Raw genomic sequence first — 136,805 nt, forward strand, 5'->3', positions numbered from 1 at the left:
GGCATGTTTCTCTTACTATGGTGCCGGGCCTATTTACAGCATACCAGGGATCATGGACCAGTTTGCATATATTAAAATACTTGAAGAGGTCACATGTTGCCTTATTCTAAAGAGGAAATGGGTGTTTCAACAAGACAACGACCCTAATCACACCAGTAAATGAGCAAAATCTTGGTTCCAATCCAACAAAATTGAGGTTATGGAGTGGTCAGCCCAATCCCTGGACCTTAATCCAATAGAACACTTGTGGGGTGATAACAAAAATGCAGTTTCTGAGGAAAGCCAACAAATGCCAAAAAATTGTGGGATGTAGTCAAAGCATCCTGGGCTGGAATAACAGTTGACAGGTGCCAGAAGTTGGTTGACTCTATGCAACATAGATGTGAAGCAGTTCTAAAAAACTGTGGGTATACAGCTAAATATTAGGTTAGTGATTCACAGGAATGCTAAATCCTCAAAAAAAGAGTACATATTGTGTGTTTGCAAAGACAAATGCAGACACTGCTATTTTTTAGAGCAGTCAAATGTTAATTTTTTGTTATTTTCTGTAAAGTAGTTAAAATTATTTACATATCTCTTCATGTTTTGAATGAGAAAACAGTGTGCAATGTTCTAATGCATGGAAATAATAACTAATATAAAGATTTTGTGCTTAACTCATGTTTTTGAACACACTGCTATTATTTTGAAGACTACTGTACACTCCATTCTAGTCATCTTGGCACTGAACTATGTAAAATGGAGTGTCTGTAGTGAGGACCTCACCGGAGCCTCCATTCTAGTCAGCAGTCTCCTCCGCACTGAGCTGTCTAGAGTGCAGCTGCTGGAAGGAGACCTGACGGGAGCAATCTCTACTCTCTAGACATAAGGATCAGAGGCCAGAACAGCTTCTCACTTCTGAGCGCCGCCCTAAACTCACATGACTGATCACATGACAGTGACCTCATCACAGGTCCTGCAGTTACTAGGACAAAGCATCCACATCAGGTCCTGGCAGGGGTATGTATGACTTCTTGGAATTATCTTACAAAACAACAATAACATTAAACCTCTGACAGGTGACGTGAAGAACATTGGCCATCTTGTTACAGTGGCTGTCAGCCATGTCTCCATGACCACACGGCTCTTCCTTGCTGTGATGAACCTGTAGCCGCCATCTTGGTAATGATAAATCATATCCAGGGATGGCCACACTTCAGCAGCCCCCACCCTTGGGACCTTCTGTTAAAACGTCAACTAGATAGTTTCCCCCCATCCAGGCTCCTGTAAGATAAGAAGCCTACTTAACACTTGAATGCTAGGAGCTTCAAAGACTTCGAGAGGAAACACAGCCAGCAGGGGGGGGTGCTTCGTCTATCTGTACCTGACCATTTGTCCCATAGGACTAGTTTCTTTGTCTGTCACAAGCATGGAGGCATAAGATATAGAAACATGAATAGTACACGCATGTTGCGTGGGATGGGCCAATAAAAAAATATCACGGCGTCCCGGAGCCATTGCGCACACAAGCCTCCGCGGTAGACGTTTGTACGTGCTCTGGAAGCCAAGATATAGCGCGGAGCCATTCCTGAGGACCGTATGGTATCATAATTGATATCAAAAGGTCGGTTACGGCGGCCCGAATCCATGGGAACCCCTGGGGGTATCATGAGACCATCCCAGAAGAAGTTATTGGGTTCCATAGAATTTGGGCTTCTGATCGAAGTTAGACCTGAGGGTGGAGACTGAGCCAGCTGACCTCACCAGCAGTGGGCGGGACGGGGCAGGTAAGATAGCAGGACAGACAAGAGACAAGTCAGTTTTTGACCCAAGAGTGGTGTGCTGAACATCTGAGCACCAGCTGAGGCCACCAAGGGGAGGAGCAGTTTGACCATGCGGTGGTAGGCCTCAGCCTGTAACAAAGAACCGTGCCTGCGACCGCAGAATCCTCTCCCTGCGTCACAAGAAAATCAAGAAACCGGTAACTGATATGCTGTGGTGATTCTGTGTGTTGTATTCCATTGTTGTATAGTTTAGCCTGACCTTATACCTGTGTATATTTAGTTGTATATCGTGTATCTAGTGTATTATTATAATCAATTACCTCAAGTAATTGTGGGCCTGCCTTTTATTCTGCATAACGAACGCACGTCCGTGTGAGCTCGGCTCAAGCCAAAAACGCTACCCAGGGTTGGTTCCTGACCCGATATAGGCCCATTCACGGACTGGGCGTATATCTAAAATAGGGACTGGTGGCAGCATACCAACTGGGGATTGGGGAAGGCTGGTAGTGACGGTCGGAGGTTCAGATATATATATTCCTGGCGCGGCCAAGGAAGATATATATACCGCCCTCACTACAGAGGGCCCCGATACCCAGTAGGTTACAGGACAGTCTCCCTGGCGACCGCTTATCCTAGGTGCAGTTCCTTGACTGACCTGAGGCTAAGAGGGCGCTAGCGAGTTGTGCTGTGTAGTGACGTTACGGTTTAGTGACGTTGAAGGGATAACACACTACCGTGTTCCCTGCGCTGGTTGCAGCTTCCTGGCACTACTTTCTCTAGGTGCAGTACCTTGACTGACCTGAGAGGTAAGGGGGCGCCAGAGAGCTGCACCCACCGGCCGGCTTTCATCACACTTGCCTTTGATCCATGGCTCCAGCCTTAGGTTGAAGACCCAATGAAGTATGTGACATTTCTCCCAGAAGCTTAAAGGGCTGTGCTTCGTTATCAGCCTCCAGTAAGTTTCCTGGCTGTGTGATATTTGTGTCAATTATCCTGGATAAAACCCAGACGGGAGCTAAGGGTGTCCTGCACCCCAGGGTGCACTATGGGGAGAAGGCAAGCTGGCGGGTGATATGGGCAATGTGCTGCTGGGAAACCGCAGTGCCTAGAATTCATGAGGTTGTTACTTTCACATGTACAGCCCTCCATGGCATAACACGGCGTCGTTCAGCAGGATCAATTGTCACTACGTAAAAAGTGTAGGATTGATATGAGGAACAGAACACATTTGTCAGAATTCAGCGTGGTCAAACATCTGTAGGACGTGCTAGTAAAGCAAGTCTGATCCTCAGAGACCTCACCGCACATCTAGGACTTTTATATCAGCTGCTAACGGTTTGGTGCCAGATACCATCAGGGATCTTATAGAGCCTCAATAGGTTACAGCTGTTTTGATGGCACAAGAGGGACATATACAATATTACCAAAGTGGTTTCAATTAGATTTAGTACAAATCAATTTACATGACCCAGTTCATCAGCCATGTCCATAATCTCTGGCTTCTAGATTGTGGCCTCGAGAAACGCCCCCTGCCTGATGGCATGCTTGGCTCTTCTTTTGATTAGCTAGCCTGGCATGATGTCATCATAGTGGAGTGATGCACGTGTGATGTCGTGCCAGGCCGGCTAATTAAGAGGCGCCGAGGATGTCATCAGGTGAGAGGCAGCTATCGCGGCTCCCGTCTGACAGCCACAGACCTGTAATATTTATGGAGCCATAAATCTGTAGAAGAGAGGGAATATCCTATTTCTATGCAATAAAAGACAAAAGTGAAAAAAAAAAAAAAAGTTGCCAGAGTAGGGAAGGGGTTAAAGCTTTCTAATGTCTGTGAAATTATTGCTGAGTTTTAGGGTAGGGTCACAAGACCGTATTAAAAAAATTTGTTCAGAGTTGCATCCAGACAAGTGGGATGATTTTTCTCACTTGTCATCCGTATAAAATCCGTTTTTTACAGCAGCTATTAGTCATTTACAGGACCAGTTACAGTTTCCTATGTTACAGAATTGTAATGTATCTGTAACAACCTGATACTATACTGTGGCTCCATATGGCATCTGATTTTTTTTCCGCACCCATAGACTTGAATGGCTGAGTCTCATCCAATTTACAGAAGAACCTAATGCATGCTGCAATTTTTTTTTCACACACAGATTCAGTCAATGAAAAAAAAAACGTTCATTTGCACTGCTCCATTGAATAACATTGGTCCGAGTGCGATCCTTATTTTAACGGTTAGCACTCGGACCCAAAATACGGTTGTGTGCACAAGCCCATAACCATACAAGACAGCTGAATTTGGTTTCTTAGGTGGAAGCTACGCACCTGCAGAGGAAATAATAATAGGTTTCTTTTACCAATATCCCATAAATTTATATTAGTAATTTTGAGGTTTTCTAATCCAGGGTAATTTCTCTAATTACTAGCAGGCTCTAAAGATTTATTCTACCCATATTCCAGTTTATGTAAAACTGAGCTCATACAAACACTGCAATATTTAATATCTCTACTGTTTTCTATTCCTGTAAATGTCATCAGGATTGCTTCCTGCCGAAGTGTCCTCCACACACAATGGTTCTCTCCTTCACTCAACCAACAGGATTGGACAAGAAGAGAAATACAAAGACCAAGGATATTCTAGAACTCACCTTGGAGATCATCTACCTGCTGACCGGAGAGGTAAGGGGCTCTGGGAATGTAATGGCATGTAAAAGTTTGGGCACCCCTGATAAAAATTACTGTTAGGCTGTGTGCCCACGATGCGTATTTCATGCGTTTTTGGTGCGGAAATTTCCGCAGCGTAAACGCATGGTAAGCCTTCTGCCATGGTCCCCTATGCAAATCCGCACTTTCAATGCCCATGCTGCGGATTTTTCCGCAGCGTTTATGCTGCGCTCAAAAATCCGCAGCATGTCCATTAATTTTGCGGAAGCGCTGCGTTTTCGCCACCATTAACTTGCATTAGAACGCGCCAATAACGCAAGACTGCATCTGTACTTGCGTAATTGGCGCTTTCTAATGTGCAGATGGTACCCGGGTGTAGAGGAGAGAAGACTCTCTTCCACACCCAGGTACCACAGAAACTGTAAAAAAAAATAATAAAATAAAAAATAAAGATTATATTTACCTTCTGATGGCCCGCGCTGCGCTCCTTCTCCTTTGCCGGCACATCGTGTTGGACATGCGGAAACGCATGTGAATCCGCATGTATTACGCAGGAAAAACGCATGTACAATCCGCATGTACAATCTGCATGCGTTTTTTCTGCCAGGCAGATGCAGAAATGCTGCAGAAATTTTCTGCTTCATTTCTGCATCGTGGGCACATAGCCTTATTGTGCACAGTTAAGCAAGTTAAAGATTAAATGATCTCTAAAAGACAAAGTTAAAAAAGACACATTTCCTTTGTATTTTAGGCAAAATAATATATATATTTTCATATTTTAGATTTTAAAAATTGCAATAAGGAAAAGTTTGGGCACGCTGCATGGTTAGTACCTAGTAGCTCCCCGTTTTGAAAATATCACAACTTGTAAACGCTTTTTGTAGCCAGCCATGACTCTTTCAATTCCTGCTTGAGGGATTTTCATCCATTCGTCCTTGGAAAATTCTTCCAGTTCTGTGAGATTCCTGGGTCGTCTTGCATGCACTGCTATTTTGAGGTCTAGCCACAGATTTTCAATGAGGTTCAGATCACTAGACTGTGAGGGCCAGTGTAAAACCATGAGCATTAATTTGAGAAGGTGGGGTGCACCAACAATACCATGAGTATACATAAGACTATACATATAAAGGAGTGGGTGCTACAACCTGCATTGAAGATACAAGATCATAATAGGGAAAGGAAAGAATCAATGCAAGGAAGGAAGTACACACCTAATATTAGAATAAGCATACAATTTTTTTAGTACAAAAGGGACCCACATGAAAGGTAATAAAATCACTTAAAAACCATGAGACAATACAAAAACCATTCCGCTGTTCACAGGCTGTCATTAAGCCATAAAGATAGAATAGAAACTGGCAAAAATGTGTCCACCCTCAATATATTCAATTTACCATGCTATGAAGTAACTGTAATACTGAAATAGTACTAAGTGCCAATATATAATATAATGATAGAAAAGACCTCTGAGGTAGTTGCCTTCATAACTCCAAAAATCAATTATATCAATAGGCTACAATAGGCGCAAGCTTGGACCCTAGGCGTCCCCAGGAAAAAGCCAGGCACACAAGATAGTGAAAGAGAGGTGAGGGGGATGAGGAACGATTGCCCTGATGAAGCCGTTCAGCGGCGATAATCTTGGGCTCCCTCCCATACACCTGCTCCTCCTTCCTCATCCCCTCAACATTCTGGCCTCTTTCATATGACCAGGTTCATCCCAGGCCGGGTTTGTTACTCTCACATACAAGTGCTTCTCACTAAATTAGAATATCATCAAAAAGTTAATTTATTTAAGTTCTTCAATACAAAAAGTGAAACTCATATATTGTATAGAGTCATTACAAACAGAGTGATCTATTTCAAGCGTTTATTTCTGTTAATGATTATGGCTTTCAGCCAATGAAAACACAAAAGTCATTATTTCAGTAAATTAGAATAATTAACAAAAAACACCTGCAAAGGCTTCCTAAGCGTTTAAAAAGGTCCCTTAGTCTGTTTCAGTAGGCTCCACAATCATGGGGAAGACTGCAGACTTGACAGAAGGCTGTCATTGACACATTCCACAAGGAGGGTAAGCCACAAAAGGTCATTGCTAAAGAAGCTGGCTGTTCAGAGTGCTGTATCCAAGCATATTAATAGAAAGCTGAGTGGAAGGAAAAAGTGTGGTAGAAAAAGGTGCACAAGCACCAGGGATAACTGCAGCCTTGAAAGGGTTGCTAAGAAAAGGTCATTCAAAAATTTGGGGGAGATTCACAAGGAATGGACTGCTGCTGGATTCATTGCTTCAAGAGCCACCACACACAGACGTATCCAGGACATGGGCTACAAGTGTCGCATTCCTTGTGTCAAGCCACTCATGATCAATAGACAATGCCAGAAGCGTCTTACCTGGGTCAAGGAGAAAAAGACACATAGAGAATCTCATCTTGTCAAGAGGAAGATGAGAGACACCAGACCCAACAATGCAGACGAGCTGAAGGCTGCTATCAAAGCAACCTGGGCTTCCATAACACCTCAGCAGTGCTTCAGGCTGATCGCCTCCATGCCACACCGCATTGATGCAGTAATTGATGCAAAAGGAGCCCCAACCAAGTATTGAGTGCATTTACTGAACATACCTTGTGGAATGTGTCAATGACTGTCTTCTGGACATCTGTCAAGTCAGCAGTCTTCCCCATGATTGTGGAGCCTACTGAAACAGACTAAGGGACCTTTTTAAACGCTTAGGAAGCCTTTGCAGGTGTTTTTTGTTAATTATTTTAATTTACTGAGATAATGAGTTTTGTGTTTTCATTGGCTGAAAGCCATAATCATCAACATTAACAGAAATAAACACTTGAAATAGATCACTTTGTTTATAATGACTCTATATAATATATGAGCTTCACTTTTTGTAGTGAAGAACTGAAATAAATTAACTTTTTGATGATATTCTAATTTTGTGAGATGCACCTGTAATTGATTTTTGGAGTTATGAAGGCAACTGCCTCAGAGGTCTTTTCTATTATTATATTACATATTGGCACTTAGTACTGTTTCAGTATTATAGTTACTTCATAGCATGGTAAATTGAATATATTGAGGGTGGACACATTTTTGCCAGTTTCTATTCTATCTTTATGGCTTAATGACAGCCTGTGAACAGCGGAATGGTTTTTGTATTGTCTCATGGTTTTTAAGTGATTTTATTACCTTCCGTGTGTGTCCCTTTTGTACAAATAAAATAGTTTGCTTATTCTAATATTGGGTGCTTAGTATCATTATCCATTTGTAGAAGCCATCCTCTTTTCAACTTCAGCTTTATCACAGATGATTATGTTTGCATCAAGAATTTGTTAAAATTTCCTTGAATCCATTCTTCCCTCTACCCATGAAATGTTCCCCGTGCCATTGGCGGCAACACAACCCCAAACCATGATTGATCTACCTCCATGCTTAATGGTTGGCGAGATGTTCTATTCCTGAAATTCTGTGCCCTTTTTTCTCCACACATGCCTTTGATCATTGTGGCCAAAGAGTTCTATTTTAACTTCATCGATCCATCCACAGGACTTATTTCCAAAATGCATCAGGCTTGTTTAGATGTTCTTTGCATTCTTCTGATGCTGATTTTTATGGTGAGAATGCCGGAGATGTTTTCTTGTGATGACTTTTCCATGAAGGCCATATTTGCGTACCACAACTCGAGTCTGCTAAATCTTTCTAAAGGTCTGTTGCAGTCAAGTGGGGGTTCTGATTTGTCTCTCTAGCAATCCTACGAGCAGCTTTCACTGAAATTTTGTTTGGTCTTCCAGACCTTATCTTGACCTCCACTGTTCCTGTTAACTGCCATTTGTTAATTACATTTCGAACTGAGGAAAGGGCAACTTGAAAACACTATCTTCTTATAGCCTTCTCCTGCTTTGTGGGCCTCCACCATTTTTATTTTCAGAGTGCTAGGCAGCCGCTTAGAAGAACCCATGGCTGCTGTTTTTTGGCACAAGTTTAGAGGAGGCTGGGTTTTTATAAAGCTGGGAAATTTGCATCACCTGGCCTTTCCTAACAATGATAGTGAACAAGCCATAACCCTAACAGGCCTATTAACTTTGACTAAGGTTTCAGACATTATCTGAGCACATAAATCTCCAAGGGTGCCAAAACTTTTGCATTGGCCCATTTTCCTTATTGTAATTTTTAAAATGTAAACGATGAAAAAATATATATATAGTAAAATGTAAAAAACTGCAGTAGCGCTGCTGCTATAGTAAGATCAGATAGGCAAAGAGCCACAATCTCAAAGCACCGTATGCCCTGGTGCAAATAATAGTGAAAAAATATTTTCTCAAAAAAAATATTGCGGGATCTACATTGAAAAAGAAAATAGATGTTTCCCCACTTTCTTCGAGTACGTCATACAGTTCTTTTATTCATACAGATCTCAAATGCAAATCGTCCTTTAATCCAATACAAGAGTACTCGGAGGCATTCACCAGCTTCCAGAATTTAGTTATCAGGGATATACGGAAAGTAAAAAGTACCAAACGCCATCATAATTTAACCAGGAAGGAACAATTAATTATCAAAAAATTACAGGACAATAACAATATAACGATACGCCCTACTGACAAAGGGGGAGGTATCGTTATATTAGACAAGGAGACATACCACACAGAATCACTATGATTGTTGAGCGATGAGAAAACATATAAAAAGTTAATAATGGATCCTACTAATTCTTATTAAAATCTCTGGTAGATGCAGGTAAAAAATCTGGCGTATTATCAGTTCATGTTCAAAAATATATTTATAATCATTATCCTTCAATAGCAATGTTCTACCAGATACCAAAGATCCATAAAAATACAGATCATCCACCAGGATGCCCGATTATTTCAGAAATTAATTGTCTCACGTCCAATCTGTCTGAACATGTAGATTGCAATTTACAGAAATTTGTGCCTTCTTTACCAGCTTACATCAGGGATACAAAGGATTTTTTACAAGTTTTACACACGGTACAATGGGAACCGGGTTTTATTATGGGAACTCTTGATATAACCTCCCTTTACACAGTTATCGATAATGTGCAAGGAGTGGAAGCGGTACAATACTTCCTACAAATGATTAATGGTATTGAAAAAATCCCACAAGTTCAAATTGATTTTATTAAAAAGTCGATTAATTTTATTACAACCCATAATTATTTCCAATACGACAAACAATTTTATATTCAGACGTGGGGTACAGCAATTGGGACCAGATTCGCGCCGGGTTTCGCTAATCTCTACGTGGGGAGGTGGGAGGGTCTTCACCTCCCTCCACACCAGGGGCCTGGCGTGGGTCTGGTCCTATGGAAACGTTTTATTGATGATGTATTTTTTATATGGCGTGCTGGTGGTCCTGCACTGGATACTTTTTTAATGGAAATTAATAAAAATTATTTTAATTTGAATTTTACGTCAGCCACCAGAACATCGTCAGTTATTTTTTTAGATATCACAGTTTTTATAGAAAATGGGCAGTTAATTACAAAAAGTTATAGAAAGCCCACTGATAGTAACAGTTATATTGACATAAGTAGTTGCCATTTACCTGCGTGGCTCAGAAATATTCCTAATGGCCAATTTATGCGGACAAGGAGGAACTGTACTAATTATGAGGATTACCAGAATGAATCTGAAAAGATGATAGACCAATTCACCCAAAAAGGCTATAATCATACAGACCTCGAGAATCTGAGAGAACAGGTAGGGAAAATTCCTAGAAATCAGCTGCTTGCTAAACAAAAAATAAGTGATTTTAAAAAAAAGAGCAATAATGATGTTTTTAAAATCCCAATAATCACACAGTATAATCACGAATGTGGTAAATTAAAAGAATTATCCAAAAGTATTGGCCGCTATTAATGGAGGACAAAATTATTGAAGAGTACGTTCCTCCTAAACCCAGTTTTGTATAAAGGAGGACAAAAAATCTGGCAAGTAAGATAGCCCCTATGGTGGTGTATAAAGAAAATGGGGTAATAATAATAATAATAATAATAGTTTATTTTTATAGCGCCAACATATTCCGCAGCACTTTACAAATTTATAATAAAAGAGAAATGGACAAAAGTTTTTTTTTTCCTTGCAAGGTGTGTACTATGTGCAAAGCAACTAAGGTGAAAGAATCAGTACTATCTTTTTCTAATGATGAAGAAACAATCAGTATCTACACACATATCTTGTCAATCAAGAGGAATAATTTATTGTATACAATGTTCTTGTAATAAGCACTACATAGGGAGAACAAAAAGACAATTAAAGGTGAGATTAAAAGAACATGCAAACAATATTATAAAACAATATACAGGTCATCCGCTTTCTTTACATTACAAAATGTGGCATAGGTGGAGACATGAGATGTTCTGAATATAAATAGTGCGATTTCTCCATCTGCAGGACTACACAGTAGCAAAAAAGACATCTAGTCAGTGTGTGACCTCCAGCAGCTGTCCTCTTGTATCAGAAGAATTGAGCAGGAGCCAGAGCCCTGTCATGGAGCTTCCTCCTCACTCACTTATACATAACAGAAATAATGATCAGAAGATCCTGGACCTCAGCAGAAGAATTATCAAGCTGCTGACTGGAGAGGTGAGATCTGCTGGGAATACTGGGGCATTATACAGGAACACAAGGGATGATGTGTCTGGATGATGATATATCATTGTGTGTCAGGTTCCTATAAGGTGTCAGGATGTCACTGTCCATTTCTCCATGGAGGAGTGGGAGTATATAGACGGACACAAGGATCTGTACAAGGACATCGTGAAGGAGGGCCAAGAGACCCTCACATCCCCAGGTAAGAGGAACATTTTTTTTGTATAATAATCTTACAAAATATAATAGAAGTTTACATATATTCTAATTATGGTGCAAATTGTACCAAATTTACAAACCGCTGATTCCAGCCAAATTCCTCTAAAAGCAATGACAGAGACACACTAGTTCAAATAATATCACAAGCAAAATGAAGGTGCAACAAATGTTTCACAGTAAGGCTATGTGCCCACGATGCAGAAAAGCTCCGGATTTTTCCTGAGCGTTTCTGCATCTCCCTGGCAGAAAAAAACGCATGCGGATTGTACATGCGGATTGTACATGCGGATTGTACATGCGGATTGTACATGCGGATTGTACATGCGGATTGTACATGCGGATTGTACACGCGGATTGTACACGCGGATTGTACACGCGGATTGTACACGCGGATTTCCTGCCAGGGACATGCGGATTGTACACGCGGACTGTACATGCGTTTTTCCTGCCAGGGACATGCGGATTGTACACGCGGATTGTACATGCGTTTTTCCTGCCAGGGACATGCGGATGTGAAGCTTTCTTCACATGCGGGTTGTCAAGCGCTTTCCAAGCGATTTTAGCATCACTTGGAAAGTGCTTGACAACTCAGTCACACTATATAAATCCATGCAACCGGCATGGCTTTATATAGTGTGACCCGAGAGAATGTCAAAAAATAAAAAATAAATATATACTTACCTTCTGATGGCGCCCGGTGTCCTTGTCTTGGCTTGCCGGCAGCTCACGGTACACTAAAGGACCTGCCGACATCAGCGGTCGCATGACCCGTCACATGACTAAATGACATCACCGCAGGTCCTTGAGTTCACCACAAGCTTCCGGCAAGCCGAGACAAGCACACCGGGGGCCATCAGAAGGTAAGTATAATATTTATTTTTTATTTTATTCTTTTTTTTACAGGTACTATGGTACCCGGGTCCGTAGGAGAGTCTCCTCTTCTCCAAACCCAGGTACCATCCGCACATTGAAACTCGTGGAATCCGCAAGTACAGATGCAGTGATGCTTAATCCAATGCAAGTCAATGGCGGCGAAAACGCAGCGCTTCCACAAAATAATTGGTAGTGCTGCGGATTTTTCCGCAATGATAATTTCTGCAGCATGTGCACAGCACATGCGGATTATCATTGGGGAACATGGCCGGCCTTCTACCAAGCGTTTTTTAAGCATTTCTGCAGCGGAATTGCCGCTGCGGAAACGCTTAAAAAACGCATAGTGGGCACACAGCCTAACATGATTTATTTAATTACATATTACAGATTTTCTTGTAAAAAAAAGTCATAGGCAGATTGACTTAACCCCTTCATGCCGGGGCCAATTTCTGTTTTTCCCTACCCTTCTTTTTCGGTCCACATAGACATATGAGGGCTAGTTTTTTTTGCGTGGCAAGTTGTACCTTTTGAATGACACCATTCATTTTACCACATAGTGTACTCGAAAATGGGAAAAAAATTCCAAGTGTGGTGAAAAAAAACACAATTCTGACATTGTTTTTTGGGAATTGTTTTTACAGTGTACATTTTCTGGTAAAAATGACCACGCAGTATCATTCTCCTCATCAATACGATTACGACGATACCAAACATGTTCATTTTTTAATTATTTTAGTGGTGGAAAAAAAAATCTGAAGTTTAAAAAAAAAAAAAAAAAATTGGGGGGTTGTGTCGCCATTTTCCGAAACCAGTAACATTTTTATCTTTCTGCTGATGAAGCTGTGTGGTGGCTTATTTTTTGCAGGGCGAGACAACATTTTTATTAGTAGCAATTTGAGATAGATTTGACTTTTTGATCGATTGTTACAGCATTTTTTGTGGAATTGCTGCGCTCAAAAAAACGTAATTTTGTCGTTCTTGAATTTTTTCCGTTTACAGTGTTTACCAATCGGGTTAATTGTTTTTATATTTTGATAGATCGGACATATTTTAATATCTCTCAATGGGGGGTAAAAGTGGTGATTTGAACTTTTTATTTTTTTATTTTTTATTTTTTACTTTTTATTGTTTTTGTTATCTCCATTAGGGGACTTGATGATCCGATCGCTTGTGCTATATACAGCAATGCCATAGCATCGTTGCATATAGCAGAAATCACAGTCTCCTTTGAAACCCGGCCACAGGCAGGATTTCAAAGGAGCTCCATAATGACAAGCATGGGGGTCATCAGCTGACCCCCGGCTGTCATGATAACCAGTTGGCGACCCGCGATCAAGTCACGGGCTCACTTAGTTGATGACAAGCGTTCACGTCGTCGCGTGTTAAATGTCACTGTCAGAGACTGACTGCTCCACCCGCAATTGTTAGGGGCAGGTCTTTGTTGTCTTACACAGCCATCACCTGCCAGTGGGTATGGGGTGGGCTCACTGCGGGAGCCTGCTCCATACACCCGCTTTCGACACGCGCTGTACATACACAGTGGGTGTCGTGCAGGTTTTAAAGGGGTCGTCTAGTCCAGATCGATAAATCTGCAGACTTATGAATCCCCCAGCGCACGCACTGTGCACTGCTGGGATTCACCGGTTTCAGACCTGGGACCGGAGGATACGTATGAGTTATACATACTCTCGGCCAGTGGGTGTAGCCTTGCTTCCATACACTTATATTGATCGAGACCATGGCCTCTAGTCGGTCACGTCCACTGTCCTGCCGCGTCACTAGGCAGGGAGCGGCCTCGCTCAATACAAGGGTATGAAAGCGAGGCCACGCCCACCTCCGGCCCTGGGTCTGAAACCAGCGAATCCCTGCAGTGCACAGTGCGTGCGCTGGGAGGGTTACACAGAGTGACTGCACTCACATAGTGACTGCACTCACATAGTGACTGCACTCACATAGTGACTGCACTCACATAGAGTGACTGCACTCACATAGAGTGACTGCAGACTTATCACTTTGGACCAGACAACCCCTTTAATGGAGAGTTACCGAAAAATACACTGGTAAAATAAGCATTTCATTGTGATCTGCAAATGTCTAAATGTTTAATTCCTAGTGGAAAATACATTTCAGTAAGCAGACTCACATGGTATATATAGAATTTGAAGACCTGGTTGTACCATAGCCCTGGCGCCCCAACGCGTGTTTCACCCAGCTTCATCAGGGGGCGTGTCCAGATGAAGCTGGGTGAAACCCGTGTTGGGACACTAGGGCTATGGTACAACCATGTCTTCAAATTCTATATATACCATGTGAGTCTGCTTACTGAAATGTATTTTCCACTAGGAATTAGACTTTTAGACATTTGGAGATTACAATGAAATGCTTATTATGCCTATGTATTTTTCTATAGTTCTCTATTGAGTCACTCTGCCTATGACATTTTTTTTAAAATGTGTAATATGTAAATTAAATAAATAATATTTAACAGTGAGACATTTGTTGCACCTTCATTGTGTTTGGGATAAAATTGCACCAAATGTGTCAAAATTTGGCTCAGGGCATCAAAAATGTAAATTTCTTATCCCACCTCATTGATTTCATTTTTTTTTTTTTTTTTGACACTTTAAAACTAATATAGGTATAAGAAGTAAAATACTTGAAAACACATATTATTTTATGCAGGTCAATTACTTCCAGTTTGTTTCTCTAGACATACTTTTAAAAGAGGAAAAGAGGATTTTTCTCATAACTTATTTCTTAATTGATCCTTTAATACATCGTTAACCTCGTCCTAACTAACTATCCTCTTCTCAAGCGCTATTGTCTGTTCTCCATAGATTGCTTAAAGGGGTTGTCTACTACTTGGACAACACCTTTTAATACACTGTATTCCCTCCTTAGAAAATAGCAGCCATAGGTGCAGGCGCCGTTCCAGAGGTGTTGGCACTGGCTCTCCCGGGTTTCTCGTGACGTTATGTATGTCACGTAAGCCTTTCAGCCAATCAAGGACCACTTCACTCTCCCCTGCATCCGGACTTAACTGATACCTGGAGGAAGTTATAGCTGCCGGTGCTGTCTCCCTTCCTCTGAATGTGCGATTTGTCCAGATAAAGGGAGTGTGAAGCGACCGCTGATTGGCTGCAGGGCTCGTGTGACATACATACATACATACATACATACATACATACATACATACATACATACATACGTGTGTCAAGCCAGTACCGGAAGTGTAAGTGCCGACACCAGCGGTGAGTATAGCTGTTATTATTTTATTAAGGGAGAACATGGTGATTAAGAAAGGTTTGTTCGGGTAGTGGACAACCCCTTTAAACCCATGATGAATAGCTGATTTTGCCAGATAAAGCAAAAATGAGAAATTAAGATAGAATAAATAAAGTGTCAGTAATTTTTTTTTTATTAAAAATAAAAAATGACAACATCGCTTTTCTTCTCAGCAGATGGCTATAAGAAGGAACCAGAGGGACGTGTCTTGTTATCCTCAACATTTGGAGGAAAAGAGAACAATATCACTAAAGATACTTTTAATGGAAATCTCATTACCTCAAGTATCTGTTCACAACGTCACGATGGACCAATACATTCTGATCCCTCCAATGAAAAACATTCGTTTTCTGAGCAGTCACAAATTATAACACAAAGTACAAGTTATAGAGAGGGTCAAATATATCCATCTCCTGAAAGTGACTGTGGTAACTTCAGCCAGTCTTCATACATGGGAGAATGGCCTCTTAAGTATTCAGAAAACGGAGAATGTTTTAAACAACACACCAGCGTAAATTTGTTTTTGTGCACAGAATGCGGGAAATGTTTCAACCAAAACTCTGTTCAAGAAATCAACTTGGAGGAGAAACCATATTCATGTTCAGAATGTGGAAAACGGTTCACCCAGAAAACAGGTCTTGTTGAACATCAGAGAAGTCACACAGGAGAAAGGCCGTTTCCATGTTTAGAATGTGGGAAAAGTTTTTCCCGGAAGTCGCTTCTTATTCGGCATCGTAAAAGTCACACAGGAGAGAAAATGTTTCAATGTTCAGAATGCGGCAAATGTTTTGTCTACAAATCAGATCTTTTTAAACATCAGAAACGTCATACAGGGGACAAACCGTTTTCATGTCCTGAATGTGGAAAATGTTTTTTCCTGAAATCAGATCTTGTTAGACATCAGAAAGTCCATACAGAGGAGAAGCTGTTTTCATATAACAGGATAGTTTTAACTAAGGAACCAAATCTCTTTGAACCTCAGACAAGTGACACAGTAGACAATCTGTTTTCATGTCCACAATGCGGAAAATACTTTAGCAAAAAATCAGATCTTAACAAACACTGGAAAATTCACATAGGGGCAAAGACCTTTCCATGTTCAGAATGTGGGAAATATTTTTTTCATAAATCAGAGCTTTTGCGACATCAGAAAAGTCATACAGGAGAGAGACTGTTTTCATGTCAAGAATGTGGCAAAGGTTATATCCATAAAACCGGTCTTGTGGAACATCTGAGAACTCACACAGGGGAGAATCTGTTTCCTTGTTCCGAATGTCGGAAATGCTTTACCAACAAATCAGCTCTTGCTCGTCATTTAAAGGTTCACACAGGGGAGAAGCCTTTTGCATGTTGTGAATGTGGGAAATGTTTTGCACATAAATCCGGACTCATTGACCATCAGAGAATTCACACTGGAGAGAAGCCGTTTCTCTGTACAGAATGTGGGAAATGCTTTAGCACCAGATCAGATCTTACTAGGCATCAAAAAATTCACACACGGGAGAAACTGCTCACATGACCTAGGTCTTATAAAGGGAATCACACAGTGATAGAACAGTGTTTGATCCAAGTGTTATCTACTGAAATTCAGTCTGTGGATCCAACCCAACATGACGCACAAACATTACATAATTTTCCTGGAGATTAAGGCTGTCTTCACATGATGTGTTCCTGAAGTATTTTTTCTGCCGCAATTTTTCAAAAATGCAGTAAAATTGCTGCATTTTTACAATGTTTTAGAAAAATTGCGGAAAAAACACCTTGTGATTGCATCATATGTACACGGCCTAATGGTAAGGTCACACAGTGCAGTATTGCAGAAACAAGCATGTTTTTTGATGGTTTTAGGTACATTTTCTGTTGCATGTTTAGTAGTAAAAAAAAACATCAAAACCATGCTTACCTTAAAGGTTGTCCCGTCCAAATCGATAAGTCTGCAGTCACTCTGTGTGACTGCCGACTTATTAATTCCCCCAGCACACGCAGTGTGCGCTGCAGGGATTGCAGGTTCCTGAGCCGGGACCGAAGGGTAACACATCATTTGGAAGTGTCCTACTCTGGAAAAGATGCGGATGGGGCGGCCGTTAAACTAACGTGCCCCACGGTTAAGGAGCACACTGTGAGGCTCCGCACCCCTAGGGGATGAAGACTCTGAAGATCTAGTTTCTGAAAGACCTACTATGGGCTGAGTTTAATTGGCAATGAATTCGCTGTTTGATGGGCCCCGTTTGAGGTCCAAATGTCGGGACCGGATGGTATGTACATAATCCTGGCCAGGGCCCGTCCAGTGGGCGCAGCCTCACTCCATACGCTTGTATGGAGCTAGGCCATGACTTCAATTGGCCAAGCCCACTGGATGACCGCATCACCAGTCGGGCGCGACCTCGCTCCCTACAAGAATATATGGAGCAAGGCTGCGCCCACTGGACAGACTCTGGCTGGGAGTATGTATAACTCATATGTACTCTCCGTTCCCGGCTCAGAAACCGGAGAATCCTCGCAGCACACAGTGCGTGAGCTGGGGGAATTCATAAGTCTGCAGTCACACAGAGTGACTGCAAACCTATCGATTTGGACCGGACAACCCCTTTAGTGTCTCATTTAGATGTCTGTTTTTCACGTATTTGTGCTATCTGTTTTTTTTCACAGATAGAACATGCACCCATTGTAACCAATTGAGCTGTTCACATGTCTGTTTTGTTGCAGAAGTGTGTTCACAAAAAAAAAAATCACGGAGACATGTCCAAGTCTATGTACCATGAAAAATCATGCCATCTGTGTGCTGTAAATTTTTAACACTGAAATGGGTAGGAGATGCATGCCATTTTTCATTTATTTTTACCAGTATGAGAAAATCATAGAAAAAACAGTCAAAAGACAATTAAAGGAAAGGCGCAGTTCTGGCAGTATGTAATAGAGGGTGCACGCCTCTGTGGACTTTATCCAGCAGTCACCCACAATTAATCAATATGTTGAGTGAGGCAGCACATCCAGAGAAATGAGGATTTTTATTAACCCTTGCGATGTTTTAGCTCCAGTGAGCTTTGCTCAAGCATAAGGGCTCATTCACAAGTTTGTTTTTCATGTGTCAGTGCTATCTGTTTTTTCACTGGTAGCAGTCGTCCCTATGACACTGTATGGGGCTGTTCACATGTCAGATTTTTACCTCATTCTGAGTGGCCCATACAAAGTCACGGAGATATGTCTGATGTTGGATCAAAATCAACAATGCAAGTCTGTTGGTCAGTGACCAAGTCTATGACTGATAAGAGAAGGTGGAGAGACTTTTTTTCTCATCAGTGAATAGAACCAAATACATTTTTACCAAAACCTGATGAAAATTGCTGATGAAACTCGGTCCGTTTTTCTTGTACATAAAAAAAAACAGATGTGTTAATGTGGCCTTAGGGCTCATGCAGACATTCGTGCAAAATTGGTCGAAGCACGGACTGGCTAAGACTCTCAGCACCTGAGTGTGACAGCCTCATAGAATTATAGGAAGCTGTCACACTCGAGTCAGCAGAGCCGCGGCCAGTCCGTGCATTGCAGTCCCGAGATCAGATTGATTTGTTCGCACATCAGCATGACCCTTACAATAAAGCAGCTGTGATCAGTATTTATACAGGTACTAACAATCAGTAATTATACCATCACTGTGTTATTAAGCAGTAAAAAGTGTCAAACACCGCAATCAATCATTACAGTGGGTACGGAAAGTATTCAGACCCCTTTAAATTTTTCCCTCTTTGTTTCATCGCAGCCATTTGGTAAATTCTAAAAAGTTCATTTTTTTCTCATTAAAGTACACTCCGCACCCCATCTAGACTGAAAAAAACAGAAATGTAGAAATGTTTGCAAATGTATTAAAAAAGAAAAACTGAAATATCACATGGTCATAACTATTCAGACCCTTTGCTCAGTATTGAGTAGAAGCCCCCTTTTGCACTAGTACAGCCATGAGTCTTCTTGGGAATGATGCAACAAGTTTTTCACACCTTTATATGGGGATCCTCTGCCATTCTGCCTTGCAGATCCGCTCCATTTCCGTCAGGTTGGATGGTGAACGTTGGTGGACAACCATTTTCAGGTCTCTCCAGAGATGCTCAATTGGGTTTAGGTCAGGGCTCAGGCTGGGCCAGTTAAGAATGGTCACAGAGTTGTTCTGAAGCCACTCCTTTTTTTATTTTAGCTGTGTGCTTAGGGCCATTGTCTTGTTGGAAGGTGAACCTTCAGCCAAGTCTGAGGTCCAGAGCACTCTGGAAGAGGTTTTTATCCAGGATATCTCTGTACTTGGCCGCATTCATGTTTCCTTCAATTGCAACCAGTCGTCCTGTCTCTGCAGCTGAAAAACACCCCCATAGCATGATGCTGCCACCACCATGTTTCCCTGTTGGGATTGTATTGGGCAGGCGATGAGCAGTGCCTGATTTTCTCCACACTTACCGCTTAGAATTATCACCAAAAAGTTCTATCTTTGTCTCAGCAGACCAGAGATTCTTATTTCTCATAGTCTGGGAGTCCACTGAGGAGAGGCTTCCGTCGGGCCACTCTGCCATAAAGACCCGACTGATGGAGGGCTGCAGTGATAGTTGACTTTGTGGAACTTTCTCCATCGGCCTACTGCATCTCTGGAGCTCAGTCACAGTGATCTTGGGGTTCTTCTTTACCTCTCTCACCAAGGCTCTTCTCCCACGATTGCTCAATTTGGCTGGACGGCCAGGTCTAGGAAGACTTCTGGTGGTCGCAAACTTCTTCCATTTAAGGATTATGGAGGCTACTGTGCTCTTAGGAACCTTGAGTAATGTAGAAATTCTCTTGTAACCTTGGCCAGATCTGTGCCTTGCCACAATTCTGGCTCTGAGATCCTTGGGCAGTTCCTTTGAGCTCATGATTCTCATTTGGTCTGACATGCACTGTGAGCTGTGAGGTCTTATATAGACAGGTGTGTGCCTTTCCAAATCAAGTCCTATCAATTTAATTAAACACAGCTGGACTCCAATGAAGGAGTAGAACCATCTCAAGGAGGATCAAAAGGAAATGGACAGCATGTGACCTTAATATGAGTGTCTGAGCAAAGGGTCTGAATACTTATGACCATGTGATATTTCAGTTACTCTTTTTTAATAAATTTGCAAAAATGTCTACATTTCTGTTTTTTTTTCAGTCAAGATGGGGTGCAGAGTGTACTTTAATGTGAAAAAAATGAACTTTTTAGAATTTACCAAATGGCTGCAATGAAACAAAGAGTGAAAATTTTTAAGGGGTCTGAATACTTTCCGTACCCACTGTATATCTGCATTCTAGGTATCATGTATCCCTTGCACTTCAGTAAATAGATTGCAAAACAATTCATGTGTCATTTTATACAACAATGAGAATCTTATAATCCAACAACGTATAAGTGATTTAAAAGTGTATTTCTACCCACTAGTGGCTCCATTCAAAAGAAAACAAATCACAGGTTCAGTGATGTAATTGTACAAGTATTCATGGTGCTCACAGCATGCTCAGACTGACCCATGTCAATAAAGGTTATCAGTCATATATAGTAAAAAAGGAGGAGGGAGAAAGCCAAGTGTCCACTTACTGGGAAAACTTCCAGTCCAGCACATTACAAGTGTATGCAAATGAGAAACAAATTACTCTTGGAAGCGGGTACAGAACTGGGCTATACCCCCGAATTAATGTCTCTGCCAAAGTATGAGAATATAGGACAAAGGGCTGTCACCCTACATGACAAATGATGCTCGCTGTATGATGTCATTGATAACAATGTAAATGTAAATATTGCGGCTCACATACTCCTTAAAGAGATCCTGTCATGTCGGATACCACTATTTTATGCAGATATAGAGTTAATCTGTAGGTTAATAGCGATATGAAGGTGTCCAGCCATTGTACTGAAAGTGCGGCACCCGGGAGAAAATGAACTTTATTCCTCTTGGGAGCCACCGCCTTTCAGGCATATTGGTGCAGCACTGTGAGCTGATGCACTGCAGATCCGGCTGTCAGTCAGTGCCAGGGTGTGCTTACAACCTCCGATCACTATCTACTGAACGGTGACTGTTGGAACGCCTGCATGACTGAAAGCCGGCGGAAGAATAAAGTTAATTTTCTCTTGGGTGCTGCACTTTCAGTATGGTGGCCTGGCACCTTCCTAACACTAATAACCCAATATCTGCAGCTAGTAGTGGTATCTATAAATTATTTTTATTGAGATTTTACAACATTTTTAATATTAGGAGGGATGCCAGGGAAGAGGGGAGATTAATGGAGGGAGGGGTTGGTGGGGAATAAACCAAACAAATAGTACAAATAAGTCACTAAGAAGTAATACTTGCAAAATGAGAAAGTAAACAATGCTTTCGAGTACTATAATTGTGACATGTATGTTTTTTTTCTATAGAGATACTATAACAATATTCATCATTTAATCTACAGTTGTGCTCAAAAGTTTACATACCCCGGCAGAATTTTTGCTTTCTTGGCCTTGTTTCAGAGAATATGAATGATAACAAAAAAACGTCCCATGCGCAGCTTCCGGGCTGATGAGTGCAAATTTGCCTCCAGTATTTGCTGATAACGTGCTGCATTCATCTTTCCTTCAACTTTTACCAAGTTTCCTGTGCCTTTGTAGATCACACATCCCCAAAACATCAGCGATCCATCTCCATGCTTTACTGTAGGAATGGTGTTCCTTTCATCATTGGCCTTGTTGAGTATTTAATTCCCTTTCCCATTTTTGGGCATAGGGAGGTTTTGAGGAAGAAGAGTCTAGATTTATTATTGAATACATTTCTCTGGTTTTCCATAGGATAACTTCTATTGGGTTTTGGAAGGACCAATGGAAATGTAATGTGTTTCCTCACGTATTTCCTTAATTTGAGAAATCTATAAAATTCTTCTGATAAATTGAAGTTTTATTTTAGCGCTTGGAAATTTATGAAATCTAAAGAACCATAATAACAACTACACAAATCCAGCATAAAACCGATAATGAAATATTAAAATAATCTTTATTGAAAACAAAGTGGACAAGAAACAAATGAAAATCATATACAGCAAAACTGACCAGATAAAATAAATATGATCAAGATCATCCAAACTGACAACATTATAAGTAAGTTAAGTCTATCATGGCCAGAAGCTTTAAGTAAGTGGCCAAAATAAATAGTCCACATGGACACTCCTTACCAATAAATTCCTACAAAAATAACGGAGCCACAGTCCAAAAAGTATGTATAAAAAACTTTTATTGGATATACAAAACAGGCTAACATACATAAACACAAAAGTTAAAAAAGGTCAGCAAGCAAGAACACTGGTTTTTAAGGCTGCAGGCCCACAATCAAATAGCAAGTCATGGTTATAGAGATCTTCACAAAAGTCAAGCAGTATGTATGCTGATATTCCTATCCTCCATTATGATGATCATATGTAATATCTATAGATCAGGAAATACATAAAGTGCGAGTGCATAAGACCATGCCCTGCTATTTGATTGTGGGCCTGCAGCCTTAAACACCTGTGTTCTTGCTTGCTGACCTTTTCTAACTTTTGTGTTTATGTATGTTAGCCTGTTTTGTATATCCAATAAGAAGTTTTTTTGTGTTATACATACGTTTTGTACTTTGCCTCCGTGATTTTTGTAGAAAGATAAAATTAATGAAGGTGAAGGTATACGGTGCAAAAATTGGTATGTAAATATATAGTGAAGAGTGACCCGGACAAAAATAATCAGATAGAAGATCCTATAGACCTTTTTAATTATCAAAAAGTGCTTGGTTCTTGATATATCATCTATAAATATAGTAGTCAAAGAAAGTGCACATTAAAAACATGCAGCACTTAATTCATAAGAATGTAGAGTTCAATTCTTAAGGAATGATGTAATACCAAAAATAAATCACCTAAAAGGTATAAAGCCCCGTCTCAGATAGCGAGATTGCTAGCGAGATCGCTGCTGTGTCACAGTTTTGGTGACGCAACAGCGACCTCACCAGCGATGTCGCTATGAGTGACACTTTGCAGCGATCAGGCCCCTGCTGTGAGGTCGCTGATCGCTGCAGAATGTCCTGGACCTTTTTTTGGTTGTTGCCCTCCCGCTGGTCAGCACACATCGCTGTGTGTGACCAGCGGGAGCAGCGATCAGGCTGGTAACCATGATAAACAGCCGGTTACTAGGGGGCACACGCGCACCTAGTAACCCGCTGTTTATCATGGTTACCACTCTGCTACGGTGAGCGGTAACCTTCCGCTCACCGTAGCAGGCTCGTAACAATGATAAACAGCGGGTTACTAGGTGCGCGTGTGCCCCTAGTAACCCGCTGTTTATCATGGTTACCAGCCTGCTCCTGCTTCAGCAGGCTGGTAACCAGGAGCAGGACATTGTGGAAAGATTCTTTCCAAGATGTCGCTGCTCCCCTGATTGTTGGTGAGCCTGCCTGTTTGACAGCTCACCAGCGACCACATAGCGACGCAGCAACGATCCCTGACAGGTCGTATCGTTGTCAGGATCACTGCAGCGTCGCTAAGTGTGACGGGGCCTTTAGGCCATGTGCCCACTTAGCGTTTTTGCGGCGTTTTTACGCCCGCGAAAATGCTTGTAAAACCATCTGCCATGCAAAGCAATGTGAATTCGGATGTGCTGTGCACATGATGCGCTAATTAGCACGCCGAATTCGCATTGCGTTGCAAAACGCAGCATGACCATTTCTACCGCGATTACGCTGCAAATTCGCGGCCATTGAGGAACATTGAAACGCAGCAAACCCGCAGGTATATGTGGATTTGATGTGTTTCAATTTAATTCAATGGCCGCGAATTTGCAGCGTAATCGCGGTGCGTGTGGTACCCAGGATGAAGAGGAGACTACAACTCCTCTTTATCCCGGCTACCACGCGGTGAAAAATTAAAAAAAACTGTATACTCACCTCTCCGGTCTGCTCCCGGTAGCGTCCTCTCTCCTCAGCGTCCCACGGTGTACTTGCAGTACCTGCGGTGACATCATTTAGTCAGCTGATGGTCACGCGACTGCTGAAATTAGCGGTCAAGTGATGGTCACATGACCATCAGCTGACTAAATGACGTAACCGCAGGTCCTGCAAGTACACCGCGGAACGCTGAGGAGAGAGGATCGCCGCTGGGAGCAGACTGGAGAGGTGAGTATACAGGGTTTTTTTATTTTTCACTCTTTGATTCTTTTTTTTTTTAACTACGGTATAGATGCAGCATTTCAAGCATCTAAGTTGGTCACACAATATAAATCTATGCCAGTTGCATGGATTTATATTGTGTGACCAACTTGTCAAGCACTTTTCCAAGTGATGCTCAAAATCGCTTGGAAAAGTGCTTGAAAAAACGCATGCGAAAACGCATGTAAAAGCGCTGAAAAAACGCTTCTGTCTGGCAGAAAAAACGCATGTAAATCTGCATGCGTTTTTTTCTGCCAGAGAGAGTCAAAAACGCTCTTCATCAAATCTGCTACGTGGGCACATAGCCTAAAAAGTTCATTGATGAGGGGATCACATCAATATAAAAATAATAAAAGGATTAACAAGCCCATAGATTCAAACTGCACTGCTTGTCTTCCTGTACATTGTGACAACGATCAATAGATCTTATGTTTCATGTTTTTATGTTTGGAGGTCAAAGTGATGAGAACAATGTGAAATTTCTTATCTACTGCTTTTATATCCATACTAAACCACTTTGTTATGAACAAAAAGAAACTACATACATGATAACGGAGGACACTGTACGAATAGACGTACCTAGGGGTCCAGTATGGGGAAAAGGGACAAAACAATTCAGGTTTTGAAAAGTCTGGTAACTATTGCTGCCATGTTTTTTTTACTGTGTAAAATTACACCTTCTTGTACATCCTTAACAACGGCAAGGATATGCTGGGAGTTGTTTTTTCACCAACAAGAATGTTCCTATCTATAAACATTTATATCCAGTGACATCTGTTCTGACAAGAGTCGTGCGATTTCTTTTCTGTTCCACCTTTGTCCAGTTATGACAGCTTCTCCTGGTCACGACTTGTCTCTGCAGACTTTGCTGTGTAGATGTCTTTGGTTCCTCACTTTCTCGTTGAGTATTTGGTCAGTGTTTTACATCAGTATGTGTAAGCCGAAACCAGGAGTGGAACAGTCATGCTATAGCAGCGCTTTTGACACTGTATTTTTGCTGTGTCCAATCACGCAGGTAAATTCACATGTGTTTATTGAACACGTGGCATTACCGCATCCTATAAATTCTATTGGGGAAATTTCTGCTGCACCACCGGTGAGTTTACGCGGCGTCAAATAGAAGAACAGTGGGCATGGGATTTCTATAAATCCCATCCACTGTGCTTCTAATGTAGAACGCAGCGTTTTTGGACACCGCGCAGGTGAGCCATCCAAAACGCTGCTATTATGTATCGTGGACACGCAGCCTCAGAGGAAAAGTATAATAGAAACAAGTCACCACTTCTACATTTTTCACCCACTCCTGGTTTTGGTTTACAAATACTGATGTAAAATACTGACCAAATACTCAACGTGTGCACATGGCCCCCGCAAAACCACATACCACACCCTGAAAATAACAAAATCACATATAGGTCACACCAAATTAGAAAGCCACATGCTGTGCTTCTTAAAAGAGATAGGCCCTAACCTGAGTCTCTGAATACAAATACGCCCCTAAAATAAAAAAATCCCCTCACTGTACCACCAGAACACAAATATATCCTATTTGTCCCTAATAGAAACTATCCTAAATTGTCCCGCTGAATAAAACTGAATTGCACGGTTATCCTGTATACAAAATGAAGCTACTAAATACAACATGAACCACTGTGCTCCCTGAATATAAAATGAAGCTACTGCACCGCTTCTGAATATAAAAAGGAAGCCATTGTGACCTCTGAATAAAAACTAAAAGGGAGTCTGTCGGCACAAAATGAATGTCCAAACTAAACATCACTTTCCTCCAAAATCCTCTTCAAAAACTGCTTCAAAAACACTTCCAATTCCTTTCTATGGGTATGTGCACATGATGTCTTTTTCAGATGGGTTGCAGCTGGATCCCGCCGGAAAAAGCGCTGCAAAACCGCTGCTAAAAATGCACAGAAATTTAAAAATGACATTTCTGTGCACATGTTCAGTCTTTCGTTACCTCTTTTAACCACTTCAGGGTTCGGAAAAGTAGTGACATGTTCCATGCGGAAACAGCCTAGCAGTTAGTTTAAATAACAGAAAAGAAGACGTGAACTACGTCTTTTCTCTCCATATAGATAGATCCCTTTTGTGTGCCATACTATTGTATTCAACCTTAGGGCCTTCACTAATATGGAATATGACCTATGATTTCATTTGTATGGCTACATTTTCGAGTATATTACTACCTGGTATGGGAGATGTCACTACTATTCCTCTACCTAGTCCTTTTTCTATAAATACTTACCCATAGCAATTAGAGTCCACTGGGAATTCATTATTGTCCATATGTGCTTGATGATTCTTTTGTTTCATCCTTTTTCCTCTAAAAAAATCTCTTTTAAAATTTGTGATCATCTAATAATGATTTTCTTAATTATTATTTTTCAATAAAGAATGTTATTATATATTTGCAAGTGGTATTTGGAATTATTCCAAATTTAGGTGTAATGATTGGGGACCCACTGCATAGTTTTGCCTATGTTGATTAAATGGGGAGATATGATACATTTATCTCTAGCTAATATGCACTATATATGCTTTTGGAGTAGTGTTTTGTAATGAGGTGCTTAGTGTACCCTTGGTGTGGTTAAGAGCTTCACTGCACCTTCTCACCCAATTATTCTACATGTATCTCTCCCCATCTTCTTAATTGACAATGATGGCTCCTGCAAAGACCACGTGTATAACAAGTTTCATTTGCAGCAATTCCTTACTATATCCTGATCATCAGCATTTTTAAACAGGTTTTTCGATTCCTTAAAATTAGCCCTTTACTGACATATCTCAGAATATTGCGTCCCTTTTCAGTAGTAGGTGTATGGAGCGGGCTAAGGAGCTGAACCAGCAACCATGTGAGCTCATGCTAATCTGTGCTTTTTAACCCATCAAATGCCACTGTTAGTCTCTGACAGTGGCATTTTTACCTTTTCACAACAGGCGCCGTACATGTAAGTCAGAAGCGGCAGTTGACGGCTGCGTGTTACAGCTAAGACCTGCCTCTTGCAATTGCAGGTGGAGCGGAGCTCTGCCCACGATTGTCAAACTGTTCAATGCATCTGACAGTGGCATTTAACGCGTTGGCATGAGGGCATAATTCTAAGCGCCTATTTGCGCGCCTGTGATGTGATTGTGGGTCGCTGATGCGTTGTTATGACAGCCAGTAGTCTGCTGAAGACCACCGTGCCTGTCATTATGGAACTCCTTTGAAATGCTGCCTGTGGCCTGGGCTTCAAAGGAGACCGTGATTTTTGCTATATGCAGCATCGCTGTACATAGCACAGGCAATCAGAGGATCGCAGCTTCAAGTCCCCTAAGGGGACTAACCAGAACAATGAAAAGTAAATAAAAATGTTTGAAAAAAAAAAAGTTCAAATCATCTCCCTTTCCCCCATTAAAAATAAAGATACTAAAAAATACATATGTGTTATTGCTGTGTTCAGAAAAATTCCAATCTATATAAAAATAATTAACCCGATCAGTAAACATTCTAAAGAGAAAAAAAATCAAGAACGTCAAAATTCCATTTTTTGGGGTTGCTGCAATTCTACAAAAAATGCTGTAAAAAGCAATCAAAACATCAAATCTATCCCAAAATTTTATTAATAAAAACTTTGTCTCACTCTGCAAAAATAAGCCATCCCACAGGTCCATTGACCGAAAAATAAAACAGTTACTGTTCTTGGAAAATGGCAACACAAGCCCCCGCTAAATTTCTGATTTTTTTTCACCACTAAAATAATTAAAAAAAACTTGCCATGTGTGGTATCGCCGTAATTGTACTGATGAATATAATCATATTGCAAGGTCATTTTTACCGCAAAATGGACACCGTAAAAAACAATTCCAAAACAACAATGTCAAAATTGCATTTTGTTCAGAATTTCGCCCAACTTGGATTTTTTTTTTCCTATTTTCCAGTACATTATGTGGTAACATGAATGGGGTCATTCAAAAGTACAACACGTCCCGCAAAAAATAAGCCCTCATTTTTATGCCATCATGAAAAATAAAAAAAGTCATAGCTGTGGGAAGAAGGGTGAGAAAAAATGAAAATGCAAAAACGGAAATTGGCTGTGTTGTGAAGGGGTTAAGCACAAAATGCTCCACATTTGTCCAACTGATTCCCCTTCAGCGTTATCAAGGAGTCCGCAAGATTGCCAGCCTGGGGCCTGCTGAATGGCCCTGTTGGTTGCCTCCTTGGGACTCTTGTGAAGCCCTTAGGTTTAATAGGAGACTATGTTTTTTTACTATATACTGTAATACTGTAGTATTGCAGTATATAGAACAGACGTTCACAGGTTCAACTTTTGCTAAGGAGACTAAAAATATATAGTGAAAAGTAAAAAAAAAAAAAAGATTTAACGCCATTAAACAAGAAAAGAAACTGAAATGCTACAATTAATTTTTTGGGGGTCGATGTACCTCCACAAGTAATGCAACAAAAAGCAAACCATTGCATGTACCCCAAAATGGTGCTATAACATATTGACCTAAATAATCATGTTCTCAAGACTCAAAAAACAATTGCTTAATTGAATTTTTTTGTTCACCATATAACTACAGTTTTTCAATCTCCCCCATTTTCCATTCGACTATATGGTCAAATGGATGGTTGGTATTATTCAAAACTGCAAGTTGTCCTGCAATAACCAACATATGACTATGTTGTCGGAAAAATGCAAAAGTTATAACTCTTGGAAGAATGGGAGAAAACAACGAAAAAACAAAAACTAAATATGGCTGCAACGGAAAGCAGCTAAAAGGTAGTCCATTATGGGAAAATGGCATTATAATGTAAGCACATTCCCATGTAGGGTGGCTTTCTCTACGAAGAAATATACAGTTAATTCCAAAATCCATAGGCTACTTTTCAAGAAAACGTCTTTGAAGTAAATGCAAATTAGATGCTTGATTCGCTGTCGGCGGACTGATGCATCATCCATCTGTCAATCTGACAGCCAGCCCCCCCCCCCCCCAGCTTCATTGATTGACAGCACTCGCTAGACTTGGGTAGGATTTATCAATCAGTGAAGCACAGAGAGGAGTTGGGTTGTTAGATTCACTAGTCTCAACAATGGAGCTCCAAACCGCCCACTGAACAACGAACACCTAATTTTGATGAAGATTGACAGCAATGTTGGTGGTCTGAACTGATCGCTCTCACAGGCTGCTAGCAGTGGGCAGCTTTACCTCTGCAACATAGTAGCGGGGCTGAAGCTGGCCAGATTCATTGCAGTGCTTCCAGTGTCTAGAGTGTAGAGCCTAAAGGCAGTAGCCACTAACCTAGGCAATGAGCTGTACACAAAATCCCTCTGTTCCTGAGAACGTAGAGGATTTTTAATAAGGGGTAAATTGCAAAGTTGCTTGGTTTTACAAGCACTTTGCTTTTTAAAGGTAATCTGTCATCAACATTTTGCTAAGTAAACTACAGGCATTGTATCATTTATCGGAAAGTGATGTTCTCAATCTGCGCAAGTGCCAACCTGACGGTGCCTGTGGTTTACTTAGCAAAATCCTGATGACAGATTTCCTTTAACCATTAAAGAGCTTTAGACAAACCCTTAATGGTCTATCATTCAGAACTCAGTATCCCCACCGATCTGTGCAGAAACTACACCAACCTATGTTTTCTTGATATCTCTTTGCCGGGTACAAGGCATTGGCAGAAAGCAGAGCGAATCCTATATTTTCTGCTGCTTCAGGCCAAAAAGTGAAATAGTGCCTTTTCCTGCAGTGCAATATAACCCTGCAGTGCAATATAACCATGCAGTGAATAAACACAATTCCATCATTGTTTTTTGGGTTTTGCCTTTCAGGTGTTCATTGTATGGTAAACGTGACATGTGAATATGATTCTGCAGGTCCGTGTGATTACAGCAATACCAAACTTTCTTTTTTTATTTATACAAAAAAAAACTGTTTGACTTGTGATGCCACCATCACCAGAACCACCATCAGTACATTAATATATCACTAGAACCACCATCAGTACATAAATACAGCACCAGAACCTTCAGCAGTGCAAGAATACATCACCAGCACCATCAGTAATACAAGAATACATCACCACAACAATCAGCAGTGCAGGAATACATCACCAGAACCACTATTAGTACATGAGCACAGCACAAAATATAAACGGATTGTCCAGCTTCGGAAAATTCAAAACTCCGAGTGCAGTTTGTTATAAAAGAAAAAATGTGCATTACGCATCATACCTGGGTCCACTGATGACTTCCCGCTGATGACCAATTGTTTGGAATTGAATGCGTCACTGTTGTCATGTGGACAGCAAATCAGTGAGCTCAGCGGCTCTGCCAGTGTAGACGGAACACCCCACTTAGAGCTGCTGAGCTCACTGATTGACTGCCGCGCTGTTGACATGATGCCAGCATTGCAGTCTATTCCACACACTGAGTGCAGCAGTCGAGACTCAATGCTAGACACTGGGAAGGTAAAGAAAGCGATCTTTTTTTTTTTTAAATAACAAACTGCTCTTGGGGACTGGAATTTTAATACAGCAATCAATTGCAATGTGAGGTCAGCCCTATATATCTTTGTATCATATGAACCTACAACTCACAGAATGTCCTTACCATTGATGAGATACTGGAAGTTGTTGTTACCAGTCATCATCAGACTGCAGACCATACAGGAACTGGTGTAATATGGTGGAGACGTAGTCAGTATCACAAATAAACATTATATTCAGATACCTTATAGGTGTCATCTTCTCTAATTGTCCTTCTCATCACTTTCTTCTTCATCTGGTCCAGACATCATGATGACTTTCACATCTACAGCTAGTCTCTGCAGATTTCCATCTTCTCTGTCTGCACCACATCCCTACATGGTGCCGTTAAAAATAACCCAGAATAATAATTGCTCCTCATTGTGCTCCCTACACAAAATATAACTCTAACACTGACCTGACCCTCTTAAAGGAGTTGCCTAGTCTTAAACTCCAAGTCTGCAGTCACTCTATGTGTGCAGTCACTCTGACTTGCGAATCCTCACATTGCGTACGTGCACTTCACAGGTTCCGGCGGTCATGTGACCACAAGTATGCGCTATGCATACTCCCGGCCACATTCCGACTAGATGGGCGCGGCCTCACTCAATGCAATGCAAAATCTAGCTCACATGTGGCCGGGAGTATGCATATCACATACTTGCGGTCATACGATTGCCGCCCCCAGAGAATCCTAACAGTGTGCAGGATTCACAAGTTTGCAGACACAAAGTGACTGCAGACTTAGGCTATGTTCACACATCATGTTTTTTTCAGCATTTTTTGCTGCAGATTTTTATGCAAATTTTCAGCAGCTTTTTGGAGTACCAGCAAAGTCTATGAGATTCCAAAATTCTTAGTTCACACATCATGTTTTTTTTTTTGTTCCGCATTTTGTGCCTTGCATGTTTTTTTGGAAAATACAGCATGTCACTTCTTTCAGCGTTTTTTCACCTATAGAAAGTAATGGGTGGTGAAAAAAACGCATCAAAATTTGTATTAGCGTTTTTGATGCCAAAATAGAATTGGGTTCTTTTTTTCACAGAACTTTATGTACATGAATAAAAAGAAACAGAAGGACAGTGAAAAAATGCACCAAAAATGCATCAAAAAAGCAAGAAAATCCTGAACAAAATGCCCTTGAAGATTAGGTTTTGAAGCAGATATGTGACGCAAAAAAAAAACATGATGTGTGAACATTGCATTATAGTTTAACACCAGACAACACTTTAAAGTATATGGCCTCTACACTGTCCTCTCCTATAAAATACTGCCTCCACACCGTCCGCCTTGACAAGCCCTGATATGCCACTAATTGAATCCTGCCTAGCGTGGAGGTTGGCCCCCTAAAATTTGGTGCCCCCACTCAGCGACAGCTGTCCCTGTCTCTCCCTGTTAATCCCTATCAGGTGATCTAAACAAAGTATAAAGGTGACTGCCTAGTCTAATACAAAGTTGCTCCTATTTCTAATGAAAGTATACAGGAGATATTGATAGACATTTTAACAAAAAGAAAATTGATAGACTTATCTTATATCATATTAGCGCCTCCACGCGTTTCCCCAACTGTGTCTGGTTCATCAGGAGGCAGATGTAGGTATTATAGATTCATAAAAAATGGAGCTGCATGATGAAAGCTGTTGAAGGATGGGAGCGCCAAATATGCAATTTTAGGGTGCCAACCTCCACGCGCAATTAGTGGCATATCAAGGCTTGTCAAGGCCATCATATCACTTTGGGAGCTCTATTGTCTTCTAATAAGACAACAAGTTATTTTAATACACGGGATATTTTGGTGTTCTTTTAATCAACTAAATAAAATGTATTGTTTTCGAGGGAATACAGTTATATGAAAAAGTTTGGGCACCCCTATTAATCTTAAGCTTAATGTTTTATAAAAATTGGTGTTTTTGCAACAGCTATTTCAGTTTGATATATGTAATAACTGTTGGACACAGTAATGTTTCTGCCTTGAAATGAGGTTTATTGTATTAACAGAAAATGTGCAATCTGCATTCAAACAAAATTTGACAGGTGCATAAGTATGGGCACCTCACCAGAAAAGTGACATTAATATTTAGTAGATCCTCCTTTTGCAAAAATATCAGCCTCTAGTCGCTTCCTGTAGCTTTTAATGAGTTCCTGGATGAAGGTATTTTTGACCATTCCTCTTTACAAAACAATTCCAGTTCAGTTAAGTTTGATGGTCGCCGAGCATGGACAGCCCTCTTCAAATGATCCCACAGATGTTCAATGATATTCAGGTCTGGGGACTGGGATGGCCGTTCCAGAACATTGTAATTGTTCCTCTGCATGGAACTTCAACTTTATCACTGATTCTTGAACATTATTGTCAAGAATCTGCTGATACTGAGTGGAATCCATGCGTCCCTCAACTTTAACAAGATTCCCGATGACGGCATTGGCCACACAGCCCCAAAGCATGATGGAACCTCCTCCAAATTTTACTGTGGGTAGCAATTGTTTTTCTTGGAATGCTGTGTTTTTTTGCCACCATGCATAACGCCTTTTTGTATGACCAAACAACTCAATCCTGGTTTCATCAGTCCACAGGACCTTCTTCCAAAAAGAAATTGGCTTCTCCAAATGTGCTTTTGCATACCTCAGCCGACTCTGTTTGTGGCGTGCTTGCAGAAACGGCTTCTTTCGCATCACTCTCCCATACAGCTTCTCCTTGTGCAAAGTGCGTTGTATAGTTGACCGATGCACAGTGACACCATCTGCAGCAAGTTGATGCTGCAGCTCTCTGGAGGTGGTTTGAGGACTGTCCTTGACTGATCTCACCATTCTTCCTCTCTGCCTTTCTGATGTTTTTCTTGGCCTGCCACTTCTGGCCTTAACAAGAACTGTTCCTGTGTTCTTCCATTTCCTTACTATGTTCCTCACAGTGGAAACTGACAGGTTAAATCTCTGAGACAGCTTTTTGTATCCTTCCCCTGAACAACTATGTTGAATAATCTTTGTTTTCAGATCATTTGACAGTTGCTTTGAGGAGCCCATGATGCCACTCTTCAGAGGAGATTCAAACAGGAGAACAACTTGCAAGTGGCCACTTTAAGTAGCTTTTCTCATGATTGCATACACCTGGCTATGAAGTTCAAAGCTCAATGAGGTCACAAAACCAAAAAAAGTGCTTTAGTAAGTCAGTAAAAAGTAGGTAGGAGTATTTAAAACAAGAAAATGATAAGGGTGCCCATACTTATGCACCTGTCAAATTTTGTTTGAATGCAGATTGCACATTTTCTGTTAGTACAATAAACCTCATTTCAAGGCAGAAACATTACTGTGTCCAACAGTTATTATATATATATATATATATATATATATATATATAATTTATTTATATGTATGGAAAAAAAAGAAACGATGAATGATAAGATATAAATTGGTGTATAAGGTGATGTGTACAATACCAGAAGAAAGGACACATAGGTAACAAAAAGGAAATCTTTTATTTGGAATGAGTCCCCAGCCGCCCCTATTTCTCCTTGGAACATCCACCCACACTTTTCTTAGCCCGGCCTGCTTTAGGGCAGCATTGGACGAGCCCACCACCAGAGAACCAGACTCCTCCGGTGGGCCCTGGCTTCTCCATCAGAGGAGTTGAGAGTGCCAAGGTGAGGAGCATGATGATGATGATGATAGAAGTTAGCATCTGCTTTGTTTTCTTGGAATGCAAGCGTAAGTGTGCAACCAGCCACCCACCCACCCCCAGGCTGCAATACCATACTGCTAGCTTGCTTGCACTTGAAATGGGGCCTTTTAGTTTGGAGGAGGCTGAAGCTGGCCACTACCTCATGGCTGCTTCGGCAGCGAGGTATCCATACTCAGTCCCCAGCCGCCCGGCGGCCGGGTGTCCACGCTCGGTCCCCAGCCACCAGGGGGCGGCCAGGTGTCCATACTCGGTCCCCAGCCGCCCCGCGGCCGGGTGTCCACACATGGTCCTCAGCCGCCTGGGGGCGGCCAGGTGTCCATAAACGGTCCCCAGCCGCCCCTATTTCTCCTTGGAACATCCCCCCACACACTTTTCTTAGCCCGGCCTGCTTTAGGGCAGCATTGGACGAGCCCACCAGAGAACCAGACTCCTCCGGTGGGCCATGGCTTCTCCATCAGGGGAGTTGAGAGTGCCAAGGTGAGGAGCATGATGATGATGATAGAAGTTAGCATCTGCTTTGTTTTCTTGGAATGCAAGCGCATGTATGTAGTAGCGGCTAGGCCTGAGGTGGTCAGCGTTTTGGCGCATATCCTACCTCCTCCGAGGATTGCTGGATGTTTTCCTGCTACTATCCCAGTTCTATGACTCCCGTTAAAACAAAGCTTCAGGTGATGAATGATGGATGAGGTGGTGGCAAAAGAGAAAGAGCAGAAGGAACAGGGACCATTCACATCAATATCAGGCCAGTCAATGTAACGGGTCTGGGAGGCGGAACCTCTGAGCTACTATACAAGGGGGCGGTCCTTGTAAGGGAGCGGGTGGCGACCAGGGTAGACGGGCAGGCAGTCACAGCAGGTGACTGGGACAGTCTCTGAATGAACGGACAGGAGGTCACGGCAAGTGACCGGGGCAGTCTCTGGATGAACGGGCAGGAGGTCACGGCAAGTGACCGGGGCAGTCTCTGGATGAACGGGCAGGAGGTCACGGCAAGTGACCGGGGCAGTCTCTGGGTAAAGGATTGGTACGACCTGTGGCGGCAGATGATAGACGTGAGCTCCCAGGTGAGCAGGCGAGAGTCTCTAGATAATCGGGTGGTCACAGCATGTGACGGCGGAGCCTCCAGGAAGGCCAACAGACAGGTAGCAGATGAGCGCTCCCAGGTGAGCGGGCAGGAGTCTCTGGACAGGCGGGTGGTCACAGCACGTGACGGCAGAGCCTTCTGGTAGGCTAGCAGACAGGCAGCAGATGAGCGCTCCCAGGTGAGCGGGCAAGCTGGTCCTTAGACAGACTGACAGGAGTTGGAAGGCAGACCGTCGGACCTCAGGCAAGCAGGCAGGTAGAAGATGTGCGCTCCCAGGTGAGCGGGCAGGCTGGTCCTTAGACAGACTGACAGAAGTTGGAAGGCAGACCGTCGGACCTCAGGCTAGCAGGCAGGTAGCAGGATATCAGGCAGGAATTAGACAGCAGACTGGCAGGAATCTGGCAGGTATCTGGCAGGTAACTGGCAACGGGACCTGAGGGCTGAAGCAGAGTAGTGAACAGTGCTACAACATTGCTCGGGCACCTCCATTTTGGAGGAGGTGCCTTTTATATGGGAGGTCCTCCGGCAATTGGCCGGGGACTCCTTAGGACGGCGCGCGCGGTCCCTTTAAGAGAGGGGGAGCGCGCGCGCCCTAAGCACACTGCCGGGGAAGGAGCGCGTGCCGGAAGCAGCGGGGAGAGAAGCGCTGGAGGACGCCGCGCCAGGAGCGGGGAGGTGAGAGGGACGGCGTCTCTGCCTAGAACGGGGCAGAGACGCCGATGCTACAGTACCCCCCCCTTTAGGCCCCCTCTTTTTTTGGTCAGAAAGAAATTTCTCAAGGAGAAGCGGGGCGTTGATGTTCTCCCTGGGTTCCCAAGTTCTCTCCTCAGGACCAAACCCCTTCCAATCTACCAGAAAAAAGGTTTTTCCTCTTACCCTCTTGGAGGCCAGAATACTCTCTACCTCAAAGATGTCATCAGCGGAAACCGGAGCAGGAGGGGCACCTGGATTTTTGGAAAAAAAGTTAAAGACAACGGGTTTGAGGAGAGATACGTGGAAGGAGTTGGGGATCCGTAGGGTGGCCGGGAGTTTTAATTTGTAGGCCACAGGGTTAATTTGCCTGAGGACTTCGAAGGGGCCGATGAATCGAGGACCCAACTTGTAGGAGGGTACTTTGAGCCGCACATGTTTGGATGAGAGCCAAACCTTGTCTCCCGGACGGAATTGGGGCGGATCCAGACGTCTCTTATCAGCATATCTCTTCATCCGCTCAGAGGAGAGAAGAAGAGCGGACCTGGTGCTCTCCCAAATAGTAGAAAATTCGCTGACAAGAGACTCCGCAGCAGGGTTGTCCACAGAAACGGATACAGGAAGTGGAATCCGGGGATGTTGGCCACCGACTATAAAGAACGGGGATTTGGAAGAGGACTCGCTCTCATGGTTGTTATAAGAGAACTCGGCCCATGGTAGGAGATCCACCCAGTCCGAGTGGTGAGCATCAACGAAGTGCCGGAGGTAGCTGGACAAGATCTGATTGATCCGCTCCACTTGACCATTGGACTGAGGGTGGTAAGCGGAGGAGAAATCCAGGGTAATGTCCAGCAGCTTACATGTGGCTCTCCAGAAGCGAGAGGTGAACTGAACCCCACGATCCGACACGATGTGGAGGGGCAGACCATGGAGACGGAAGATGTGGCGGATAAAGTCTGTAGCCAGCTCGGGTGCAGACGGAAGACCAGGCAGGGGAATGAAGTGGGCCATCTTAGAAAAACGGTCAGCGACAACCCAAATGACAGTACAACCGGCAGAAACTGGAAGGTCGGTGATAAAGTCCATAGCGATGTGTTGCCAAGGAGCAGCAGGTACGGGAAGGGGCAGGAGATGGCCGGCAGGTAGATGTCGGGGAACTTTGTTACGGGCACAGGATGAACAGGCCGCGACGAAGTCTACCACGTCCTTACGCAGGGTAGGCCACCAGTAATGCCGGGTAATAAGTTGGAAGGTCTTCTTTTGGCCAGCATGGCCAGCTAGTTTAGAAGAATGTCCCCAGCGAAGAACCCTCTCCCGATCTGGCACAGCTACGAACGTCTTACCGGGTGGAAGACGAGTCAGATCCAAGGGGGCCACATTCATCACCTTGGAGGAGTCGATGATGTGCGTAGGTTCCTCCTCTTGATCGGAGGACAGGAAGGACCGGGACAAGGCATCAGCTTTGACGTTCTTGTCCGCCGGACGGAAATGAAGAATGAAGTCGAAGCGGGCAAAAAACAACGACCACCGGGCCTGGCGAGGATTGAGTCTCTGGGCATTTTGGAGATATGCAAGGTTTTTGTGATCCGTGTAGATAATTACCGGGTAGAGAGCCCCTTCAAGCAGATAGCGCCACTCTCCCAGTGCCAATTTGATGGCTAGCAATTCCCGGTCTCCAATGGAGTAATTGCGCTCCGACGAGGAGAAGATTTTGGAGAAGAAGCCGCACGTTACCATTCTCCCGGTAGAAGACTTCTGGGTGAGCACCGCTCCGGCTCCGGAGGAGGAGGCATCAACCTCCAGGTAGAATTGTTTATTACAGTCTGGACGGTGCAGGACGGGAGCAGAGGCGAAGGCTTTCTTTAGGGAAAGGAAGGCCTCCTCGGCTTCAGGCGACCATGTCCTGGGGTTAGCCCCCTTACGGGTAAGTGCAGATATGGGAGCAGTCCGAGACGAGAAGTGTGGGATGAAAAGACGATAATAATTAGCGAAGCCCAGGAATCGCTGTATCGCCTTCAAACCTTCAGGACGAGGCCATTTTAGAACGGAAGAGAGCTTCTCGGGATCCATTTGCAGACCTGTTTGGGAGATGACATAGCCCAAGAACGGAAGGGAGGTCTGATCGAAGAGGCACTTCTCGTATTTGGCGTAAAGGTGGTTCTGCCGAAGCCTAAGCAGGACCTGACGAACATCCCTCCGGTGTGTGGGGAGATCCGGAGAGAAGACCAAGATATCGTCCAGGTATACCACTACGCAGGAGTACAGGAGGTCACGGAAAATATCGTTGACTAGTTCCTGAAAGACCGCGGGAGCATTACAGAGACCGAAGGGCATCACAAGGTACTCGTAGTGACCGTCCCGGGTATTGAATGCCGTCTTCCACTCGTCTCCTTGACGGATACGGACCAGATTATACGCTCCTCGTAGATCCAGCTTGGAGAAGATCCTGGCGCCCTTGAGACGGTCAAACAATTCGGAGATGAGTGGCAGGGGATATTTGTTTTTTACCGTGATGAGATTGAGTCCTCTGTAGTCAATACAGGGACGTAGCGAGCCGTCTTTCTTTTTGACAAAGAAGAATCCGGCTCCAGCCGGGGAGGTAGATTTTCGGATAAATCCTCTAGCCAGATTCTCTTCAATGTACTCAGACATGGCTCGGGTCTCGGCTGCAGACAACGGGTAGATACGCCCACGGGGAGGAGTGGTGCCAGGTACCAGGTCGATCGGGCAATCGTATGGCCTATGGGGTGGCAACGTCTCAGCTTCCTTCTTACCGAAGACGTCCGCATAGGGCCAGTAGGGAGCCGGGAGACCAGGTAAGTTAGCTGGAGTAGGCTGAGGGCGAAGTGGACGGACCGGGACCAGGCAGGTCCTATGGCAGTCAGGACCCCATCGGAGTACTTCACCGGACCGCCAGTTCAATACGGGTTCATGTGTCTGGAGCCAAGGTAGACCTAGCAACAGGGAGTGAGAAAGTCCGGACAGCACATGGAATGAGATCTCCTCAGAGTGCAGCATTCCCACCTGCAGGGTTATGGGTTCGGTGACGAGCAGGATGGTCTCCGAGAGAAGTCTTCCATCCACGGAGGCGACTGACAATGGTTCAGCCAGGGACTTGGTGGGAATATGGTATTTCTCTACCAGAGACTGGGAGATGAGGTTTCCAGCAGCTCCAGAATCCAGATGGGCGAGTTCAAAGAGACGGTTTTCTCCCCAAGCAATAGAGACCAGTAAGGTCAGAGACGGAGAGGGCTTACTTTTGTCTAGGACGACCTCTCCGAGTGGTCCTAGACACTGGCGTTTCCCGGCTTTTCCGGGCAGGAACGGATGAAGTGCTTCATACTGCCACAATAGAAACAGCTTCCCTCGGCTCGGCGAGATTCTTGGCGAGAACCGACCATCTTGGTCTGGTCGACCTGCATAGGCTCAGGAGAGTGTAGCTGAGGAGAGACGGAGGGAGTGACGGGTTTCTGAAAAGTAGGAGCTAGACGTGGAAACCTCCTCTCACGGGTGACCTCTTTGGCACGCTCCTGGAACCGCAGGTCAATCGGGGTGGCAAGAGTTATTAGGTCATCGAGAGTGGTAGGAATGTCCCGACCGGCAAGTTCATCTTTAATACGGCCGGACAGACCCTCCCAGAAGACGGAAACCAGAGCGTCATTATCCCAGGCCAGCTCCGAGGCAAGGGTACGGAACCGTATGGCATATTGGCCCACGGTGAGACTTCCCTGACGGAGGCGTAGCAGAGATGATGCGGATGAGGTCTTCCGTCCGGGTTCGTCGAAGACTTTCCGGAAAGCCGTGAGAAAGGCAGGCAAGTCGGACACCAGGGGGTCTCCTCTCTCCCATAGAGGATTTAGCCAGGCCAGGGCCTCTCCGGTGAGATGGGACATGATGAAGGCAATTTTGGCCCGGTCGGAGTTAAACTGGTGAGACAGGAGTTCAAAGTGCAGGGTGCACTGATTTATGAAGCCCCGAGCCTGGGCGGAGTCGCCTCCGAAACGAGGAGGTGCAGAAAGCCGGGGTCCGGGGTAGGATACCATGTTATTAGTGGGCAGTGGAGCTGCCGGATTGCGAGTCATGGCACTGGCGGTGGTTGCAGGCAGAGCAGTCAGAGTGTCCAGGCGAGAATTGACATTCCGCAGGTGACCCAGGATGGACTCCTGTTGGGACCTCTGACGGGACAGTTCATGACACAGGTCCGAGAGCGAGGGAGCTTGGGTGCCACCGGGTTCCATGGCCCGAGCAAACTGTAACGGGTCTGGGAGGCGGAACCTCTGAGCTACTATACAAGGGGGCGGTGTGATGAAAGCCGGCCGGTGGGTGCAGCTCTCTGGCGCCCCCTTACCTCTCAGGTCAGTCAAGGTACTGCACCTAGAGAAAGTAGTGCCAGGTAGCTGCAACCAGCGCAGGGAACACGGTAGTGTGTTATCCCTTCAACGTCACTACACAGCACAACTCGCTAGCGCCCTCTTAGCCTCAGGTCAGTCAAGGAACTGCACCTAGGATAAGCGGTCGCCAGAGAGACTGTCCTGTAACCTACTGGGTATCGGGGCCCTCTGTAGTGAGGGCGGTATATATATCTTCCTTGGCCGCGCCAGGAATATATATATCTGAACCTCCGACCGTCACTACCAGCCTTCCCCAATCCCCAGTTGGTATGCTGCCACCAGTCCCTATTTTAGATATACGCCCAGTCCGTGAATGGGCCTATATCGGGTCAGGAACCAACCCTGGGTAGCGTTTTTGGCTTGAGCCGAGCTCACACGGACGTGCGTTCGTTATGCAGAATAAAAGGCAGGCCCACAATTACTTGAGGTAATTGATTATAATAATACACTAGATACACGATATACAACTAAATATACACAGGTATAAGGTCAGGCTAAACTATACAACAATGGAATACAACACACAGAATCACCACAGCATATCAGTTACCGGTTTCTTGATTTTCTTGTGACGCAGGGAGAGGATTCTGCGATCGCAGGCACGGTTCTTTGTTACAGGCTGAGGCCTACCACCGCATGGTCAAACTGCTCCTCCCCTTGGTGGCCTCAGCTGGTGCTCAGATGTTCAGCACACCACTCTTGGGTCAAGATTGACTTGTCTCTTGTCTGTCCTGCTATCTTACCTGCCCTGTCCCGCCCACTGCTGGTGAGGTCAGCTGACTCAGTCTCCACCCTCAGGTCTAACTTCGATCAGAAGCCCAAATTCTATGGAACCCAATAACTTCTTCTGGGATGGTCTCATGATACCCCCAGGGGTTCCCATGGATTCGGGCCGCCGTAACCGACCTTTTGATATCAATTATGATACCATACGGTCCTCAGGAATGGCTCCGCGCTATATCTTGGCTTCCAGAGCACGTACAAACGTCTACCGCGGAGGCTTGTGTGCGCAATGGCTCCGGGACGCCGTGATATTTTTTTATTGGCCCATCCCACGCAACATGCGTGTACTATTCATGTTTCTATATCTTATGCCTCCATGCTTGTGACAGACAAAGAAACTAGTCCTATGGGACAAATGGTCAGGTACAGATAGACGAAGCACCCCCCCCTGCTGGCTGTGTTTCCTCTCGAAGTCTTTGAAGCTCCTAGCATTCAAGTGTTAAGTAGGCTTCTTATCTTACAGGAGCCTGGATGGGGGGAAACTATCTAGTTGACGTTTTAACAGAAGGTCCCAAGGGTGGGGGCTGCTGAAGTGTGGCCATCCCTGGATATGATTTATCATTACCAAGATGGCGGCTACAGGTTCATCACACCTCCCCCTATACGAGGGCGCGAGGGGGTAGCACATTCCTGTGTTCCCCCGTGCGTCCTTCTGCACCCTCCCCTTGCCGGGATAACCCGTCAGCGTTACCGTGGTCACGGCCTCTTCTTCCTCGGGAAGGTTGCACACTGGGTGGGCAGTCGCTTCCCGCTCATGATGAGCCTTCATCATGTTCACGTGGAAGGCCTTCCTCCTTCCACGGGCGTGATCCAGGGTGACCAGATAGGTGACGGCATTGAGTTTCTGGTGCACGAAGTAGGGACCTTCCCAGGCTGCCTGAAGCTTGTTCTGTGGTACGGGGACCAGTACCCACACCTTTTGACCCACCTGGTAGGTCCTCTCACAAGCATTCTGGTCGTACCACCGCTTCTGGTCGGCCTGGGCCTGGGCCATATTGTCCTGCACCAGCTTTGCCAAGGCCATCATCCTGTCCCGGTGGCGCACGACATACTCGATGACCGACACCTCGGGGGTGGCCAAATCCCCTTCCCATGCTTCCTTCACCAGAGCCAGGGGGCCCCGTACCCGTCGCCCGTACAGGAGCTCAAAGGGGGAGAACCCCGTTGAGGCCTGCGGAACCTCCCGGTAAGCAAATAGGAGGTGTGGGAGGTAACGCTCCCAGTCTCTCCCGTGGGAGTCGACCAACATCTTAAGCATCTGCTTTAAGGTGCCATTGAACCGCTCACACAGGCCATTAGTCTGTGGGTGATACGGGCTGGCCACCAGATGTTGCACCTGCATTTGCTTACAGAGGGACTCCATCAGCCGCGACATGAACTGGGTCCCTCGGTCGGTGAGCATTTCTTGGGGGAAACCCACTCTGGAGAAGATCTCCAGTAAGGCGGTAGCCACCTTGTCGGCCCGAATGGACGACAAAGCTACCGCTTCCGGGTACCGGGTGGCATAGTCCACTACCGTGAGTATGAAGCATTTCCCGGAGTGGCTGGGAGTGGACAGAGGTCCAATAAGATCCACAGCGACCCTCGAGAAAGGCTCTTCGATGATTGGCAGAGTTACCAGTGGGGCTTTGGGGCGCGGCCCCGCCTTCCCCACCCTCTGACAGGTGTCACACGAACGGCAGTAGGCACCCACCGCGGCTCCCATCCCAGGCCAGTAGAAATGCTGAGCTATCCTGGCCTTGGTTTTAGCGATCCCTAGGTGTCCGGCCATCGGAATCTCGTGTGCGATCCGCAACAATTCCGCCCTGAACGGATAGGGTACCACTAACTGTCGGTCCCTGGGCCACGCCTCCGGTGAACCCTGCTGGACCGTTACCCGGTACAGCCGTCCCTGGTCCCAGACCACACGCTCGCAGTCTGACTCCATGGGAGGCTGTGCCGCCTGTTCCTTGAGAGCTTTCAGGCTGTCGTCTGCTTCCAACGCAGCCTGAAATTCCTGACTTGATGTGGCCAGAATCGACGAAACTGCCACATCCTCCGTCAGCCCCTCCGGGCATGTCACCTGGCCGCTGTCTGACCCGGCAGACACTTGGTCAGAAGTGGGGAAGCCGTCGGACCTCTGCAAGGCTCCTTGGGCTCCGGCGCTCCCACTCCTGGTGACAGCGGCTATGACCGCTGTGACCGTGGGTAGTGCCTGCTTCCCCTCTGTTTCTGACCAAGCCGCCCGATCAGGCAGGCTTCCTAGGCCTTTGGACATCTCGGATGTGGGGAACTCCTGCCCTGGGGTCTTACCTGGCGGCTCCTCTCTTGGGACACCCCCACCTCCCATGGCCTGTTCCTCCCCCTGCAGTGGGCCTATACTCAGCAGCCTGGATACCCCTGGGAGCCCTACACTGCCGGTAGCTGCCCCCCTCTCCATCCCTGAGCTTCCCTCTACAGAATCCTGCCCGCCCCCTCCCTCACCGGAGGACAAGAGGTCACGGCACGCCGGCTGAGCACCTCTGCGGGCATCCCCACACTCCCCACCTGCTTTCACTAACCCTGTTTGTGTTGTGTCTGTGCAGGTGTTACCCTCAGGTTTCACTCCCTCCTCCTCAGCAGGACGCACACTACATACAACATGGTTGGCATTAGCAGCAGACAAATCAATACACTCTTGGGGGGCCAAACTTGGGGGTTCAGAGGGTACATACTGCGATACTAGACGCCCCAAGTCGGTCCCTAATAAAACATTTGCGGGAATATTTGGCGTTACTCCCACCTCCCGCATCCCCCTTCCGGCACCCCAGTCCAAATACACCATGGCAACGGGAAGTGCCGGCTCCACGCCTCCAACCCCGGAGACGGAAAGAGTCTTTCCTGGTACCAAGTCCTGGGGGGACACCACCTCAGGCCGTACCAGTGTTCGTTCAGCGCCCGTGTCCCGCAGTCCCATGACCGCAGAACGGCCTATGGTGACGGGTTGGATGTTGTCCAGGGACCTACCACCACCCCCTCCCACACACAAAACATTGGGCGCTCTCTGGGACTGGGATGGGGTCTTTTGGCGCTGGGGACACTCAGCCCTAAAGTGTCCTGGTTTGTTGCATAGATGACAACGTCTTACGTCTGGTCCTTGCCTGGAGGGGGCAACAGGGGGATACACCCCTTGTGTTCTAGGGGCCGGGGAAACAGGGGCATGACTGGGCTTACCCCCTCTCCAGGTGCTGCTGGCAGACTTCTTCAGCTCAGGCGCCCTGTTATTGGCATACTCGTCTGCCAGGGCGGCTGTAGCAGAAGCCCCTGTTGGTTTTCGGTCACGGAGGAACTGTCGGAGGTCCTCTGGGCAGTTCCACAAGAACTGCTCCGTGACGAACAGTTCCTGGACCTCCTGGCGGGTAGTAAGCGCTAGACCCGAGGTCCAGTGCTCTGCGGCTCTCAACAGCGCCCGCATATGATCGGTCCAGGTGTCCTTGGGGCCACGCAGCAGGCTCCGGAACTTCTGGCGGTACGACTCGGGAGTGAGGTTGTACTGCCGGATCAGGGCCCGCTTGATGCAGTCGTAGTTCTGTACCTCCCCGGCAGGTAAGTCCCCCAAGGCATCCAGGGACTTACCCCTCAAACGGGGGGTCAGGTATCTGGCCCACTGATCCCGGGCCAGATGGTGCTGAAGACAGGTCCGTTCAAATGCCACCAGAAAGGAGTCCAGGTCCCCATCCTTCTCCAGTAGAGGGAAGTCCTCAGCTCGGACTTTGGACGACTTGGTCTCCTGATGGGTTGGTTGCTCTAGCGGAAGCCCCCGCTGGGCCAGGTCCAGTTGGTGCTGGCGCTCCGCAGCTCGCTCTGCACGCTCCGCAGCCTCCCGGCGCTCTGCAGCTTCACGCTCCGCAGCCTCCCGGCGCTCTGCAGCTTCACGCTCCGCAGCCCGCTCCGCAGCCCGCTCTGCACGCTCCTCCTCCGCTGCCTTCTCTGATGCTGCCAGGAGGGTTTTGTAGACGGCATCGCCATGAGACTGGAGACTTGCCATAGCCGCTTGTAAAAGGGCTTGTGATCTGGACAGGCTGGGCTGGGTAGGTGGTGGGCAGCCCACTGCGGGACCGTATACTGGGGACTGGCTCCCTGAGGTGCCCGGGCTGGACTCCTCCTCGCCATGAGTAACAATGTCCTCCCCTCCTGCCACACGGACCGTAGCATTAGCCTCTTGCAGGGTCTTGCTCCTGGTGCCGTCTGCCATCTTGGTAACCGACACCGCTGCAACCCTGAGTTTGCACACACCTTGTTATACTTTTAGCCTGACCGTCTAACGTTGGGCTGACCTTAAGACTCCAGCAGTGGAAGTTACCACTGGCAGTCTTTAGTGCCTGGGAGTAGGGGTCCCACAACACTATTATTCTGCAATCCCACCGCTCTGCCACCAATGTGATGAAAGCCGGCCGGTGGGTGCAGCTCTCTGGCGCCCCCTTACCTCTCAGGTCAGTCAAGGTACTGCACCTAGAGAAAGTAGTGCCAGGTAGCTGCAACCAGCGCAGGGAACACGGTAGTGTGTTATCCCTTCAACGTCACTACACAGCACAACTCGCTAGCGCCCTCTTAGCCTCAGGTCAGTCAAGGAACTGCACCTAGGATAAGCGGTCGCCAGAGAGACTGTCCTGTAACCTACTGGGTATCGGGGCCCTCTGTAGTGAGGGCGGTATATATATCTTCCTTGGCCGCGCCAGGAATATATATATCTGAACCTCCGACCGTCACTACCAGCCTTCCCCAATCCCCAGTTGGTATGCTGCCACCAGTCCCTATTTTAGATATACGCCCAGTCCGTGAATGGGCCTATATCGGGTCAGGAACCAACCCTGGGTAGCGTTTTTGGCTTGAGCCGAGCTCACACGGACGTGCGTTCGTTATGCAGAATAAAAGGCAGGCCCACAATTACTTGAGGTAATTGATTATAATAATACACTAGATACACGATATACAACTAAATATACACAGGTATAAGGTCAGGCTAAACTATACAACAATGGAATACAACACACAGAATCACCACAGCATATCAGTTACCGGTTTCTTGATTTTCTTGTGACGCAGGGAGAGGATTCTGCGATCGCAGGCACGGTTCTTTGTTACAGGCTGAGGCCTACCACCGCATGGTCAAACTGCTCCTCCCCTTGGTGGCCTCAGCTGGTGCTCAGATGTTCAGCACACCACTCTTGGGTCAAGACTGACTTGTCTCTTGTCTGTCCTGCTATCTTACCTGCCCTGTCCCGCCCACTGCTGGTGAGGTCAGCTGACTCAGTCTCCACCCTCAGGTCTAACTTCGATCAGAAGCCCAAATTCTATGGAACCCAATAACTTCTTCTGGGATGGTCTCATGATACCCCCAGGGGTTCCCATGGATTCGGGCCGCCGTAACCGACCTTTTGATATCAATTATGATACCATACGGTCCTCAGGAATGGCTCCGCGCTATATCTTGGCTTCCAGAGCACGTACAAACGTCTACCGCGGAGGCTTGTGTGCGCAATGGCTCCGGGACGCCGTGATATTTTTTTATTGGCCCATCCCACGCAACATGCGTGTACTATTCATGTTTCTATATCTTATGCCTCCATGCTTGTGACAGACAAAGAAACTAGTCCTATGGGACAAATGGTCAGGTACAGATAGACGAAGCACCCCCCCCTGCTGGCTGTGTTTCCTCTCGAAGTCTTTGAAGCTCCTAGCATTCAAGTGTTAAGTAGGCTTCTTATCTTACAGGAGCCTGGATGGGGGGAAACTATCTAGTTGACGTTTTAACAGAAGGTCCCAAGGGTGGGGGCTGCTGAAGTGTGGCCATCCCTGGATATGATTTATCATTACCAAGATGGCGGCTACAGGTTCATCACAGGCGGTCCTTGTAAGGGAGCGGGTGGCGACCAGGGTAGACGGGCAGGCAGTCACAGCAGGTGACTGGGACAGTCTCTGAATGAACGGACAGGAGGTCACGGCAAGTGACCGGGGCAGTCTCTGGATGAACGGGCAGGAGGTCACGGCAAGTGACCGGGGCAGTCTCTGGATGAACGGGCAGGAGGTCACGGCAAGTGACCGGGGCAGTCTCTGGATGAACGGGCAGGAGGTCACGGCAAGTGACCGGGGCAGTCTCTGGATGAACGGGCAGGAGGTCACGGCAAGTGACCGGGGCAGTCTCTGGGTAAAGGATTGGTACGACCTGTGGCGGCAGATGATAGACGTGAGCTCCCAGGTGAGCAGGCGAGAGTCTCTAGATAATCGGGTGGTCACAGCATGTGATGGCGGAGCCTCCAGGAAGACCAACAGACAGGTAGCAGATGAGCGCTCCCAGGTGAGCGGGCAGGAGTCTCTGGACAGGCGGGTGGTCACAGCACGTGACGGCAGAGCCTTCTGGTAGGCTAGCAGACAGGCAGCAGATGAGCGCTCCCAGGTGAGCGGGCAAGCTGGTCCTTAGACAGACTGACAGGAGTTGGAAGGCAGACCGTCGGACCTCAGGCAAGCAGGCAGGTAGAAGATGTGCGCTCCCAGGTGAGCGGGCAGGCTGGTCCTTAGACAGACTGACAGAAGTTGGAAGGCAGACCGTCGGACCTCAGGCTAGCAGGCAGGTAGCAGGATATCAGGCAGGAATTAGACAGCAGACTAGCAGGAATCTGGCAGGTATCTGGCAGGTAACTGGCAACGGGACCTGAGGGCTGAAGCAGAGTAGTGAACAGTGCTACAACATTGCTCGGGCACCTCCATTTTGGAGGAGGTGCCTTTTATATGGGAGGTCCTCCGGCAATTGGCCGGGGACTCCTTAGGACGGCGCGCGCGGTCCCTTTAAGAGAGGGGGAGCGCGCGCGCGCGCCCTAAGCACACTGCCGGGGAAGGAGCGCGTGCCGGAAGCAGCGGGGAGAGAAGCGCTGGAGGACGCCGCGCCAGGAGCGGGGAGGTGAGAGGGACGGCACAGTTATAGGGCATGCAGTGAGTGCAATGCCTACCAAAAATTTCAAGGCACTCCAATGCCCCTTGGAAGTGACATGGAGGTCAGAGGGCCTTAACGAAACCGTTTTTTTTCCATTTGTAGCAACTGGGTCTCCTGTGCACTGTTGGCCTAAGCAGTGAATGGAAGGCTTTCCAAAAATTATGAGGAACTGCAATGCCCCTTGAAACAGACGTGGATTACAGCATACTAAAAACCTTCTACCCATTATTGGGGAGTGGGTCTCGCTTAGTGTTCGCCTATGCATTGAAAAGCAAAAGCTGACTAAAATTAGGAGGAAATGCAATGCCCGTTGGAGGAATGGTGGAGTTCGCAGTGGAATAAAAAGACAATATCAATGCCCCTTGAAAAAGTGGTGGAGGTCGCAGTAGCTTAACAAGAAGGTTTTAATGCCCCTTGGAAAAGACGTGGAGGTCGCAGTAGCTTAACAAGACGATTTTAATGCCCCTTGGAAAAGTGGTGGAGGTCACAATAGCTTAACAAGACAGCTTTACTGCCCCTTGGAAAAGTGGTGGAGGTCGCAATAGTTTAACAAGACCGTTTTAATGTCACTTGGAAAAGTGGTGGAGGTCGCATTAGCTTAACAAGATGGTTTAAATGCCCCTTGGAAGAGACGTGGAGGTCGCAGTAGCTTAACAAGACAGCTTTAATGCCCCTTGGAAAAGTGGTGGAGGTCGCAGTAGCTTAACAAGACAGCTTTAATGCCCCTTGGAAAAGTGGTGGAGGACGCAGTGGCTTAACAAGACGGTTTTAATGCCCATTGGAAAAGTGGCAGAGGTCACATTAGCTTAACAAGACGGTTTTAATGCCCCTTGGAAAAGTGGTGGAGGTCGCATTAGCTTAACAAGACGGTTTTAATGCCCCTTGGGAGAGACGTAGAGATTGCAGTAGCTTAACAAGACGGTTTAAATGCCCCTTGGACGAGACGTTGAGGTCTCAGTAGCTTAACAAGATGGTTTTAATGCCCATTGGAAGAGTGGTGGAGGTCACAGTAGCTTAATAAGACAGCTTTAATGCCCCTTGGAAAAGTGGTGGAGGTCGCAGTAGCTTAACAGGACAGCTTTAATGCCCCTTGGAAAAGTGGTGGAGGTCGCAGTAGCTTAACAAGATGGTTTTAATGCCCCTTGGAAAAGTGGCGGAGGTCGATTAGCTTAACAAGACGGTTTTAATGCCCCTTGGAAGAAACGTGGAGGTTGCAGTAGCTTAACAAGACAGCTTTAATGCCCCTTGGAAAAGTGGTGGAGGTCGCAGTAGCTTAACAAGACAGCTTTAATGCCCCTTGGAAAAGTGGTGGAGGTCACAGTAGCTTAACAAGACGGTTTTAATGCCCCTTGGAAAAGTGGTGGAGGTCGCATTAGCTTAACAAGACGGTATTAATGCCCCTTGGAAGAGACGTGGAGGTTGCAGTAGCTTAATAAGATGGTTTAAATGGCCCTTGGAAGAGACGTGTAGGTCAGAGTGGTTTAACAAGACGGTTTTAATGCCCCTTACAAGAGCTATGCAGTACAGCATATTAAAAACATTATTCCCATTATTGGGGAGTGGGTCTCCCATAGTCTTTGCCTATGCCTTCCAAGCAAAAGCTGCCAAAAATTAGGACGGAGGAACTTGCAATGCTGGCAACACGGACCAAGGTCATCCTGGTGGTATAGTGGTGGTGGAGGCTGAGGATAAGGAGAAGAGAAAAATACAGCCGAAATGAGGAAGCGTATACCCATGTGTGGGTGTGAAGCGGTGTATGGGAATACACCTCCCGAAATAACACAATGGATTTGACTTTATGTTACTCTGCTGTCATTTGGAGGTGATGAGAAGTCTGGCCCAATTCAGCCCTTGTTCATTTTTGATAAGGGTCAGCTTGTCAGCATTGTCAGTTGACAGGCGAGTGCGCTTATCTGTTATAATTCCCCCAGCGGCACTAAAAACACGCTAGCGGCAGCGCAGGCCAGGACCTCCAAGGCGTACAGAGTGAGTTCATTCCAAGTGTCCAGCTTGGATACCCAAAAATTAAAAGGCACAGAGGAATCACGGAGGACGCTGGTACGGTCGGCAAGGTACTCCCTCACCATCTTTTGAAACTTTCCACTCCTTGTGAGAGTACCCCGCGCCTCAGGGCCTGTAAGCTGGGCGGGTCTGAGAAAACTGTTCCAGAACGTTGACAGTGTTCCCCTGCCTCTGCTGGATTGGAGTTGCATCTCTTTCGCCTGTACGCCTTGCTTGGGCAACGAACTGTGACCTCTGCCGCTAGCGTGTTCAGATGGGAATTTTTTTTAACAGTTCTGCAGCAAGGGCCTTCTGGTACTGCCCCATTTTTGTAGACCCCTCCACCTCAGAAATAAGAGAGTGAAAGTTCTCCTTGTAGCGGGGGTCTAAAAGTGTCACCAACCAGTAATGACTGTCACCCAACATTTTGGCAACGCGAGGGTCACGGTTAAGGCAGCGTAACATAAAGTCAGCCATGAGTGCCAGACTGGTATCGGGCAAGACTTCCGTGTCCTCACCAAGATGACGACTGACCATGCTCTCCTCCTCCTCCTCCCCCCCTGTCCTCAGGCCACCCACGCTGAACCGACGGTATGACAGCTGTACAGGTACTACCGTCTACAGCGCATGATACCAGCTCCTGTTCTTCCTCCTCCTCCTCTCCCTCATTGTCCCCCAATGCACATTGGGATGAGATGAGGCTGGGCTGTGTGTAATCGCCCGCTACGGCTTCTTGATCCATCTCATCATACTCTGGCTGCAATGCCTCCTCTTTAATTCTCTGCAGAGAGCGTTGCAAAAGACAGACAAGTGGGATGCTGACGCTAATGATGCCGTCATCGCCACTCACCATCTTGGTGGACTCCTCAAAGTTTGTCAGGATGGTACATATGTCAGACATCCAGGTCCACTCCTGAGGTCTTATGTGTGGAGTCTGACCTGAATATCGACGGCCTTGTTGCAGCTGGTACTCCACAACTGCTCTCTTCTGCTCACAAATCCTTTGCAACATGTGGAGGGTAGAGTTCCAATGTGTGGGGACATCACACACCAGTCGGTGTGACGGAAGCGGCAAACGCTGCTGCAACACAGCAAGGGCGGTGGAAGCTGTAGCCGACTTCCGAAAATGAGCTGACAGGCGGCGTACTTTGACAAGCAGATCTGGCAACTCGGGGTACAATTTAAGAAACCGCTGAACCACGAGGTTAAGCACATGAGCCAGGCATGGTACATGTGTGATCTCGCCTCGCCTCAGAGCCGCCACCAGGTTACGGCCATTGTAACACACGACCATGCCTGGATGTAGGTTCAGCGGTCTCAGCCACAGATCTGCCTGCTCTTTCACAGCTGTCCACAACTCACAAGCAGTGTGAGGTTTATCACCTAAGCTTATGAGTTTCAGCACAGCCTGTTGCCGCTTGGCTGAGGCAGTACGGCAGTGCTTCCAGCTTGTAACTGATGTGGAGGCTGAAATGAGGAGGAGGAGGATGATGCGCAGGAGCTGTACACTGTGGGGGCAACTCTGACTGACATAGGGCCCGCAATCCTCAGTGTGGGGAGGATGTGTTCCATCCCAAGGTCCGACTGGGTCCCGGCTTCCACTATGTTTACCCAGCGTGCCGTCAGGGAGATGTACCGTCCCTGGCCACAAGCACTTGTCCACGTGTCCGTTGTCAGGTGGACTCTCCCAGTAACTGCGTTGTTGAGGGCACGGCAGATGTTTTGGGACACGTGCTTGTGTAGTGCGGGGATGGCACACCGGGCAAAATAGTGTCGGCTGGGGACTGAGTACCGAGGGACGGCCACCGCCATATGGTTGCGTAAGGATTCCGTCTCCACCAGCCTAAAATGCAGCATTTCCAATGCAAGCAGTCGTGAAATGTGCGAATTTAGGACTGTGGCCTGTGGGGCGTTGGCTGCGAATTTGCGCTTTCGTTCAAAGCTCTGGGATATGGACAATTGACCGCTGCGGTGGGACGTGGACGTTGATGAAACTGCCATAACAAGTAAAGACTGAGAGGTGGGGGCATCTTTGCATGCAGTATGGACAGGGGATTGCCTTGCACGCACAACAGGGGGTTCTATTACACGCACAACAGCGGAAGAAGCAGTGGTGACACCCGCTGACACTGGTCGTGGACCCTGGGGTTCGCCCCACAAAGTCGGGTGCTTTGCTGCCATGTGCCTGATCATGCTGGTGGTGGTCAGGCTGGAAGTTTTGTCACCCCTGCTGATGCTGGCATGGCAGGTGGTACAAATGGCCTTTTTGGGGTTATCAGCAGAGTCTTTAAAAAAATTCCAGACTCTGGAAGACCTACCGGTTGTACTGGCAAAGACCCTCGTGTTGGTGTTCCGGGGAACTGTTGCCCGCCTTCTGTGTGCGGCTACCACACTGCTTCTTCCTGCCTGTTGTGGTACTCTGCCTCCCTCCCCCTGTGTGCTGCTGGCCTCGCTCTGCGTGTCCTCCTGCCACGTTGGGTCAGTTACTAGATCATCCACCACCTCCTCCTCTTCCACTTGCGCACCACGATCCTCCTCCTCACTTCGTGGCAATTGTGTCTCGTCATCGTCCACCTCTTGTGACAAATTGCCAGCGTTGACTTCCTGTGGCTGCTCAAATATTTGGGCACTGCTACATGGGATCTCCTCTTCCACCTCTTCAAGCGGAGTAGGCGAGGGGCACAAATATGGAAATGGACCAGTGAACAGCTCTTCAGAGTGTCCAAGTGTGGGATCAGTTGCTGTCTGACGACACTCGGCATGGTGGGAGGAAGGAGCATCAGGGTGAGGAGGAGTATGCGGTCGAGACTCAGGCCTACTAAAACTTGACCGTGTGGAAGACAGACCGGAGGTGGTGGTGCCCAGGTAACTGGAAGTATTATCTGCTATCCAATTAATAACCTGTTCACACTGATCAGTTCGCAATACTGGTGTTGTAGTGTGCTTCCCTAGTAATTTAGTCAAGAAGTGGGAGCGAGAAGATGTGGCTGTTGGTTGTGGCACATTTTCACCTTGGCCACGGCCCAGTCCTCTACATGCACCATCACCAGAACATCCAGTTCCACATCCCTTGCCACGCGCCTTGCCCATTGTAAATGAAGTAAAATAGCTTACACTCGCACTATCAATGGAAAAAGGGTAATAAAAAGGAGATTAGAACCGTGCAAGAGGAAAACCACAGTTCTATTTCTCTGGCCTACACCAGAATCTTTTAAACAGATATATTTGTGACTGAACAGACAGGGAGACACTATTACTGTTTTTTGTACGTAAAACAGGCCAATAATACAGAGATTTGAACAGTGGAACTGCAAAACCACAGTTCTAATTTACTGGCGTATACCAGACTTTTTTAAATAGATATATTTGGGGCTGAACAGTCAGCGACACACTCAAACTGTTGTTTTTTTTATGTAAAAAAGGCCCAAAAGTGGATAATACAGAGATTTAAACCGTGGAACTGCAAAACCACAGTTATAGTTATGTGGCGTACACCAGAATCTTTCAAACAGATATATTTGTGTCTGAACAATCAGGGAGACACTATTACTGTTTTTCTTTACGGAAAAAATACCAAAAGCTGGATAATACAGAGATTTGAACTGTGGAACTGCAAAACCACAGTTCTAATTTACTGGCGTATACCAGACTTTTTAAATAGATATATTTGGGGCTGAACAGTCAGCGACACACTCAAACTGTTTTTTTTTTTATGTAAAAAAGGCCCAAAAGTGGATAATACAGAGATTTGACCCGTGGAACTGCAAAACCACAGTTATATTTTTCTTGCCTACACCAGACTCTTTTAAACAGATATATTGGTGTCTGACCAATCAGGGAGACACTATTACAGGTTTTTTTTACGGCAAAAAATGCCAAAAACAGGATAATACAGAGATTTGACCCGTGGAACTGCAAAACCACAGTTATAGTTATGTGGCGTACACCAGACTCTGGACAGTCACAGACACACTCAATTTTTATTTGGGGGGGGTACCAAAAGGTTAATAAGACGGGTATTTGGACAGTCTGACTGAGGAAAAAAAAATACAGGATTTAGATGAAAAAAAAAAATTTTTTTTCCTGGCCCCTGAGACCGGGGTGATAAGTCTAGCAATTTGACCAACAGGAGCACACAGGACTGTAATGCAGCGTTTGCTGGTATAACCACTGCGATCCTATACAGCCTGCCTGCCTGATATCTGGGATGGATATTAGTCCCGAGAAGGACTGTTTGTTTGATGTGGCAGGCTTTAGAGATCCTACACTACCTATTTAGCACTATATATCTCTCCCTAACTCAGCAGCACTGACCCTACACTGTCTGATCCGGAGCGACTGTGTCCAAGATGGCGGCGTCCGGTTTTAAATACTCGAGGTGACTCTGTGCGGCCAGCCAATCACTGTAATGCCCACAAACAACATGGCTGCGGAATTACAGTGACTGGCTGGCAATCCCTGCATGTTCATTTGCTCTGTAAAGAGCGCCAAACGTGCAGGACGGAGACCCGAGCTCCCGCCCGAGTAACCCGGAAATGCTCGGTGCTCGCCGAACATCCCGCGTAGCGAGATGCTCGGGCGAGTAAACATTTGCTAAAGTGTTAAAGGCGCACGAGTGTTATTATTGCAAAACAAGATTTTTTCATGTTTTGGAAGTAGAGAATCACAGCTTCCATTCAATGAAAGCAAGTAATTGTTTTTATCAGCACTTGGCAACTCTTGGCCACCCAATGTTCAGGCAACTGAGTTCAAGTAAGGCTGCGTGTCCACTATGCGTTTTTCAAGCGTTTTTGCCGGCGAACTTCCGCAGCTAAAACGCTTAAAAAACGCTTGGTAATACGTGCCCCATGGTCCCCAATGATAATCCGCATGTGCCGTGCACATGCTGTGTAAATTTCCGCTGCGGATTATCATTGCGGAAAAATACGCAGCATGTCCATTAATTTTGCGGACACGCAGCGTAATTGCCGCCATTGACTAGCATTGAATCGCTTAATATCCGCATGACTACATGTGCACATGTGGATATTAAGCGATTCAATGTGCGGATGGTACCCGGGTCTGGAGAAGAGGAGACTCTCCTCCAGACCCAGGTACAATAGAACCCGTTAAAAGAAAGAATTTAAAATAAAAAATATACATTTTACTCACCTTCTGATGTCCCCCGGCCTTCTCACTGATGCGTTCTTGCCTCCCCGGCGACTCGCGATGGTGTGAAAGGACCTTCAATTACGTCATTTAGTCATGTGACAGGTCGCGCGAACGCTGACGTCGGCGGTCGCGCGACGTGTCACCTGACTAAATGATGCCATGGAAGGTCCTTTTACACCACCGCGAGCCGTATAAGAGACCGGACACACCGGAGAGAAGACCGGGGGCCATCAGAAAGTGAGTATAATGTTGTTGTTTTTTCCCATTTTTAACTATTAACTTGGTCACACTATATAAATCCATGTCGGTTGCATGGATTTATATAGTGTGACCAAGTTGTCAAGCACTTTTCCAAGTGATGCTAAAATCGCTTGGAAAAGCGCTTGATAACCCGCATGCAGAAATGCATGAAAACACGCTTGACAAACGCTTCTACCTGGCGGGAAAAACGCATGTAAAATCCGCATGTACAATCCGCATGTACAATCCGCATGCATTTTTCCTGCCAGGGAGAAGCGGAAAAAATATGCAGCAATTCTGCATCGTGGACACTTAGCCTAAGGCTACACAAGAAGGCTACAACCACAAAATTGTTTAAGAGAATATATTCAATCTTTATTAATTCACAAATATAATAGAGGGTTAAAAAGGTACAATGGGTACACAAAAGGGGTGACAGAAAACAGCAGAAGGAGATGGGATGTATGAGCCAAGTCATATGATATGAAAAGATTCATAATGAAGCTCATAATATACATAAAGGACTGAATATAACAGTTAATAAGGTGGACAATAGATATTTCACCAGGGTAATATATATAAACCTGAATTCATCTCCTCCAATGCGCGTTTTGACGTTGAGCTTTTATCAGGGGGCCATTTAGGTGACCATGGGTGATTGCACTTAATATATGTACTTTATATAAAATATATACAACATAATATATGTACTTTCCATAGAATATATAGGAGTCATCATATATCTGGTGTGACTGACTTTTTGCTCCATGTTCAAGTAAATGAGGCCGGTCCCTTTCACAGCCGAATAGGCAGGAAAGAAAACGTATGCGGAGATGCAGCTAGAGCAGCACCACGGCCCCTTCATCCTCAAGTGAGAAGGTTGGAGCCCATCAGACTACAATGTGATGACATAGCCTAAGTCTTCCTACTTTACTGTGTGTGCCGACCTGCTTTGTGCTGTACATTGTCTTGCACAACAAGTAAGTTGAAGCAGGTGTCCACAGTATATGAATCACATTATTGCGTCGCCTGCTTTCCATCCACTCTACGTCCTCACCGTCCCTGCTTACTCTACGGTAAAAACCCATGCTAAGAATGAGAAAAGGCCACAACAAAATGGCCGCAGTTTATACGATACCGGAGTGAACACGTCGGCCATCTTTGATTCGGGCATTTTTCTGGATTCTCTGGTCAGCGGTCAGCGGCAGGTAGTGAAGAACCTGATCCCTTCACATCTAAGGTACAGCTACTGACCGGAAATGGTCCCGAAGAGGGACGAGCACTTCCGGGGCGTAGTGAGGGCAGCACATAGTGAAAAAATAAATGTCAGGTCAGTGAGTATCAGCTGTGCACACTGTCACTGTGTCCTGGGGCAGTGTATATATAAATATACACATACATACATACATATATACACACATACACAAATACTAAATAGAATACCTACCTTTCTATACACAGGTGTCACTTGTCAGGATGATATAGTGTCACCTGTACTGTGGGTGCTATGGCTGGTATTTTACAGGTCCTATGCCCGCTACATGCATTGCTATATATATATATATATATATATATATATATATATATATATATATATATATATATATACACACACACACTGCAGTATCTCCATGTTCACTATTGCTGTCAATATTCTCTATGTTCTGATTATATGGCCACTATCAGTGTTACAGTCTTATAGCCTCTAGTATTGCCATGCTGTATGAAGTACCATATATATATATATATATATCTATATACACATCTACATACACTTATATCTGTACTCACTATTGCTGCATGTGTAATGTGGGCAGGGCCGCATGTACCGTCCCAATGGAAGTTGCAGCAATTGTTAAACTGATTTTTATGCCTGGTTTTAACAAGGTTTTCAGAGTGGCAGGTTTTATGTGGCCGAGAACCTTTTTGGAACTCCTTTCTCAGGATCAGTGGTGATCCCAGAAGTCGGACCCCCACTGATTATTTTCTAAACCTTTAAATGTTGGGAATTACCCTTTAAAATAAACCTTCGCTTTATGTGTTTGTGTTTTTTTTTTTTTTTTGCATGGAGCATTTTTTGGGGGGGTGGGGCAGAGAATTCATTCATAGAAAACATCAGCTTGTAGCTGCCAATAGGGGGCACTCAGTGCATAAAGAATTTTGCAGCTTCCATTGAAGTCGGTGGTGGCTGTGTAAATTCCTATGGGCTGGGCTCCCTCTAGTGGTGGCTGCATGCCGCTAATCTTATCCACAGTGTGAAGGAAGCAGGGGATTAAAGAGAACCCATCAGCATGAATTTGTAATGTAAAGTATAAGACATAGCTGTGATGGTGCTGTAATACTGATTACACTGATACCTTTGGTGAAGAAATACACATTGTTTTTCTTCAGTAATCAGCATTTGAACTTTTCTACGAGTTATGTCTTCTCCTCTCTGTCTGTGATTCCTGGCCCCTCCGCTGCCTCCGGTCTGTGAATGACAGGTCACTGCTAAGATCTCATACAGAGGAGGCAGGTCATTCATAGACCGGAGGCAGATGGAGGGACCGGGAATCACAGACCAGAGAGAAGACCCCCGTATACAGTCCGGCCCCTCCGCTGCCTCCGGTCTGTGAATGACAGGTCACTGCTGAGATCTCATACAGAGGAGGCAGGTCATTCATAGACTGGAGGCAGACGGAGGGATCGGGAATCACAGACCAGAGAGAAGACCCCCGTATACAGTCTGGCCCCTTTATACTGAAATCTAATCAGCAAAAAACTCCTAATGGTGATTAAATAAGAACAACAAAGCTGATTTCTTTACCAAAGGTATCAATTTATTCTGTGTTACATCGTCATTACAGCTATGTCTTTACATTACAAAATTGTGCTGTCAGGTTCTCTTTAAGAGCTGTATGGAGGAGAATTATCAGTGCCTTTATACCAGATGTAGCAGACAGTGGTTACTCTTAGTGCAAGCTAAGTATTTAAGATAATACCTCAAGAAAATCACCACTACAACTAATGTTTTTAGAAAATTCTGATTTTGTGTTCTGTATATATTTCAATTATTTTATTTTACCATCCATACTTAGTCTAAAGCTTTTTTTTAATTTTTGTTGCCACAGTGCAGATTCCTCATTGCTAACGTCTCCCTTCCACAAAATAATGGTCCCCTCATTGACTGATCCTCCAGAGATACCGAAGAATCACAGTGAGATCATTGACGGAGTATTAAACCTTACACTGGAGATTATCTTCCTGCTAACTGGAGAGGTGAGGAATTTGGGGAATTATATAACATGATGTCACTTTTCTATTATAATGGGGAAGTGACTGGATGGGATAAGGGATTTGGGTAAATATACAGCAAGTGAAATGTGTTGAACACGTCACAAATTTTCTTCGTAAATATTTTTCTAAAGGTGCTATTGACATGAAATTCTCACAATATGTAGGTAACAACCTGTCCAATCCACACAGGCAAAGAAATCAAACCATATATGTATATTTCGCAACAATAAGGTTGCGAAGGTCTTGAGACAGTTCAGTGGTTTTACCCCTCATGAGATGCTTGTTGTGTGGCACCCTGGTAATGAGACACCTTTTTATAGACCATCAGTTGAACCAGCTGATATTATTTTTCACTAAGTGGCAGGATTACACTCTTAATTACTGATAGATTTCAGCTGTGTCATGACTTCCCATGGCTTTTTGCAAATTTTTTCTGCATGTGTTCAATACTTTTTCCCGTGTCATTTCTTATTATTAAACATAACTTAATTTTTGGACATATATGGTTTGATTTCTTTGCCTGTGTAGATTGGATGAGTTGTTACTGACATCTGGTGAGAATTTCATGTTAATAGCACCTTTAGAAATATATTTGCTTAGAAAATTAGTGACGTGTTCAATACTTATTTCACCCGCTGTTTATGGTGTTATTATTATTATTCATTATTATAGCGCCATTTATTCCATGGCACTTTACATGTGATAGGGATATACATAGCAAAAACATTTACATAATCTTAACAAAATGAGTCAGCGACTGGTACAGGAGGAGCGAGGACCCTGCCCTCGAGGGCTCACAATCTACAGGGGATGGGTGAGGATACAGTAGGTGGGGGTAGAGGAGGTCATGCAGTAATGTGGTGGAGCGGTGATTACTGCAGGTTGTAGGCTTGTCGGAAGAGGTAGGTCTTCAGGTTTCTTTTGAAGGCTTCCATGGTAGGCGAGAGTCTGATGTGTTGTGGTAGAGAGTTCCAGAGTAGGGCGGATGCACGGGAGAAATCTTGTATGCGATTGTGGGAGGAGGAGATAAGAGGGGAGTAGAGAAGCAGATCTTGTGAGGATCGGAGGTTGCGTGCAGGTAAGTACCGGGAGACTAGATCACAGATGTATGGAGGAGACAGGTTGTGGATGGTTTTGTATGCCATGGTTAGGGTTTTGAACTGGAGTCTCTGGGCAATGGGGAGCCAGTGAAGGGATTTACAGAGGGGAGAGGCCGGGGAATAGCGGGGGGGACAGATGGATTAGTCGAGCAGCAGAGTTTAGGATAGATTGGAGGGGCGCAAGAGTGTTGGAAGGGAAGCCACAGAGCAGGAGGTTGCAGTAGTCAAGGCGGGAGATGATGAGGGCATGCACTAGTGTTTTTGCAGAGTCTTTGCTGAGGAATGCATGGATCCGGGAGATATTTTTGAGTTGGAATTGGCAGGAAGTGGAAAGGTCTTGGATATGTGGTTTGAAGGAGAGATCAGAGTCCAGGGTTACCCCAAGGCAGCGAGCTTGTGGGACTGGGGAGAGTGAACAGCCATTGACATTGATGGATAGGTCAGATGGGGGGAATGAATGAGAGGGTGGAAAGATGATGAACTCTGTTTTATCCATGTTGAGTTTTAGAAATCTGGCAGAGAAGAAGGATGAGATGGCGGACAGACATTGTGGGATTTTGGTTAGTAGGGAGGAGATATCGGGTCCAGAGAGGTAGATCTGTGTGTCATCAGCATAGAGGTGATACTGAAAGCCGTGAGACTCTATGAGCTGTCCCAGGCCAAAGGTGTAAATGGAGAAGAGCAGATGTCCTAGAACTGAACCTTGGGGGACACCAACAGATAGGGGGCGAGATGAGGAGGTGGTGCGTGAGTGGGAGACGCTGAATGTCCTGTCTGTTAAGTATGAGGAGATCCAAGATAGGGCCAAGTCCGTGATGCCAAGAGATGAGAGTCTGTAGTAAGAGGGAATGGTCAACTGTGTCGAAGGCAGATGACAGGTCCAGGAGGAGGAGGATGGAGTAGTGTCGCTTGCATTTGGCGGTTAGTAGGTCGTTGGTGACTTTGGTCAGGGCAGTTTCAGTTGAGTGATGCGGTCGGAAGCCAGATTGTAGGCGGTCGAAGAGGGAACAGGAGGAGAGGTGGGAGGACAGTTCAAGGTGGACATGTTGTTCTAGTAGTTTTGCGGCAAAGGGGAGAAGTGATATGGGGCGGTAGCTAGTCAGAGAGGATGGGTCAAGGGAGGGCTTTTTGAGGATGGGTGTGATTGCGTCATGTTTGAAACATGAGGGGAAGACACCGGTTGTTAGTGACAGGTTGAAGAGGTGGGTTAGGGTTGGGATGAAGACTGTGGTAAGGTTAGGGATGAGGTGGGATGGGATTGGGTCAAGTTTGCAGGTGGTGAGGTGTGATTTGGAGAGTAAAGAGGAGACTTGACCTTCTGTAATGGTGGAAAAGTGGGGTTTGGAGGAGGAAGGTTGAGTAGATATGAGGAGGGGTTGTGCGGACTTTAGGCAAAAGCTTTGTCTGATGGTGGCAATCTTCTGCTTGAAGAATGAGGCAAAGTCTTCGGCTGAGATGAGAGAAGAGGGAGGAGGTGCTGGGGGACAAAGGAGAGAATTGAAAGCGTTAAATAGCTGTTTAGGGTTGTGAGACAGGGAGGATATGAGAGATGAGAAGTAGGTTTGTTTTGCTGTAGTGAGTGTGGACTTGAAAATAGTGAGGGATTGTTTGAATGCGATGAAGTGCTCGATGGAGTGAGACCTTTTCCATCTCCGCTCCGCAACCCTGGAGGCCCGTCGCAGTTCTTTAGTAAGTTTGGTGTGTCAGGGTTGCCTGTTGATTGTGCGAGATTTGGTGTTTGTGAGAGGGGTGATCAAGTCGAGAGCTGCAGCTATTGTGGTGTTATATGAAGCGGCAGCAACATCTGCATTGTGTAAGGAATTTATGTCTGTAAGAGGGAGGAGGAGGAGTGTTATTTATCCTTCCTTTTCATTGCATAGGATTGCATACTAGTTAAAAAGACATCTGGTCACTGTATGGGCCCCACCTGCTGTCCTTTACTGTCAGAATGGAGCAGGACCCAAAGTTCACTACACTCACTAATATGTAAGAATAAAAATCAACAGAAGATCCTCAGACTCGCCAACAAGATGATTGAGCTGCTGACTGGAGAGGTGAGATCTGCTGGGAATACTGGGGCATTATACAGGAACACAAGGGATGATGTGTCTGGATGATGATGTATCATTGTGTGTCAGGTTCCTATAAGGTGTCAGGATGTCACTGTCCATTTCTCCATGGAGGAGTGGGAGTATATAGACGGACACAAGGATCTGTACAAGGACGTCATAGTGGAAAGTGACCTGCCCTTTATATCAATGGGTAAGAGGAGGCTTTGATTTTAAAAGAGAGAGCAGTTTTTAAGTTCACCTGTATGCATCCATAATTTGATTTGGTATGTTTCCTGCAGAAGGATTTAAGCAGAAAAATCCATTAGAGAGATGTCCCAGTCCTCTGTATTCTCAAGATTGTCCAGAAGAAAATCACAGTGTCACAGAGGATCATCAGGTGAATGAAACTGACGGATCTAGTGTCTTTGGTCTGTAGGAAAGCTATGTGGACTTCTCTAGTTTGATTCAATAAATTTAAATGAAGGTGGTGGACAGAATTGTGTGTAGAAGACATCATGAATGCACAATTTCTTGACTTAATTGGGTTAGTTTTTCTAAGTTACTAAAATATGCAAAACTACCCATATGTGTATGATTACTCAGCCAGTAATGCCACCATAGAGCAGAAGTATTTATTTTCATTATCTTGACAAGTCCTGCACTGCACCTTTGCTTTGAGGCTGCCAGGGAATTGCTTCAGGCAAGATTATCATATAAAGAACAAATTTTATGATCCCTCCTATGCCTCAAACACATTGGCTCTTTTTACAGCAGTATGTATGCCCCTAGATTGTAAGGTAGTTTTTTAATTTCTCCATGATCTACTATGCAGTGACGTTTTAGAACGTCACTGTGTTGTAACACGCAGACTTCCCGGATGTATAAAGTGTATGGGCGGTCCGCAAGTAGTTAAAAAAGTTCTACTAGACTTCTATAACTGCCTGCTGATTTGTCCAGTGTTTGTTCCTCATGGTGAATAAGGATGAAGATCTGATTGATCTTAAAGTTGAAGTCATTGCAGAAGAAGAGGAAATGTATGTGGTGGATAATCACTTGTGTAAGGAAGAAGAAATTCCTACAGATATCTATCCCGGTAAGTAATAATTACTAAATGCAGAAGATTCTTATGCTGACCTTCTTAAGTCAACTTAGCTAGGCACTTACCAATACAGCTGTGACATTAGGTTTAGATGAGTGAATTTAACACTTGTCTTATACACATTTTATATACTGTACTCATACTATACAGAGAGATGTGCTAATGAATGGGGCAGTTTTAGCAACTTCCTTCTGAACTTGTGCTATATTGTGGTAATTTAGTTGTTGGCATTTTTATTGTTTTGTTCAAAATTCTGTTCATAAAATCTCTTTTTATTTCTTGAAGATGACCGGACCAAGAGTCCTGAGGAATATATCATCTTACATCCAGTTTGTGAAGAAGATTATGATGCCACGCTAGATTCTTCAGCAGAAAACTCAGTTACCCCTAATACATATACAGTCAATTACAGTAAAGATATATCATCTGATCCTTCTAATCATGAATATCCTTCCCCCGATCAGTCACATATGGTTAATCAAAGTGCAAGTCATAGCAGGGATAACATTTTTATATTTCCTGAACGTGAGAAAGAGTTTTTGCAGAAAGCAGACTTTTTTCCATGTGTCCACTGCAGCCAGTCTTTGACTTGGAAATCTTACAGAGGAGAAAAACCTTGTCCTTGTTCACAACTTGGGAAATCTTCTACACAGAATAAATATCTTAATAATCAGAGAACACATCTAACTGCGCATCAGTATCAATGTTCTGAGTGTGGGAAATGGTTTACACACAAAGCAAATCTCGAAAGACATGAAAAAATTCACAGAGATGAGAGGCCATATCCGTGTTCAGAATGTGGGAAATGCTTTACTCAAAAATCAGATCTTATTAAGCACCAAAGAATTCACACTGGGGAGAAGCCATTTTCTTGTTCAGAATGTGGAAAATGTTTTACTAAGAAATCAGTTCTTGTTAAACATCAGAGAATTCACACAGGAGAGAGGCCATTTCCATGTTTGGAATGTGGAAAGTCCTTCACCCAGAAATCGGGTCTTGTTGAACATGGGAGAATTCACACAGGAGAGAAACCATATTCATGCTTGGAGTGTGGGAAATCTTTTACTAAAAAATCAAATCTTGCAAAACACTGGAAAATTCATACAGGGGAGAGGCCATTTCCTTGTTTGGTGTGTGGAAAAAGTTTTGCTCACAAATCCGGCCTCATTGAGCATGGTAGACTTCACACAGGGGAGAAGCCGTTTTCCTGCTCAGAATGTGGGAAATGTTTTAAGTACAGATCAAATTTTATAAGACATCAGGTCCTTCATACACATTAATCACTCATTCATTTACCTGCTTATTTGGATTTAAGCACTGTACTTACAATGCATAGTTTTCTGGATATCACAATGGTTAGGATTCAAGTTTAAAATATTAAAGAATAAAGCCTTGTTTATTTGGCTTGAAGTACTGTACTCTTAATGCACCAATAATGGTTAGGATCTAAGTTTTTCTCTTTTTTTTTTTACAGAATAAAGCTTTGTTGGGCTGGAGTAGTGGGTATGTTACTTAAAGGGAATCTGTCACCAGGTTTTCCCCATATAAAGTACAGCCAACATCTTTCAGCCCTCTATTACAGCGTACTATAATGCTGTATATATGTCCCCAATCCACTCTGCAAGGCACAAAAAATACTTTTATTATACTCCCATACACTGTGGTCTGGTCCGATGGGAGTCTCTGGTCTTGATCCGGCACCTCCTCTCTTCTTATGATCGCTGTCCTCCTGCCCTGCTTCGTGTAGATGACGTGTCCTACATTATCCACTCAGTGTCCTCAATTGCGCTCCTGTGCAGGCGGCCATCGCTCTGCACTGCTGATTGTATTGTAGTGCGCATGTGCCAGCTTTACCTACAGGTCATTGGCGCTCTCTGGCCTTTCCTGGCGCATGCGCATTACAGTACTTTGCTTTGCCCTCGGCGTGGCAGAGTGAAGTACGCCTGCGCAGGAGCATGATTGGAGGACACTGTGTGGATGATGTAGGACACGTCATCCACATGAAGCGGGGCAGAAGAACGGCGATCATAAGAAGAGAGGAGGCGTAGGATCAAGACCAGAGACGCCCATCTGATCGGACCGCGCCGTCTGTAAGTATAATAAAAGCTATTTTTTGTGACTTGCAGATTGGATTGGGGACATACAGTATACTAGAATGCTATATGTAACAGGTGGCTTACAAGTGCTGGCCTTACTTTATACAGGGAAAACCTGGTGACAGGTCCCTTTAAACAATTGTATTCCTTGCTTTCCTTGCTGGGTCTTAAATATTTTCTATTCTCTGAAAGTATAATTTGTAAGAGTAAGTGATTAAGAACAATTATATCCAAAATTAAGTTATAGGTTAAACAGATATATTTTTACATAGTAAAAACTTGTAGCATGTTTTGTGTTTGCAATTCATACACAGAACAAAATACAGAATATTAAATAAATAAATATAAAAATTCCTGTGCCACATTGGTTCCTCTTCCTACTTTTCAGAGAGGACCCTCATTGTTCTGGCTGCTGTATTGTGATCTCCTCCAGGATAATACTCCTTTTTTCTCATTATGTACAGTACAGACCAAAAGTTTGGACACACCTCATTTAAAGATTTTTCTGTGTTTACATGACTTTGAAAATTGTACATTCACACTGAAGGCAAGAGTGTGAGAATGCCAAGAGTGTGCAAAGCAGTCATCAAAGCAAAAGGTGGCTACTTTGAAGAACCTAGAATATAAGACATATTTTCAGTTGTTTCACACTTTTTTGTTAAGTATATAATTCCACATGTGTTAATTCATAGTTTTGATGCCTTCAGTGTGAATGTACAATTTTCATAGTCAAGAAAATACAGAAAAATCTTTAAATGAGAAGGTGTGTCCAAACGTTTGGTCTGTACTGTATATTCTTATCCAAAATGTTTGGTAACAGTTGGTTTATTTATGTTTATTTATGTTTTTCTATTTATTATATTTTTTTTTTCCTTGTTCATGTCTTCCAAACCAAAATAAAACCGTTTCTTTTCAATATGGTCATGACAAAATTGGAATATAATTATTCGCTGACTCTGCTTAATATTGTAGTGAAGTACAGGAAACTGTAGGAGACTGTTAAAGGAAATATGTCAGCGGGCGTTTTATATGTAATCTGAAAGCAGCATGATTTATGGGCAGAAAGCCTGATGCCAGCGATTTATCACTTACTGGACTGCTTTGTGTAGTTTTGATAGAATCATTGTTTCCCTGTTGTGGATGTACAGGTGCATCTCACTAAATTAGAATATAATCAAAAAGTTAATTTATTTAAATTCTTCAATTCAAAAAGTGAAACTCATATATTATATAGAGTCAATACAAACAGAGTGATCTTTTTCAAGTGTTTATTTCTGTTAATGTTGATGATTATGGCTTACAGCCAATGAAAACACAAAAGTTATTATCTCAGTAAATTAGAATACTTTATAACAACAGCTTGAAAAATGTTTTTAATATCCGAAATGTTGGCCTACTGAAATGTATGTTCAGTAAATGCACTCAATACTTGGTCAGGGCTCCTTTTGCATCAATTACTGCATCAATGCAGCGTGGCATGGAGGTGATCAGCCTGTGGCACTGCTGAGGTGTTATGGAAGCCCAGGTTGCTTTGATAGCAGCCTTCAGCTCATCTGCATTGTTGGGTCTGGTGTCTCTCATCTTCCTCTTGACAATACCCCATAGATTCTCTATGGTTTAAAGTCAGGCGAGTTTGCTGCCAATCAAGCACAGGGATACTGTTGTATATAAACCAGGTATTGGTACTTTTGGCAGTGTGGACAGGTGCCAAGTCCTGCTGGAGAATGAAATTTCCATCTTCAAAAAGCTTGTCGGCAGAGGGAAGCATGAAGTGCTCTAAAATTTCCTGGTAGACGGCTGCGCTGACTTTGGTCTTGATAAAACACAGTGGACCTACACCAGCAGATGACATAGCTCCCCACTGATTGTGGAAACTTCACACTAGACCTCAAGCAGCTTGGATTGTGGCCTCTCCACTCTTCCTCCAGAGTCTGGGACCTTGATTTCCAAATGATTTTCCAATTGGAAAATACCACCTATATCAGTGGTAAGAACACTGAGCTGTGTAAATCCCACCCACACCACTGATTGGCAGTTTTCAGTGTACAATGGATATATGCACCCGCCAATTAAGCGGGCTTTCATCGCTACAGAAATGCCAAATGTGGACGCTAAATGTTGCCCAGGCATACTGGGGCTAAGAAGGGGGGGAGGCATTTGGATGGAGTACTTTCTCCATCTCCTCCATTGCCGGCATCTGCGGTAATTGCACTACACTCGGGTGACATCCGAGTTCCGATGTTTTTCACGCACCTATAGACTTGTATGGGTGAGTGCAACCTGATTCTCAGATGCACTTGCAGCATGATGCGATTGTTTTCTCATGCCGAATCTGCATGAGAAAATAATCGCAAATCTGAGCTGCCCCATACAATAACACTGGTCAGAGCGCAATGTTTTATCACACAGCACTTGGCCGTGTTATATGCTCGTGTGAGTGAGCTCTAAATCTCCGATTGACATGATCCACATGAAACCCCCGACGGATCCATTCACTATAATGAGGCTGCAGAGTTACCCTCGACTCCGCTCCTTAGATAAGAGGCTGTCTTTAGGACCGAGCGACTACCTCTCTCTTGCTAATGAGCTCTCTGGCCTGGGTGTATATATGCCTGGTGGGAGAGGGAGTCGCCGGTTATACTCATTTCTACTTGTGAAGCTTAGCAGGAGTAGTACGTTGTCCTGTCTGAAGCTTGAGGCCATGTTCTTATTTGGAGTTCATCTAAAACTAAGCCATTTCCCCTGTTTTGTCCACCCTTGTTTTCTATAGAGTTTAGCGGAGGTTGACTAGTGCTCATCTCCTCTCATCCCTAGCCGTAGCCATACTCCAGGGAGAGTAGGGCGAGGAACGCGTGTGGCGATTGCTGAAGAGGCAATATAGAGACGCTAGTTGAGACAGGGTGATGCCAGATCAGACTATGAGTTCTCCACTTCCCCCTTTCCCTAGTGTCTGGGCTCCCTTTCCCTTTTCACTCTGTGTTGCAAGTCTTTCCAACACCTGGCGTGACATTATAACTGGCCGAACACGTTTTGAAAATGAAAAAAAAAAGGGAACTGACATTTTGGGTTTTTTATTCTTTGTGTTTTTGGGCGTGCACCATTTTTTTTTTCCTTTCTCCCTTTAGTATGGATTCAGTTGCAGAACTTGCAAAGCGGCTGCACAGGCTGTCTCTGGAGGTGAATAACCTTCGTGGTGAGGAACAGCAGCAGCATCAGCGGTTACAGGTCGCAAATATGGGGGCCTCTGCAGGTAGGCCTGTCCAGCCTGAACCCAAGGTTGCCCTCCCGGACAGGTTTTCAGGAGGTAAGGACAAGTTTTTTGTATTTAAGGAGGCATGCAAATTGTAAAATTTGACAAAGAACACAGCTCTGTGTTCGAAACGCGTGGATTTGTTTCAATAAATATTTGCACTTTTGGAAGCTGGTTTCTTCAACTTTTTTTCATGCTAACACGTGAGGCCATACGTACCCGTGCTTCCTTCCAAAGCCTACAGCAATCAGGTGAGCTGAATTTACTCTTCTCTATTTTCACTAATGAGGAGCAACGGCTTGGTATTGTGATCTCTCTATTGCAAGCCGATACTCAGTCATGGGCGTTTTCGTTACCGCAGGACTCGGTCTGTCTCCAATATGTGGAGGTTTTTTTTGGAGCTCTGGCCCTCATCTATGATGACCCTGACCGAGTCGCCTTGGCTGAGTCTAGGCTACGTCCCCTTCAGCAGGGGATTCGGTCAGTGGAAACATACAGTCCGGAATTCCGAAGATGGGCAATGGATTCCAAATGGAATGACTCAGCCCTTAGAAGTCAATTTTGTGAGGGGCTTACTGAAAGGTTGAAAGATGCCTTGGCCAGGGGCGTACTGGCCCACCGGAGGATCGGGAAAACCCCCGGTGGGCCCTGTACAGAGAACAGAGTGTCCCCCCGATTCGCTAATCATATCGGCAGCAGTGCCGATATGATTAGTGATGGGCCCTCTGCAGCGGCAAAGCAGGGAGAGCAATCTCCCTGCTCTGCCTGCTGCCGCAGTGCCCCTCTGCCTCCTCTGCGCAGCGCGACACTGCCGACCCGTGCGCAGGAGGTCAGTCTCAGGGCGATGACGTCATCGCCCTGGGACTGCTTCCTGTGAGCACTGAGGAGGATGGACCCAGCGTCGCCCCAGGCAGCAGTAGCAGAATCTATGGGCTCCTACCAGGTATATATTATTGGAAGCAGCAGAATCTATGGGCTCCTGTCAGGTATATATTATTGGAGGCAGGAGAATCTATGGGTTCCTGTCAGGTATATGTTATTGGAGGCAGCAGAATGTATGGGCTCCTGTCAGGTATATATTATTGGAGGCAGCAGAATGTATGGGCTCCTGTCAGGTATATATTATTGGAGGCAGGAGAATCTATGGGTTCCTGTTAGGTATATGTTATTGGAGCCAGCAGAATCTATGGGCTCCTGTCAGGTATATATTATTGGAGGCAGCAGAATGTATGGGCTCCTGTCAGGTATATATTATTGGAGGCAGGAAAATCTATGGGCTCCTACCAGGTATATATTATTTGAGCCAGCAGAATCTATAGACTCCTGTCAGGTATATATTATTGGAGGCAGCAGAATGTATGGGCTCCTGTCAGGTATATATTATTGGAGGCAGCAGAATCTATGGGCTCCTGTCAGGTATATATTATTGGAGGCAGCAGAATGTATGGACTCCTGTCAGGTATATATTATTGGAGCCAGCAGAATATATGGGCTCCTGTCAGGTATATATTATTGGAGGCAGGAGAACGTATGGGCTCCTGTCAGGTATATATTATTGGAGCCAGCAGAATCCATGGGCTCCTGTCAGGTATATATTATTGGAGGCAGGAGAATGTATGGACTCCTGTCAGGTATATATTATTAGAGCCAGCAGAATCTATGGGCTCCTGTCATGTATGTATTATTGGAGGCAGCAGAATGTATGGACTCCTGTCAGGTATATATTATTGGAGCCAGCAGAATATATGGGCTCCTGTCAGGTATATATTATTGGAGGCAGGAGAACGTATGGGCTCCTGTCAGGTATATATTATTGGAGGCAGCAGAATGTATGGGCTCCTGTCAGGTATATATTATTGGAGGCAGGAGAATGTATGGGCTCCTGTCAGGTATATATTATTGGAGCCAGCAGAATATATGGGCTCCTGTCAGGTATATATTATTGGAGGCAGCAGAATGTATGGGCTCCTGTCAGGTATATATTATTGGAGGCAGCAGAATGTATGGGCTCCTGTCAGGTATATATTATTGGAGGCAGCAGAATGTATGGGCTCCTGTCAGGTATATATTATTGGAGGCAGGAGAATGTATGGGCTCCTGTCAGGCATATATTATTGTAGGAAGGAGAATCTATGGGCTCCTGTCAGGTATATATTATTGGAGGAAGGAGAATCTATGGGCTCCTGTCAGGTATATATTATTGGAGGCAGCAGAATGTATGGGCTCCTGTCAGGTATATATTATTGGAGCCAACAGAATGTATGGGCTTCTGTCAGGTATATATTACTGGAGGCAGCAGAATGTATGGGCTCCTGTCAGGTATATATTATTGGAGGCAGGAGAATGTATGGGCTCCTGTCAGGCATATATTATTGTAGGAAGGAGAATCTATGGGCTCCTGTCAGGTATATATTATTGGAGGAAGGAGAATCTATGGGCTCCTGTCAGGTATATATTATTGGAGGCAGCAGAATGTATGGGCTCCTGTCAGGTATATATTATTGGAGCCAACAGAATGTATGGGCTTCTGTCAGGTATATATTACTGGAGGCAGCAGAATGTATGGGCTCCTGTCAGGTATATATTATTGGAGGAAGCAGAATCTATGGGCTCCTGACAGGTATATATTATTGGAGGCAGCAGAATGTATGGGCTCCTGTCAGGTATATATTATTGGACGCAGCAGAATCTATGGGCTCCTGACAGGTATATATTATTGGAGGCAGCAGAATCTATGGGCTCCTGTCAGGTATATATTATTGGAGGCAGCAGAATGTATGGGATCCTGTCAGGTATGTATTATTGGAGGCAGGAGAATCTATGGGCTCCTGTCAGGTATATATTATTGTAGGAAGGAGAATCTATGGGCTCCTGTCAGGTATATATTATTGGAGGCAGCAGAATCTATGGGCTCCTGTCAGGTATATATTATTGGAGGCAACAGAATTTATGGGCTCCTGTCAGGTATATATTATTGGAGGCAGCAGAATGTATGGGCTCCTGTCAGGTACATATTATTGGAGCCAGCAGAATGTATGGGCTCCTCTCAGGTATATATTACTGGAGGCAGCAGAATGTATGGGCTCCTGTCAGGTATATATTATTGGAGGCATGAGAACGTATGGGCTCCTGTCAGGTATATATTATTGGAGGCAGCAGAATGTATGGACTCCTGTCAGGTATATATTATTGGAGCCAGCAGAATATATGGGCTCCTGTCAGGTATATATTATTGGAGGCAGCAGAATCTATGGGCTCCTGTCAGGTATATATTATTGGAGGCAGCAGAATGTATGGGCTCCTGTCAGGTATATATTATTGGAGGCAGCAGAATGTATGGGCTCCTGTCAGGTATATATTATTGGAGGCAGGAGAATGTATGGGCTCCTGTCAGGCATATATTATTGTAGGAAGGAGAATCTATGGGCTCCTGTCAGGTATATATTATTGGAGGCAGCAGAATGTATGGGCTCCTGTCAGGTATATATTATTGGAGCCAACAGAATGTATAGGCTTCTGTCAGGTATATATTACTGGAGGCAGCAGAATGTATGGGCTCCTGTCAGGTATATATTATTGGAGGCAGCAGAATCTATGGGCTCCTGACAGGTATATATTATTGGAGGCAGCAGAATGTATGGGCTCCTGTCAGGTATATATTATTGGAGGCAGCAGAATGTATGGGCTCCTGTCAGGTATATATTATTGGAGGCAGGAGAATGTATGGGCTCCTGTCAGGTATATATTATTGGAGCCAGCAGAATCTATGGCCTCCTGTCAGGTATATATTATTGGAGGCAGCAGAATCTATGGGCTCCTGACAGGTATATATTATTGGAGGCAGCAGAATCTATGGGCTCCTGTCAGGTATATATTATTGGAGGCAGGAGAATGTATGGACTCCTGTCAGGTATATAGTATTGGAGGCAGGAGAATGTATGGGCTCCTGTCAGGTATATATTATTAGAGCCAGCAGAATCTATGGGCTCCTGTCAGGTATATATTATTGGAGGCAGCAGAATCTATGGGCTCCTATCAGGTATATATTATTGGAGGCAGCAGAATCTATGGGCTCCTGTCAGGTATATATTATTGGAGGCAGCAGAATCTATGGGCTCCTGTCAGGTATATATTATTGGAGGCAGGAGAATGTATGGGCTTCTGTCAGGTATATATTACTGGAGGCAGCAGAATGTATGGGCTCCTGTCAGGTATATATTATTGGAGGCAGGAGAATGTATGGGCTCCTGTCAGGTATATATTATTGGAGCCAGCAGAATCTATGGGCTCCTGTCAGGTATATATTATTGGAGGCAACAGAATGTATGGGCTCCTGTCAGGTATATATTATTGAAGGCAGGAGAATGTATGGGCTCCTGTCAGGTATATATTATTGGAGGCTGCAGAATGTATGGGCTCATGTCAGGTATATAGTATTGGAGGCAGCAGAATGTATGGGCTCCTGTCAGGTATATGTTATTGGAGGCAGGAGAATGTATGGGCTCCTGTCAGGTATATGTTATTGGAGGCAGCAGAATGTATGGGCTCCTGTCAGGTATATATTATTGGAGGCAGCAGAATGTATGGGCTCCTGTCAGGTATATATTATTGGAGGCAGCAGAGTCTATGGGCTCCTGTCAGGTATATATTATTGGAGGCAGGAGAATGTATGGGCTCTTGTCAGGTATATATTATTGGAGGCAACAGAATGTTTGGGCTCATGTCAGGTATATAGTATTGGAGGCAGCAGAATGTATGGGCTCCTGTCAGGGATATAGTATTGGAGGCAGCAGAATGTATGGGCTCCTGTCAGGTATATATTATTGGAGGCAGCAGAATGTATGGGCTCCTGTCAGGTATATAGTATTGGAGGCAGCAGAATGTATGGGCTCCTGCCAGGTATATATTATTGGAGGCAGCAGAATCTATGAGCTCCTGTCAGGTATATATTATTGGAGGCAGCAGAATGTATGGGCTCCTGTCAGGTATATGTTATTGGAGGCAGGAGAATGTATGGGCTCCTGTCAGGTATATATTATTGGAGCCAGCAGAATCTATGGGATCCTGTCAGGTATATATTATTGGAGGCAGCAGAATGTATGGGCTCCTGTCAGGTATATATTATTGGAGGCAAAAGAATGTATGAGCTTCTGTCAGGTATATATTACTGGAGGCAGCAGAATGTATGGGCTCCTGTCAGGTATATATTATTGGAGCCAGCAGAATCTATGGGCTCCTGTCAGGTATATATTATTGGAGCCAACAGAATGTATGGGCTTCTGTCAGGTATATATTACTGGAGGCAGCAGAATGTATGGGCTCCTGTCAGGTATATATTATTGGAGGCAGCAGTATCTATGGGCTCCTGTCAGGTATATATTTTTGGAGGCAGGAGAATGTATGGACTCCTGTCAGGTATATAGTATTGGAGGCAGGAGAATGTATGGGCTCCTGTCAGGTATATATTATTAGAGCCAGCAGAATCTATGGGCTCCTGTCAGATATATATTATTGGAGGCAGCAGAATCTATGGGCTCCTGTCAGGTATATATTATTGGAGGCAGCAGAATCTATGGGCTCCTATCAGGTATATATTATTGGAGGCAGCAGAATGTATGGGCTCCTGTCAGGTATATGTTATTGGAGGCAGGAGAATGTATGGGCACTGTAACGGGTCCGGGAGGCGGACTGTAACGGGTCCGGGAGGCGGAACCTCTGAGCTACTATACAAGGGGGCGGCCCTTGTAAGGGAGCGGGTGGCAGTCTCTGGGTGAACGGACAGGGAGTTACGGCAAGTGATCAGGGCAGTCTCTGGGTAAGGGGTAGGTACGACCTGTGATGGCAGAGCCTCCGGGTAGGCTAGCAGGCAGGTGGTAGATGTGTGCTCCCAGGTGAGCAAGCGAGAGTCTCTGGAATAGCTGATGGTCACCGCACGTGACAACGGGACCTCCGGGCTGGCAAGCAGGCAGGTAACGGAGATGCGCTCCCAGGTGAGCGGGCAAGAGTCTCTGGAATAGCTGATGGTCACCGCACGTGACAACGGGACCTCCGGGCTGGCAAGCAGGCAGGTAACGGAGATGCGCTCCCAGGTGAGCGGGCAAGAGTCTCTGAGATAGCTGGTGGTCACAGCACGTGACAACGGAGCCTCCGGGCTGGCAAGCAGGCAGATAACGGAGAAGCGCTCCCAGGTGAGCGGGCAAGCTGGTCCATAGACAGACTGACCGGAGTAGTAAGGCAGACCGTCGGACCTCAGGCAAGCAGGCAGGTAGCTGACATGCGCTCCCAGGTGAGCGGGCAGGCTGGTCCTTAGACAGACTGACAGGAGAAGTAAGGCAGACCGTCGGACCTCAGACTGGCAGACAGGTAACAAGTATTCAGGCAGGAATCAGGCAGGTAACTGGCAGGTACTGGCAGGTAACTAGCAGGAAACTGGCAGGTAACTGGCAACGGGACCTGAGGGCTGAAGCACAGGTGAGACACAGGTGCAAACAACATTGCTCGGGCACCTCCATTTTGGAGGAGGTGCCTTATATATGATGAAGTCCTCCGGCCATTGGCCGGGGACTCTTTAGGGCGGCGCGCGCGGCCCCTTTAAGAGGAGGGGAGCGCGCGCGCGCGCGCCCTAAGCACAGGGGCCGGGAAGGAGCGCGCGCTGAGAGCAGAGCAGGAGGAGGACGCCGGGACGGAGCGCGCGCTGACAGCAGAGCGGGGGGAGGAAGCCGGGCACGGAGCAGAGCGGTGAGAGGAGCAGCGTCCCTGCCTAGCAGAGGGCAGGGACGCCGGCACTACAGTACCCCCCCCTTTAGGCCCCCCCTTTTTTAGGCCAGACAGAAATTTAGCTAGGATGAGAGGGGCATGGATGTTCTCCCGGGGCTCCCACGTTCTCTCCTCAGGACCAAACCCCTTCCAATCTACCAGGAAAAAGGTCTTTCCTCTTACCCTTTTGGTGGCAAGAATGTTCTCTACCTCAAACTCGTCCACAGCAGAAACCGGAGCAGGAGGCGTACCTGTAGACTTGGAAAAAGAGTTAAGTACCACAGGTTTGAGGAGAGACACATGGAAGGAGTTAGGGATCCGTAAGTTGGCCGGGAGTTTCAATTTATAGGCCACCGGGTTGATCTGACTGATGACCTCCAGTGGGCCGATGAACCGAGGCCCTAACTTATAGGAAGGGATCTTGAGCCGGACATATTTGGACGAGAGCCAGACTTTATCCCCAGGGCGGAATTGAGGAGGGTCCAGACGTTTTTTGTCAGCGTGTCTTTTCATACGCTCGGATGACAGAAGAAGTGCGGACCGGGTACTCTCCCATATGGAGGAAAATTTGTTAACAAGAGATTCCGCAGCCGGATTGTCCGCCGAGGTGGAGACGGGAAACGGGATCCGAGGATGCTGACCGTAGACTACAAAAAACGGGGATTTGGAGGAAGACTCGCTCTCGTGATTGTTGTACGAGAATTCGGCCCATGGCAGGAGATCCACCCAGTCAGAATGGTGGGCATTAACGAAGTGCCGAAGGTAACTGGTCAGGTTCTGATTGATCCGCTCCACTTGACCATTAGACTGTGGGTGGTAAGCGGAGGAGAAGTCCAGGGTGACGTCCAGCAATTTACAAGTGGCTCTCCAGAAACGGGAAGTGAACTGTACCCCACGATCCGACACGATGTGACGGGGCAGGCCATGAAGACGGAAGATGTGGCGGATAAAGTCTTTAGCCAGCTCGGGTGCAGACGGAAGACCTGGCAGTGGAATGAAGTGAGCCATCTTGGAGAAGCGGTCAGCGACCACCCAAATGACCGTACAACCGGCAGAGACAGGCAGATCAGTAATGAAGTCCATCGCTATATGCTGCCAGGGGGCAGCAGGTACTGGCAGAGGTAGGAGGCGGCCGGCCGGCAGGTGTCTCGGAACTTTGTTGCGGGCGCAGGACACACAGGCAGAAACAAAGTCTATTACATCCTTGTGCAGGTTAGGCCACCAGTAGTGCCGGGTAATAAGCTGGAGGGTCTTTTTCTGACCGGCGTGGCCAGCTAGTTTAGACGAATGACCCCAGTGTAGAATCTTCTCCCGATCAGGTACTGGTACGAACGTCTTACCAGGAGGAAGACGATTTAGACTCACGGGAGCCACCTGCATTACTCTGGCGGGATCGATGATATGTTTCGGATCCTCCTCGAGATCAGACACCAGAAAGGATCGAGACAAGGCATCCGCCTTGACGTTTTTGTCAGCCGGGCGAAAATGAAGGACAAAATCAAAACGAGCAAAAAACAAGGACCACCGGGCTTGGCGCGGGTTAAGTCTCTGGGCATGCTGGAGGTAAGCCAAGTTCTTGTGGTCAGTGTAAATTATTACCGGGTGAAGAGCCCCCTCGAGCAGGTAACGCCACTCCTCCAATGCCAGTTTGATGGCCAATAACTCTCGGTCTCCTATGGAATAGTTGCGCTCAGAGGAGGAGAAGAGTTTAGAGAAGAAGCCACAAGTTACCATCCTCCCGGAAGATGATTTTTGAGTAAGTACCGCTCCGGCTCCAGAGGAGGAGGTGTCAACTTCCAGGAAGAACTGCTTGTTGCCATCTGGGCGATGCAGCACCGGGGCGGAAGAGAAGGCCTGTTTAAGGGAAAGAAAGGCCTCCTCTGCTTCGGGTGGCCACTCTTTGGGATTAGTACCTTTACGGGTGAGCGCAGAAATTGGGGCCGTCCGGGAAGAGAAGTGTGGTATGAAGAGGCGGTAGTAGTTGGCGAAGCCCAGGAAACGCTGAATGGCCTTCAACCCCTCCGGTCGGGGCCATTTCTCGATGGCAGACAGTTTCTCAGGATCCATTTGAAGGCCGGTCTGAGAGATAATGTAGCCCAGAAACGGAAGCGAGGTCTGCTCAAAGAGGCACTTCTCAAATTTAGCGTAGAGATGGTTCTGCCTTAGCCTGAGCAGGACCTGACGAACGTCCCTCCGGTGAGTCTGGAGATCCGGAGAGAAGACCAAGATGTCGTCCAGGTACACCACTACGCAGGAGTAGAGAAGGTCCCGGAAGATGTCATTGACCAACTCTTGAAAGACGGCAGGAGCGTTACAGAGACCAAAGGGCATTACCAGGTATTCATAGTGGCCGTCCCGGGTGTTGAATGCCGTCTTCCATTCATCCCCCTGACGAATACGAACCAGGTTGTACGCCCCACGAAGGTCCAGTTTGGTGAAGATCCTAGCCCCCCTCAGACGATCAAATAATTCTGGAATGAGCGGAAGGGGGTACTTATTCTTCACCGTGATCAGGTTTAGGCCTCTATAGTCTATACAGGGACGGAGAGAGCCGTCCTTCTTTTTGACGAAAAAGAAGCCTGCTCCCGCCGGGGAGGTAGATTTCCGGATGAATCCTCTGGCCAGATTCTCCTCAATATATTCGGACATTGACCGGGTCTCAGCAGCGGATAAAGGATAGATACGCCCACGGGGAGGAGTAGTACCGGGTAGCAGATCGATGGGACAGTCGTATGGTCTATGTGGTGGTAATGTCTCTGCCTCCTTTTTATTAAAGACATCTGCATAAGACCAATAAGGAATCGGAAGTCCAGGTAGATTAGCTGGGGTAGGAGAGGGACGAACGGGATGGACGGGAACCAGGCAGGTCTTATGACAGTCTTGTCCCCAGCGAAGGACCTCTCCGGTTTGCCAGTCTAGCACGGGTGCATGTCTCTGGAGCCAGGGCAGACCTAGCAAGAGGGCGTGAGAGAGTCCAGGCAGAACATGAAAGGAGATACTTTCAGAATGCAGCATTCCCACCTGCAGGGTAATGGATTCGGTGATGAGTTGAATGGGGCGAGGTAAGAGGCCCCCATCCACGGCAGCGACAGACAAGGGTACAGCCAGAGGTTTGGTGGGGATGCGGTATTTCTCAACCAGGGACTGTGAAATAAGGTTCCCGGCTGCTCCAGAGTCAAGTTGGGCTAGTTCGAAATAACGGTTCTCCCCGTAGATGATCGAAACTGACAACAGCAGGGATGGAGAGGATTTATTCTTGTCTAGGTGGACCTCTCTGAGCGAACCTAGACACAGGCGTTTCCCGACCTCTCCGGGCAGGCACGGATCCGGTGCTCCTTACTGCCACAGTAGAAGCAGCTCCCCTCGGCACGGCGTGAGTCCTGACGGGTTTTGACCATCTTGGTCTGGTCGACCTGCATAGGCTCAGGAGAGTGTACCTGGGGAGAGATGGAGGGAATGACGGGTTTCTGGAAAGTAGGAGCTAAACGTGGAATCCTTCTCTCACGGGTGACCTCTTTGGCACGCTCCTGAAACCGTAGGTCAATTCGGGTGGCAAGAGTTATTAAGTCATCGAGAGTGGTAGGAATGTCCCGACCGGCAAGTTCATCTTTAATACGGCCGGACAGACCCTCCCAGAAGACGGAAACCAGAGCGTCGTTATCCCAGGCCAGCTCCGAGGCAAGGGTACGGAACCGTATGGCATATTGGCCCACGGTGAGACTCCCCTGACGGAGGCGTAGCAACGATGATGCAGATGAGGTCTTCCGTCCGGGTTCGTCGAAGACTTTCCGGAAAGCCGTGAGAAAAGCAGGCAAGTTGGACACCAGGGGGTCTCCTCTCTCCCATAGAGGATTCAGCCAGGCCAGGGCCTCCCCGGTGAGATGGGACATGATGAAGGCAATTTTGGCCCGGTCGGAGTTAAACTGGTAGGACAAAAGTTCAAAATGCAGGGTGCACTGATTCAAGAAGCCCCGAGCCTGGACGGGGTCGCCTCCGAAGCGAGGAGGTGCAGAAAGCCGGGGTCCGGGGTAGGATACCATAGTATTAGTGAGCAGCGGAGCCGCCGGATTGCAAGATATGGCACTGGCGGAGGTTGTTGGTGGATCAGACAGAGTGTTCAGGCGAGTATTAACATTCCGCAGGTGACCCAGGATGGCCTCCTGTTGGGACCTCTGACGGGACAGTTCAAGAGCGAGGTCCGAGAGCGAGGGAGCTTGGGTGCCACCGGGTTCCATGGCCCGAGCAAACTGTAACGGGTCCGGGAGGCGGACTGTAACGGGTCCGGGAGGCGGAACCTCTGAGCTACTATACAAGGGGGCGGCCCTTGTAAGGGAGCGGGTGGCAGTCTCTGGGTGAACGGACAGGGAGTTACGGCAAGTGATCAGGGCAGTCTCTGGGTAAGGGGTAGGTACGACCTGTGATGGCAGAGCCTCCGGGTAGGCTAGCAGGCAGGTGGTAGATGTGTGCTCCCAGGTGAGCAAGCGAGAGTCTCTGGAATAGCTGATGGTCACCGCACGTGACAACGGGACCTCCGGGCTGGCAAGCAGGCAGGTAACGGAGATGCGCTCCCAGGTGAGCGGGCAAGAGTCTCTGGAATAGCTGATGGTCACCGCACGTGACAACGGGACCTCCGGGCTGGCAAGCAGGCAGGTAACGGAGATGCGCTCCCAGGTGAGCGGGCAAGAGTCTCTGAGATAGCTGGTGGTCACAGCACGTGACAACGGAGCCTCCGGGCTGGCAAGCAGGCAGATAACGGAGAAGCGCTCCCAGGTGAGCGGGCAAGCTGGTCCATAGACAGACTGACCGGAGTAGTAAGGCAGACCGTCGGACCTCAGGCAAGCAGGCAGGTAGCTGACATGCGCTCCCAGGTGAGCGGGCAGGCTGGTCCTTAGACAGACTGACAGGAGAAGTAAGGCAGACCGTCGGACCTCAGACTGGCAGACAGGTAACAAGTATTCAGGCAGGAATCAGGCAGGTAACTGGCAGGTACTGGCAGGTAACTAGCAGGAAACTGGCAGGTAACTGGCAACGGGACCTGAGGGCTGAAGCACAGGTGAGACACAGGTGCAAACAACATTGCTCGGGCACCTCCATTTTGGAGGAGGTGCCTTATATATGATGAAGTCCTCCGGCCATTGGCCGGGGACTCTTTAGGGCGGCGCGCGCGGCCCCTTTAAGAGGAGGGGAGCGCGCGCGCGCGCGCCCTAAGCACAGGGGCCGGGAAGGAGCGCGCGCTGAGAGCAGAGCAGGAGGAGGACGCCGGGACGGAGCGCGCGCTGACAGCAGAGCGGGGGGAGGAAGCCGGGCACGGAGCAGAGCGGTGAGAGGAGCAGCGTCCCTGCCTAGCAGAGGGCAGGGACGCCGGCACTACAGGCTCCTGTCAGGTATATATTATTGGAGCCAGCAGAATCTATGGGCTCCTGTCAGGTATATATTATTGGAGGCAACAGAATGTATGGGCTCCTGTCAGGTATATATTATTGGAGGCAGGAGAATGTATGGGCTCCTGTCAGGTATATATTATTGGAGGCAGCAGAATGTATGGGCTGCTGTCAGGTATATATTATTGGAGGCAGGAGAATGAATGGGCTCCTGTCAGGTATATATTATTGGAGGCAGGAGAATGTATGGACTCCTGTCAGGTATATAGTATTGGAGGCAGGAGAATGTATGGGCTCCTGTCAGGTATATATTATTAGAGCCAGCAGAATCTATGGGCTCCTGTCAGGTATATATTATTGGAGGCAGCAGAATCTATGGGCTCCTGACAGGTATATATTATTGGAGGCAGCAGAATGTATGGGCTCCTGTCAGGTATATATTATTGGAGGCAGCAGAATCTATGGGCTCCTGTCAGGTATATATTATTGGAGGCAGCAGAATGTATGGGCTCCTGTCAGGTATATGTTATTGGAGGCAGGAGAATGTATGGGCTCCTGTCAGGTATATATTATTGGAGCCAGCAGAATCTATGGGCTCCTGTCAGATATATATTATTGGAGGCAACAGAATGTATGGGCTCCTGTCAGGTATATATTATTGAAGGCAGGAGAATGTATGGGCTCCTGTCAGGTATATATTATTGGAGGCTGCAGAATGTATGGGCTCATGTCAGGTATATAGTATTGGAGGCAGCAGAATGTATGGGCTCCTGTCAGGTATATAGTATTGGAGGCAGCAGAATGTATGGGCTCCTGTCAGGTATATATTATTGGAGGCAGCAGAATGTATGGGCTCCTGTCAGGTATATATAATTGGAGGTAGCAGAGTCTATGGGCTCCTGTCAGGTATATATTATTGGAGGCAGGAGAATGTATGGGCTCTTGTCAGGTATATATTATTGGAGGCAACAGAATGTTTGGGCTCTTGTCAGGTATATAGTATTGGAGGCAGCAGAATGTATGGGCTCTTGTCAGGGATATAGTATTGGAGGCAGCAGAATGTATGGGCTCCTGTCAGGTATATATTATTGGAGGCAGCAGAATGTATGGGCTCCTGTCAGGTATATAGTATTGGAGGCAGCAGAATGTATGGGCTCCTGCCAGGTATATATTATTGGAGGCAGCAGAATCTATGAGCTCCTGTCAGGTATATATTATTGGAGGCAGCAGAATGTATGGGCTCCTGTCAGGTATATGTTATTGGAGGCAGGAGAATGTATGGGCTCCTGTCAGGTATATATTATTGGAGCCAGCAGAATCTATGGGCTCCTGTCAGGTATATATTATTGGAGGCAAAAGAATGTATGGGCTCCTGTCAGGTATATATTATTGAAGGCAGGAGAATGTATGGGCTCCTGTCAAGTATATATTATTGGAGGCTGCAGAATGTATGGGCTCATGTCAGGTATATAGTATTGCAGGCAGCAGAATGTATGGGCTCCTGTCAGGTATATAGTATTGGAGGCAGCAGAATGTATGGGCTCCTGTCAGGTATATAGTATTGGAGGCAGCAGAATGTATGGGCTCCTGCCAGGTATATATTATTGGAGGCAGCAGAATGTATGGGCTCCTGTCAGGTATATATTATTGGAGGCAGCAGAATCTATAGACTCCTGTCAGGTATATATTATTAGAGGCAGCAGAATGTATGGACTCCTGTCAGGTATATATTATTGGAGCCAGCAGAATATATGGGCTCCTGTCAGGTATATATTATTGGAGGCAGGAGAACGTATGGGCTCCTGTCAGGTATATATTATTGGAGGGAGCAGAATGTATGGACTCCTGTCAGGTATATATTATTGGAGCCAGCAGAATATATGGGCTCCTGTCAGGTATATATTATTGGAGGCAGCAGAATGTATGGGCTTCTGTCAGGTATATATTATTGGAGGCAGCAGAATGTATGGGCTCCTGTCAGGTATATATTATTGGAGGCAGGAGAATGTATGGGCTCCTGTCAGGCATATATTATTGTAGGAAGGAGAATCTATGGGCTCCTGTCAGGTATATATTATTGGAGGCAGCAGAATGTATGGGCTCCTGTCAGGTATATAGTATTGGAGGCAGCAGAATGTATGGGCTCCTGTCAGGTATATATTATTGGAGGCAGCAGAATGTATGGGCTCCTGTCAGGTATATATAATTGGAGGCAGCAGAGTCTATGGGCTCCTGTCAGGTATATATTATTGGAGGCAGGAGAATGTATGGGCTCTTGTCAGGTATATATTATTGGAGGCAACAGAATGTTTGGGCTCTTGTCAGTTATATAGTATTGGAGGCAGCAGAATGTATGGGCTCTTGTCGGGGATATAGTATTGGAGGCAGCAGAATGTATGGGCTCCTGTCAGGTATATATTATTGGAGGCAGCAGAATGTATGGGCTCCTGTCAGGTATATAGTATTGGAGGCAGCAGAATGTATGGGCTCCTGCCAGGTATATATTATTGGAGGCAGCAGAATGTATGGGCTCCTGCCAGGTATATATTATTGGAGGCAGCAGAATCTATGAGCTCCTGTCAGGTATATATTATTGGAGGCAACAGAATGTATGGGCTCCTGTCAGGTATATGTTATTGGAGGCAGGAGAATGTATGGGCTCCTGTCAGGTATATATTATTGGAGCCAGCAGAATCTATGGGCTCCTGTCAGGTATATATTATTGGAGGCAAAAGAATGTATGGGCTCCTGTCAGGTATATATTATTGAAGGCAGGAGAATGTATGGGCTCCTGTCAGGTATATATTATTGGAGGCTGCAGAATGTATGGGCTCATGTCAGGTATATAGTATTGCAGGCAGCAGAATGTATGGGCTCCTGTCAGGTATATAGTATTGGAGGCAGCAGAATGTATGGGCTCCTGTCAGGTATATAGTATTGGAGGCAGCAGAATGTATGGGCTCCTGCCAGGTATATATTATTGGAGGCAGCAGAATGTATGGGCTCCTGTCAGGTATATATTATTGGAGGCAGCAGAATCTATAGACTCCTGTCAGGTATATATTATTAGAGGCAGCAGAATGTATGGACTCCTGTCAGGTATATATTATTGGAGCCAGCAGAATATATGGGCTCCTGTCAGGTATATATTATTGGAGGCAGGAGAACGTATAGACTCCTGTCAGGTATATATTATTGGAGGGAGCAGAATGTATGGACTCCTGTCAGGTATATATTATTGGAGCCAGCAGAATATATGGGCTCCTGTCAGGTATATATTATTGGAGGCAGCAGAATGTATGGGCTTCTGTCAGGTATATATTATTGGAGGCAGCAGAATGTATGGGCTCCTGTCAGGTATATATTATTGGAGGCAGGAGAATGTATGGGCTCCTGTCAGGCATATATTATTGTAGGAAGGAGAATCTATGGGCTCCTGTCAGGTATATATTATTGGAGGCAGCAGAATGTATGGGCTCCTGTCAGGTATATAGTATTGGAGGCAGCAGAATGTATGGGCTCCTGTCAGGTATATATTATTGGAGGCAGCAGAATGTATGGGCTCCTGTCAGGTATATATAATTGGAGGCAGCAGAGTCTATGGGCTCCTGTCAGGTATATATTATTGGAGGCAGGAGAATGTATGGGCTCTTGTCAGGTATATATTATTGGAGGCAACAGAATGTTTGGGCTCTTGTCAGGTATATAGTATTGGAGGCCGCAGAATGTATGGGCTCTTGTCAGGGATATAGTATTGGAGGCAGCAGAATGTATGGGCTCTTGTCAGGGATATAGTATTGGAGGCAGCAGAATGTATGGGCTCCTGTCAGGTATATATTATTGGAGGCAGCAGAATGTATGGGCTCCTGTCAGGTATACAGTATTGGAGGCAGCAGAATGTATGGGCTCCTGCCAGGTATATATTATTGGAGGCAGCAGAATCTATGAGCTCCTGTCAGGTATATATTATTGGAGGCAGCAGAATGTATGGGCTCCTGTCAGGTATATGTTATTGGAGGCAGGAGAATGTATGGGCTCCTGTCAGGTATATATTATTGGAGCCAGCAGAATCTATGGGCTCCTGTCAGGTATATATTATTGGAGGCAAAAGAATGTATGGGCTCCTGTCAGGTATATATTATTGAAGGCAGGAGAATGTATGGGCTCCTGTCAGGTATATATTATTGGAGGCTGCAGAATGTATGGGCTCATGTCAGGTATATAGTATTGCAGGCAGCAGAATGTATGGGCTCCTGTCAGGTATATAGTATTGGAGGTAGCAGAATGTATGGGCTCCTGTCAGGTATATAGTATTGGAGGCAGCAGAATGTATGGGCTCCTGCCAGGTATATACTATTGGAGGCAGCAGAATGTATGGGCTCCTGTCAGGTATATATTATTGGAGGCAGCAGAATCTATAGACTCCTGTCAGGTATATATTATTAGAGGCAGGAGAATGTATGGACTCCTGTCAGGTATATATTATTGGAGCCAGCAGAATATATGGGCTCCTGTCAGGTATATATTATTGGAGGCAGGAGAACGTATGGGCTCCTGTCAGGTATATATTATTGGAGGGAGCAGAATGTATGGACTCCTGTCAGGTATATATTATTGGAGCCAGCAGAATATATGGGCTCCTGTCAGGTATATATTATTGGAGGCAGCAGAATGTATGGGCTTCTGTCAGGTATATATTATTGGAGGCAGCAGAATGTATGGGCTCCTGTCAGGTATATATTATTGGAGGCAGGAGAATGTATGGGCTCCTGTCAGGCATATATTATTGTAGGAAGGAGAATGTATGGGCTCCTGTCAGGTATATATTATTGGAGGCAGCAGAATGTATGGGCTCCTGTGAGGTATATATTATTGGAGCCAACAGAATGTATGGGCTTCTGTCAGGTATATATTACTGGAGGCAGCAGAATGTATGGGCTCCTGTCAGGTATATATTATTGGAGGCAGCAGAATCTATGGGCTCCTGACAGGTATATATTATTGGAGGCAGCAGAATGTATGGGCTCCTGTCAGGTATATATTATTGGAGGCAGCAGAATGTATGGGCTCCTGACAGGTATATATTATTGGAGGCAGCAGAATCTATGGGCTCCTGTCAGGTATATATTATTGGAGGCAGCAGAATGTATGGGCTCCTGTCAGGTATATATTATTGGAGGCAGCAGAATGTATGGGCTCCTGTCAGGTATATATTATTGTAGGAAGGAGAATCTATGGGCTCCTGTCAGGTATATATTATTGGAGGCAGCAGAATCTATGGGCTCCTGTCAGGTATATATTATTGGTGGCAGGAGAATGTATGGGCTCCTGTCAGGTATATATTATTGGAGGCAGCAGAATGTATGGGCTCCTGTCAGGTATATATTATTGAAGCCAACAGAATGTATGGGCTTCTGTCAGGTATATATTACTGGAGGCAGCAGAATGTATGGGCTCCTGTCAGGTATATATTATTGGAGGCAGCAGAATCTATGGGCTCCTGTCAGGTATATATTATTGGAGGCAGCAGAATCTATGGGCTCCTGTCAGGTATATATTATTGGAGGCAGCAGAATGTATGGGCCCCTGTCAGGTATATGTTATTGGAGGCAGGAGAATGTATGGGCTCCTGTCAGGTATATATTATTGGAGCCAGCAGAATGTATGGGCTCCTGTCAGGTATATATTATTGGAGGCAGCAGAATCTATGGGCTCCTGTCAGGTATATATTATTGGAGGCAGGAGAATGTATGGGCTCCTGTCAGGTATATATTATTGGAAGCAGGAGAATGTATGGACTCCTGTCAGGTATATAGTATTGGAGGCAGGAGAATGTATGGGCTCCTGTCAGGTATATATTATTAGAGCCAGGAGAATCTATGGGCTCCTATCAGGTATATATTATTGGAGGCAGCAGAATGTATGGGCTCCTGTCAGGTATATGTTATTGGAGGCAGCAGAATCTATGGGCTCCTATCAGGTATATATTATTGGAGGCAGCAGAATATATGGGCTCCTGTCAGGTATATGTTATTGGAGGCAGGAGAATGTATGGGCTCCTGTCAGGTATATATTATTGGAGCCAGCAGAATCTATGGGCTCCTGTCAGGTATATATTATTAGAGGCAACAGAATGTATGGGCTCCTGTCAGGTATATATTATTGGAGGCAGGAGAATGTATGGGCTCCTGTCAGGTATATATTATTGGAGCCAACAGAATGTATGGGCTTCTGTCAGGTATATATTACTGGAGGCAGCAGAATGTATGGGCTCCTGTCAGGTATATATTATTGGAGGCAGGAGAATGTATGGACTCCTGTCAGGTATATAGTATTGGAGGCAGGAGAATGTATGGGCTCCTGACAGGTATATATTATTAGAGCCAGCAGAATCTATGGGCTCCTGTCAGGTATATATTATTGGAGGCAGCAGAATCTATGGGCTCCTGACAGGTATATATTATTGGAGGCAGCAGAATGTATGGGCTCCTGTCAGGTATATATTATTGGAGGCAGCAGAATCTATGGGCTCCTGTCAGGTATATATTATTGGAGGCAGCAGAATGTATGGGCTCCTGTCAGGTATATGTTATTGGAGGCAGGAGAATGTATGGGCTCCTGTCAGGTATATATTATTGGAGCCAGCAGAATCTATGGGCTCCTGTCAGGTATATATTATTGGAGGCAACAGAATGTATGGGCTCCTGTCAGGTATATATTATTGAAGGCAGGAGAATGTATGGGCTCCTGTCAGGTATATATTATTGGAGGCTGCAGAATGTATGGGCTCATGTCAGGTATATAGTATTGGAGGCAGCAGAATGTATGGGCTCCTGTCAGGTATATAGTATTGGAGGCAGCAGAATGTATGGGCTCCTGTCAGGTATATATTATTGGAGGCAGCAGAATGTATGGGCTCCTGTCAGGTATATATTATTGGAGGCAGCAGAGTCTATGGGCTCCTGTCAGGTATATATTATTGGAGGCAGGAGAATGTATGGGCTCTTGTCAGGTATATATTATTGGAGGCAACAGAATGTCTGGGCTCATGTCAGGTATATAGTATTGGAGGCAGCAGAATGTATGGGCTCTTGTCAGGGATATAGTATTGGAGGCAGCAGAATGTATGGGCTCCTGTCATATATATATTATTGGAGGCAGCAGAATGTATGCGCTCCTGTCAGGTATATAGTATTGGAGGCAGCAGAATGTATGGGCTCCTGCCAGGTATATATTATTGGAGGCAGCAGAATCTATGAGCTCCTGTCAGGTATATATTATTGGAGGCAGCAGAATGTATGGGCTCCTGTCAGGTATATGTTATTGGAGGCAGGAGAATGTATGGGCTCCTGTCAGGTATATATTATTGGAGCCAGCAGAATCTATGGGCTCCTGTCAGGTATATATTATTGGAGGCAAAAGAATGTATGGGCTCCTGTCAGGTATATATTATTGAAGGCAGGAGAATGTATGGGCTCCTGTCAGGTATATATTATTGGAGGCTGCAGAATGTATGGGCTCATGTCAGGTATATAGTATTGCAGGCAGCAGAATGTATGGGCTCCTGTCAGGTATATAGTATTGGAGGCAGCAGAATGTATGGGCTCCTGTCATGTATATAGTATTGGAGGCAGCAGAATGTATGGGCTCCTGCCAGGTATATATTATTGGAGGCAGCAGAATGTATGGGCTCCTGTCAGGTATATATTATTGGAGGCAGCAGAATCTATAGACTCCTGTCAGGTATATATTATTAGAGGCAGCAGAATGTATAGACTCCTGTCAGGTATATATTATTGGAGCCAGCAGAATATATGGGCTCCTGTCAGGTATATATTATTGGAGGGAGCAGAATGTATGGACTCCTGTCAGGTATATATTATTGGAGCCAGCAGAATATATGGGCTCCTGTCAGGTATATATTATTGGAGGCAGCAGAATGTATGGGCTTCTGTCAGGTATATATTATTGGAGGCAGCAGAATGTATGGGCTCCTGTCAGGTATATATTATTGGAGGCAGCAGAATGTATCGGCTCCTGTTAGGTATATTTTATTGGAGGCAGGAGAATGTATGGGCTCCTGTCAGGCATATATTATTGTAGGAAGGAGAATCTGTGGGCTCCTGTCAGGTATATATTATTGGAGGCAGCAGAATGTATGGGCTCCTGTCAGGTATATATTATTGGAGCCAACAGAATGTATGGGCTTCTGTCAGGTATATATTACTGGAGGCAGCAGAATGTATGGGCTCCTGTCAGGTATATATTATTGGAGGCAGCAGAATCTATGGGCTCCTGACAGGTATATATTATTGGAGGCAGCAGAATGTATGGGCTCCTGTCAGGTATATATTATTGGAGGGAGCAGAATGTATGGGATCCTGACAGGTATATATTATTGGAGGCAGCCAAATCTATGGGCTCCTGTCAGGTATATATTATTGGAGGCAGCAGAATGTATGGGCTCCTGTCAGGTATATATTATTGGAGGCAGCAGAATGTATGGGCTCCTGTCAGGTATATATTATTGTAGGAAGGAGAATCTATGGGCTCCTGTCAGGTATATATTATTGGAGGCAGCAGAATCTATGGGCTCCTGTCAGGTATATATTATTGGTGGCAGGAGAATGTATGGGCTCCTGTCAGGTATATATTATTGGAGGCAGGAGAATGTATGGGCTCCTGTCAGGTATATATTATTGAAGCCAACAGAATGTATGGGCTTCTGTCAGGTATATATTATTGGAGGCAGGAGAATGTATGGGCTCCTGACAGGTATATATTATTGGAGGCAGCAGAATCTATGGGCTCCTGTCAGGTATATATTATTGGAGGCAGGAGAATGTATGGACTCCTGTCAGGTATATAGTATTGGAGGCAGGAGAATGTATGGGCTCCTGTCAGGTATATATTATTAGAGCCAGCAGAATCTATGGGCTCCTGTCAGGTATATATTATTGGAGGCAGCAGAATCTATGGGCTCCTGTCAGGTATATATTATTGGAGGCAGCAGAATGTATGGGCTCCTGTCAGGTATATATTATTGGAGGCAGCAGAATGTATGGGCTCCTGTCAGGTATATATTATTGGAGGCAGCAGAATGTATGGGCCCCTGTCAGGTATATGTTATTGGAGGCAGGAGAATGTATGGGCTCCTGTCAGGTATATATTATTGGAGCCAGCAGAATCTATGGCTCCTGTCAGGTATATATTATTGGAGGCAGCAGAATGTATGGGCTCCTGTCAGGTATATATTATTGGAGGCAGGAGAATGTATGGGCTCCTGTCAGGTATATGTTATTGGAAGCAGGAGAATGTATGGACTCCTGTCAGGTATATAGTATTGGAGGAAGGAGAATGTATGGGCTCCTGTCAGGTATATATTATTAGAGCCAGCAGAATCTATGGGCTCCTGTCAGGTATATATTATTGGAGGCAGCAGAATGTATGGGCTCCTGTCAGGTATATAGTATTGGAGGCAGCAGAATGTATGGTCTCCTGCCTGGTATATATTATTGGAGGCAGCAGAATCTATGAGCTCCTGTCAGGTATATATTATTGGAGGCAGCAAAATGTATGGGCTCCTGTCAGGTATATGTTATTGGAGGCAGGAGAATGTATGGGCTCCTGTCAGGTATATATTATTGGAGCCAGCAGAATCTATGGGATCCTGTCGGGTATATATTATTGGAGGCAGCAGAATGTATGGGCTCCTGTCAGGTATATATTATTGGAGGCAAAAGAATGTATGGGCTTCTGTCAGGTATATATTACTGGAGGCAGCAGAATCTATGGGCTCCTGTCAGGTATATATTATTGGAGCCAACAGAATGTATGGGCCTCTGTCAGGTATATATTACTGGAGGCAGCAGAATGTATGGGCTCCTGTCAGGTATATATTATTGGAGGCTGCAGTATCTATGGGCTAATGTCAGGTATATATTATTGGAGGCAGGAGAATGTATGGACTCCTGTCAGGTATATAGTATTGGAGGCAGGAGAATGTATGGGCTCCTGTCAGGTATATATTATTAGAGCCAGCAGAATCTATGCGCTCCTGTCAGGTATATATTATTGAAGGCAGCAGAATCTATGGGCTCCTGTCAGGTATATATTATTGGAGGCAGCAGAATCTATGGGCTCCTATCAGGTATATATTATTGGAGGCAGCAGAATGTATGGGCTCCTGTCAGGTATATATTATTGGAGCCAGCAGAATCTATGGGCTCCTGTCAGGTATATATTATTGGAGGCAACAGAATGTATGGGCTCCTGTCAGGTATATATTATTGGAGGCAGGAGAATGTATGGGCTCCTGTCAGGTATATATTATTGGAGGCAGCAGAATGTATGGGCTCCTGTCAGGTATATATTATTGGAGGCAGGAGAATGTATGGGCTCCTGTCAGGTATATATTATTGGAGGCAGGAGAATGCATGGACTCCTGTCAGGTATATAGTATTGGAGGCAGGAGAATGTATGGGCTCCTGTCAGGTATATATTATTAGAGCCAGCAGAATCTATGGGCTCCTGTCAGGTATATATTATTGGAGGCAGCAGAATCTATGGGCTCCTGTCAGGTATATATTATTGGAGGCAGCAGAATCTATGGGCTCCTGTCAGGTATATATTATTGGAGGCAGCAGAATGTATGGGCTCCTGTCAGGTATATGTTATTGGAGGCAGGAGAATGTATGGGCTCCTGTCAGGTATATATTATTGGAGCCAGCAGAATCTATGGGCTCCTGTCAGGTATATATTATTGGAGGCAACAGAATGTATGGGCTCCTGTCAGGTATATATTATTGAAGGCAGGAGAATGTATGGGCTCCTGTCAGGTATATATTATTGGAGGCTGCAGAATGTATGGGCTCATGTCAGGTATATAGTATTGGAGGCAGCAGAATGTATGGGCTCCTGTCAGGTATATAGTATTGGAGGCAGCAGAATGTATGGGCTTCTGGCAGGTATATATTATTGGAGGCAGGAGAATGTATGGGCTCTTGTCAGGTATATATTATTGGAGGCAACAGAATGTTTGGGCTCATGTCAGGTATATAGTATTGGAGGCAGCAGAATGTATGGGCTCTTGTCAGGGATATAGTATTGGAGGCAGCAGAATGTATGGGCTCCTGTCAGGTATATATTATTGGAGGCAGCAGAATGTATGGGCTCCTGTCAGGTATATAGTATTGGAGGCAGCAGAATGTATGGGCTCCTGCCAGGTATATATTATTGGAGGCAGCAGAATCTATGAGCTCCTGTCAGGTATATATTATTGGAGGCAGCAGAATGTATGGGCTCCTGTCAGGTATATGTTATTGGAGGCAGGAGAATGTATGGGCTCCTGTCAGGTATATATTATTGGAGCCAGCAGAATCTATGGGCTCCTGTCAGGTATATATTATTGGAGGCAAAAGAATGTATGGGCTCCTGTCAGGTATATATTATTGAAGGCAGGAGAATGTATGGGCTCCTGTCAGGTATATATTATTGGAGGCTGCAGAATATATGGGCTCATGTCAGGTATATAGTATTGCAGGCAGCAGAATGTATGGGCTCCTGTCAGGTATATAGTATTGGAGGCAGCAGAATGTATGGGCTCCTGTCAGGTATATAGTATTGGAGGCAGCAGAATGTATGGGCTCCTGCCAGGTATATATTATTGGAGGCAGCAGAATGTATGGGCTCCTGTCAGGTATATATTATTGGAGGCAGCAGAATCTATAGACTCCTGTCAGGTATATATTATTGGAGGCAGCAGAATGTATGGACTCCTGTCAGGTATATATTATTGGAGCCAGCAGAATATATGGGCTCCTGTCAGGTATATATTATTGGAGGCAGGAGAACGTATGGGCTCCTGTCAGGTATATATTATTGGAGGCAGCAGAATGTATGGACTCCTGTCAGGTATATATTATTGGAGCCAGCAGAATATATGGGCTCCTGTCAGGTATATATTATTGGAGGCAGCAGAATGTATGGGCTCCTGTCAGGTATATATTATTGGAGCCAACAGAATGTATGGGCTTCTGTCAGGTATATATTACTGGAGGCAGCAGAATGTATGGGCTCCTGTCAGGTATATATTATTGGAGGCAGCAGAATGTATGGGCTCCTGTCAGGTATATATTATTGGAGGCAGCAGAATGTATGGGCTCCTGTCAGGTATATATTATTGGAGGCAGCAGAATCTATGGGCTCCTGTCAGGTATATATTATTGGAAGCAGCAGAATGTATGGGCTCCTGTCAGGTATATATTATTGGAGGCAGCAGAATGTATGGGTTCCTGTCAGGTATATATTATTGTAGGAAGGAGAATCTATGGGCTCCTGTCAGGTATATATTATTGGAGGCAGCAGAATCTATGGGCTCCTGTCAGGTATATATTATTGGTGGCAGGAGAATGTATGGGCTCCTGTCAGGTATATATTATTGGAGGCAGCAGAATGTATGGGCTCCTGTCAGGTATATATTATTGGAGCCAACAGAATGTATGGGCTTCTGTCAGGTATATATTACTGGAGGCAGCAGAATGTATGGGCTCCTGTCAGGTATATATTATTGGAGGCAGGAGAATGTATGGGCTCCTGACAGGTATATATTATTGGAGGCAGCAGAATCTATGGGCTCCTGTCAGGTATATATTATTGGAGGCAGGAGAATGTATGGACTCCTGTCAGGTATATAGTATTGGAGGCAGGAGAATGTATGGGCTCCTGTCAGGTATATATTATTAGAGCCAGCAGAATCTATGGGCTCCTGTCAGGTATATATTATTGGAGGCAGCAGAATCTATGGGCTCCTGTCAGGTATATATTATTGGAGGCAGCAGAATGTATGGGCTCCTGTCAGGTATATATTATTGGAGGCAGCAGAATGTATGGGCCCCTGTCAGGTATATGTTATTGGAGGCAGGAGAATGTATGGGCTCCTGTCAGGTATATATTATTGGAGCCAGCAGAATTTATGGGCTCCTGTCAGGTATATATTATTGGAGGCAGCAGAATGTATGCGCTCCTGTCAGGTATGTATTATTGGAGGCAGGAGAATGTATGGGCTCCTGTCAGGTATATATTATTGGAGGCAGGAGAATGTATGGACTCCTGTCAGGTATATAGTATTGGAGGCAGGAGAATGTATGGGCTCCTGTCAGGTATATATTATTAGAGCCAGCAGAATCTATGGGCTCCTGTCAGGTATATATTATTGGAGGCAGCAGAATCTATGGGCTCCTGTCAGGTATATATTATTGGAGGCAGCAGAATCTATGGGCTCCTGTCAGGTATATATTATTGGAGGCAGGAGAATGTATGGGCTCCTGTCAGGTATATATTATTGGACCAGCACAATCTATGGGCTCCTGTCAGGTATATATTATTGGAGGCAACAGAATGTATGGGCTCCTGTCAGGTATATATTATTGAAGGCAGGAGAATGTATGGGCTCCTGTCAGGTATATATTATTGGAGGCTGCAGAATGTATGGGCTCATGTCAGGTATATAGTATTGGAGGCAGCAGAATGTATGGGCTCCTGTCAGGTAAATAGTATTGGAGGCAGCAGAATGTATGGGCTCCTGTCAGGTATATATTTTTGGAGGCAGCAGAATGTATGGGCTCCTGTCAGGTATATATTATTGGAGGCAGCAGAATCTATGGGCTCCTGTCAGGTATATATTATTGGAGGCAGGAGAATGTATGGGCTCTTGTCAGGTATATATTATTGGAGGCAACAGAATGTTTGGGCTCATGTCAGGTATAAAGTATTGGAGGCAGCAGAATGTATGGGCTCCTGTCAGGGATATAGTATTGGAGGCAGCAGAATGTATGGGCTCCTGTCAGGTATATATTATTGGAGGCAGCAGAATGTATGGGCTCCTGTCAGGTATATAGTATTGGAGGCAGCAGAATGTATGGGCTCCTGCCAGGTATATATTATTGGAGGCAGCAGAATCTATGAGCTCCTGTCAGGTATATATTATTGGAGGCAGCAGAATGTATGGGCTCCTGTCAGGTATATGTTATTGGAGGCAGGAGAATGTATGGGCTCCTGTCAGGTATATATTATTGGAGCCAGCAGAATCTGTGGGCTTCTGTCAGGTATATATTATTGGAGGCAAAAGAATGTATGGGCTTCTGTCAGGTATATATTACTGGAGGCAGCAGAATGTATGGGCTCCTGTCAGGTATATATTATTGGAGCCAGCAGAATCTATGGGCTCCTGTCAGGTATATATTATTGGAGCCAACAGAATGTATGGGCTTCTGTCAGGTATATATTACTGGAGGCAGCAGAATGTATGGGCTCCTGTCAGGTATATATTATTGGAGGCAGCAGAATCTATGGGCTCCTGTCAGGTATATATTATTGGAGGCAGCAGAATGTATGGACTCCTGTCAGGTATATAGTATTGGAGGCAGGAGAATGTATGGGCTCCTGTCAGGTATATATTATTAGAGCCAGCAGAATCTATGGGCTCCTGTCAGGTATATAAAATTGGAGGCAGCAGAATCTATGGGCTCCTGTCAGGTATATATTATTGAAGGCAGCAGAATCTATGGGCTCCTGTCAGGTATATGTTATTGGAGGCAGCAGAATGTATGGGCTCCTGTCAGGTATATGTTATTGGAGGCAGGAGAATGTATGGGCTCCTGTCAGGTATATATTATTGGAGCCAGCAGAATCTATGGGCTCCTGTCAGGTATATATTATTGGAGGCAACAGAATGTATGGGCTCCTGTCAGGTATATATTATTGGAGGCAGGAGAATGTATGGGCTCCTGTCAGGTATATATTATTGGAGGCAGCAGAATGTATGGGCTCCTGTCAGGTATATATTATTGGAGGCAGCAGAATGTATGGGCTCCTGTCAGGTATATATTATTGGAGGCAGGAGAATGTATGGACTCCTGTCAGGTATATAGTATTGGAGGCAGGAGAATGTATGGGCTCCTGTCAGGTATATATTATTAAAGCCAGCAGAATCTATGGGCTCCTGTCAGGTATATATTATTGGAGGCAGCAGAATCTATGGGCTCCTGTCAGGTATATATTATTGGAGGCAGCAGAATCTATGGGCTCCTGTCAGGTATATATTATTGGAGGCAGCAGAATGTATGGGCTCCTGTCAGGTATATGTTATTGGAGGCAGGAGAATGTATGGGCTCCTGTCAGGTATATATTATTGGAGCCAGCAGAATCTATGGGCTCCTGTCAGGTATATATTATTGGAGGCAACAGAATGTATGGGCTCCTGTCAGGTATATATTATTGAAGGCAGGAGAATGTATGGGCTCCTGTCAGGTATATATTATTGGAGGCTGCAGAATGTATGGGCTCATGTCAGGTATATAGTATTGGAGGCAGCAGAATGTATGGGCTCCTGTCAGGTATATATTATTGGAGGCAGCAGAATCTATGGGCTCCTGTCAGGTATATATTATTGGAGGCAGCAGAGTCTATGGGCCCCTGTCAGGTATATATTATTGGAGGCAGGAGAATGTATGGGCTCTTGTCAGGTATAAATTATTGGAGGCAACAGAATGTTTGGGCTCATGTCAGGTATATAGTATTGGAGGCAGCAGAATGTATGGGCTCCTGTCAGGTATATATTATTGGAGGCAGCAGAATGTATGGGCTCCTGTCAGGTATATAGTATTGGAGGCAGCAGAATGTATGGGCTCCTGCCAGATATATATTATTGGAGGCAGCAGAATCTATAAGCTCCTGTCAGGTATATATTATTGGAGGCAGCAGAACGTATGGGCTCCTGTCAGGTATATATTATTGGAGGCAGGAGAATGTATGGGCTCCTGTCAGGTATATGTTATTGGAGGCAGGAGAATGTATGGGCTCCTGTCAGGTATATATTATTGGAGCCAGCAGAATCTATGGGCTCCTGTCAGGTATATATTATTGGAGGCAAAAGAATGTATGGGCTCCTGTCAGGTCTATATTATTGAAGGCAGGAGAATGTATGGGCTCCTGTCAGGTATATATTATTGGAGGCTGCAGAATGTATGGGCTCATGTCAGGTATATAGTATTGGAGGCAGCAGAATGTATGGGCTCCTGTCAGGTATATAATATTGGAGGAAGCAGAATGTATGGGCTCCTGTCAGGTATATAGTATTGGAGGCAGCAGAATGTATGTGCTCCTGCCAGGTATATATTATTGGAGGCAGCAGAATGTATGGGCTCCTGTCAGGTATATATTATTGGAGGCAGCAGAATCTATAGACTCCTGTCAGGTATATATTATTGGAGGCAGCAGAATGTATGGGCTCCTGTCAGGTATATATTATTGGAGGCAGCAGAATCTATGGGCTCCTGTCAAGTATATATTATTGGAGGCAGCAGAATGTATGGACTCCTGTCAGGTATATATTATTGGAGCCAGCAGAATATATGGGCTCCTGTAAGGTATATATTATTGGAGGCAGGAGAACGTATGGGCTCCTGTCAGGTATATATTATTGGAGGCAGCAGAATGTATGGACTCCTGTCAGGTATATATTATTGGAGCCAGCAGAATATATGGGCTCCTGTCAGGTATATATTATTGGAGGCAGCAGAATGTATGGGCTCCTGTCAGGTATATATTATTGGAGGCAGCAGAATGTATGGGTTCCTGTCAGGTATATATTATTGGAGGCAGCAGAATGTATGGGCTCCTGTCAGGTATATATTATTGGAGGCAGGAGAATGTATGGGCTCCTGTCAGGCATATATTATTGTAGGAAGGAGAATCTATGGGCTCCTGTCAGGTATATATTATTGAAGCCAACAGAATGTATGGGCTCCTGTCAGGTATATTTTATTGGAGCCAACAGAATGTATGGGCTTCTGTCAGGTATATATTACTTGAGGCAGCAGAATGTATGGGCTCCTGTCAGGTATATATTATTGGAGGCAGCAGAATCTATGGGCTCCTGACAGGTATATATTATTGGAGGCAGCAGAATGTATGGGCTCCTGTCAGGTATATATTATTGGAGGCAGCAGAATGTATGGGCTCCTGACAGGTATATATTATTGGAGGCAGCAGAATCTATGGGCTCCTGTCAGGTATATATTATTGGAGGCAGCAGAATGTATGGGCTCCTGTCAGGTATATATTATTGGAGGCAGCAGAATGTATGGGCGCCTGTCAGGTATATATTATTGTAGGAAGGAGAATCTATGGGCTCCTGTCTGGTATATATTATTGTAGGCTGAAGAATCTATGGGCTCCTGTCAGGTATATATTATTGGTGGCAGGAGAATGTATGGGCTCCTGTCAGGTATATATTATTGGAGGCAGCAGAATGTATGGGCTCCTGTCAGGCATATATTATTGGAGCCAACAGAATGTATGGGCTTCTGTCAGGTATATATTACTGGAGGCAGCAGAATGTATGGGCTCCTGTCAGGTATATATTATTGGAGGCAGGAGAATGTATGGGCTCCTGACAGGTATATATTATTGGAGGCAGCAGAATCTATGGGCCCTGTCAGGTATATATTATTGGAGGCAGGAGAATGTATGGACTCCTGTCAGGTATATAGTATTGGAGGCAGGAGAATGTATGGGCTCCTGTCAGGTATATATTATTAGAGCCAGCAGAATCTATGGGCTCCTGTCAGGTATATATTATTGGAGCCAGCAGAATCTATGGGCTCCTGTCAGGTATATATTATTGGAGGCAGCAGAATCTATGGGCTCCTGTCAGGTATATATTATTGGAGGCAGCAGAATGTATGGGCTCCTGTCAGGTATATGTTATTGGAGGCAGGAGAATGTATGGGCTCCTGTCAGGTATATATTATTGGAGCTAGCAGAATCTATGGGCTCCTGTCAGGTATATATTATTGGAGGCAACAGAATGTATGGGCTCCTGTCAGGTATATATTATTGAAGGCAGGAGAATGTATGGGCTCCTGTCAGGTATATATTATTGGAGGCAGCAGAATGTATGGGCTCCTGTCAGGTATATATTATTGGAGGCAGGAGAATGTATGGGCTCCTGTCAGGTATATATTATTGGAGGCAGGAGAATGTATGGACTCCTGTCAGGTATATAGTATTGGAGGCAGGAGAATGTATGGGCTCCTGTCAGGTATATATTATTAGAGCCAGCAGAATCTATGGGCTCCTGTCAAGTATATATTATTGGAGGCAGCAGAATCTATGGGCTCCTGTCAGGTATATATTATTGGAGGCAGCAGAATCTATGGGCTCCTGTCAGGAATATATTATTGGAGGCAGCAGAATGTATGGGCTCCTGTCAGGTATATGTTATTGGAGGCAGGAGAATGTATGGGCTCCTGTCAGGTATATATTATTGGAGCCAGCAGAATCTATGGGCTCCTGTCAGGTATATATTATTGGAGGCAACAGAATGTATGGGCTCCTGTCAGGTATATATTATTGAAGGCAGGAGAATGTATGGGCTCCTGTCAGGTATATATTATTGGAGGCTGCAGAATGTATGGGCTCATGTCAAGTATATAGTATTGGAGGCAGCAGAATGTATGGGCTCCTGTCAGGTATATAGTATTGGAGGCAGCAGAATATATGGGCTCCTGTCAGGTATATATTATTGGAGGCAGCAGAATGTATGGGCTCCTGTCAGGTATATATTATTGGAGGCAGCAGAGTCTATGGGCTCCTGTCAGGTATATATTATTGGAGGCAGGAGAATGTATGGGCTCTTGTCAGGTATATATTATTGGAGGCAACAGAATGTTTGGGCTCATGTCAGGTATATAGTATTGGAGGCAGCAGAATGTATGGGCTCCTGTCAGGGATATAGTATTGGAGGCAGCAGAATGTATGGGCTCCTGTCAGGTATATATTATTGGAGGTAGGAGAATGTATGGGCTTCTGTCAGGTATATATTATTGGTGTCAGGAGAATGTATGGGCTTCTGTCAGGTATATATTATTGGAGGCAGCAGAATGTATGGGCTCCTGTAAGGTATATATTATTGGAGGCAACAGAATGTTTGGGCTCATGTCAGGTATATAGTATTGGAGGCAGCAGAATGTATGGGCTCCTGTCAGGTATATAGTATTGGAGGCAGCAGAATGTATGGGCTCCTGTCAGGGATATAGTATTGGAGGCAGCAGAATGTATGCGCTCCTGTCAGGTATATATTATTGGAGGCAGCAGAATGTATGGGCTCCTGTCAGGTATATATTATTGGAGGCAGCTGAATGTATGGGCTCCTGTCAGGTATAAATTATTGGAGGCAGCAGAATGTATGGGCTCATGTCAGGTATATATTATTGGAGGCAGCAGAATGTATGGGCTCCTGCCAGGTATATATTATTGGAGGCAGCAGAATCTATGGGCTCCTGTCAGGTATATATTATTGGAGGCAGCAGAATCTATGGGCTCCTGTCAGGTATATATTATTGGAGGCAGGAGAATGTATGGACTCGTCTCATGTATATATTATTGGAGGCAGGAGAATGTATGGGCTCCTGTCAGGTATATATTATTGGAGCCAGCAGAATCTATGGGCTCCTGTCAGGTATATATTATTGAAGGCAACAGAATGTATGGGCTCATGTCAGGTATATATTATTGGAGGCAGCAAAATGTATGGGCTCCTGTCAGGTATACAGTACTGGAGGCAGTAGAATGTATGGGCTCCTGTCAGGTATATAGTATTGGAGGCAGCAGAATGTATGGGCTCCTGTCAGGTATATATTATTGGAGGCAGCGGAATGTATGGGCTCCTGTCAGGTACATAGTATTGGAGGCAGCAGAATGTATGTTCTCCTGTCAGGTATATAGTATTGGAGGCAGCAGAATGTATGGGCTCCTGTCAGGTATATAGTATTGGAGGCAGCAGAATCTATGGGCTCCTGTCAGGTATATATTATTGGAGGCAGCAGAATGTATGGGCTCCTGCCAGGTATATATTATTGGAGGCAGCTGAATGTATGGGCTCCTGTCAGGTATAAATTATTGGAGGCAGCAGAATGTATGGGCTCATGTCAGGTATATATTACTGGAGGCAGCAGAACGTATGGGCTCCTGCCAGGTATATATTATTGGAGGCAGCAAAATGTATGGGCTCCTGTCAGGTATATATTATCGGAGGCAGCAGAATCTATGGGCTCCTACCAGGTATATATTATTGGAGGCAGCAGAATGTATGGGCTCCTGCCAGGTATATATTATTGGAGGCAGCTGAATGTATGGGCTCCTGTCAGGTATATATTATTGGAGGCAGCTGAATGTATGGGCTCCTGTCAGTTATATATTATTGGAGGCAGCAGAATGTATGCGCTCCTGTCAGGTCTATATTATTGAAGGCAGGAGAATGTATGGGCTCCTGTCAGGTATATATTATTAGAGCCTGCAGAATCTATGGGCTCCTGTCAGGTATATATTATTGGAAGCAGCAGAATGTATGGGCTCCTGTCAGGTATATATTATCGGAGCCAGCAGAATCTATGGGCTCCTGTCAGGTATATATTATTGGAGGCAGCAGAATGTATCTGCTCCTGCCATGTTTATATTATTGGAGGCAGCAGAATGTATGGGCTACTGTCAGGTATATATCATTGGAGGCAGGAGAATCTATGGGCTCCTGTCAGGTATATATTATTGGAGGCAGGAGAATGTATGGGCTCCTGTCAGGTATATATTATTGGAGGCAGCAGAATCTATGGGATCCTGTCAAGTATATATTATTGGAGGCAGCAGAAAGTATGGGCTCATGTCAGGTATATAGTATTGGAGGCAGCAGAATGTATGGGCTCCTGTCAGGTATATAGTATTGGAGGCAGCAGAATGTATGGGCTCCTGTCTGGTATATAGTATTGAAGGCAGCAGAATGTATGGACTCCTGCCAGGTATATATTATTGGAGGCAGCTGAATGTATGGGCTCCTGTCAGGTATATATTATTGGAGGCAGCAGAATGTATGGGCTCCTGTCAGGTATATATTATTGGAGGCAGGAGAATGTATGAGCTCCTGTCAGGTATATATTATTGGAGGCAGCAGAATCTATGGGCTCCTGTCACGTATATATTATTGGAGGCAGCAGAATGTATGGGCTCTTGCCAGGTATATATTATTGGAGGCAGCAGAATCTATGGGCTCCTGTCAGGTATATATTATTGGAGGCAGCAGAATCTATGGGCTCCTGTCAGGTATATATTATTGGAGGCAGCAGAATGTATGGGTTCCTGCCAGGTATATATTATTGGAGGCAGCAGAATCTATGGGCTCCTGTCAGGTATATATTATTGGAGGCAGCAGAATCTATGGGCTCTTGTCAGGTATATATTATTGGAGGCAGCAGAATGTATGGGCTCCTGCCAGGTATATATTATTGGAGGCAGCAGAATCTATGGGCTCCTGTCAGGTATATATAATTGTAGGAAGGAGAATCTATGGGCTCCTGTCAGGTATATATTATTGGAGGCAGCAGAATGTATGGGCTCCTGTCAGGTATACATTATTGGAGGCAGGAGAATGTTTGGGCTCCTGTCAGGTATATAGTATTGGAGGCAGCAGAATGTATGGGCTCCTGTCAGGTATATATTATTAGAGCCAGCAGAATCTATGGGCTCCTGTCAGATATATATTATTGGAGGCAGGAGAATGTATGGGCTCCTGTCAGGTATATATTATTAGAGCCAGCAGAATCTATGGGCTCCTGTCAGGTATATATTATTGGAGGCAGCAGAATGTATGGGCTCCTGTCAGATATATGTTATTGGAGCCAGCAGAATCTATGGGCTCCTGTCAGGTATATATTATTGGAGGCAGCAGAATATATGGGCTCCTGCCAGGTATGTATGATTGGAGGCAGCAGAGTCTATGGGCTCCTGTCAGGTATATATTATTGGAGGCAGGAGAATGTATGGGCTCCTGTCAGGTATATATTACTGGAAGCAGCAGAATCTATGGGCTCCTGCCAGGTATATATTATTGGAGGCAGCAGAATGTATGGGCTCCTGCCAGGTATATATTATTGGAGGCAGCAGAATCTATGGGCTCCTGTCAGGTATATATTATTGGAGGCAGGAGAATGTATGGGCTCCTGTCAGGTATATATTATTTGAGGCAGCAGAATCTATGGGCTCCTGTCAGGTATATATTATTGGAGGCAGCAGAATCTATGGGCTCCTGTCAGGTATATATTATTGGAGGCAGGAGAATGTATGGACTCCTGTCAGGTATATATTATTGGAGGCAGCAGAATGTATGGGCTCCTGTGAGGTATATATTATTGGAGGCAGCAGAATGTAGGGCTCCTGTCAGGTATATATTATTTGAGGTAGGAGAATGTATGGGCTCCTGTCAGGTATATACTATTGGAGGCAGGAGAATGTATGGGCTCCTGTTAGGTATATATCATTGGAGCCAGCAGAATCTATGGGCTCCTGTCAGGTATATATTATTGATGGCAACAGAATGTATGGGCTCATGTCAGGTATATATTATTGGAGGCAGCAGAATGTATGGGCTCCTGTCAGGTATATATTATTGGAGGCTGCAGAATGTATGGGCTCCTGTCAGGTATACAGTATTGGAGGCAGCAGAATGTATGGGCTCCTGTCAGGTATATAGTATTGGAGGCAGCAGAATGTATGGGCTCCTGTCAGGTATATAGTATTGGAGGCAGCAGAATGTATGGGCTCCTGCCAGGTATATATTATTGGAGGCAGCTGAATGTATGGGCTCCTGTCAGGTATATATTATTGGAGCCAGCAGAATCTATGGGCTCCTGTTAGGTATATATTATTGGAGGCAGCAGAATGTATGGACTCCTGCCAGGTATATATTATTGGAGGCAGCAGAGTCTATGGGCTCCTGTCAGGTATATATTATTGGAGGCAGCAGAATGTATGGGCTCATGTCAGGTATATATTATTGGAGGCAGCAGAATGTATGGGCTCCTGTCAGGTATATATTATTGTAGGAAGGAGAATCTATGGGCTCCTGTCAGGTATATATTATTGAAAGCAGGAGAATGTATGGGCTCCTGTCAGGTATATATTATTGGAGTCAGCAGAATGTATGGGCTTCTGTCAGGTATATATTATTGGAGGCAGCAGAATGTATGGGCTCCTGTCAGGTATATAGTATTGGAGGCAGCTGAATGTATGGGCTCCTGTCAGGTATATATTATTGGAGGCAGCAGAATGTATGGGCTCCTGCCAGGTATATATTATTGGAGGCAGCAGAATGTATGGTCTCCTGCCAGGTATATATTATTGTAGGCAGAAGAATCTATGGGCTCCTGTGAGGTATATATTATTGGAGCCAGCAGAATCTATGGGCTCCTGTCAGGTATATATTATTGGAGGCAGGAGAATGTATGGACTCCTGTCAGGTATATATTATTGGAGGCAGGAGAATGTATGGGCTCCTGTCAGGTATATAGTATTGGAGGCAGCAGAATGTATGGGCTCCTGTCAGGCATATATTATTGGAGCCAGCAGAATGTATGAGCTCCTGTCAGGTATATATTATTGGAGGCAGCAGAATCTATGGGCTCCTGTCAGGTATATATTATTGGAGGTAGGAGAATCTATGGGCTCCTGTCAGGTATATATTATTAGAGCCAGCAGAATGTATGGGCTCCTGTCAGGTATATATTATTGGAGGCAACAGAATGTATGGGCTCATGTCAGGTATATAGTATTGGAGGCAGCAGAATGTATGGGCTCCTGTCAGGTATATAGTATTGGAGGCAGCAGAATGTATGGGCTCCTGTCAGGTATATAGTATTGAAGGCAGCAGAATGCATGGACTCCTGCCAGGTATATATTATTGGAGGCAGCTGAATGTATGGGCTCCTGTCAGGTATATATTATTGGAGGCAGCAGAATGTATGGGCTCCTGCCAGGTATATATTATTGGAGGCAGCAGAATCTATGGGCTCCTGCCAGGTATATATTATTGGAGGCAGCAGAATCTATGGGCTCCTGTCAGGTATATATTATTGGAGGCAGGAGAATGTATGGGCTCCTGTCAGGTATATATTATTAGAGGCAGCAGAATCTATGGGCTCCTGCCAGGTATATATTATTGGAGGCAGCAGAATCTATGGGCTCCTGTCAGGTATATATTATTGGAGCCAGCAGAATCTATGGGCTCCTGTCAGGTATATATTATTGGAGGCAGCAGAGTCTATGGGCTCCTGCCAGGTATATATTATTGGAGGCAGCTGAATGTATGGGCTCCTGTCAGGTATATATTATTGGAGGCAGGAGAATGTTTGGGCTCCTGTCAGGTATATAGTATTGGAGGCAGCAGAATGTATGGGCTCCTGTCAGGTATATATTATTGGAGGCAGGAGACTGTATGGGCTCCTGTCAGGTATATATTATTGGAGGCAGCAGAATGTATGGGCTCCTGTCAGGTATATATTATTGGAGGCAGCAGAATGTATGGGCTCCTGTCAGGTATATATTATCGGAGGCAGCAGAATGTATGGGCTCCTGTCAGGTATATATTATTGGAGGCAGCAGAATGTATGGGCTCCTGCCAGGTATATATTATTGGAGGCAGGAGACTGTATGGGTTCCTGTCAGGTATATATTATTGGACGCAGCAGAATGTATGGGCTCCTGTCAGGTATATATTATTGGAGGCAGCAGAATGTATGGGCTCCTGTCAGGTATATATTATCGGAGGCAGCAGAATGTATGGGCTCCTGTCAGGTATATATTATTGGAGGCAGCAGAATGCATGGGCTCCTGCCAGGTATATATTATTGGAGGCAGCTGAATGTATGGGCTCCTGTCAGGTATATATCATTGGAGGCGGGAGAATGTATGGGTTCCTGTCAGGTATATATTATTAGAGCCAGCAGAATCTATGGGCTCCTGTCAGGTATATATTATTGGAGGCAGCAGAATGTATGGGCTCCTGTCAGGTATATATTATCGGAGCCAGCAGAATCTATGGGCTCCTGTCAGGTATATATTATTGGAGGCAGCAGAATGTATGGGCTCCTGTCAGGTATATATTATTGGAGGCAACAGAATCTATGGGCTCCTACCAGGGATATGTTATTGGAGGCAGGAGAATCTGTGGGCTCCTGTCAGGTATATATTATTAGAGCCAGCAGAATGTATGAGCTCCTGTCAGGTATATATTATTGGAGGCAGCAGAATGTATGGGCTCCTGTCAGGTATATAGTATTGGAGGCAGCAGAATGTATGGGCTCCTGTCAGGTATATATTATTGGAGGCAGCAGAATGTATGGGCTCCTGCCAGGTATATAGTATTGGAGGCAGCAGAATGTATGGGCTCCTGTCAGGTATATATTATTGGAGGCAGGAGAATGTATTGTCTCCTGTCAGGTATATATTATTAGAGCCAGCAGAATCTATGGGCTCCTGTCAGATATATATTATCGGAGCCAGCAGAATCTATGGGCTCCTGTCAGGTATATATTATTGGAGGCAGCAGAATGTATGGGCTCCTGCCAGGTATATATTATTGGAGGCAGCAGAGTCTATGGGCTCCTGTCAGGTATATATTATTGGAGGCAGGAGAATGTATGGGCTCCTGTCAGGTATATATTATTGGAGGCAACAGAATGTATGGGCTCATGTTAGGTATATAGTATTGGAGGCACCAGAATGTATGGGCTCCTGTCAGGTATATATTATTGGAGGCAGCAGAATGTATGGGCTCCTGCCAGGTATATATTATTGGAGGCAGCAGAATGTATGGGCTCCTGTCAGGTATATATTATTGGAGGCAAAAGAATGTATGGGCTCCTGTCAGGTATATATTATTGGAGGCAGCAGACTGTATGGGCTCCTGTCAGGTATATATTATTGGAGGCAGCAGAGTCTATGGGCTCCTGCCAGGTATATATTATTGGAGGCAGCAGAATCTATGGGCTCCTGTCAGGTATATATTATTGGAGGCAGGAGAATGTATGGGCTCCTGCCAGGTATATATTATTGGAGGCAGCAGAATGTATGGGCTCCTGCCAGGTATATATTATTGGAGGCAGCAGAATGTATGGGCTCCTGTCAGGTATATATTATTGGAGGCAGCAGAATGTATGGGCTCCTGCCAGGTATATATTATTGGAGGCAGCAGAATCTATGGGCTCCTGTCAGGTATATATTATTGGAGGCAGGAGAATGTATGGGCTCCTGTCAGGTATATATTATTGGAGGCAGTAGAATGTATGGGCTCCTGTCAGGTATATATTATTGAAGGTAGGAGAATGTATGGGCTCCTGTCGGGTATATATTATTGGAGGCAGCAGAATCTATGGGCTCCTGTCAGGTATATATTATTAGAGCCAACAGAATGTATGGGCTCCTTTCAGGTATATATTATTGGAGGCAGCAGAATGTATGGGCTCCTGTCAGGTATATATTATTGGAGGCAGGAGAATCTATGGGCTCCTGTCAGGTATATATTATTAGAGCCAGCAGAATGTATGGGCACCTGTCAGGTATATATTATTGGAGGCAGGAGAATGTATGGGCTCCTGTCAGTTATATATTATTGGAGGCAGCAGAATCTATGGGCTCCTACCAGGTATATATTATTGGAGGCAGGAGAATGTATGGGCTCCTGTCAGGTATATACTATTGGATCCAGCAGAATGTATGGGCTCCTGTCAGGTATATATTATTGGAGGCAGCAGAATGTATGGGCTCCTGTCAGGTATATATTATTGGAGGCAGCAGAATGTATGGGCCCCTGTCAGGTATATATTATTGGAGGCAGCAGAATCTATGGGCCCCTGTCAGGTATATATTATTGGAGGCGGGAGAATGTATGGGCTCCTGTCAGGTATATATTATTGGAGCCAGCAGAATGTATGGGCTTCTGTCAGTCAGGTATATATTATTGGAGGCAGCAGAATGTATGGGCTCCTGTCAGGTATATATTATTGGAGGCAACAGAATGTATGGGCTCATGTCAGGTATATATTATTAGAGACAGCAGAATCTATGGGCTCCTATTAGGTATATATTATTGGAGGCAGGAGAATGTATGGGCTCCTATCAGGTATATATTATTGGAGGCAGGAGAATGTATCAGCACCTGTCAGGTATATATTATTGGAGGCAGGAGAATGTATGGGCTCCTGTCAGGTATATATTATTGGAGGCAGCAGAATGTATGGGCTCCTGTCAGGTATATATTATTGGAGGCAGCAGAATATATGGGCCCCTGTCAGGTATATATTATTGGAGGCAGCAGAATCTATGGGCCCCTGTCAGGTATATATTATTGGAGGCAGGAGAATGTATGGGCTCCTGTCAGGTATATATTATTGGAGGCAGCAGAATGTATGGGCTCCTGTCAGGTATATATTATTGGAGGCAGCAGAATGTATGGGCCCCTGTCAGGTATATATTATTGGAGGCAGCAGAATCTATGGGCCCCTGTCAGGTATATATTATTGGAGGCAGGAGAATGTATGGGCTCGTGTCAGATATATATTATTGGAGGCATCAGAATGTATGGGCTCCTGTCAGGTATATATTATTGGAGGCAGGAGAATGTATGGGCTCCTGTCAGGTATATATTATTGGAGGCAGCAGAATGCATGGGCCCCTGTCAGGTATATATTATTGGAGGCAGCAGAATCTATGGGCCCCTGTCAGGTATATATTATTGGAGGCAGGAGAATGTATGGGCTCCTGCCAGGTATATATTATTGGAGGTAGGAGAATGTATGGGCTCCTGTCAGGTATATATTTTTGGAGGCAGCAGAGTCTGTGGGCTCCTGTCAGGTATATATTATTGGAGGCAGCAGAATGTATGGGCTCCTGTCAGGTATATATTATTGGAGGCAGCAGAATGTATGAGCTTCTGTCAGGTATATATTATTGGAGGCAGGAGAATGTATGGGCTCCTGTCAGGTATATATTATTGGAGCCAGCAGAATGTAAGGGCTCCTGTCAGGTATATATTATTGGAGGCAGCAGAATCTATGGGCTCCTGTCAGGTATATATTATTGGAGGCAGGAGAATCTATGGGCTCCTGTCAGGTATATATTATTGGAGGCAGGAGAATCTATGGGCTCCTGTGAGGTATATATTATTGGAGGCAGGAGAATGTATGGGCTCCTGTCAGGTATATATTATTGGAAGCAGCAGAATGTATGAGCTCCTACCAGGTATATATTATTGGAGCCAGCAGAATCTATGGGCTCCTGTCAGGTGTATATTATTGGAGGCAGCAGAATGTATGGGCTCCTGTCAGGTATATATTATTGGAGGCAGGTGAATGTATGGACTCCTGTCAGGTATATATTATTGGAGGCAGGAGAATGTATGGGCTCCTGTCAGGTATATATTATTGGAGGCAGCAGAATCTATGGACTCCTGTGAGGTATATAATATTGGAGGCAGCTCAATGTATGGGCTCCTGTCAGGTATATATTATTGGAGGCAGCAGAATGTATGAGCTCCTACCAGGTATATATTATTGGAGCCAGCAGAATGTATGGGCTCCTGTCAGGTATATATTATTGGAGGCAGGAGAATCTATGGGCTCCTGTCAGGTATATATTATTGGAGGCAGGAGAATGTATGGGCTCCTGTCAGGTATATATTATTGGAGCCAGCAGAATCTATGGGCTCCTACCAGGTATATATTATTGGAGGGAGCAAAATGTATGGGCTCCTGTCAGGTATATATTATTGGAGGCACGAGAATGTATGGGCTCCTGTCAGGTATATATTATTGGAGGCAGCAGAATGTATGGGCTCCTGTCAGGTATATATTATTGGAGGCAGCAGAATGTATGGGCTCCTGTCAGGTATATATTATTGGAGGCAGGAGAATGTATGGACTCCTGTCAGGTATATATTATTGGAGGCAGGAGAATGTATGGACTCCTGTCAGGTATATATTATTGGAGGCAGCAGAATGTATGGGCTCCTGTCAGATATATATTATTGGAGGCAGGAGAATGTATGGGCTCCTGTCAGGTATATATTATTGGAGGCAGCAGAATGTATGGGCTCCTGTCAGGTATATATTATTGGAGGCAGCAGAATGTATGGGCTCCTGACAGGTATATATTATTGGAGCGAGCAGAATCTATGGGCTCCTGTCAGGTATATATTATTGGAGGCAGGAGAATGTATGGGCTCCTGTCAGGTATATATTATTGGAGGCAGGAGAATGTATGGACTCCTGTCAGGTATATATTATTGGAGGCAGCAGAATGTATGGGCTCCTGTCAGGTATATATTATTGGAGGCAGCAGAATGTATGGGCTCCTGTCAGGTATATATTATTGGAGGCAGCAGAATGTATGGGCTCCTGCCAGGTAGATATTATTGTAGGCAGGAGAATGTATGGGCTTCTGTCAGCTATATATTATTGGAGGCAGGAGAATCTATGGGCTCCTCTCAGGTATATATTATTGGATCCAGGAGAGTGATTTTGGCTCCTACCAGGTATATATTATTAGAGACAGCAGAATCTATGGGCTCCTGTCAGGTATATATTTTTGGAGGCAGCAGAATCTATGGGCTCCTGTCAGGTATATATTATTGGAGCCAGCAGAATCAATGGGCTCCTGTCAGGTATATATTATTGGAAGCAGGAGAATGTATGGGCTCCTACCAGGTATATATTATTGGAGCCAGCAGAATCTATGGGCTCCTGTCAGGTATATATTATTGGAGACAGCAGAATCTATGGGCTCCTGTCAGGTATATATTATTGGAGGCAGGAGAATGTATGGACTCCTGTCAGGTATATATTATTGGAGGCAGCACAATCTATGGGCTCCTACCAGGTATATATTATTGGAGGCAAGAGAATCTATGGGCTCCTGTCAGGTATATATTATTAGAGCCAGCAGAATGTATGGCATCCTGTCAGGTATATATTATTGGAGCCAGCAGAATGTATGGGCTTCTGTCAGGTATATATTATTGGAGGCAGCAGAATCTATGGGCTCCTGTCAGGTATATATTATTGGAGGCAGGAGAATCTATGGGCTCCTGTCAGGTATATATTATTGGAGGCAGGAGAATGTATGGGCTCCTGTGAGGTATATATTATTGGAGGCAGGAGAATGTATGGGCTCCTGTCAGGTATATATTATTGGAGGCAGCAGAATGTATGAGCTCCTACCAGGTATATATTATTGGAGCCAGCAGAATCTATGGGCTCCTGTCAGGTATATATTATTGGAGGCAGGAGAATGTATGGGCTCCTGTCAGGTATATATTATTGGAGGCAGCAGAATGTATGAGCTCCTACCAGGTATATATTATTGGAGCGAGCAGAATCTATGGGCTCCTGTCAGGTGTATATTATTGGAGGCAGCAGAATGTATGGGCTCCTGTCAGGTATATATTATTGGAGGCAGGTGAATGTATAGACTCCTGTCAGGTATATATTATTGGAGGCAGGAGAATGTATGGGCTCCTGTCAGGTATATATTATTGGAGGCAGCTGAATCTATGGACTCCTGTGAGGTATATATTATTGGAGGCAGGAGAATGTATGGGCTCCTGTCAGGTATATATTATTGGAGGCAGCAGAATGTATGAGCTCCTACCAGGTATATATTAGTGGAGCCAGCAGAATGTATGGGCTACTGTCAGGTATATATTATTGGAGGCAGGAGAATCTATGGGCTCCTGTCAGGTATATATTATTGGAGGCAGGAGAATGTATGGGCTCCTGTCAGGTATATATTATTGGAGCCAGCAGAATCTATGGGCTCCTACAAGGTATATATTATTGGAGGAAGCAGAATGTATGGGCTCCTGTCAGGTATATATTATTGGAGGCACGAGAATGTATGGTCTCCTGTCAGGTATATATTATTGGAGGCAGCAGAATGTATGGGCTCCTGTCAGGTATATATTATTGGAGGCAGTAGAATGTATGGGCTCCTGTCAGGTATATATTATTGGAGGCAGGAGAATGTATGGACTCCTGTCAGGTATATATTATTGGAGGCAGGAGAATGCATGGACTCCTGTCAGGTATATATTATTGGAGGCAGCAGAATGTATGGGCTCCTGTCAGGTATATATTATTGGAGGCACGAGAATGTATGGGCTCCTGTCAGGTATATATTATTGGAGGCAGCAGAATGTATGGGCTCCTGTCAGGTATATATTATTGGAGGCAGCAGAATGTATGGGCTCCTGTCAGGTATATATTATTGGAGGCAGGAGAATGTATGGGCTCCTGTCAGGTATATATTATTGGAGGCAGCAGAATGTATGGGCTCCTGCCAGGTATATATTATTGGAGGCAGGAGAATGTATGGGCTTCTGTCAGCTATATATTATTGGAGGCAGGAGAATCTATGGGCTCCTCTCAGGTATATATTATTGGAGCCAGGAGAGTGTATGGGCTCCTGTCAGGTATATATTATTGGAGCCAGCAGAATCAATGGGCTCCTGTCAGGTATATATTATTGGAGGCAGCAGAATCTATGGGCTCCTGTCAGGTATATATTTTTGGAAGCAGGAGAATGTATGAGCTCCTACAAGGTATATATTATTGGAGCCAGCAGAATCTATGGGCTCCTGTCAGGTATATATTATTGGAGACAGCAGAATCTATGGGCTCCTGTCAGGTATATATTTTTGGAGGCAGCAGAATCTATGGGCTCCTGCCAGGTATATATTATTGGAGCCAGCAGAATCTATGGGCTCCTGTCATGTATATATTATTGGAGGCAGCAGAATCTATGGTCTCCTGTCAGGTACCCCCATTTCCTCATAAACTGTAACCTTGCAAGCAGGGCCCTCACTCCTTTCGATATGAGATATGTTTATTCTGTATTGTCTGTATAAGTCCCCCCTAAAATTTGTAAAGTGCTGCGGAATATGTTGGCGCTATAAAAATAAAAATTATTATTATTATATATTATTGGAGCCAGCAGAATCTATGGGCTCCTGTCAGGTATATATTATTCGAGCCAGCAGAATCTATGGGCTCCTACCAGGTATATATTATTGGAGGCAGGAGAATGTATGGGCTCCTGTCAGGTATATATTATTGGAGGCAGGAGAATGTATAGGCTCCTACCAGGTATATATTATTGGAGCCAGCAGAATCTATGGGCTCCTGTCAGGTATATATTATTGGAGGCAGCAGAATCTATGGGCTCCTGTAAGGTATATATTATTCGAGCCAGCAGAATCTATGGGCTCCTACCAGGTATATATTATTGGAGGCAGCAGAATGTATGGGCTCCTGTCAGGTATATATTATTGGAGGCAGGAGAATGTATGGGCTCCTGTCAGGTATATATTATTGGAGGCAGGAGAATGTATGGGCTCCTGCCAGGTATATATTATTGGAGGCAGCAGAATGTATGGGCTCCTGTCAGGTATATATTATTGGAGGCAGGAGAATGTATGGGCTCCTGTGAGGTATATATTATTGGAGGCAGGAGAATGTATGGGCTCCTGTCAGGTATATATTATTGGAGGCAGCAGAATGTATGAGCTCCTACCAGGTATATATTATTGGAGCCAGCAGAATCTATGGGCTCCTGTCAGGTATATATTATTGGAGGCAGGAGAATGTATGGGCTCCTGTCAGGTATATATTATTGGAGGCAGCAGAATGTATGAGCTCCTACCAGGTATATATTATTGGAGCCAGCAGAATCTATGGGCTCCTGTCAGGTGTATATTATTGGAGGCAGCAGAATGTATGGGCTCCTGTCAGGTATATATTATTGGAGGCAGGTGAATATATGGACTCCTGTCAGGTATATATATTTGGAGGCAGGAGAATGTATGGGCTCCTGTCAGGTATATATTATTGGAGGCAGCAGAATCTATGGACTCCTGTGAGGTATATATTATTGGAGGCAGGAGAATGTATGGGCTCCTGTCAGGTATATATTATTGGAGGCAGCAGAATGTATGAGCTCCTACCAGGTATATATTAGTGGAGCCAGCAGAATGTATGGGCTCCTGTCAGGTATATATTATTGGAGGCAGGAGAATCTATGGGCTCCTGTCAGGTATATATTATTGGAGCCAGCAGAATCTATGGGCTCCTACGAGGTATATATTATTGGAGGCAGCAGAATGTATGGGCTCCTGTCAGGTATATATTATTGGAGGCACGAGAATGTATGGGCTCCTGTCAGGTATATATTATTGGAGGCAGCAGAATGTATGGGCTCCTGTCAGGTATATATTATTGGAGGCAGTAAAATGTATGGGCTCCTGTCAGGTATATATTATTGGAGGCAGGAGAATGTATGGACTCCTGTCAGGTATATATTATTGGAGGCAGGAGAATGCATGGACTCCTGTCAGGTATATATTATTGGAGGCAGCAGAATGTATGGGCTCCTGTCAGGTATATATTATTGGAGGCAGGAGAATGTATGGGCTCCTGTCAGGTATATATTATTGGAGGCAGCAGAATGTATGGGCTCCTGCCAGGTATATATTATTGGAGGCAGGAGAATGTATGGGCTTCTGTCAGCTATATATTATTGGAGGCAGGAGAATCTATGGGCTCCTCTCAGGTATATATTATTGGAGCCAGGAGAGTGTGTAGGCTCCTACCAGGTATATATTATTGGAGACAGCAGAATCTATGGGCTCCTGTCAGGTATATATTTTTGGAGGCAGCAGAATCTATGGGCTCCTGTCAGGTATATATTATTGGAGCCAGCAGAATCTATGGGCTCCTGTCAGGTATATATTATTGGAAGCAGGAGAATGTATGGGCTCCTACCAGGTATATATTATTGGAGGCAGGAGAATGTATGGGCTCCTGTCAGGTATATATTATTGGAGGCAGCAGAATCTGTGGGCTCCTGTCAGGTATATATTATTGGAAGCAGGAGAATGTATGGGCTCCTACCAGGTATATATTATTGGAGCCAGCAGAATCTATGGGCTCCTGTCAGGTATATATTATTGGAGACAGCAGAATCTATGGGCTCCTGTCAGGTATATATTTTTGGAGGCAGCAGAATCTATGGGCTCCTGCCAGTTATATATTATTGGAGCCAGCAGAATCTATGGGCTCCTGTCAGGTATATATTATTGGAGGCAGCAGAATATATGGTCTCCTGTCAGGTACCCCCATTTCCTCATAGACTGTAACCTTGCAAGCAGGGCCCTCACTCCTTTCGATATGAGATATGCTTATTCTGTATTGTCTGTATAAGTCCCCCCTAAAATTTGTAAAGTGCTGCGGAATATGTTGGCGCTATAAAAATAAAAATTATTATTATTATATATTATTGGAGCCAGCAGAATCTATGGGCTCCTGTCAGGTATATATTATTTGAGCCAGCAGAATCTATGGGCTCCTACCAGGTATATATTATTGGAGGCAGCAGAATGTATGGGCTCCTGTCAGGTATATATTATTGGAGGCAGGAGAATGTATAGGCTCCTACCAGGTTTATATTATTGGAGCCAGCAGAATCTATGGGCTCCTGTCAGGTATATATTATTGGAGGCAGCAGAATCTATGGGCTCCTGTAAGGTATATATTATTCGAGCCAGCAGAATCTATGGGCTCCTACCAGGTATATATTATTGGAGGCAGCAGAATGTATGGGCTCCTGTCAGGTATATATTATTGGAGGCAGGAGAATGTATGGGCTCCTGTCAGGTATATATTATTGGAGGCAGGAGAATGTATGGGCTCCTGCCAGGTATATATTATTGGAGGCAGCAGAATGTATGGGCTCCTGTCAGGTATATATTATTGGATGCAGGAGAATGTATGGGCTCCTGTCAGGTATATATTATTGGAGGCAGGAGAATGTATGGGCTCCTGTCAGGTATATATTATTGGAGGCAACAGAATCTATGGGCTCCTGTCAGGTATATAGTATTGGAGGCAGCAGAATGTATGGGCTCCTGTCAGGTATATATTATTGGAGGCAACAGAATGTATGGTCTCATGTCAGGTATATAGTATTGGAGGCATCAGAATGTATGGGCTCCTGTCAGGTATATATTATTGGAGGCAGGAGAATGTATGGGCTCCTGTCAGGTATATATTATTGGAGGCAACAGAATCTATGGGCTCCTGTCAGGTATATAGTATTGGAGGCAGCAGAATGTATGGGCTCCTGTCAGGTATATATTATTGGAGGCAACAGAATGTATGGGCTCATGTCAGGTATATAGTATTGGAGGCAGCAGAATGTATGGGCTCCTGTCAGGTATATAGTATTGGAGGCAGCAGAATGTATGGGCTCCTGTCAGGTATATATTATTGGAGGCAGGAGAATGTATGGGCTCCTGTCAGGTATATATTATTGGAGGCAGCAGACTGTATGGGCTCCTGTCAGGTATATATTATTGGAGGCAGCAGAATCTATGGGCTCCTGTCAGGTATATATTATTGGAGGCAGGAGATTGTATGGACTCCTGTCAGGTATATATTATTGGAGGCAGGAGAATGTATGGACTCCTGTCAGGTATATATTACTGGATGCAGGAGAATGTATGGGCTCCTGTCAGGTATATATTATTGGAGGCAGGAGAATGTATGGGCTCCTGTCAGGTATATATTATTGGAGGCAGCATGATGTATGGGCTCCTGTCAGGTATATATTATTGGAGGCAGCACAATCTATGGGCTCCTACCAGGTATATATTATTGGAGGCAGGAGAATCTCTGGGCTCCTCTCAGGTATATATTATTGGAGGCAGGAGAACGTATGGGCTCCTGTCAGGTATATATTATTGGAGGCAGCAGAGTGTATGGGCTCCTGTCAGGTATATATTATTGGAGGCAGCAGAATCTATGGGCTCCTGTCAGGTATATATTATTGGAGGCAGCACAATCTATGGGCTCCTACCAGGTATATATTATTGGAGGCAGGAGAATCTATGGGCTCCTGTCAGGTATATATTATTAGAGCCAGCAGAATGTATGGGATCCTGTCAGGTATATATTATTGGAGGCAGCAGAATGTATGGGCTCCTGTCAGGTATATATTATTGGAGGCGGGAGAATGTATGGGCTCCTGTCAGGTATACATTATTGGAGGCAGGAGAATGTATGGGCTCCTGTCAGGTATATATTATTGGAGGCAGCACAATCTATGGGCTCCTACCAGGTATATATTATTGGAGGCAGGAGAATCTATGGGCTCCTGTCAGGTATATATTATTAGAGCCAGCAGAATGTATGGGATCCTGTCAGGTATATATTATTGGAGGCAGCAGAATGTATGGGCTCCTGTCAGGTATATATTATTGGAGGCGGGAGAATGTATGGGCTCCTGTCAGGTATACATTATTGGAGGCAGGAGAATGTATGGGCTCCTGTCAGGTATATATTATTGGAGGCAGGAGAATGTATGGGCTCCTGCCAGGTATATATTATTGGAGGCAGCAGAATGTATGGGCTCCTGCCAGGTATATATTATTGGAGGCAGCAGAATGTATGGGCTCCTGTCAGGTATATATTATTGGAGGCAGGAGAATGTATGGGCTCCTGTCAAGTATATATTATTGGAGGCAGCAGAGTCTATGGGCTCCTGTCAGGTATATATTATTGGAGGCAGCAGAATGTATGGGCTCCTGTCAGGTATATATTATTGGAGGCAGCAGAATCTATGAGCTTCTGTCAGGTATATATTATTGGAGCCAGCAGAATCTATGGGCTCCTGTCAGGTATATATTATTGGAGGCAGCAGAATCTATGGTCTCCTGTCAGGTACCCCCATTTCCTCATAGACTGTAACCTTGCAAGCAGGGCCCTCACTCCTTTCAATATGAGATATGCTTATTCTGTATTGTCTGTATAAGTCCCCCCTAAAATTTGTAAAGTGCTGCGGAATATGTTGGCGCTATAAAAATAAAAATTATTATTATTATTATATATTATTGGAGCCAGCAGAATCTATGGGCTCCTGTCAGGTATATATTATTCGAGCCAGCAGAATCTATGGGCTCCTACCACGTATATATTATTGGAGGCAGCAGAATGTATGGGCTCCTGTCAGGTATATATTATTGGAGGCAGGAGAATGTATGGGCTCCTGTCAGGTATATATTATTGGAGGCAGGAGAATGTATAGGCTCCTACCAGGTATATATTATTGGAGCCAGCAGAATCTATGGGCTCCTGTCAGGTATATATTATTCGAGCCAGCAGAATCTATGGGCTCCTACCAGGTTTATATTATTGGAGGCAGCAGAATGTATGGGCTCCTGTCAGGTATATATTATTGGAGGCATGAGAATGTATGGGCTCCTGTCAGGTATATATTATTGGAGGCAGGAGAACGTATGGGCTCCTGTCAGGTATATATTATTGGAGGCAGCAGAATGTATGGGCTCCTGTCAGGTATATATTATTGGAGGCAGCAGAATCTATGGGCTCCTGTCAGGTATATATTTTTGGAGGCAGCACAATCTATGGGCTCCTACCAGGTATATATTATTGGAGGCAGGAGAATCTATGGGCTCCTGTCAGGTATATATTATTAGAGCCAGCAGAATGTATGGGATCCTGTCAGGTATATATTATTGGAGGCAGCAGAATGTATGGGCTCCTGTGTCACGGGTGTGTCGCCACGAAGATCGTCACGAGTACACAGCCTGACTTCTCGCAGCTGACTTGTTGGTGCTTTGTGTTTTTCGGCAGTGAGGGAGTTAATTCTCTCTCTCTCTGTGCTAGACGAGGTCCAGCCTCGCCCAGCTGCAATCAATACTGCTGTAGTGAGACTCCTTCAAATGCCTGCTGGTCTGTTTGGGAAGTGTCGGTGAAAGCATTTCATTCAGACTAACAGAGCGGATCGTGGTGTTTGGAGTTTCTGAGATAAGTGTATTTGGAGTGTTTTTTCCCTTCCTCGCTTTATCATTTATCTCCTTTCCCGTTGGTGTTCCCTCTGTTGTAGTTGTGTAGTTGTTGTATGCAAGGTGGTTTTGGTTTTTCCCTTGTACTGTCTCGTTCGTCTAAGTACTGTGTGTGGGCATATTATTACTTGTCCCCTTTTGTTGTGATCGGGGTCCTTCTCAGGACTAGATTACTTAGGTGCAGGGATCCTCAGGAGGTAGGGGTTACGCTGGCGGCCTGGACCTCTGTACCTTTAACAGTACCTCCAGGTTGAGGGACTAGTCAGGGCCCCAGCTTAGGGTCAGCTTAGGCCCCCTACCTCCAGTATACAGAGACAGCGTGACATTTTCACCGACCCACTTAGTTTTTCTCCAGCTACCATGGATCCAGTAGCCGGTCTAGCTCAGCAGTTGCAGAGTTTGTCCATGGAGCTGGCGGACGTTAGGTCCAAGGTTTTGCATCCTCAGGAGCAAGCCGGACCAGAACCTAAAGTAGCTCTCCCTGACAGGTTCACTGGGGGGCGGGACAAGTTTTTTTTTTCCGGGAGGCATGCAAGTTGTACTTTCGGCTGCGGCCTCGGTCATCGGGGAGTGAAGAACAAAGGGTGGGAATTGTCATCTCGCTCCTACAAGGGGACCCACAATCTTGGGCGTTCTCTCTTCCCCCGGGCTCCCCGGCTCTCCAGTCAGTGGATAGGTTTTTCGCTGCTCTGGGACTCGTATATGATGACCCAGATCGGATCTCCCTTGCTGAGTCTAAGTTACGTAGGATCCAGCAGGGAGATCGTCCGGCGGAGGAATTCTGTTCGGAGTTCCGTAGGTGGGCCACGGACACCCAGTGGAATGACCCGGCTCTTAGGATCCAGTTTTGTCATGGTTTATCCGACAAATTACAGGATGTGTTGGCACAGTATGACTCTCCCGCGTCACTGGAAGCCGCTATGGCCCTTGCCATTCGCGTTGACAGACGGCTTCGGGAGAGGTGCGGGATAACTCTACCCCCTGTGATGACTCCACCTCCTACAAGGTCCCCTCATATGGTGGTTCCCCTGGTCAGTCCAGAGGAGCCTATGCAATTAGGAGGGACATCATTTCGGGGGAGGGGACCGGTGGTGCGCCATAAGACAGGAAGGTGTTTCTTCTGCGGGAAAAAGGGACATTTTATTGGGGGGTGTCCATCCCGTCCCTTGCAGAGTGAAGAGTCGTCGGAAAACTGTTGATCCCAGGTTGTGTGGTGGACGGCAATCTGGGAGTAGGTATTTCGTCCCTAGGTTCGTCTCAGTTTCTCGTACCGGCGGAGGTGGTGGTGGGTACGAGAACTGAGAGGATATCTGTTCTTCTGGATAGTGGGGCCGGGGCTAATCTGGTTGATGCTCGGTTTGCCCGGGTTCAAGGTATGCGATTGAGTGAGTTGGCTAAACCCATCCCCATATTCTCGATCGATGCCAGGCCTCTCGGTCAGGGAAGTATTTTGCAAGCTGTGCATGACGTAAAACTTCAAGTGGGGGCGATACATAAAGAACTGTTGTCTTGCTACATGTTGGAGGGTCTTCCCACTCCTATAGTGTTGGGCCTTCCTTGGTTAGCTAAGCATAACCCGGTTATTAATTGGCAAACCAGAGAGATAAGCCAATGGAGTAAATTCTGTAATAAAAACTGCATGAACACGGTCATCGGTGCGGTTACTCCTTGGGTCTTACCTCCATTTCTGGCGGACTTTGAGGATGTATTCTCGGAGAAAGGGTGTCAGGAACTACCTCCTCATCGCGAGTATGACTGTTCTGTAAAACTGCTCCCTGAGGCCAAGTTACCTAAAGCTAGGTTGTATAACCTTTCTGGTCCTGAGAGGCAGGCCATGAAGGATTATATTTCAGAAAGTCTGGCTAAGGGGCATATTAGACCTTCATCTTCACCGGTGGCTGCGGGGTTCTTCTTTGTTAAGAAGAAAGATGGAGGCCTACGCCCTTGCCTGGATTTCCGTGAACTTAATCGGATTACGGTCCGAGATCCGTATCCGCTCCCACTTATTCCCGATCTCTTTAATCAGATCGTGGGCGCCAAATGGTTCTCTAAGTTGGATCTCAGGGGGGCGTACAATCTGATTAGGATGAAGGAGGGGGATGAGTGGAAGACGGCGTTTAACACTCCGGAGGGGCATTATGAGAACCTTGTCATGCCATTCGGTCTGACTAATGCCCCGGCGGTGTTCCAACACTTTGTTAATGACATTTTTCGCCGCCTGGTGGGACAGTTTGTTGTCATATATCTGGATGATATCTTAATTTACTCGCCGGATCTGGTGTCTCATCAGGAGCACGTTAGGCAGGTGTTACAGATCTTGCGGGATAATAAACTGTATGCCAAATGGGAAAAGTGTGTGTTCGCCGTACAGGAACTCCAGTTTTTAGGCTTCCTGGTTTCAGCGTCCGGTTTTCGTATGGACCCTGGGAAAGTGCGGGCAGTTCTTGAGTGGGATCGGCCAGAGAATCTTAAGGCACTACAACGTTTCCTGGGGTTTGCTAATTATTACCGGAAGTTCATTCGTAATTTCTCGTCCATGGTTAAGCCTCTCACAGACATGACTAAAAAGGGGACGGATTTTTCTAGGTGGTCTGACAAGGCTTGTCAAGCATTCTCCTCCTTGAAAAAATGTTTTGCCTCGGCACCCATACTCATTCAACCTGATGCGTCACAGCCATTCATTGTAGAGGTAGACGCTTCCGAGGTAGGGGTGGGAGCAGTATTGTCACAGGGTTCGTCCCCTGGTAAGTGGCATCCGTGCGCCTTTTTCTCTAAAAAATTGTCGTCCGCTGAGAGGAATTACGATGTCGGCAATAGGGAACTCTTGGCCATTAAGTTAGCTTTTGAGGAGTGGCGCCATTTTTTGGAGGGGGCAGTCCATCCGGTCACCGTCATCACCGATCACAAGAACCTGCTATATCTGGAGTCCGCGAAACGTCTGAATCCCAGACAAGCTAGGTGGTCATTGTTTTTTACCAGGTTTAATTTTGTCGTTACATATCGTCCTGGGTCAAAAAATGTAAAGGCGGATGCCTTATCTCGTAGTTTCCCTGGGGCCGGGAATACGGACGACCCGATTCCTATCCTTCAGGAGGGGGTGGTGGTTTCGGCAGTATGCTCTGAGCTGGAGGAGGAGGTATTGGAGGCTCAGGGGGACGCCCCTGTTGGACCTCCGGGGAGACTGTTTGTTCCAGATCAGTTGCGACAAAAGGTGATCGAGGCACACCATAACTCAGTTTTTGCAGGACACCCGGGGAGTAAAGCAACTGTGGATCTCCTCTCGCGTCGGTTTTGGTGGCCTAACTTACATAAGGAGGTGGTAACTTTTGTCGCGTCCTGTGGGGTTTGTGCGCGCTCTAAGACCTCACATACCCGTCCGTCTGGGGCCCTCTTACCTTTGAAGATCCCGGAGCGTCCTTGGACTCATCTGCCTATGGACTTTATTACGGACCTCCCTCCGTCTTCGGGTAAAACGGTCATACTCGTTGTAGTGGACAGGTTCAGCAAGATGGCACATTTTATCGCTCTTCCGGCTCTCCCTAATGCTAAAACTCTTGCGCAGGTGTTCATTGGGGAGATTGTGAGGCTTCACGGGGTACCCTCTGAGGTGGTGTCTGATCGGGGGTCTCAGTTTGTGTCCAAGTTCTGGAAGGCGTTTTGTGCACGGCGGGGGATGCATTTGTCATTCTCATCGGCTTTTCATCCTCAGACCAATGGTCAGACGGAACGTATGAACCAGAGCTTGGAGACATATCTCCGGTGTTTTGTGTCAGAGAACCAGGAGGACTGGGCTTCTTTCTTACCTCTGGCAGAGTTTGCTCTTAATAATAGGCGGAGCGAGTCCACTGGTAAGTCCCCGTTTTTTGGGGCATATGGTTTTCACCCCCAGTTTTGTACTTTCAGTAGGGGGGGCTCTTCGGGGGTTCCTGAGGAGGAACGATTTTCCTCATCACTCGCTTCAGTATGGAGAGGGGTGCTGAAGAATCTGAATACTATGGGGAACCGATACAAACGTATGGCTGATAGGAGGAGAGTGTCTGGTCCGGACCTAAGTGTGAACGATCGGGTATGGTTGTCTACCAGGAATATTAAACTTAAGGTTCCCTCCTGGAAACTGGGTCCCAGGTTCATCGGGCCGTACAGAATCAGTTCTATTATTAATCCGGTGGCATTCCGTCTTGACCTCCCCCCTACGTTTAAAATTCACAACGTGTTCCACAGATCGTTGCTTACGAGGTATGTGGCGCCGGTGGTACCGTCACCTTTACCTCCCCCTCCAGTGGTGGTCAATGGTAACTTGGAGTTCCAGGTATCGAGGGTCATCGATTCACGCTTTAATCGCCGGTCCCTTCAGTACCTGGTTCATTGGAAAGGGTATGGTCCTGAGGAAAGGATGTGGGTTCCTGCGTCGGATATTAACGCAGACCGATTAGTTCGGGCCTTCCACACGACTCACCCGGATAAACCTGGCCCTGAGGGTCCGGAGGCCCTTCGTAGAAGGGGGGGTACTGTCACGGGTGTGTCGCCACGAAGATCGTCACGAGTACACAGCCTGACTTCTCGCAGCTGACTTGTTGGTGCTTTGTGTTTTTCGGCAGTGAGGGAGTTAATTCTCTCTCTCTCTGTGCTAGACGAGGTCCAGCCTCGCCCAGCTGCAATCAATACTGCTGTAGTGAGACTCCTTCAAATGCCTGCTGGTCTGTTTGGGAAGTGTCGGTGAAAGCATTTCATTCAGACTAACAGAGCGGATCGTGGTGTTTGGAGTTTCTGAGATAAGTGTATTTGGAGTGTTTTTTCCCTTCCTCGCTTTATCATTTATCTCCTTTCCCGTTGGTGTTCCCTCTGTTGTAGTTGTGTAGTTGTTGTATGCAAGGTGGTTTTGGTTTTTCCCTTGTACTGTCTCGTTCGTCTAAGTACTGTGTGTGGGCATATTATTACTTGTCCCCTTTTGTTGTGATCGGGGTCCTTCTCAGGACTAGATTACTTAGGTGCAGGGATCCTCAGGAGGTAGGGGTTACGCTGGCGGCCTGGACCTCTGTACCTTTAACAGTACCTCCAGGTTGAGGGACTAGTCAGGGCCCCAGCTTAGGGTCAGCTTAGGCCCCCTACCTCCAGTATACAGAGACAGCGTGACATCCTGTCAGGTATATATTATTGGAGGCGGGAGAATGTATGGGCTCCTGTCAGGTATATATTATTGGAGGCAGGAGAATGTATGGGCTCCTGTCAGGTATATATTATTGGAGGCAGGAGAATGTATGGGCTCCTGCCAGGTATATATTATTGGAGGCAGCAGAATGTATGGGCTCCTGCCAGGTATATATTATTGGAGGCAGCAGAATGTATGGGCTCCTGTCAGGTATATATTATTGGAGGCAGGAGAATGTATGGGCTCCTGTCAAGTATATATTATTGGAGGCAGCAGAGTCTATGGGCTCCTGTCAGGTATATATTATTGGAGGCAGCAGAATGTATGGGCTCCTGTCAGGCATATATTATTGGAGGCAGCAGAATGTATGAGCTTCTGTCAGGTATATATTATTGGAGCCAGCAGAATCTATGGGCTCCTGTCAGGTATATATTATTGGAGGCAGCAGAATCTATGGTCTCCTGTCAGGTACCCCCATTTCCTCATAGACTGTAACCTTGCAAGCAGGGCCCTCACTCCTTTCGATATGAGATATGCTTATTCTGTATTGTCTGTATAAGTCCCCCCTAAAATTTGTAAAGTGCTGCGGAATATGTTGGCGCTATAAAAATAAAAATTATTATTATTATATATTATTGGAGCCAGCAGAATCTATGGGCTCCTGTCAGGTATATATTATTCGAGCCAGCAGAATCTATGGGCTCCTACCAGGTATATATTATTGGAGGCAGCAGAATGTATGGGCTCCTGTCAGGTATATATTATTGGAGGCAGGAGAATGTATGGGCTCCTGTCAGGTATATCTTATTGGAGGCAGGAGAATGTATAGGCTCCTACCAGGTATATATTATTGGAGCCAGCAGAATCTATGGGCTCCTGTCAGGTATATATTATTGGAGGCAGCAGAATCTATGGGCTCCTGTCAGGTATATATTATTCGAGCCAGCAGAATCTATGGGCTCCTACCAGGTATATATTATTCGAGCCAGCAGAATGTATGGGCTCCTGTCAGGTATATATTATTGGAGGCCGGAGAATGTATGGGCTCCTGTCAGGTATATATTATTGGAGGCAGGAGAATGTATGGGCTCCTGTCAGGTATATATTATTGGAGCCAGCAGAATGTATGGGCTCCTGTCAGGTATATATTATTGGAGGCAGGAGAATGTATAGGCTCCTGTCAGGTATATATTATTGGAGGCAGCAGAATGTATGGGCTCCTGCCAGGTATATATTATTGGAGGCAGCAGAATGTATGGGCTCCTGTCAGGTATATATTATTGGAGGCAGGAGAATGTATGGGCTCCTGTCAAGTATATATTATTGGAGGCAGGAGAATGTATGGGCTCCTATCAGGTATATATTTTTGTAGGCAGCAGAGTCTATGGGCTCCTGTCAGGTATATATTATTGGAGGCAGCAGAATGTATGGGCTCCTGTCAGGTATATATTATTGGAAGCAGCAGAATGTATGAGCTTCTGTCAGGTATATATTATTGGAGGCAGGAGAATGTATGGGCTCCTGTCAGGTATATATTATTGGAGCCAGCAGAATGTATAGGCTTCTGTCAGGTATATATTATTGGAGGCAGCAGAATCTATGGGCTCCTGTCAGGTATATATTATTGGAGGCAGGAGAATCTATGGGCTCCTGTCAGGTATATATTATTGGAGGCAGGAGAATGTATGGGCTCCTGTGAGGTATATATTATTGGAGGCAGGAGAATGTATGGGCTCCTGTGAGGTATATATTATTGGAGGCAGGAGAATGTATGGGCTCCTGTGAGGTATATATTATTGGAGGCCGGAGAATGTATGGGCTCCTGTCAGGTATATATTATTGGAGGCAGCAGAATGTATGAGCTCCTACCAGGTATATATTATTGGAGCCAGCAGAATGTATGGGCTCCTGTCAGGTATATATTATTGGAGGCAGCAGAATGTATGGACTCCTGTCAGGTATATATTATTGGAGGCAGGAGAATGTATGGGCTCCTGTCAGGTATATATTATTGGATTCAACAGAATGTATGGGCTCATGTCAGGTATATAGTATTGGAGCCAGCAGAATCTATGGGCTCCTGTCAGGTATATATTATTGGAGGCAGGAGAATGTTTGGGCTCCTGTCAGGTATATAGTATTGGAGGCAGCAGAATGTATGGGCTCCTGTCAGGTATAAATTATTGGAGGCAGGAGAATGTATAGGCTCCTACCCGGTATATAGTATTGGAGGCAGCAGAATCTATGGGCTCCTGTCAGGTATATATTATTGGAGGCAGGAGAATGTATAGGCTCCTACCCGGTATATATTATTGGAGCCAGCAGAATCTATGGGCTCCTGTCAGGTATATATTATTGGAGGCAGCAGAATCTATGGGCTCCTGTCAGGTATATATTATTGGAGCCAGCAGAATCTATGGGCTCCTGTCAGGTATATATTATTGGAGCCAGCAGAATCTATGGGCTCCTGTCAGGTATATATTATTGGAGGCAGGAGAATCTATGGGCTCCTGTCAGGTATATATTATTGGAGGCAGGAGAATGTATGGGCTCCTGTCAGGTATATATTATTGGAGGCAACAGAATGTATGGGCTCATGTCAGGTATATAGTATTGGAGCCAGCAGAATCTATGGGCTCCTGTCAGGTATATATTATTGGAGGCAGGAGAATGTTTGGGCTCCTGTCAGGTATATAGTATTTTAGGCAGCAGAATGTATGGGCTCCTGTCAGGTATAAATTATTAGAGCCAGCAGAATCTATGGGCTCCTGTCAGGTATATATTATTGGAGGCAGGAGAATGTATAGGCTCCTACCCGGTATATATTATTGGAGCCAGCAGAATCTATGGGCTCCTGTCAGGTATATATTATTGGAGGCAGCAGAATCTATGGGCTCCTGTCAGGTATATATTATTGGAGCCAGCAGAATCTATGGGCTCCTGTCAGGTATATATTATTGGAGCCAGCAGAATCTATGGGCTCCTGTCAGGTATATATTATTGGAGGCAGGAGAATGTATGGGCTCCTGTCAGGTATATATTATTGGAGGCAGGAGAATGTATGGGCTCCTGACAGGTATATGTGGCGCCCCTGAGGGTTCGGTCGCCACAGAGTTATTGCATCTCTTCCAGAGATGTGGTACCTCACTCTCAGGTAAGGAAGGAGTATGGCTCAGGACCCTAACACTACATCCACTACACCACATTTCCGGGGGACAGGGCGAGATTGCTCCTACGGGAGAGCACAGTCCCTGGTCCCTGGCTGGAGTGGGGAGGAACCACTTAGAAAGGGGGAACTATGTAGTGGATGGGTGGAGGACGTAGATCCTGGGAGCACTGGAGTAGGAGTATAAGTATGGGAGCCATCTTAGATCAGGGGAGTCCGGACAGAGAGTTCCAGTCCAGACGGACTAAGGTGAAGACAGGGAGCAGGGGCTCTGTATGAGCTCTGCTCCACAGGCGGGCCTAGTCAGGAGGCCTGAGAGGAGTGGGAGCAGGAAGGCTCCAGGAATAGAAGGGACCCCAGGGGTACGGGCCGTGCAGCAAGCCACCCGTACGCCCGCCGCTACTAGCATAGTAGGGGGGTCAGGCCAGAAAAAGGGAACCGGTCCCTCAACTAGCAAGGAGCTACAAGGCCCAACTAGGAAACCGGGGGCTGCAGCACTTCAAGTACCGCAGGCCACAAGTCCACACCAGTACACTAAGAAGGTAGCCGCATAGGACCCAGGGGACGAAACACACGTCGCCCGCCAAGGCCCGAAGATACGGATAGAAGTGCCACTGGGTGTGAGGTGCAGGGAGCAGGCCAGAGAGAGGACACACAGAAGGGGGTACTGTAAAATGCTCCGGAGTTACCCGAGGGTCGGCTGAACCCCTCACTGCGTGAACACAGGACGCCATGGGCCTTGCACTGGTGCCTGTAACTGGAACTGATATAATCGTGAGTAAAGACCCTGGGACTGCACTATTTGACTCCGTGTTATTACTGACTAACTGCACCATAACCACCATCATCTAAACCCACTGCCCTGGAGCTACACTCTTCCTGTGGGGAGTTACACTACGTTAGCTGCTATACCACCAGCTTCAGAGGACTGTTCCGCAGCGGCGGTTCCTATTGACCACATTCCACAGGTGGCGTAGTCGGACATTAAACACCTTTATACATATACTACCCTTGGCTTGACCGCCCTGGGTCATGGACCGGGTCGCCGCCACAGTGACTACAACCCCCAGCGTCTACAGGCCTGGATCCGGGTACCCAACGGCCCAGGGGGCGCGTCATATACAGTGCCTACAAGTAGTATTCAACCCCCTGCAGATTTAGCTGGTTTGATAAGATGCAAATAAGTTAGAGCCTTCAAACTGCAAACGAGAGTAGGTTTTATGAACAGAAGCATAAATCTTACAAACCAAAAAGTTATGTTGCTCAGTTGAATTTTATTAAATTTTAAACATAAAAGTGTGGGTCAATTATTATACAACCCCTATGTTTAATATTTTGTGGAATAACCCTTGTTTGCAATTACAGCTAATAATCGTCTTTTATAAGACCTGATCAGGCCGGCACAGGTCTGTGGAGTTATCTTGGCCCACTCCTCCATGCAGATCTTCTCCAAGTTATCTAGGTTCTTTGGGTGTCTCATGTGGACTTTATTCTTGAGCTCCTTCCACAAGTTTTCAATTGGGTTAAGGTCAGGAGACTGACTAGGCCACTCCAACACCTTGACTTTTTCCCTCTTGAACCAGGCCTTGGTTTTCTTGGCTGTGTGCTTTGGGTCGTTGTCTTGTTAGAAGATGAAATTACGACCCATCTTAAGATCCTTGATGGAGGAGCGGAGGTTCTTGGCCAAAATCTCCAGGTAGGCCGTGCTATCCATCTTCCCATGGATGCGGACCAGATGGCCAGGCCCCTTGGCAGAGAAACAGCCCCACAGCATGATGCTGCCACCACCATGCTTGACTGTAGGGATGGTATTCTTGGGGTCGTATGCAGTGCCATCCAGTCTCCAAACGTCACGTGTGTGGTTGGCACCAAAGATCTCGATCTTGGTCTCATCAGACCATAGAACCTTGAACCAGTCTGTCTCAGAGTCCTCCAAGTGATCATGAGCAAACTGTAGACGAGCCTTGACATGACGCTTTGAATGTAAAGGTACCTTACGGGCTCGTCTGGAACGGAGACCATTGCGGTGGAGTACGTTACTTATGGTATTGACTGAAACCAATGTCCCCACTGCCATGAGATCTTCCCGGAGCTCCTTCCTTGAAGTCCTTGGGTTAGCCTTGACTCTTCGGACAAGCCTGGCCTCGGCACGGGAGGACACTTTCAAAGGCTGTCCTGGCCGTGGAAGGCTAACAGTAGTTCCATAAGCCTTCCACTTACGGATGATGCTCCCAACAGTGGAGACAGGTAGGCCCAACTCCTTGGAAAGGGTTTTGTACCCCTTGCCAGCCTTGTGACCCTCCACGATCTTGTCTCTGATGGCCTTGGAATGCTCCTTTGTCTTTCCCATGTTGACCATGTCTGAGTGCTGTTCACAAGTTTGGGGAGGGTCTTAAATAGTCAGAAAAGGCTAGCAAAAGAGATCTTTAATCCACACATGTGAAGCTCATTATTCTTGGTGCCTGAACTACTTCTTAATACTTTAAGGGGACCAAACAGAATTCTTGTGGTTTGAGGGGTTGAATAATAAATGACACTCTGAATTAACTTTTAATGTTTTAAAAAAAAAAAAAAAAAAAAAAAAAATTTGCTGCAGTGCATTTCCCACTTCCAGGCTGATCTACAGTACAAATGTCACAATGCCAAGTTAATTCCGCATGTGTCAACCAGCTAAATCTGCAGGGGGTTGAATACTACTTGTAGGCACTGTATATTATTGGAGCCAGCAGAATCTATGGGATCCTGTCAGGTATATATTATTGGAGGCAGGAGAATGTATGGGCTCCTGTCAGGTATATATTATTGGAGCCAGCAGAATGTATGGGCTCCTGTCAGGTATATATTATTGGAGGCAGGAGAATGTATGGGCTCCTGTCAGGTATATATTATTAGAGGCAGCAGAATGTATGGGCACCTGTCAGGTATATATTATTGGAGGCAGGAGAATGTATGGGCTCCTGTCAGGTGTATATTATTGGAAGCAGGAGAATGTATAGGCTCCTGTCAGGTATATATTATTGGAGCCAGCAGAATGTATGGGCTCCTGTCAGGTATATATTATTGGAGGCAGGGGAATGTATGGGCTCCTGTCAGGTATATATTATTAGAGGCAGCAGAATGTATGGGCTCCTGTCAGGTATATATTATTGGAGGCAGGAGAATGTATGGGCTCCTGTCAGGTGTATATTATTGGAGGCAGGAGAATGTATGGGCTCCTGACAGGTGTATATTATTGGAGCCAGCAGAATCTATGGGCTCCTGTCAGGTATATATTATTGGAGGCAGCAGAATCTATGGGCTCCTGTCAGGTATATATTATTGGAGCCAGCAGAATGTATGGGCTCCTGTCAGGTATATATTATTGGAGGCAGCAGTATCTATAGTCTCCTGTCAGGTATATATTATTGGAGGCAGCAGAATCTATGGGCTCCTGTCAGGTATATATATTATTGGAGCCAGCAGAACCTATGGGCTCCTGTCAGGTATATATTATTTGATAATGATGCCCATTGCCCAGCTTCCACCATATGTTGATCGCCAGCCAGATAAAACAAGGCAGCTGGGGGCTGGGATTCGCAGCATGGTAAGGCCCAAGCGTTCTTGGCCCCCCACACTGAAAATCACAGCCTGCAGCCACCACTGAAAATGGCGCATTCATCATAGCACCATTTCCAGGTGCTTTACCCGGCTCTTCCAGCGGCCCTGGTGGTGAGTGGCACCCTGGGTAATAATAGGGTTAGTACCAGGCCAGCTTTGTATTATCAGCTGCAGGGGCGGACACAGACTGTAGTGGGCCCCTGTGCAAGAAATTTTTGCCCCCCCCCTCCCTGCCCTTCATAGGGCAACAAAGTTATGTAAACATAACCCCCCATGTGCAGCTCTCATCCCCCCGTGCATCTCTCATCCCACCCATGTGCATCTCATCCCCCCCGTGCATCTCTCACCCCCCCCATGTGCAGCTCTCATCCCCCCATGTGCAGCTCTCACCCCCCCATGTGCAGCACTCATCCCCCCCGTGCATCTCATCCCCCCCTGTACATCTCTCATTCCCCCGTGCATCTCTGATTCCCCCCACTCCTAGTTAATTAATTGTATTTAAAAAAATAAAACTTATTATACTTACCCCCATGCGATCCCTGCAGAATCCTGGCGCTCGTCCACATCGCTGCCACCTGGTTCTCCTGACTTCCGGCCATGTGACGGCGCCGTCACATGACCGGTAGTCAGGGGAATCATGAAGGCGCTGCCGCAGCAGCGCTGCACTGCTACACAGAGGAAAGCAGCGCTGAGATATCCCAGTGCTTAGCGCTCAGCATTGTGTAAATTCCACAATAGCTCAGAAACCAGCGAATCGCTCCACACAGTATACTGGCCCCCATAAAATGCTCCATACAAGAGACTGGCCCCCATAAAATGCTCCATACAGAATACTGGCCCCCATAAAATGCTCCATACAGGATACTGGCCCCCATATAACGCTCCATAAAGGATACTGGCCCCCATATAATGCTCCATACAGAATACTGGCCCCCATATAACGCTCCATACAGAATACTGGTCCCCATATAACGCTCCATACAGGATACTGGCCCCCATATAATGCTCCATACAGAATACTGGCCCCCATAAAATGCTCCATACAGGATACTGGCCCCCATATAACGCTCCATACAGGATACTGGCCCCCATATAACACTCCATACAGAATACTGGCCCCCATATAACGCTCCATGCAGGATACTGGCCCTCATATAATGCTCCCTACAGAATACTGGCCCCCATATAACGCTCCATGCAGGCTGTTCCCCACACATAATGCCCCACGCAGGCTGTTCCCCCCACATAATGCCCCATGCAGGCTGTTCCCCCCATATAGGATGTCACCCCCCCTTATAATGCACCATGCAGGATGACACACACACACACCCTTCCTTATAATGCCCCATGCAGGATGTCACACACCCTCCTCCCTAATAATGCCCCATGCAGGATGTCACACACACCCCCTCCCTTATAATGCCCCATGCAGGATGTCACACACACCCCCCTCCCTTATAATGCCCCATGCAGGATGTCACACCCCTCCTCCCTTATAATGCCCCATGCAGGATGTCACACCCCCCATCCCTTATAATGCCCCATGCAGGATGTCACGCACAAACCCTCCCTTATAATGCCCCATGCAGGATGTCACACCCCCCATCCCTTATAATGCCCCATGCAGGATGTCACGCACAAACCCTCCCTTATAATGCCCCATGCAGGATGTCACACACACACACCCTCCCTTATAATGCCCCATGCAGGATGTCACCCCCCCTTATAATGCCCCATGCAGGATGTCACACACCCCCACCTCACCCCCCTCCCTTATACTGCCACAGGCCTCCATACAATAAAAAAAAAAAATCAAATACTCACCTCACGTCTCACCTGCTGCCGCTGCTCCGGACTCCAGCGTCGCTGGCCTCATCCTGCTCTGCACTGTGACTGCTCAGGAGAGAGCACAGTGTAAAGACGTCACCGCGCCCTCTGACCTGAGACGTCACAGTGGAGGATGCAGGAGCTGCTGGGGAGGCACGGCGAGGGGTAAGTATTGTGCAGGGTGCCGGGGCCCTGAGCAAGCGGGGGGGAGCGGGCGCTGACACCGCTCGCTCTCCTCCGCTCACGGGTCCCATAGCGCGCAGCGTGCCCGACGGTGAGGGCCCCCCCGCCTGCTCAGGGCCCCGGCATTTGCCCGGGTGCGCCGGGTGCTGACGCCGGCCCTACGGGGGTCCCATGAGGAGACACACAAGAAGGGAGCCCCAACGGGGCTCCGAGGGGGCCCCGACCGGCCGGGCCCCATACTGGAGTCAGGACAGTCATGCCCTGATGGCTGCCCTGCTGGAGGCTGGAGGGGCCCCCTCTACCTCGGGGCCCCCGTTCAATGAACGGGCTGCACGGGCGGTAGGTCCACCCCTGAAGCCCGAAATTCATGGTGTCACGCCAAATTAGACATAGCCACCATTAATTTCTAGTAAACAGTAAAAAAAAGACAGAAATATTTTTTTTTTATTACAAATGAAACACATTTAGGGACTCCATCTTTAATAAAAAAAAAATCCTCATTCCAACGTAATCCATAGGTCTTCTGCTCTGCTATATCTTTGCCATCAGACAAATATGTCTGCTGACAGAGATGAGTAGGCACAGAATGACACTGGAGCACTGTTACTGTGTAGTGCGGCACTCAGTGCCGTATTTGGAGTTCCTGCTGCCCTAGGCACTGTCAGAGGTGGCGCCCCCCCCCCGTCGCAGCCCTCCCCCGTCGCGGCCCCGTTGCGTACAATCCCCTCCCCCTCGGACCCCCCCAATCGCAGACAATCTTCCCCGCTGTCGCGGCCCAAATTTCATGTAGCTTCTCTCCCCATCCTTGCAGCTTCTCCCCCCACATTCCAGGTAGCACATATAAAAGGTTTGTAGGGGTAAAATCCTGCAGACAGACTACCTTGAGATAAATAGAAAAAATAATAATCTTTTAATGATTTTAATTGGTTTATTCTCCAAGTGTTTGCATGGGTTTCCAACCACACTACAGAGACATACTGATAGGATGTTTACATTGTGAGCCCCAATGGGGACAGTGTTGATGATGTCTGTAAAGTGCTGTGGAGTTCATAGTGTAATATAAATGCAAAAAATATTATTCCTAATATTATGTCACAATACCAGGATGTGAGGATCTTCTATTTCGAGGTCAGGGGCTCCCTGATGAGATATTGCTGCCTGTCTCGCTGTCTTCCTCTTGACACTACATTGCGGTGGACAAGAGAGCATTAACTAGTTAATAACAAGAAGTATGGAGTGTGTACTAACTGAGCCATAAACCCTCCCCATACCATGTCCAGCAGACATTGCAGGAGTACTATATGGATTTTATTTTTAGGGTACGGACACACTGGCGTGAAACTTGGATGAGAGCAATGCGTGATTTTATCGCATTGCAGTCGGACCAATGTTAATGTCTGAGAGCACATTGGTGAGTGTCGGACGCTTTTTTCTCATCCAGATTCAGGATGAGAAAAAAGTCGCAACATGTTGCGACAGTATGCGATTCACGCGCGAGACTCGCCAATGCAAGTCTATGGTCCGACAAAATCACGGACCGCACATGGACCATCCGAGAGGCATCCATTTTTTTCACTGATACATTCTCATTCTGCAGCAGAGAACACTGTAAAATGTTCCTATAAATGAGAAGGTGTGTCCAAACTTTTGGTCTGTACTGTACCTCAGGTGTTTCATCTCCGAAAATCAGGAGGATTGGGCAGAATTGAACGCTTGCCAGGTCCGGACCTGAATGTGAATGACTTTGTGTGGTTGTCTACCAGGAATATAAGATTGAAAGTTACTTCTTGGAAGCTGGGACCTAGGTTTATTGGTCCCTATAAAATAACTGCTGTCATTAACCCAGCTGCGTTTTGTCTTGAACTTCCTCAGGCCCTTAAGGTCCATAATGTGTTCCACAGGTCCTTACTCAAAAGGTATTTGGAACCTCTTGAGACCTCACCTCTATCACTGGCCCCAGTAATGGTTGATGGTAATCTGGAGTTCCAGATTTCGAGGATTGTAGATTCTCGTCTCCAACGTCGTTCTCTACAATACTTAGTGCACTGGAAAGACTATAGGAGAGGATGTGGGTTTCAGCGTCAGAGGTGAGTGCTCCCTGATTTGTTCGCTCATTCCACACCTCTTTTCCTGAGAAACCCGGTCCTGAGTGTCTGGAGGCCACTCGTAGAGGGGAGGGGTACTGTTATGGGTGTGTCAGAGGTGACAGACAGTCACCCTGCAGTGGGTTCCAGGAGATCTCTAAGTTTGGCATTGCAGACAGCTCCTTAGATAAGAGGCTGTCTTTAGGACCGAGCGACTATCTCTCTCTTGCTAATTAGCTCTCTAGCCTGGGTGTATATATACCTGGTGTGTTTGAGAGGGAGTCGCCGGTTATACTCATTTCTACTTGTGAAACTTAGCAGGAGCAGTATGTCATCCTCTCTGGAGCTTGAGGCCATGTGCTTATTTGGAGTTCATCTAAAGCTAAGCCATTTTCCCCCTGTTTTGTATACCCTTGTTTTCTATAGAGTTTAGCGGAAGTTGACTAGTGTTCATCTCCTCCCATCCCTAGCCATAGCCACATGCCAGGGAGAGTAGGACGAGGCATGCATGTGGCGATTGCTGAAGAGGCAATATAGGGACGCTAGTTGAGACAGGGTGATGCCAGATCAGACTAGGAGGCCTCCACTTCCCTCTTTCCCTAGTGTCTGGGCTCCCGTTCCCTTTTCCGTCTGTGTTGCACTAAGTCTTTCCCACACCTGGCGTGACACCGTCTTGCCTCTGGTCAGCGGTGCCTTCTTTTCAGGAGTGCACAAAACTTGCCTGACTGAGCTTTTATGCACACTTAAAAAGATGGAAACTGAAGAATCATAGACCAGACAGCGTCCGTAGTGTCTCCATCTGCCTCATTATAAGGAATCTTCCGTCGGGGCTCCGTCTAAATCACGTATACAGAGATATACACGGAAACCTCGGTTTAAGCACTCAGTGCAGAGCACAGGATAAATATGAGCCGAGCCTTACTGTGATCTTTGGGAGGCAGAATGAACAAATCAACAGTAGGTGAAGAATTGGTTTTATTTATTTTTTACATCATTCCTTGTGCGGTATTTTTTACGTCATTCCTCGTCGGTGATTAGACGACTTTATTCTTCTGGTCGGTGCTATTACAGAGATACGAGATTTATATAGTTCTTTGTTTGGCTGCTTTCACACACTAAAAGACACTTTTTTTCACCATATTCTGAGAGATATAATTTTTCCGTATTTTGTCCGACAGAGTCATGTGAGAATTTGTTTTTTACAGGACGAGTTAACATTTCTATTGGTATCATTTTCAGGCACATAACATTTTTTTATTGCTTTCTATTCCGGTGTTTGAGAGGCAGAATGAACAAAAACCAGCAATTCAGGAACTGTTTTTTGGGTCAGTAAAATTACTGTGATACCACATTTATATCATTTTATTTATATGTTGCCGCTTTTACACAATAGAAAATATTTTATAGAAAAAAAATATTATTTTTGCATTGCTTTATTCTGAGAGCTAAATCTTTTTTATTTTTCCACTGACAGAGCTGTTCGGCGGCTTATTTTTTGTAGGACAAGATGGCGTTTTCAGCTGTACCATTTTTATTTACATTTATCTTTTTTATCGCGTTTTAATTCACTTTTTGTTTGGCAATATGATGAAAAAGCATAGTTTTTTGCCTCATTTTTCTTTTTTTTGGTGTCCACTCAAACGTCATTCCAGACGCGGCGATACCCAATATGTGTACTTTTTTTTGTTTATCTTTGTTTTTACATAAAACTAGTAACTTCGTATTTATGGGTACAATATATTTTTACTTTTTTTTATTATTTTTGATATATATTTTTTTAATTATTTTTTCAATAGTTTTTTTTTTTTTTTTAAACTTTTTTACTTCATTCCTCTATGGAACTTTAACTTTTATCAGTCTGATCGCTGGCATAATAATGCATTGCAATGCAC

At 45.7% G+C, this 136,805-nt stretch overlaps 1 protein-coding gene across 1 annotated transcript; it reads left to right on the plus strand.

Annotated features, from left to right (window-relative positions):
- The first annotated feature begins 899 nt into the window (after nucleotides 1-899).
- Nucleotides 900-65,632, plus strand: LOC141271544 (uncharacterized). Its single transcript, XM_073681598.1, has 12 exons — nucleotides 900-999; nucleotides 4,299-4,439; nucleotides 10,844-11,035; nucleotides 11,120-11,243; nucleotides 15,592-16,934; nucleotides 57,195-57,340; nucleotides 59,211-59,358; nucleotides 62,357-62,530; nucleotides 62,615-62,738; nucleotides 62,827-62,924; nucleotides 63,509-63,620; nucleotides 63,912-65,632. Exons 2-12 carry the CDS (start codon nucleotides 4,332-4,334, stop codon nucleotides 64,904-64,906), a joined length of 3,564 nt encoding a protein of 1,187 aa, XP_073537699.1. The 5' UTR covers nucleotides 900-999; nucleotides 4,299-4,331; the 3' UTR covers nucleotides 64,907-65,632.
- Nucleotides 65,633-136,805: the final 71,173 nt, after the last annotated feature.

Source organism: Phyllobates terribilis, unplaced genomic scaffold (assembly GCF_046119375.1).
Source record: "Phyllobates terribilis strain yellow unplaced genomic scaffold, ASM4611937v1 Scaffold_5__5_contigs__length_657084704, whole genome shotgun sequence".
Taxonomy (NCBI): Eukaryota; Metazoa; Chordata; class Amphibia; order Anura; family Dendrobatidae; genus Phyllobates; species Phyllobates terribilis.

Excerpts from the sequence above, each read along its gene's own strand:
- LOC141271544 (XM_073681598.1), top strand. The coding sequence starts at position 4,332 with ATGGTTCTCTCCTTCACTCAACCAACAGGATTGGACAAGAAGAGAAAT. Across the intron at positions 59,359-62,356 it reads TCTTCCTGCTAACTGGAGAG|GATTGCATACTAGTTAAAAA; the intron begins GTGAGGAATTTG and ends TTCATTGCATAG. Across the intron at positions 62,925-63,508 it reads GTGTCACAGAGGATCATCAG|GATGAAGATCTGATTGATCT; the intron begins GTGAATGAAACT and ends ATGGTGAATAAG.